We start from the raw sequence: 121,568 nt of genomic DNA, 5'->3' as shown, positions 1-121,568 counted from the left end.
ACTGATAGACATAAGAACCCAGTCTCTGCAGTTGATATGACGCTGAAAGCGATACAACGGGACTAGTATGGTTGTTTGAGATGATGTCCTCCAGGGGGCACTACAGTTTCAGAAAAGGCAAGGCTACACTTCGTTGGTCGTCATTTCCTACAAAAGGGTACCCCAGCTGGTGGCCTGCAGGCTTTTATTTGGCCTCCCAAGTTTTGAGCCCAAAAATGATTATAATAATTTTTTTTATGGTTGGACATAAAAGACTGTAAAAACAATAATCAGCTCCAAGTGATTGTAATTTAAGGAAATCTGTTCCCAAGTATTCCCATACATAATAGAGACATGATTGTATACAAATATAAGCAAGTTTTGAAATGATGTTTTAGTCAAATATTAGATATGTTTGGGCTTCTTGCGGTCAATTTACAGTCTACAATTGATCTGTAATTATGTTCCTGCACTCCGACCATCCGCTAAAGAATTTTTTTACCGCAACTGAATCTAGTTGATGATCCCTACAACATGAATTAAAGTAAACTATGTCATGAATGCAACCTGTTATGCTGTCAACTGTATGTGTGTGCATGCTTGTCTTCAGTGATGTTTCGGGGCCCTATTTCCATTACTACACTGCACAAACCCGCCACTTTCCAAAATAAAATAGATTCTTGTCTTCTCCTTACGCCTATGTTTACACAGGCATCCCAGTTCTGATCTTTTGCCCAATTATTGTAGAAAGAGCTAAACTGATTGGTCAGAAGATCAGAATTGGACTGCCTGTGTAAACCAATATTGTCTGCATTGTTTAGTAATTATCTGCTGAAAAACTTGAACATTCTTTCATATTTTAAATAAATATTGTTTTAATAGCTTTTCTGGCCAAAATCTCTGGACTAGAAGATCCCGAAGGGCCTCTTTTTTTCTAGTAAGTGGCGACGCAATTTATTCTTTGGCTGCAAAGAGGCAGCAGTTCAAGTGAAAATACAAAGAGATGGAGGGAAGAATAAACTCTAAACAGGTGTAAACTCTAAACATCCCAAACTCTCAAAAGCCAATCAATCAAGCTAATCTGTTCTCCACAATAATGAACTATTTAATTCACCCTCTCTTCCTTGCATATCGTGCAATCGTTGTTCATTTGCTTGAGTGAAAAGAGCGAGAGGGCAGTCAGGAAAAAAAACTAAAGATGTGCTCCAGATGCGCTTCACATACACACACACCACAGCTGTACTAACACTGCTTTAAGCAACAGGGCAGCTTGTCATTAACGCCAAGCACCACTCCGGAAGCGCTCTGTCAAACCCCCTCCACCCCCAGCGGAGTCTGCATCCCATCATGCCTCCTTAAACTTCCTCAAATTCATCAGCTCGGGGTTATGAGGCCTGTAGCCTGAGTACCACATTCCAGGGACGTGATGCGAAACAGAGAATGCAATAAATTCCCCCTCTGATCTGGAATCTATCGTGTGTGTGTGTGTGTGTGTGTGTGTGTGTGTGTGTGTGTGTGTGTGTGTGTGTGTGTGTGTGTGTGTGTGTGTGTGTGTGTGTGTGTGTGTGTGTGTGTGTGTGTGTGTGTGTGTGTGTGTGTGTGTGTGTGTGTGTGTGTGTGTGTGTGTGTGTGTGTGTGTGTGTGTGTGAGAGAGAGAGAGAGTGTCTCCGTGTATCCACAAAGATGGAATCCATTGGGGGTCTGTGTGTGAACTCGTGTCTCAGTGTATCCGCAGAGCAAGATACGCAGGGGTGGAAAAAGCCTGCAAATACAGACAATTTGGAAAGACAAAGGAATTTCAGGTATTTACTTTGAAGGGGTACTCCAAGTTAACGAGCCTCGAGTCTCTCTGGACCTGCTCTGGCTGTTTGGAGCGTAGGATATGCAAATAGATGGTTATACACTGTCTTACTCCATCAAATCAAATCAAATGTTATTTGTCACATGCGCAGAGTCAACAAGTGTAATGCTTACTTACAAGCCCTTAAAACAATGCAGTTCAAGAAATAGAGTTAAGAAAATATTGACTAAATAAACTAAAGTAATTTTTAAAATAAAAAGTAACACAGTAAAATAACAATAAGGAGGCTATATACAGGGGATACCGGTACTGAGTCAATGTGAGGGGGTACAGGTTAGTAGTGAGGCTATATACAGGGGATACCGGTACTGAGTCAATGTGAGGGGGTACAGGTTAGTAGTGAGGCTATATACAGGGGATACCGGTACTGAGTCAATGTGAGGGGGTACAGGTTAGTAGTGAGGCTATATACAGGGGATACCGGTACTGAGTCAATGTGAGGGGGTACAGGTTAGTAGTGAGGCTATATACAGGGGATACCGGTACTGAGTCAATGTGAGGGGGTACAGGTTAGTAGTGAGGCTATATACAGGGGATACCGGTACTGAGTCAATGTGAGGGGGTACAGGTTAGTAGTGAGGCTATATACAGGGGATACCGGTACTGAGTCAATGTGAGGGGGTACAGGTTAGTAGTGAGGCTATATACAGGGGATACCGGTACTGAGTCAATGTGAGGGGGTACAGGTTAGTAGTGAGGCTATATACAGGGGATACCGGTACTGAGTCAATGTGAGGGGGTACAGGTTAGTAGTGAGGCTATATACAGGGGATACCGGTACTGAGTCAATGTGAGGGGGTACAGGTTAGTAGTGAGGCTATATACAGGGGATACCGGTACTGAGTCAATGTGAGGGGGTACAGGTTAGTAGTGAGGCTATATACAGGGGATACCGGTACTGAGTCAATGTGAGGGGGTACAGGTTAGTAGTGAGGCTATATACAGGGATAGGTACTGAGTCAATGTGAGGGGGTACAGGTTAGTAGTGAGGCTATATACAGGGGATACCGGTACTGAGTCAATGTGAGGGGGTACAGGTTAGTAGTGAGGCTATATACAGGGGATACCGGTACTGAGTCAATGTGAGGGGGTACAGGTTAGTAGTGAGGCTATATACAGGGGATACCGGTACTGAGTCAATGTGAGGGGGTACAGGTTAGTAGTGAGGCTATATACAGGGGATACCGGTACTGAGTCAATGTGAGGGGGTACAGGTTAGTAGTGAGGCTATATACAGGGGATACCGGTACTGAGTCAATGTGAGGGGGTACAGGTTAGTAGTGAGGCTATATACAGGGGATACCGGTACTGAGTCAATGTGAGGGGGTACAGGTTAGTAGTGAGGCTATATACAGGGGATACCGGTACTGAGTCAATGTGAGGGGGTACAGGTTAGTAGTGAGGCTATATACAGGGGATACCGGTACTGAGTCAATGTGAGGGGGTACAGGTTAGTAGTGAGGCTATATACAGGGGATACCGGTACTGAGTCAATGTGAGGGGGTACAGGTTAGTAGTGAGGCTATATACAGGGGATACCGGTACTGAGTCAATGTGAGGGGGTACAGGTTAGTAGTGAGGCTATATACAGGGGATACCGGTACTGAGTCAATGTGAGGGGGTACAGGTTAGTAGTGAGGCTATATACAGGGGATACTGGTACTGAGTCAATGTGAGGGGGTACAGGTTAGTAGTGAGGCTATATACAGGGGATACCGGTACTGAGTCAATGTGAGGGGGTACAGGTTAGTAGTGAGGCTATATACAGGGGATACCGGTACTGAGTCAATGTGAGGGGGTACAGGTTAGTAGTGAGGCTATATACAGGGGATACCGGTACTGAGTCAATGTGAGGGGTACAGGTTAGTAGTGAGGCTATATACAGGGGATACCGGTACTGAGTCAATGTGAGGGGGTACAGGTTAGTAGTGAGGCTATATACAGGGATACCGGTACTGAGTCAATGTGAGGGGGTACAGGTTAGTAGTGAGGCTATATACAGGGGATACAGGTTAGTCAATGTGAGGGGGGTACAGGTTAGTAGTGAGGCTATATACAGGGGATACTGGTACTGAGTCAATGTGAGGGGTACAGGTTAGTAGTGAGGCTATATACAGGGGATACCGGTACTGAGTCAATGTGAGGGGGTACAGGTTAGTAGTGAGGCTATATACAGGGGATACCGGTACTGAGTCAATGTGAGGGGGTACAGGTTAGTAGTGAGGCTATATACAGGGGATACCGGTACTGAGTCAATGTGAGGGGGTACAGGTTAGTAGTGAGGCTATATACAGGGGATACCGGTACTGAGTCAATGTGAGGGGGTACAGGTTAGTAGTGAGGCTATATACAGGGGATACCGGTACTGAGTCAATGTGAGGGGGTACAGGTTAGTAGTGAGGCTATATACAGGGGATACTGGTACTGAGTCAATGTGAGGGGGTACAGGTTAGTAGTGAGGCTATATACAGGGGATACCGGTACTGAGTCAATGTGAGGGGTACAGGTTAGTTGAGGTAATTTGTACATATAAGTGGGGCAAACTGACTATGCATAGATAACCAACAGTGAGTAGCAGCAGTGTAAAAGCAAAGGGGGGGTGTCAGTGTAAATAATCTGGGTGACCATTTCATTAATTGTTCAGCATTCTTATGGCTTGGGGTTATAAACTGTTAAGAAGCCTTTTGGACCTAGACTTGGTGCTCCGGTGCCGCTTGCCGTGCGATAGCAGAGAGAACAGTCTATGGCTTGGGTGACTGGAGTTTTTGACAATTTTTTGGGGCGTTCCTCTGACACTGCCTAGTATATAGGCCCTGGATGGCAGGAAGCTTGTCCCCAGTGATGTACTGGGCCATACGCACTACCCTCTGTAGCGCCTTACGGTCAGATGCCGAGCAGTTACCATACCAGGCGGTGATGCAACCGGTCAGGATTATCTTGATGGTACAGCTATATAACTTTTTGAGGATCTGGGGACCCATGCCAAATCTTTTCAGTCTCCTGAGGGGGAAAAGGTGTTGTTGTGCCCTCTTCACGACTGTCTTGGTGTGTTTGGACCATAATAGTTTGTTGGAGATGGGGATACCAAGGAACTTGAAACTCTCGACCCGCTCCACTACAGCCTGTCAATGTGAATGGGGGCCTGTTCGGCCCTCCTTTTCCTGTAGCCCACGATCAGCTCCTTTGTCTTGCTCACATTAAGGGAGAGGTTGTTGTCCTAGCAGTGTTGACCTCCTCCCTATAGGCTGTCTCGTTGTTGTCGTTGATCAGACGTATCACTGTTGTGTCGTCAGCAAACTTAATGATGGTGTTGGAGTCATGCTTGGCCACTCAGTCACAGGTGAACAGGGAGTACAGGAGGGAACAAAGCACAAAACCCTGAGGTGCTCGGTGTTGTGGCAAATGTGTTGTTGCCTACCCTTACCACCTGGGGGTGCCCGTCAGGAAGTCCAGGATCCAGTTGCAGAGGTAGGTGTTTAGTCCCAGGGTCCTTAGCTTAGTGATGAGCTTTGTGAGCACTATGGTGTTGAACGCTGAGCTGTAGTCAATGAACTGCATTCTCACATAGATGTTCCTTTTGTCCAGGTGGGAAAGGGCAGTGTGGAGTGTGATTGAGATTGCGTCAAATGTGGATCTGTTGAGGCGGTATGCGAATTGGAGTGGGTCTAAGGTTTCAGGGATGATGGTGTTGATGTGAAACATGACCAGCCTTTCAAAGCACTTCATGACTAACAACATGAGTGCTACGGGGCAGTAGTCATTTAGACAAGTTACCCTCGCTTTCTTGGGCACAGGAACTTTGGTGGTCTGCTTGAAACATGTAGGTATTACAGAGTCGGTCAGGGAGAGGTTGAAAATGTCAGTGAAGACACTTGCCAGTTGGTCCGCGCATGCTCCGAGTACCCGTCCTGGTAATCCATCTGGCCCCGCGGCCTTTTGAATGTTGACCTATTTAAAGGTCTTGGTCACATCGGTTACGGATAGCGTGATCACACAGTCATCTGGAACTGCTGGTGCTCTCATGCATGCTTCAGTGCTGCTTGCCTCGAAGTGAGCATTAAAGGCATTTAGCTCGTCTGGTAGGCTCGCGTCACTGGGCAGGTCGCAGCTGGATTTCCCTTTGTAGTCTGTAATAGTTTGCAATAATAATAGATTAATAGAAATACTCATAATAAACATTGATAAAAGACACAAGTGTTATATTTTAGATTCACTTCTCCTTAATGCAACCACTGTGGCAGATTTTTTTTAACTTTAAAGAAAAAGCACATCATGCAATAATAATCTGAGTACAGCCCTCAGACAACAAATCAAGCCATACAGATATCCGCCATGTTGGAATCAACAGAAGTCAGAAATAACATAAATATAAATATTCACTTATATAAATATTCACTTACCTTTGATGATCTTCATCAGAATGCACTCCCAGGAATCCCAGTTCCACAATAAATGTTTGTTTTGTTCAATAGTGTCCACCCTCAGCCCATAAAAGGAGATAAAGATACATTAAAATACAAAAACATTATCTAAAAGACCAATGTATCAAAATAAAAATTTGATTAAAAAATGTTGCAAGCTAGACTCAGAAACATTGGTCTCAGTGAAGGTGCAGTAAATTGGTTTAGGAACTATCTTTCTGACAGAACACAACGTGTATATACTGACAATCACAAGTCTAGCTTTCTTGTGATAAATAGAGGTGTGCCCCAGGGTTCCATTTTAGCTCCTGTGTTGTTCTCAATTTTTATTCATGTTTTGGGAAATGGGATGCAACCAGCAAAGTTACATCTATATTCAGATGATACAGTCAACTATTCATGTGCTCCTTCTCTGGTTCAGGCTGTTGAAGAGCTCCAGACTGATTTTCAGTCACTGTAGGCCTCCCTTTATGGTCTCAAACTGGTCTTGAATGTACAAAAAACTAAATTCATGATTATGGTGACTTGTTGTATATGCATGCAACCTCCTCTGTCTTACAGAGACTGGGCTCTGTTTAACATGCATCCTTGCGCTTTTTTACAAATGCCAAGTCACTCACCCACCATTGCACATTGTACCAAATGGTAGGCTGGACCTCACTTTATATGTGCAGAAAGATACATTTGTATGTTTTCATCTACAAAGCCCTTTTGGGTAAACTCCCTCTTTACCTCTGTAGTCTGGTCTCCTTCACCACCAGCAGTTACCATACCCAGTCTGCTAGGTGGTTTCTACTTAAAGTCCCCAGGACATTCACAGTATTAGGCAAGACTGCCTTCTCTTCTTGTGCACCAGACGCATGGAATAGTCTACAATCCATGCTTCATCTAGATATGTTAGTGCCAAAATATTGATAGGAGACTGTTACAGAGGAGTGCAAATGCTTTTAAAAATTCTGGATCATGTTGTTGTATTGTATTGTTGTCTGTTTTAATTCTGGATCATGTTGTTGTATTGTATTGTTGTCTGTTTTAATTCTGGATCATGTTGTTGTATTGTATTGTTGTCTGTTTTAATTCTGGATCATGTTGTTGTATTGTATTGTTGTCTGTTTTAATTCTGGATCATGTTGTTGTATTGTATTGTTGTCTGTTTTAATTCTGGATCATGTTGTTGTATTGTATTGTTGTCTGTTTTAATTCTGGATCATGTTGTTGTATTGTATTGTTGTCTGTTTTAATTCTGTAATGTATTTGTATCTGACTTCTTGTCCCGGTCTCCCTTGAAAAATTGACTCTGGGTCTCAATGGGCTTTTCCTGGTTAAATAAAGGTTAAAAAATTATGTATTTAATGAAATATAAATATATTTGGTAGTAGACCCCTTAACGTCAACACATAAAAAAATGAAAGAAAAAGGTAATTTAATAGACCCCATAGTGCTATCAGACTTCTGATACCAATGCAGCAAATGTGTGGTGATTGTAAACAGCTATAAAAACCTGGAATAGAAAACATTTATGCGTATTTCAAGCACATGTAACACGGCCTCTCATAAAGTGGCAAACCATGAAATATAGGCAGAGAACATACAGAATTAAGGGGTCATGTAGACACTACTATCACCTGTCCTGTTGCATCACAATGGCACATGTGGGTTCAGTTATCACTGGCTTTATGTAACAAGGGTAATACAACAACAAGGTTATAGCATTGTGTTGGATTCTGTGAGGGCTCAAAGATTCTGAGTTTGAGACAAAGGAATCTGGATCCAATCAGAGTTTCTAACTTCAGTCTGCCCTGCTCTCTCACAGGAAGGCCAGGCTTGAGGCCATTGCAGGGAAATCAAACCCATCCAGTTATAAATATCCCTGAACAATAGAAATAGCCAAGTTAAAGGTGAGTGGTTTGCCATTCTGCCTTCTACAGCAGGATTTACATGAGGTCAGAGGTTACACATGCACACAAACATAGGGTAAGTGCACCCCCCCCACACACACACACACATACACACACACTCTGTTTGTAGCCTGAAGTGGACTTGGAATGGGGGAGGGGGGGGGTGTACTCTGTTTGCTGCGTAGCTATCTGCGTGTGGAATGTTGTATACGTGACAGAGACGCAAAGCTTTGGAAGCGAGAATATCTCTAATCCTCATCCTCCCCCACCAACACAGAAGAATGTGTTCAAATTGAGTAAATATAGAACACAAGTGTCTCAGCAAAAAAGTTCCTAACCAGCACCCCACATGGACTGTACTGCACTCCAGCCAGCCAGGACATCCATTTATGCTTCTCTCTTGATTTCTTCTGGCTGGGGCTGAATGAGCCACGGTTCGAGTTGGACTCAGACCAACACATTGTATACCAGCATCCTTTATAGAAGCAGACTGTCTAAAAATACCTCAATATCTGAAAACAGCGTACATAAAGAGGTAGAAGTGAACGGTTCAGGAGGGTTCTCTTTTAGTAGGTGAAAGGCCATGAGCTTGATGTGGCGAAGCCTAAAGGTTGAATTATCTGCGCGCTACCGTATCCTCATCCGTTTCCTGGCTAGCACACCCACTGTGCCCCCTTGGAGGAGTGTGTCATACTAGCCCAGTGATTAACAATGTCCCCCGATCCCCCTTCTATCCATGAACACTGGCCCAGTGATTAACAATGTCCCCTGATCCCCCTTCTATCCATGGACACTGGCCCACTGCTTAACAATGTCCCCCGATCCCCTTTCTATCCATGAACACTGGCCCAGTGATTAACAATGTCCCCGATCCCCCTTCTATCCATGAACACTGGCCCAGTGCTTAACAATGTCCCCGATCCCCCTTCTATCCATGGACACTGGCCCAGTGATTAACAATGTCCTCCGATCCCCCTTCTATCCATGCACACTGGCCCAGTGCTTAACAATGTCCCCGATCCCCTTCTATCCATGGACACTGGCCCAGTGATTAACAATGTCCCCCGATCCCCCTTCTATCCATGGACACTGGCCCACTGCTTAACAATGTCCCCCGATCCCCCTTCTATCCATGAACACTGGCCCAGTGCTTAACAATGTCCCCTGATCCCCCTTCTATCCATGGACACTGGCCCACTGCTTAACAATGTCCTCCGATCCCCTTCTATCCATGAACACTGGCCCAGTGCTTAACAATGTCCCCTGATCCCCCTTCTATCCATGGACACTGGCCCACTGCTTAACAATGTCCTCCGATCCCCTTCTATCCATGAACACTGGCCCAGTGCTTAACAATGTCCCCTGATCCCCCTTCTATCCATGGACACTGGCCCACTGCTTAACAATGTCCTCCGATCCCCCTTCTATCCATGAACAGTGGCCCAGTGCTTAACAATGTCCCCTGATCCCCCTTCTATCCATGGACACTGGCCCACTGCTTAACAATGTCCTCCGATCCCCCTTCTATCCATGAACACTGGCCCACTGCTTAACAATGTCCTCCGATCCCCCTTCTATCCATGGACACTGGCCCACTGCTTAACAATGTCCCCGATCCCCCTTCTATCCATGGACACTGGCCCACTGCTTAACAATGTCCCCCGATCCCCCTTCTATCCATGAACACTGGCCCACTGCTTAACAATGTCCTCCGATCCCCCTTCTATCCATGGACACTGGCCCAGTGCTTAACAATGTCCCCGATCCCCCTTCTATCCATGGACACAGCCCACTGCTTAACAATGTCCCCCGATCCCCCTTCTATCCATGAACACTGGCCCAGTGCTTAACAATGTCCCCTGATCCCCCTTCTATCCATGGACACTGGCCCACTGCTTAACAATGTCCTCCGATCCCCTTCTATCCATGAACACTGGCCCAGTGCTTAACAATGTCCCCTGATCCCCCTTCTATCCATGAACACTGGCCCAGTGCTTAACAATGTCCCCTGATCCCCCTTCTATCCATGAACACTGGCCCACTGCTTAACAATGTCCCCCGATCCCCTTCTATCCATGAACACTGGCCCAGTGCTTAACAATGTCCCCTGATCCCCCTTCTATCCATGAACACTGGCCCACTGCTTAACAATGTCCCCCGATCCCCCTTCTATCCATGGACACTGGCCCACTGCTTAACAATGTCCCCCGATCCCCCTTCTATCCATGAACACTGGCCCAGTGCTTAACAATGTCCCCTGATCCCCCTTCTATCCATGGACACTGGCCCACTTCTTAACAATGTCCTCCGATCCCCCTTCTATCCATGAACACTGGCCCAGTGCTTAACAATGTCCCCTGATCCCCTTCTATCCATGGACACTGGCCCACTGCTTAACAATGTCCTCCGATCCCCTTCTATCCATGAACACTGGCCCAGTGCTTAACAATGTCCCCTGATCCCCCTTCTATCCATGGACACTGGCCCAGTGATTAACAATGTCCTCCGATCCCCCTTCTATCCATGCACACTGGCCCAGTGCTTAACAATGTCCCCCGATCCCCCTTCTATCCATGGACACTGGCCCAGTGATTAACAATGTCCCCCGATCCCCCTTCTATCCATGGACACTGGCCCACTGCTTAACAATGTCCCCGATCCCCCTTCTATCCATGAACACTGGCCCAGTGCTTAACAATGTCCCCTGATCCCCCTTCTATCCATGGACACTGGCCCACTGCTTAACAATGTCCTCCGATCCCCCTTCTATCCATGAACACTGGCCCAGTGCTTAACAATGTCCCCTGATCCCCCTTCTATCCATGGACACTGGCCCACTGCTTAACAATGTCCTCCGATCCCCCTTCTATCCATGAACACTGGCCCAGTGCTTAACAATGTCCCCTGATCCCCCTTCTATCCATGGACACTGGCCCACTGCTTAACAATGTCCTCCGATCCCCCTTCTATCCATGAACACTGGCCCAGTGCTTAACAATGTCCCCTGATCCCCCTTCTATCCATGGACACTGGCCCACTGCTTAACAATGTCCTCCGATCCCCTTCTATCCATGAACAGTGGCCCAGTGCTTAACAATGTCCCCTGATCCCCCTTCTATCCATGGACACTGGCCCACTGCTTAACAATGTCCTCCGATCCCCCTTCTATCCATGAACACTGGCCCACTGCTTAACAATGTCCTCCGATCCCCCTTCTATCCATGGACACTGGCCCACTGCTTAACAATGTCCCCCGATCCCCTTCTATCCATGGACACTGGCCCACTGCTTAACAATGTCCCCCGATCCCCCTTCTATCCATGAACACTGGCCCACTGCTTAACAATGTCCTCCGATCCCCCTTCTATCCATGGACACTGGCCCAGTGCTTAACAATGTCCCCGATCCCCTTCTATCCATGGACACTAGCCCACTGCTTAACAATGTCCTCCGATCCCCCTTCTATCCATGAACACTGGCCCAGTGCTTAACAATGTCCCCTGATCCCCCTTCTATCCATGAACACTGGCCCAGTGCTTAACAATGTCCCCTGATCCCCCTTCTATCCATGGACACTGGCCCACTGCTTAACAATGTCCTCCGATCCCCCTTCTATCCATGAACACTGGCCCAGTGCTTAACAATGTCCCCTGATCCCCCTTCTATCCATGAACACTGGCCCAGTGCTTAACAATGTCCCCTGATCCCCCTTCTATCCATGAACACTGGCCCACTGCTTAACAATGTCCCCCGATCCCCCTTCTATCCATGAACACTGGCCCAGTGCTTAACAATGTCCCCTGATCCCCCTTCTATCCATGAACACTGGCCCACTGCTTAACAATGTCCCCCGATCCCCCTTCTATCCATGGACACTGGCCCACTGCTTAACAATGTCCCCCGATCCCCCTTCTATCCATGAACACTGGCCCAGTGCTTAACAATGTCCCCTGATCCCCCTTCTATCCATGGACACTGGCCCACTTCTTAACAATGTCCTCCGATCCCCCTTCTATCCATGAACACTGGCCCAGTGCTTAACAATGTCCCCTGATCCCCCTTCTATCCATGGACACTGGCCCACTGCTTAACAATGTCCTCCGATCCCCCTTCTATCCATGAACACTGGCCCACTTAACAATGTCCTCCGATCCCCCTTCTATCCATGGACACTGGCCCACTGCTTAACAATGTCCTCCGATCCCCTTCTATCCATGAACACTGGCCCACTGCTTAACAATGTCCCCTGATCCCCCTTCTATCCATGGACACTGGCCCACTGCTTAACAATGTCCTCCGATCCCCCTTCTATCCATGGACACTGGCCCACTGCTTAACAATGTCCCCCGATCCCCCTTCTATCCATGAACACTGGCCCAGTGCTTAACAATGTCCCCTGATCCCCCTTCTATCCATGAACACTGGCCCACTGCTTAACAATGTCCCCCGATCCCCCTTCTCTCCATGAACACTGGCCCACTGCTTAACATTGTCCTCCGATCCCCCTTCTATCCATGAACACTGGCCCACTGCTTAACAATGCCCTATTATTTTTTGCCTTTGGGTTATTAGCTCACACATGTTGAAAACGCTCCAGCCACCTCTTGTACCTGTAAAAGCAGAAAGGTGAAGCCTTGCTTGTCTTTACACAGCAACACTGGCATAAACAACATTGCCCCAATAAAATGTATTTTTATTTTTATTATCTGCCACGTCTCTTAATTTCTTAAGAAGTGATAAAACATGTTTTTTTTTCTTCTTTCGGTGCAGCTACTCTGAAGTCATAATGAGGACAATGTGACAGTCGCCCCTTAGCTCAGACAGCTCGGGTCAATGATTCAATTGTAATGAATCGTTATACAACAGCCGTGCAGCGTGCCAGGGTCACATTTCATATGGCCTACATCACCCCTCTTTCCCTGCATGGAGACCGAGGATAGTGTTGGCGAGGCACCATGGAGGAAAGGCTTGCAGCACAACACGATCACAGGCAAATCAAGCATCGAACACTGGCACTCGTTCCACAATGACACCTCTATGACAGTTACCCCTGGAGATTGAGTGAGATGCAGCAAGACATTAAGCCTATTGTTAACCGTAAGTCTCTGATGTTGAAAACTGATAGCAGACTTGCTATTTCAGTACATATTTTATGACCCAATGGAGACAAATCCATCAGCAGCTGCAGATTGGAGACAAGAACACAGAGTCAAGACGGAAATATCTTGGAAATGTGACTCATTTGTGTCGCTTCTTGTCTTAGTACAATAAGTACTGTTATTACACAGAAAATTGTCCAGTGTTGATTTTTCATTGTAACTTTTCTAGTGTTGTTTTTTTCAGTGTTAAATCTCTAGTGTTGATTCAGGAGTTAAATTAACACTGTTGGAGGGAAATTAACACTGTTGGAGGGAAATTAACACTGTTGGAGGGAAATTAACACTGTTGGAGGGAAATTAACACTCAGTGGTGTCGTGTCTTTGGCATCATTAAAGTTGAAGACTGTTATTTTATCAAATAAATTCTCTGTAATTATTATTATGTGATTAAACTAAACAAAAACAGTTTGGTTAACATGATAGATTCAGAGAGAAGAGAAGGGGATTTTGGAAGGAAGCCTAAGGAACATTGGTCTTTATCGGACCTGGGAAGCTATTCTCACATAAATACATATGCCACTTATGATCGCTCATTCGCAAAAGCAATGCATTTTATTTACGTGAAGCTGGTGATGTGAGGCTCTGGTTTGCCCTGTCCTTTGTGGAATCTTCCGGGTCGTTGTGTGGTTACGGGGTCTGAGAGGTTTATCTCACTCTAGAGATTCATCCACGTCGGTCAGTGTTCTCCTACTAGAGTTGTGCACATGTTCAGCTGCAGTCTGATATATGCTAGTTTAGTATGCACTTCTTCTTTAGGTGATCAATAGTTCAGAGTTCATGCCATTTCACGTGTGGCGCAAGCTCTCACGTTTCCTGGCCTGTATGGTTGAAGTGATAAATTAGCCCTTTTTAAACGTGAGGTCAAGTCTTCCTGTTATAATGGAACTTAGGTTGGGTCACGGGGACTTTTATAAAAATGTAGAAAGGGGTTGGTTTATAATTTCCAACCAATGCCTATTCTCTTGGGCGTGGCTGCTGACTTAGTTCAACTTTACAGGGAAGATGATTTTCTAATTTGAAAAGTTCACATCACATTACATAATTTCACAAATAGTTTAATCTTTACTCATTCATTTTATACAAGAATTAGATGCAAACCTCATAACTGAGGCACCTGTATAAACAGAGTTATGGTAATGTGGCTGTATTGTCTTTCATGAGGTCACAAACATGAAACAAAACAGACCGGGTTGTAGCTGGCTTCTCCACTGACCGTTTACACATTCTCCAAAATAGGAATATTGTTCCGTTCTCAAATTGTTCACAACTCTACAAGCCAGTTCACTGAAAGGGCTAGTGTCATGACAGTGGGAAAAATAACCCCATTGTTACTGTTAATAACCAGAGTTTTTTTTTTACACTGTGGAGAGAAACAGTCCCATCAAAACCACACCCATCATTAGCATATTTCTAAGCATGCTATGCAGGCCGATTTTATGGCATTTACATTGATTTATTGATTAATCTTATGCTACACAAAGATACATAAAATGCACTTTTCTAAACTAATCCAATCAGTTGGTTAGATTTATTGCACATGTTACTGAAATGGTTGTTCTGGTTTAAATGTTTGAGGTAGTCTTCTTTACCAGATTTCCTAACCCTGGTAGTCATTCTGAATGCAGGTTGCAGGTAAATTAACATTCCAACTGTTGAATTTCCTTCCTCTGGTTGAATTCCTAAAGGAATTACACATCACTTTGCCAGCAAGCTTGACGTGGCCTTTAATTTGACGTGGCCTTTAATTTGACGTGGCCTTTAATTTGTAAACTAGGATTTTCTTAACTCCACTGTTTAAGTGTAAAACAAAGCCGTCAAAGCGAAGCCTTGTTATCGCTGTACTGTTATGAAGATAAACTATATACTTATTTGATGACAGACACAGGCCTTTAAAAAATAAAGAATTTGTGGCCTCCTGGGTGGCGCAGTGGTCTAGGGCACTGCATCTAGCTGTGCCACCAGAGACTCTGGGTTCGCGCCCGTCGTCTGGGTTAAGGCAGGGTTTGGCGCACCAGTGACTCCCGTGGCAGGCACCCTAAACAGAGTTGCAAGGTGTTTCCTCTGACACGTTGGTGTGGCAGGTTTCCGGGTTGGATGCGTGGGCTCAGGTGAGAAGCGTGGTTGGGTTGTGGAGGACGCATGGCTTTCGTGTCTCCTGAGCCCGTACGGGAGTTGTAGCGATGAGACAAGATTGTAATTACTAACAATTGGATACCATGAAAAGGGGGTAAGAAAAAAAGAATTCAACAAACATGTTAGACTTACTTCCTATCATGGGAAGTAAGTCTACGCTTCGTTCGGAAAGAAAAGGCACTATGGGAAATATGGAAATTAGGCTTTACACCATATAGTGTTAAAACAACACCCCAAATCACATTTTTTTTTATTAACAGTACCAGCCTCAGAAGTTGCAGCCCAAATAAATGCTGGGATGCAGGATCGATAACTTGGGCATCCACCAGCTCCTCATAAAGCGTCCTTGCTCCTTTATTCTCCAAAGGGGGGGATGGGAGGGTAGTGGTGACTTCACTAGGGAGGGGTCTCTGCAGGGCAACCCTGGCCAGTCAGAGTGGCAACACGGTGGCGACGCAGTGGCATAACGACCAGGCTGAGGAGTAGTAAAGGAAAAGGTCTTAGAGTGCGACCAATCCAGGATACACTGCAATGTCTCAATTTGCTTCCTCTGGACCTCCAGCTCAGAAATACAGTACATTCCTCAATTAACGGACAGTTTCCACATTGGAAATTTGGCAGGACAATATTATCCCAGAAATGTGCTAAATAGGTGTAGCTCCTACATGGGATGAAACGTTCACCATAGTCTCTGAAGATGGTTGCTGCCAATCTGGGAAAAGTCTGTTTCCCTGTATGGTGGAATGTGGTAGATGCTATTTTGGAAAAATTCTGTTACAGTTTTTGACAATTGCTTACACATGATTTCTGAAACTCTGGCTCATTTTCTCTAGACTCTGCACACAAAACCCCAAAACACACAACATGCAAAACGTCACACATCTCTTGCAAAACCAAACACTTCATTCAACACTATTTGAACTCTTCTCAAACTTGTGTTTTTGCATCAAAACTCTACACACAAACCATCAAATGATTAGCTCTTATACACTCCTCCTACACACAGATGTGACAAATGTAAAACACCACTAACTTGTGTCTTTTGCATGTTCAGTGTGCAGTGGAGTCCACGGCAGTTTGTCATAGCACTCACACGTACATGTACGTGCACAAATATATACAGTATGTATGCATATTCAGTATATACAGTTGAAGTCGGAAGTTAACATACACCTTAGCCAAATTCCTGACATTTAATACTCGTAATAATTCCCTGTCTTAGGTCATTTAGGAACCCCACTTTATTTAAAAAATGTGAAATGTCAGAATAATAGTAGAGAGAATGTTATATTTCAGCTTTTATTTATTTCATCACATTACTAGTGGGTCAGAAGTTTACATACACTCAATTAGCATTTGGTAGCATTGCCTTTAAATTGTTTAACTTGGGACAAATGTTTCGGGAACCCTTCCACAAGCTTCCCACAATAGGTTGGGTGAATTTTGGCCCATTCCTCCTGACAGAGCTGGTGTAACTGAATCCGGTTTGTAGGCCTCCGTGCTCGCACACACTTTTTTCTGCCCACAAGTTTTCTATAGGACTGAGGTCAGGGCTTTGTAATGGCCACTCCAATACCTTGACTTTGTTGTCCTTAAGCCGTTTTGCCACAACTTTGGAAGTATGCTTGGGGTCATTGTCCATTTGGAAGACCCATTTGCGACCAAACTTTAACTTCCTGACTGATGTCTTCAGATGTTGCTTCAATATGTCCACATCATTTTCCTGCCTCATGATGCCATCTACTTTTTGTAGTGCACCAGTCCCTCCTGCAGCAAAGCACCCCCACAAGATGATGCTGCCACCTCCGTGTGTCATGTTCGTCGTATGAAGGAGACCAAGGCGCAGCATGGTATGCGTACATTCTTATTTATTTAAAGAATGAACACTGAACAAACTAAAAAAAGAACAAAACAAAACGTGAAGCTATACAAACGAGTGCTGATAGGCAACTGTTTATCGTTGTCTCTGATTCAGGATCATATTTTGGTAGCCATAAATATGATCCCCAATCAGAGACAACGATAAATAGCTGTCTCTGATTGGGAACCATATCAGGTCAACATAGATATACAAAAACCTCTACACAATACAAAAACCCTAGACATACAAAAACTAGCGTACCCACCCACCTCACAACCTGACCTAAGCAAAATATAAAGAAAACAGAGATATCTCAGGTCAGGGCGTGACAGTACCCCCCCAAAGGTGCGGACTCCCAGCCGCAAACCTGAACCTATAGGAGAGGGTCCGGGTGGGCATCTACCCTTGGTGGTGGCTCCAGTTCTGGACGCAGCCCCTCCTCCTTATGCTGATCCCACCGCCTTTGTAGAACCGGACCGTGGATCATCGCCGGAGACTCTGGACTGCGGATCATCGCCGGAGGCCCCAGACTGGGAACCGTCGCCTGATGCCTGGTGCCGGCACTGGTGGTACCACGCTGGGGACATGCACCTCAGGGCCGAGGAGCAGGAACAGGACAAACTGGACTGTGGAGGCCCACTGGAGTCCTGGTGCATGGGACCGGTACAAGTGGCACCGGGCTGATGACACGCACCTCAGGGCGAGTGCGGGGAAGAGGCACAGGACGTACTGGACTGTGGAGGTGCACTGGAGGCCTGGTGTGTGGTGCTGGCACTGGTGGTACTGGGCTGGTGACACGCACCTCAGGGCGAGTGCAGGGAGCAGGCACATGACACACTGGGTTTCGAAGGTACACTGGAGACCTAGTGTGTATAGCCGGCATCAATGTTTCCGGAACTTTAACACACATTTCAGGACGAGTACGGAGAGCTGACTCGGGTGGCACCAAACTGACAACACGTTCCTTTATTCCACGTCGATACTCCCCAGCCTGCGTCCAGGGTCCTGCTCCATCCAGAATCTCCTCCCAGGTCCATTCCTCCTGAACACGCTGCTTGGTCCGTTGGTGGTGGGATCTTCTGTCACGTTCGTCATAAAGAACGGACCAATGCGCAGCGTGGTATGCGTACATCCTTATTTATTTAAAGAATGAACACTGACCAAACTAACAAAACGTGAACCTATACTAACGAGTGCTGACAGGCAACTACACATAGACAAGATCCCACAAACACCAAAGCCCAAGTTTGCTAATAATAAAGATCAGGCCTAGTTATAGTATTAATGTACAGTATATATATATATTTTATCTATTAGATTAAACAGTAACACATAGACATAAATCGGCACTTAACAATTTTGATTACTGTTTTGATTACAGTTAATAACAATTTTTTCAGCATATTAACCATAAGGCAGTGCAATCTACACCATATTTAAAGTATTATATTGTATATTATATCATTCTACAGTGTTTTACTGTTGAAATTACAAAAGAGTCTTACAGTGTAGGCTTAACACACAACAAAATCAAAGGTGTACCTTTAATTCAGAAAGTGTCCAACTGAACTGGTGTTGAAATAACACTTTTGAACGTGTTAAAGATTTGACTATGTTGCAGTGTTTCCCATTTAACTCTGGAAAAAGCCAAGAACTTGAGAGGAACGTATACACTACATGACCAAAAGTAGGTGGACACCTGCTTGTCGAACATGGAGGCATTGTCATGCTGAAACAGAAAAGGGCCTTCCCCAAACTGTTGCCACAAAGTTGGAAGCAGAGAATCGTCTAGAGTGCCATTGTATGCTGTAGCGTTGCTCCACTGGAACTAAGGGGCCTAGCCCGAACAATGGAAAACAGTCCCTGGCCATTATTTATCCTCCGCCAAACTTTACAGTTGGCACTATGCATTCGGGCAGTTTGGAACTCGGTAGTGAGTGTTGCAACCGAGGACAGACGATTTTTAAACGCTATGCGCTTCAGCGGTACCGTTCTGTGAACTACCACTTTGCGGCTTAGCCGTTGTTGCTCTTAGACATTTCCATTTCACAATGATAGCACTTACAGTTGACCGGGGCAGCACTAGAAGGGCAGACATTTGACAAATTGACTTGTTGGAAAGGTGGTATCCTATGACGGTGCCATGTTGAAAGTCACTGAGCTCTTCATTAAGGCCATTCTACTGCCAATGTTTGACTAATATGTCAGCAACTGGCGTGGCTGAAATAGCCGAATCCACTAATTTAAATGGGTGTCCACATACTTTTGCACATATAGTGTATCTTCCTCAATGAGGACGAGACTGAAGCTATACGCAAGAAGAGCAAAGAACTTATCCCAGCCATGAAAGCTGCCAGAGCGCGTGGGGACATCTGCTATGACAGGCTCATTGACCATCCTCCCTCCCAATAGCCTTGAAGGGATGAGAGAACCAAGCCTATGGGTTTGTAGCTTCAACCACGCATCACACACACCAGCTGATTAATGGACTGCTGAATGTATATATTTTTTTCTTGCTTCATTTGCTCTTTTCCATATTATGTCCATCTCTGATAAGCTACCCAAAAAGGGTTGAAAATAGTCCATATTAATATGTAGCCTTAGAAATAAGGTTAATGAAATCAATAACTTGCTAAGATCGGATAACATTAATGTATTAGCCATTTATGAGTCTTACTTAGACAATTCATTTGATGATACAGCAGTAGCAATACAAGGATATAACATCTATAGAAGAGACATGAATGCTTATGGGGGAGGTGTTGTTGTGTATATTCAGACATAGAGTGGCTTGCGAAAGTATTCACCCCCTTTGGCATTTTTCCTATTTTGTTGCCTTACAACCTGGAATTAATGTTGCTTTTTTGGGGTTTGTATCATTTGATTTACACATTTGATTTACATGCCTACCACTTTGAAGATGCAAACTATGTTTTATTGTGAAACAAACAAAATTGAAAACTTGAGCGTGCATGACTATTCACCCTGCCAAAGTAAATACTTTGTCGAGCCACTTTTTGCAGCAATTACAGCTGCAAGTCTCTCGGGGTATGTCTCTATAAGCTAGGCACATCTAGCCATTGGGATTTTTGCCCATTCTTCAAGGCAAAACTGCTCCAGCTCCTGGATGGGTTCCACTGGTGTACAGCAATCTTTAAGTCATACCACAGATTCTCAATTGGATTGAGGTCTGGGCTTTGACTAGGCCATTCCAAGGCATTTAAATGTTTCCCCTTAAACCACTCGAGTGTTACTTTAGCAGTATGCTTAGGGTCATTGTCCTGCTGAAAGGTGAGCCTCTGTCCCGGTCTCAAATCTCTGGAAGACTGAAACAGGTTTCCCTCAAGAATTTCCCTGTATTTAGCGCTATCCATCGTTCCTTCAATTCTGACCAATTTCCCAGTCCCTCCCTATGAAAAACATCCCCACAGCATGACGCTGCCACCACCATGCTTCACTATGGGGATGGTATTCTTGGGGTGATGAGAGGTGTTGGGTTTGGGCCAGGCAAAGTATTTTCTTTGATGGCCATAAAGCTACATTTTAGTCTCATCTCAACACCCAACACTTGATTTAGAGTAAACTGGACTCACTTTCTTAGTGCTGATGCTGTTACACTTTCTCAGTGTAAGAAATTAACACACTATTACAGTAACTAATTTTGGGGTGTTGCTTTAACACTGTATGGTGTAAAGCCTAATATATAGATATTTTCCAGGATGCCTTGCCTTTTCGAGTAAAACCTAGAGTTACCACCCAAGACTGTATTTGTTAGTGACAGAGACATGGTTGTTGAATTAAATCTCATTTGAGTCCTTGGCCTTCACCAAGTGAGTTTTTAGTCAAATCTAAATTCTTTAGGACAATATGTATATAATAAGGACTTACTTTGATGGCTTAGTTTTACCTGAACCACAGTGATGTTAGAGAAACTCTTCATTTACAGGCCACATCAGGCCTGAAAGTCACATTATGCTGGCATGCAAAGTGATATTTAATTCCTATATGAATCCAGACGGAGTTAGGATATCCTACAGTTGTAACAAAAAAACAGAAGTGTTTTGGCCATCCAGGACCAGAATTGAACAGCCCTGTTATAGGGGTCACCATTTGAATAAGCCTCATGATATGCTTAACATTTTTAAGTGTTACATTTCTAGTGTTGATTCAGGAGATGAATTAACTCTGCAATAGTTAAACACTCAGTGGTGTAAAAGAATCCCAGTGTTGGTGTTAATAACCAAAGTTGAGTGTGAGAGTGTGATGTGTCAGTTTTACTCAATGGAGAGGAAAAACGTTCCCATCAAAACCACACCCATCATTATCACATTTCCCAGCATGCTCTACAGCAGTGGTTCCCAAACGTTTTATAGTCCCGTACCCCTTCAAACATTCAACTTCTAGCTGCGTACCCCCTCTAGCACCAGGGACAGTGCACTCTCAAATATTGTTTTTTGCCATCATTGTAAGCCTGCCACACACACACTATAAGATACATTTATTAAACATAGGAATGAATGTGAGCATTTGTCACAACCCAGCTTGTGGGAAGAGACAAAGAGCTCTTATAGGACCAGGGCATTAATAATGATCAATCATTTTGCTCTTTATTTAGCCATCTTACATATAAAACCTTATTTGTTCATTGAAAATTGTGAATAACTCACCACAGATTAATGAGAAGGGTGTGCTAGAAAGGATGCACATAACTCTGCAATGTTGTATTGGAGAGTCTCAGTCTTAATTCATTTTCCACACACAGTTTGTGCCTGTATTTTGTTTCCATGCTAGTGAGGGCTGAGAATCCACTCTCACATAGGTACGTTTTTGCAAAGGACACCAGTGTCTTAACAGCACGATTTGCCAAGGCAGGATACTCTGAGCACAGCCCAATCTAGAAATCTGGCAGTGGCTTCTGATTAAATTCAATTTTCACAGAACCGCTCTCCTGTTCAGATATCGGTAAGTGGACTGGAGGCAGGGCATGAAAGGGATCACGAATCTAGTTGTTTGCGTCATCCGTTTCGGGAAAGTACCTGCGTGATTGCGCACCCAACTCACTCAGGTGCTTCGCTATATCACATTAGACATTGTCTGTAAACTTGAGTTCATTTGCACACAAAAAATCATACAATGATGGAAAGACCTGTGTGTTGTCCTTGCTAATGCAGACAGAGAAGAGCTGCAACTTCTTGACCTGTTATGGCTGCAATCCCGATATCGGGATCGATATGACGACTACCAGTGAAAATAGAGGGCGCCAAATTCAAACCACAGAAATCTCATAATTACAATTTCTAAAACATACATGTGTCTTATATCATTTTAAAGCTATTCTCGTTGTTAATCCCACCAACGTGTCTGATTTCAAATAGGCTTTTCAGCGAAAGCACTACAAACGATTATGTTAGGTCTCCACCAAACCACAATAAGCACAGACATTGTCCAGCAAAATATAGCATTCACAAAAAAACAGAAATAAAGATACAATTAATCACTAACCTTGAATTATCTTCATTATATGACACTCTTAGGACTTCATGTTGCACAATAGATGCATGTTTTGTTTGATAAAGTTCATATTTATATAAAAAAATCAGAGTTTACATTGGCGCTTTAGATTCACTAGTTCCAAAAACATCAAGTGATTTTGCAAAGCCAAATCGTTTCAACAGAAATACTCATCATAAATGTAGATGATAATACAATGATAATACAATTCCATGTTATACACATGGAATTATAGATATACCTCTCCTTAATGGAACCGCTGTGTCAGATTTCAAAAAAAGTTTACGGAAAACGCAACCCATGCAATAATCTGAGATGGCGCTCAGAATAGTAGCCAAATTAGTCTCCATGTTGGCATCAACAGAAAGCAGAAAATACATGATAAATGTTTCCTTACCTTTGATGAACTTCATCAGAATGCAGTCCTAGAAATCCCAGGTCCACAATAAATGCTTGATTTGTTTGAAAATGTCCATTATTTATGTCCAATGAGCTACTTTGGTTAGCGCATTTGGTAAACAATTCCAAAGTTACAGAGCGCGTCCACTATAACGTGACGAAATGTCCAAAAGTTCCGTAACAGTCAGTAGAAACATGTCAAACAATGTACTGAATCAATCTTTAGAATGTTGTTTACATATATCTTGAATAACGTTCCAACCGGAGAATTAGAATGACTTCAGATGAGCGATGGAACGCAGGTCCTTCATCTGTGAACGTGCCTCGTGAAAGCATGGTCCACTCATGGCTTTGGTGACTATTTCCTGTGCCAATCGACCCCCCTTCACATTAGAGTCATCAGACAAAGTTCTATTGACTGCTGACATCTAGTGGAAGGCGTAGGAAGTGAAAACTCATCCATATCTCGCTGTAATTTCATTGAGACCTTGGTTGAAAATCTGCCACCTCCAGAAAAAAACAGGAAGTGAAATTTCTCAAGTTTTTGCCTGCTATATGAGTTATGTTATACTCACAGACATAATTCAAACAGTTTTAGAAACTTCAGAGTGTTTTCTATCCAATACTAAAAATAATATGCAAATATTAGCAACTATGACTGAGGAGCAGGCCGTTATGGGCATCTTTTAACCAAGCTACTCAATACTGCCCCTGCAGCCATAAAAAGTTAAGCATAGCCTCAATTTTGTCCCCCGCACATTGAATATAGTTGCGGAGAGTCCCTGTAATCCTAGATTCAGATTATTCAGGTGGGAAAAAACATCACCCAGATAGGCCAGTCGTGTGAGAAACTCGCCATCATGCAAGAGGTCAGACAAGTGAAAATGATGGTCAGTAAAGAAAACAATAAGCTCGTCTCTCAATTTTAAAAAAGGGTCAATACTTTGCCCCTTGATAACCAGCGCACTTCCGTATTTTGAAAAAGCACTACATAGTCTCTGCCCATATCATTGCACAGTGTAGAATATACACAAGAGTTCAGGGGCCTTGCTTAAACAAAGTGAACCATTTTCACTGTAGTGTACAAAACAACTTTCAAGCTGTCATGCATTCCCTTGGCAGCAAGAGCCTCTCAGTGGATGCTGCAGTGCACCCAAGTGGTGTCGGGAGAAACTGCTTGCACTCCACTATGTCTCCCTGTTATGGCTTTTACACCATCAGTACTGACACCAACATGAACAGCAGCTACGTTTAGCTGCATACGGACCGTTAGTGGAGTTCCCACGAGAGAATAACGTTAATGTGATTGGATGTTACTTATTTGACTAGGCTTCCTGTATTTGACCTTGTGTTGTTACTTCACTGGACACTAGATGCTTTAATCTTATTTTTGGCACTGAAACAAGGCTACTCAGTAAAGATAAAAACCTCACCCAAATGTATAGCCCCGATGTGAAGATTTATATATATATATATTAAAAAAATGTGAATCACATTTTTATTTGGCGTACCCCTGACGACATTGAGTGTATCCTACCCAAGTTTGGGAATACCTGCTCTATTGCATTTAAACAAATTATTGTTACTCTAAAAGTTTATGGAATTGTGTTAAGATGATCGTACCATGGATTATTTAGATATTTGATTTTGAATTTTAGGACCCCTTTAGATAACCCCCCCCCCCTCCACACACACACACATTTTTTTTTACAAAGTTATTTGATAAAATATAGAATATGGTCTGTATTACTATAGCCCATAGAAACGCAGTGTATAACACATTAATAAAAAGCAAAAAAACTGTAAAAAAAATAATCTTAAGAAATAAGGTTTTGAAGTGTCTGTCCTATGTTTAGGAGACAAAAGAAAGCTCAGCTGATATTTTTGTTTTTTTTGGACACATATTTATTAACCTCTTATTTTTGTTGCACAAAACTACCTCCATACTTCCATTTGCTTGTATTGGTTACCTTCAAACGAGTCTTGTGACACTTGTGGGGGTCGTAAAGCAAAATGGAGAACACCATTGTTTTCACGAGAGTCATAATAGTTTGTAGCTCAAATGGTCCGGACTCTATAGACAGAAGTTGGCACATCAGCGTTACTGACTTTAGACGAGTCCCGTAACACTTGTGCAAAAACGTAAACCGTTCGGACGCTACAGATGTTTTTGTGAGAAGACGGATTTTCGGGATGTCTCATGGTCTGACAAATACACTGTAAATCAACTACTTTCCACCATACATGCGGAAGGCTCACATCGACGAATGTGGTCGATTGAGATGCAGCCCATGCAAAAAAAACGGATATCTCTAGTTTAAACTGATGGATTTTGATGGGGATTTTTTTTATGATGTGCGTCAATCAACACTAGGTAACACTGGCCAATTTTCTGTGTAGTTATGTAATCTGAAGTTATGGGCCAGTGTCGTACCACTTTTCATAGGTTTGGGTGTTCACACAATGTAATTTGCGTGCAGGGGGACAGATATACAGAGATGTACAAGGTTAATATGTAAAAAAAAAGAAATGATTATTAACTAAACTAAAGGTTTAGAGGTTCTGTTTTGACTCAGGCTTGCATCAAAAGTTTTCAATTACAGTGTTTGTACTCTTATGCAACTTTGCACATATGCTTTACTTTAAGAACACATTTTTAGGCACGGCCGGGTTGAGGGGTGGTGTCTGAATTAGATAGGGTTTGTGGGGGGGTAGAAGTGATAAATAGCAAAAGGCATGTGGCATGTTGAATACCATGCTGCAGTTCAGAGGGTTGACAGCCTCACAGTGAGCACCATTTATAAGAGAAAGAGCTTAAAGACGTTGTTTACAATAATGGGTCATTCAATTACTAATGTTGCTCAGTTCGCTATTATGTTCTGCCAGGTTCATCATTTTTAAATGTCCCGCCAGAATTCTCTCAATTTGGTGTTTATGCTTTTGTAAAAAAAAATATATATAAACACCACCATAGTGCACAAACATGAAATTTAAAACATGCGTGCCTCACCACTTGATAACAATAAACATTTTGATAAAAAGCTAAATCAACATTCCTGTTGCACCTGTGACATTGTTTTGTGTAATTGAGAACAAATAAATGTAGTATGCTAAAAGTCCATATAATATATGAAAAAAGACATATTAATAAGATAGTTCACCCAAAAATTACAAAATGACAGTGGCTACATTTACATGAACACAATAATACGAAGATTTGTATAATAGTTTGATTAAAACATTTACATACTTTACAAGAAGAACAATGTTCCTAATAATCCTGTTTACAGAGACACATCTGACATCAGGCTTCCTGATGGGACTTTAAAATGCAGAAAATCAGCAATCAATCAAAACGTACTATCACAGCATATATAACATATTTATGTGAAAAATGTCCAAGAACCCATACTTTCACACTCTTCTCAATTTACATGAACAACATAGCTCAGGCAGTAGGAAGCTCTCTCACACATGTATATGCAGATGATACAGTCTCCTCTGGTTTTGTGTTAAACACAACAACAAGCAGAATGCTCTGGGGCACATGGTTTACTCAAGTATGTTGCGATTTCAAGAGCAGCGTTGTTGGCGGCCATGAACATGGATTTCCTACTGGAACGGTCAGTCATGTACTCAAGAGTTTAGAGCGTGACTGTGTTGGAGGGGTTGCAGGTACGGTACCTCTGCATATCCAGAAGAGGGGTGACCTTTGCAAGGAGAAGATCCTTCGTACTGTTTGCCTCATCCCCAGAACACCAATCCACTTTCAAGCGTGGATCCAGGCATGTTGCCAACTGAAACACTCCATCTCTTCGACAGCCATTCTTCTCCGAGAACTTCATGGTTTTAAGCATTTTGTTATGTCATTTGTGAGGCAAAGACCTTTGGCACATGTTATGGAATTAGCTGCTGGTTACAACCTGGTCCACCTGGACCATTTCAGTGGAATACGTAAAATGTCTCCAGAGTTTCACAAAGCTTTCAGATGTTTCTCTGTGTCCGTGGCTGTGAGCCTGCATGAGTCATGGAGCCGACTGAGGACTTCTGGTGTAACTCTCAGAATTGACCTGAGCATATTCAGCTAGCTATTCCATCTTGTCACATTTGAAATATTTAGTTTGTTGTGGGCCTCCAGTAGCTCTGTATGGTTTGGGACAATATTCTAGACACCTTGCCTAGCACTTGTCTAAATGAGCCAGCCTGCTCTGGGGCATCACGGACAACCAGTTGGATAGTGAGAGCAAAGCATGAACTACGTTCAGGTGGAAAGTTCTTCAGTTTGTCACGTACAGACACAACTTCCAAGTCAACATCCCCATGAAAAAAATGGGCCCAATTTAAGCACACACGTAACAAAATAACACATTTGTAATGTTTTAGTGCATTATCCTTGTGCAGATGCCATCATCTCCTTTGATAAGATGGTGCCGATGGAGTAGGGCATTATCTAACGAGTTCCAACCCAACTTTGCTATTTAGTGGCTTTTTTTTTCGTGTTTATCTTATTTTTTTTCCGTACAGAACGTTTGGTCCCGCTTTATTTGAAGTGCATCTTATGAAGGCTTTATAAAGCTTAAAAAGCACTGCATAAATGGATCACAAATAATCTATAACCGTATTTCATGCACTATAAAAAATGAATAGATGTGAAAAAAATCTATTGATGGTTATGTCATACACATGAATCTGTATAAAGCATGATATACGGTTATAGAGTATTTGTGAATTGAAGCCTTCAGAAGATGCATTTATATTAAAGCAGGACAGAAAGTTCATACCGCAAAGCACTACTGGACATCAGATGGACAGTTACTAACCTCCATTTCGACTTCAAATACAACCCCTATCAGTGATGTGTATTTATGGATGCCAAGGGAAGCCTGGCTTCCCCCAAAAGTGTACCAATCGTTTTTTTGGTTTAACATAAAATAATTTAACTTTTGTCTCTGTGTTTCATAATTTTCCTTCAATTCACAACAGGCTGAATGTACAGTTGAAGTCTGAAGTTTACATACACTTAGGTTGGAGTCCTTAAAACTCGTATTTCAACCACTCCACAAATTTCTTGTTAACAAACTATAGTTTTAGCAAGTCAGTTAGGACTTCTACTTTGTGCATGACACAAGTCATTTTTACAACAAGTGGGGTGGCAGGGTAGCATAGTGGTTAGAGCGTTGGATTAGTAACCAAAATGGTTGCAAGTTCAAATCCCCAAACTGACAAGGCACAAATCTGTCGTTCTCCCCCTGAACAGGCCGTTAACCCACTGTTCCTAGGCCGTCATTGAAAATAAAAATTTGTTCTTAACTGACTTGCCTCGTTAGATAAAGGAAAAATAAAAGTCTAACTCTTGGTACCACTGGATGCGAAAGACAAAGACAAATCTGATGGTACAACCCATACTGTACAAACAATTGAACGCAAGTGTAAACAACATGTGAGTATACTGCTCAGGAAGGAGACACTTTCTGTCTTATAGAGGTGATTGTACTTCGATGTATAAATAAATCCTAGAACAACAGCAAAGGACCTTGTGAAGATGCTGGAGGGAACAGATACAAAAGTATCTATATCCACAGTAAAACGAGTCTTATATCGACATAACCTGAAAGGCTGCTCAGCAAGGAAGAAGCCACTGCTCAAAAACCACCATAAAAATGCCAAGACTACTGTTTGCAACTGCACATGGGGACAAAGATCATACTTCCTGGAGAAATGTCCTCCGTTCTGATGAAACAACAATAGAACTCTTTGGCCATAATGACCATCATTATGTTTGGAGGAAAAAGGGGGAGGCAGAAGAACACCATTCCAACCGTGAAGCAAGGGGGTGGCAGTGTCAAGAAAAATTATGTGGATGTATTGAAGCAACATCTCAAGACATCAGTCAGAAAGTTAAAGCTTGGTCGCAAACGGGTCTTCCAAATGGACAATGACCCCAAGCATACTTCCAAAGTTGTGGCAAAATGGCTTAAAGACAACAAAGTCAAGGTATTGGAGTGGCCATCACAAAACCCTGACCTCAATTCTATAGAACATTAGTGGGCAGAACTAAAAAAGCATGTGCGAGCAAGGAGACTACATACCTGACTCAATTACAGCAGCTATGTCAGGAAGGAATGGGCCAAAATTCACCCAACTTATTGTGGGAAGCTTGTGGAAGGCTACCCGAATCCTTTTACCCAAGTTAAACAATTTAAAGTCAATGCTACCAAATACTAATTGAGTGTATGTAAACTTCTGACAGGGATTTTTACTAGAATTAAACGTTAGGAATCGTGAAAGACTGAGTTTAAATGTATTTGGTGTATGTAGACATCCGTCTTCAACCGTATCTCACTGGAGAAAACAAACACGCATGCACGCACGCACGGACAGATATCAAATCCATAATATTTCGATAGGACAAAATTGTTTTTGGTATCTATTAGTGATCACTGTATTAGACTAAGCAGAGGTGTGTTGATGATGTTGAAATGTTGAAGTTGAAATGGTATAGTGGAGGAAGTCTCTATCAGTCTTGAGACCACAGCAAAAATCCTCTGAATTTTGCTGACAATCACACAGAGTAACTCTTGGAACAACTGGATGAGGAAGACAAAGACCAATCTGACGGTACAACCCATACGTCTATATTAAAAGGGTGTAGAAATCCACAAAAATAACCGGCTTTGAAATATGGATGGCTGTCCACCAACATTAGGTCATATTTTACCTGTTGGCAACCAGCATCGTTGACCATATTTCTCATTTGAGGAACCTAGCAATTCTCCATAATTAACATAATTTGATTGCAACAACTGTTGATGCTGAGAATGCAACACAAACCAGTGGTGCAAATGCTCTTTTCAAGATGCTCCACCTTGATCACAACAACTTATGCACCAAGACTATACTTTCAGGGATCATATCTATAGTGCTGTACTTGAGAAATGTGTGTCTAAAGTGGTAGATCTCGCTATACATGATGACGATTAAAGATATTCCTGTTCAGAGCATGAATCTGGTGGTTAGAAGTAACTTTGCTCATTTTTCTTCCACCTTTGATGACTGTTCCTTGTTCTTCAATGAACGTGGATGAAGGGAATATGTTCTGAGTGGATGTTAACCATGTACAATAAAAACTACTGAAATGTCTTCCTTATCGTTAGTAAAATAAACCTCTTGAATCAGTCCTGAGACCCCAGCAATAATCTTTTCAGTTTTCTGGCTTTCGTTGATCTCCATGTCCAGCCCTTATATTTTGCTTCAAAATGAGTTGTTTTAACATTTTCCTTTCAGGACAACCTTTGACCTTCATACGTAGAAGAACCTTGTACTTTCTAACAACTTTTATGTAGCTTGTGAGCGTCATAGAGCAAAACATTTTACATGTGCATGTTCGATAGAGTCTCAGCTTTTCATAGATAGCTTTTAGTAGTTTGTAATTCAAACCATTCTGACTTTACAGATGTTTTTGTAAAAAAAGACCCGGGCCTGGGCACCTTCGGAATCCATCTTTGTCTCACAAACACAGCTCTATCTCAGCCCCCGTTAATCACACAGACTAACTCTTGGTACCACTGGATGCGGAAGACAAAGACAAATCTGATGGTACAATCCATACGTCTATAGCTAAAACACACAATGTTTAAACGGGCGTAGACTTCAACAAAAATAACCGCCTTTGAAATATGGATGGCTGTCCACCAACATTAGGTCATATTTTACCTGTTGGCAACCAGCATCGTTGACCATATTTTTCAGTTGAGGAACCTAGCAATTCTCCATAATTAACATAATTTGATTGCAACAACTGTTGATGCTGAGAATGCAACACAAACCAGTGGTGCAAATGCTCTTTTCAAGATGCTCCACCTTGATCACAACAACTTATGCACCAAGACTATACTTTCAGGGATCATTTCTATAGTGCTGTACTTGAGAAATGTGTGTCTAAAGTGGTAGATCTCACTATCCATGATGACAATTAAAGATATTCCCGTTCAGAGCATGAATCTGGTGGTTAGAAGTGACTTTGCTCATTTTTCTTCCACCTTTGATGACTGTTCCTTGTTCTTCAATGAACGTGGATGAAGGGAATATGTTCTGAGTGGATGTTAACCATGTACAATAAAAACTACTGAAATGTCTTCCTTACCGTTAGTAAAATAAACCTCTTGAATCAGTCCTGAGACCCCAGCAATAATCTTTTCAGTTTTCTGGCTTTTGTTGATCTCCATGTCCAGCACTTATATTTTGCTTCAAAATGAGGTGTTTTAACATTTTCCTTTCAGGACAACCTTTGACCTTCATACGTAGAAGAACCTTGTACTTTCTAACAACTTTTATGTAGCTTGTGAGCATCATAGAGCAAAACATGTTCCATGTGCATGTTCGATAGAGTCTCAGCTTTTCATAGATAGCTTTTAGTAGTTTGTAATTCAAACCATTCTGACTCTACAGATGTTTTTGTAAAAAAAAGACCCGGGCCTGGGCACCTTCGGAATCCATCTTTGTCTCACAAACACAGCTCTATCTCAGCCCCCGTTAATCACACAGACTAACTCTTGGTACCACTGGATGCGGAAGACAAAGACAAATCTGATGGTACAACCCATACGTCTATAGCTAAAACACACAATGTTTAAACGGGGGTAGACTTCAACAAAAATAACCGCCTTTGAAATATGGATGGCTGTCCACCAACATTAGGTCATATTTTACCTGTTGGCAACCAGCATCGTTGACCATATTTCTCATTTGAGGAACCTGGCAATTCTCCATAATTAACATAATTTGATTGCAACAACTGTTGATGCTGAGAATGCAACACAAACCAGTGGTGCAAATGCTCTTTTCAAGATGCTCCACCTTGATCACAACAACTTATTCACCAAGCCTATACTTTCAGGGATCATTTCTATAGTGCTGTACTTGAGAAATGTGTGTCTAAAGTGGTAGATCTCGCTATCCATGATGACGATTAAAGATATTCCCGTTCAGAGCATGAACTTGGTGGTTAGAAATGACTTTGCTCATTTTTTTCCACCTTTGATGACTGTTCCTTGTTCTTCAATGAACGTGGATGAAGGGAATATGTTCTGAGTGGATGTTAACCATGTACAATAAAAACTACTGAAATGTCTTCCTTATCGTTAGTAAAATAAACCTCTTGAATCAGTCCTGAGACCCCAGCAATAATCTTTTCAGTATTCTGGCTTTCGTTGATCTCCATGTCCAGCCCTTATATTTTGCTTCAAAATGAGGTGTTTTAACATTTTCCTTTCAGGACAACCTTTGACCTTCATACGTAGAAGAACCTTGTACTTTCTAACAACTTTTATGTAGCTTGTGAGCGTCATAGAGCAAAACATGTTACATGTGCATGTTCGATAGAGTCTCAGCTTTTCATAGATAGCTTTTAGTAGTTTGTAATTCAAACCATTCTGACTCTACAGATGTTTTTGTAAAAAAAAGACCCGGGCCTGGGCACCTTCGGAATCCATCTTTGTCTCACAAACACAGCTCTATCTCAGCCCCCGTTAATCACACAGACTAACTCTTGGTACCACTGGAGATGCGGAAGACAAAGACAAATCTGATGGTACAATCCATACGTCTATAGCTAAAACACACAATGTTTAAACGGGCGTAGACTTCAACAAAAATAACCGCCTTTGAAATATGGATGGCTGTCCACCAACATTAGGTCATATTTTACCTGTTGGCAACCAGCATCGTTGACCATATTTCTCATTTGAGGAACCTAGCAATTCTCCATAATTAACATAATTTGATTGCAACAACTGTTGATGCTGAGAATGCAACACAAACCAGTGGTGCAAATGCTCTTTTCAAGATGCTCCACCTTGATCACAACAACTTATACACCAAGGCTATACTTTCAGGGATCATTTCTATAGTGCTGTACTTGAGAAATGTGTGTCTAAAGTGGTAGATCTCGCTATCCATGATGATTATTAAAGATATTCCCGTTCAGAGCATGAACTGGTGGTTAGAAATGACTTTGCTCATTTTTTTCCACCTTTGATGACTGTTCCTTGTTCTTCAATGAACGTGGATGAAGGGAATATGTTCTGAGTGGATGTTAACCATGTACAATAAAAACTACTGAAATGTCTTCCTTATCGTTAGTAAAATAAACCTCTTGAATCAGTCCTGAGACCCCAGCAATAATCTTTTCAGTTTTCTGGCTTTCGTTGATCTCCATGTCCAGCCCTTATATTTTGCTTCAAAATGAGGTGTTTTAACATTTTCCTTTCAGGACAACCTTTGACCTTCATACGTAGAAGAACCTTGTACTTTCTAACAACTTTTATGTAGCTTGTGAGCGTCATAGAGCAAAACATGTTACATGTGCATGTTCGATAGAGTCTCAGCTTTTCATAGATAGCTTTTAGTAGTTTGTAATTCAAACCATTCTGAATCTACAGATGTTTTTGTAAAAACAAGACCCGGGCCTGGGCACCTTCGGAATCCATCTTTGTCTCACAAACACAGCTCTATCTCAGCCCCCGTTAATCACACAGACTAACTCTTGGTACAACTGGATGCGGAAGACAAAGACAAATCTGATGGTACAATCCATACGTCTATAGCTAAAACACACAATGTTTAAACGGGCGTAGACTTCAACATAAATAACCGCCTTTGAAATATGGATGGCTGTCCACCAACATTAGGTCATATTTTACCTGTTGGCAACCAGCATCGTTGACCATATTTCTCATTTGAGGAACCTAGCAATTCTCCATAATTAACATAATTTGATTGCAACAACTGTTGATGCTGAGAATGCAACACAAACCAGTGGTGCAAATGCTCTTTTCAAGATGCTCCACCTTGATCACAACAACTTATGCACCAAGACTATACTTTCAGGGATCATTTCTATAGTGCTGTACTTGAGAAATGTGTGTCTAAAGTGGTAGATCTCGCTATCCATGATGATGATGATTAAAGATATTCCCGTTCAGAGCATGAATCTGGTGGTTAGAAGTGACTTTGCTCATTTTTCTTCCACCTTTGATGACTGTTCCTTGTTCTTCAATGAACGTGGATGAAGGGAATATGTTCTGAGTGGATGTTAACCATGTACAATAAAAACTACTGAAATGTCTTCCTTATCGTTAGTAAAATAAACCTCTTGAATCAGTCCTGAGACCCCAGCAATAATCTTTTCAGTTTTCTGGCTTTCGTTGATCTCCATGTCCAGCCCTTATATTTTGCTTCAAAATGAGGTGTTTTAACATTTTCCTTTCAGGACAACCTTTGACCTTCATACGTAGAAGAACCTTGTACTTTCTAACAACTTTTATGTAGCTTGTGAGCGTCATAGAGCAAAACATGTTACATGTGCATGTTCGATAGAGTCTCAGCTTTTCATAGATAGCTTTTAGTAGTTTGTAATTCAAACCATTCTGACTCTACAGATGTTTTTGTAAAAAAAGACCCGGGCCTGGGCACCTTCGGAATCCATCTTTGTCTCACAAACACAGCTCTATCTCAGCCCCCGTTAATCACACAGACTAACTCTTGGTACCACTGGATGCGGAAGACAAAGACAAATCTGATGGTACAACCCATACGTCTATAGCTAAAACACACAATGTTTAAACGGGGTAGACTTCAACAAAAATAACCGCCTTTGAAATATGGATGGCTGTCCACCAACATTAGGTCATATTTTACCTGTTGGCAACCAGCATCGTTGACCATATTTCTCATTTGAGGAACCTAGCAATTCTCCATAATTAACATAATTTGATTGCAACAACTGTTGATGCTGAGAATGCAACACAAACCAGTGGTGCAAATGCTCTTTTCAAGATGCTCCACCTTGATCACAACAACTTATGCACCAAGACTATACTTTCAGGGATCATTTCTATAGTGCTGTACTTGAGAAATGTGTGTCTAAAGTGGTAGATCTCGCTATCCATGATGACGATTAAAGATATTCCCGTTCAGAGCATGAATCTGGTGGTTAGAAGTGACTTTGCTCATTTTTCTTCCACCTTTGATGACTGTCCCTTGTTCTTCAATGAACGTGGATGAAGGGAATATGTTCTGAGTGGATGTTAACCATGTACAATAAAAACTACTGAAATGTCTTCCTTACCGTTAGTAAAATAAACCTCTTGAATCAGTCCTGAGACCCCAGCAATAATCTTTTCAGTTTTCTGGCTTTCGTTGATCTCCATGTCCAGCCCTTATATTTTGCTTCAAAATGAGGTGTTTTAACATTTTCCTTTCAGGACAACCTTTGACCTTCATACGTAGAAGAACCTTGTACTTTCTAACAACTTTTATGTAGCTTGTGAGCGTCATAGAGCAAAACATGTTACATGTGCATGTTCGATAGAGTCTCAGCTTTTCATAGATAGCTTTTAGTAGTTTGTAATTCAAACCATTCTGACTCTACAGATGTTTTTGTAAAAAAGACCCGGGCCTGGGCACCTTCGGAATCCATCTTTGTCTCACAAACACAGCTCTATCTCAGCCCCCGTTAATCACACAGACTAACTCTTGGTACCACTGGATGCGGAAGACAAAGACAAATCTGATGGTACAACCCATACGTCTATAGCTAAAACACACAATGTTTAAACGGGGGTAGACTTCAACAAAAATAACCGCCTTTGAAATATGGATGGCTGTCCACCAACATTAGGTCATATTTTACCTGTTGGCAACCAGCATCGTTGACCATATTTCTCATTTGAGGAACCTAGCAATTCTCCATAATTAACATAATTTGATTGCAACAACTGTTGATGCTGAGAATGCAACACAAACCAGTGGTGCAAATGCTCTTTTCAAGATGCTCCACCTTGATCACAACAACTTATGCACCAAGACTATACTTTCAGGGATCATTTCTATAGTGCTGTACTTGAGAAATGTGTGTCTAAAGTGGTAGATCTCGCTATCCATGATGACGATTAAAGATATTCCCGTTCAGAGCATGAATCTGGTGGTTAGAAGTGACTTTGCTCATTTTTCTTCCACCTTTGATGACTGTTCCTTGTTCTTCAATGAATGTGGATGAAGGGAATATGTTCTGAGTGGATGTTAACCATGTACAATAAAAACTACTGAAATGTCTTCCTTATCGTTGGTAAAATAAACCTCTTGAATCAGTCCTGAGACCCCAGCAATAATTTTTCAGTTTTCTGGTTTTCGTTGATCGGCATGTCCAGCCCTTATATTTTGCTTCAAAAGGAGGTGTTTTAACATTTTCCTTTCAGGACAACCTTTGACCTTCATACGTAGAAGAACCTTGTACTTTCTAACAACTTTTATGTAGCTTGTGAGCGTCATAGAGCAAAACATGTTACATGTGCATGTTCGATAGAGTCTCAGCTTTTCATAGATAGCTTTTAGTAGTTTGTAATTCAAACCATTCTGACTCTACAGATGTTTTTGTAAAAAAGACCCGGGCCTGGGCACCTTCGGAATCCATCTTTGTCTCACAAACACAGCTCTATCTCAGCCCCCGTTAATCACACAGACTAACTCTTGGTACCACTGGATGCGGAAGACAAAGACAAATCTGATGGTACAACCCATACGTCTATAGCTAAAACACACAATGTTTAAACGGGGGTAGACTTCAACAAAAATAACCGCCTTTGAAATATGGATGGCTGTCCACCAACATTAGGTCATATTTTACCTGTTGGCAACCAGCATCGTTGACCATATTTCTCATTTGAGGAACCTAGCAATTCTCCATAATTAACATAATTTGATTGCAACAACTGTTGATGCTGAGAATGCAACACAAACCAGTGGTGCAAATGCTCTTTTCAAGATGCTCCACCTTGATCACAACAACTTATGCACCAAGACTATACTTTCAGGGATCATTTCTATAGTGCTGTACTTGAGAAATGTGTGTCTAAAGTGGTAGATCTCGCTATCCATGATGACGATTAAAGATATTCCCGTTCAGAGCATGAATCTGGTGGTTAGAAGTGACTTTGCTCATTTTTCTTCCACCTTTGATGACTGTTCCTTGTTCTTCAATGAATGTGGATGAAGGGAATATGTTCTGAGTGGATGTTAACCATGTACAATAAAAACTACTGAAATGTCTTCCTTATCGTTGGTAAAATAAACCTCTTGAATCAGTCCTGAGACCCCAGCAATAATTTTTCAGTTTTCTGGTTTTCGTTGATCGGCATGTCCAGCCCTTATATTTTGCTTCAAAAGGAGGTGTTTTAACATTTTCCTTTCAGGACAACCTTTGACCTTCATACGTAGAAGAACCTTGTACTTTCTAACAACTTTTATGTAGCTTGTGAGCGTCATAGAGCAAAACATGTTACATGTGCATGTTGATAGAGTCTCAGCTTTTCATAGATAGCTTTTAGTAGTTTGTAATTCAAACCATTCTGACTCTACAGATGTTTTTGTAAAAAAGACCCGGGCCTGGGCACCTTCGAATCCATCTTTGTCTCACAAACACAGCTCTATCTCAGCCCCCGTTAATCACACAGACTAACTCTTGGTACCACTGGATGCGGAAGACAAAGACAAATCTGATGGTACAACCCATACGTCTATAGCTAAAACACACAATGTTTAAACGGGGGTAGACTTCAACAAAAATAACCGCCTTTGAAATATGGATGGCTGTCCACCAACATTAGGTCATATTTTACCTGTTGGCAACCAGCATCGTTGACCATATTTCTCATTTGAGGAACCTAGCAATTCTCCATAATTAACATAATTTGATTGCAACAACTGTTGATGCTGAGAATGCAACACAAACCAGTGGTGCAAATGCTCTTTTCAAGATGCTCCACCTTGATCACAACAACTTATGCACCAAGACTATACTTTCAGGGATCATTTCTATAGTGCTGTACTTGAGAAATGTGTGTCTAAAGTGGTAGATCTCGCTATCCATGATGACGATTAAAGATATTCCCGTTCAGAGCATGAATCTGGTGGTTAGAAGTGACTTTGCTCATTTTTCTTCCACCTTTGATGACTGTTCCTTGTTCTTCAATGAATGTGGATGAAGGGAATATGTTCTGAGTGGATGTTAACCATGTACAATAAAAACTACTGAAATGTCTTCCTTATCGTTGGTAAAATAAACCTCTTGAATCAGTCCTGAGACCCCAGCAATAATCTTTTCAGTTTTCTGGCTTTCGTTGATCGGCATGTCCAGCCCTTATATTTTGCTTCAAAAGGAGGTGTTTTAACATTTTCCTTTCAGGACAACCTTTGACCTTCATACGTAGAAGAACCTTGTACTTTCTAACAACTTTTATGTAGCTTGTGAGCGTCATAGAGCAAAACATGTTACATGTGCATGTTCGAAGAGTCTCAGCTTTTCATAGATAGCTTTTAGTAGTTTGTAATTCAAACCATTCTGACTCTACAGATGTTTTTGTAAAAAAGACCCGGGCCTGGGCACCTTCGGAATCCATCTTTGTCTCACAAACACAGCTCTATCTCAGCCCCCGTTAATCACACAGACTAACTCTTGGTACCACTGGATGCGGAAGACAAAGACAAATCTGATGGTACAACCCATACGTCTATAGCTAAAACACACAATGTTTAAACGGGGGTAGACTTCAACAAAAATAACCGCCTTTGAAATATGGATGGCTGTCCACCAACATTAGGTCATATTTTACCTGTTGGCAACCAGCATCGTTGACCATATTTTCATTTGAGGAACCTAGCAATTCTCCATAATTAACATAATTTGATTGCAACAACTGTTGATGCTGAGAATGCAACACAAACCAGTGGTGCAAATGCTCTTTCAAGATGCTCCACCTTGATCACAACAACTTATGCACCAAGACTATACTTTCAGGGATCATTTCTATAGTGCTGTACTTGAGAAATGTGTGTCTAAAGTGGTAGATCTCGCTATCCATGATGACGATTAAAGATATTCCCGTTCAGAGCATGAATCTGGTGGTTAGAAGTGACTTTGCTCATTTTTCTTCCACCTTTGATGACTGTTCCTTGTTCTTCAATGAACGTGGATGAAGGGAATATGTTCTGAGTGGATGTTAACCATGTACAATAAAAACTACTGAAATGTCTTCCTTATCGTTAGTAAAATAAACCTCTTGAATCAGTCCTGAGACCCCAGCAATAATCTTTTCAGTTTTCTGGCTTTCGTTGATCGGCATGTCCAGCCCTTATATTTTGCTTCAAAAGGAGGTGTTTTAACATTTTCCTTTCAGGACAACCTTTGACCTTCATACGTAGAAGAACCTTGTACTTTCTAACAACTTTTATGTAGCTTGTGAGCGTCATAGAGCAAAACATGTTACATGTGCATGTTCGATAGAGTCTCAGCTTTTCATAGATAGCTTTTAGTAGTTTGTAATTCAAACCATTCTGACTCTACAGATGTTTTTGTAAAAAAGACCCGGGCCTGGGCACCTTCGAATCCATCTTTGTCTCACAAACACAGCTCTATCTCAGCCCCCGTTAATCACACAGACTAACTCTTGGTACCACTGGATGCGGAAGACAAAGACAAATCTGATGGTACAACCCATACGTCTATAGCTAAAACACACAATGTTTAAACGGGGGTAGACTTCAACAAAAATAACCGCCTTTGAAATATGGATGGCTGTCCACCAACATTAGGTCATATTTTACCTGTTGGCAACCAGCATCGTTGACCATATTTTCATTTGAGGAACCTAGCAATTCTCCATAATTAACATAATTTGATTGCAACAACTGTTGATGCTGAGAATGCAACACAAACCAGTGGTGCAAATGCTCTTTTCAAGATGCTCCACCTTGATCACAACAACTTATGCACCAAGACTATACTTTCAGGGATCATTTCTATAGTGCTGTACTTGAGAAATGTGTGTCTAAAGTGGTAGATCTCGCTATCCATGATGACGATTAAAGATATTCCCGTTCAGAGCATGAATCTGGTGGTTAGAAGTGACTTTGCTCATTTTTCTTCCACCTTTGATGACTGTTCCTTGTTCTTCAATGAACGTGGATGAAGGGAATATGTTCTGAGTGGATGTTAACCATGTACAATAAAAACTACTGAAATGTCTTCCTTATCGTTAGTAAAATAAACCTCTTGAATCAGTCCTGAGACCCCAGCAATAATCTTTTCAGTTTTCTGGCTTTCGTTGATCGGCATGTCCAGCCCTTATATTTTGCTTCAAAAGGAGGTGTTTTAACATTTTCCTTTCAGGACAACCTTTGACCTTCATACGTAGAAGAACCTTGTACTTTCTAACAACTTTTATGTAGCTTGTGAGCGTCATAGAGCAAAACATGTTACATGTGCATGTTCGATAGAGTCTCAGCTTTTCATAGATAGCTTTTAGTAGTTTGTAATTCAAACCATTCTGACTCTACAGATGTTTTTGTAAAAAAAAAAAAGACCCGGGCCTGGGCACCTTCGGAATCCATCTTTGTCTCACAAACACAGCTCTATCTCAGCCCCCGTTAATCACACAGACTAACTCTTGGTACCACTGGATGCGGAAGACAAAGACAAATCTGATGGTACAACCCATACGTCTATAGCTAAAACACACAATGTTTAAACGGGGGTAGACTTCAACAAAAATAACCGCCTTTGAAATATGGATGGCTGTCCACCAACATTAGGTCATATTTTACCTGTTGGCAACCAGCATCGTTGACCATATTTTTCATTTGAGGAACCTAGCAATTCTCCATAATTAACATAATTTGATTGCAACAACTGTTGATGCTGAGAATGCAACACAAACCAGTGGTGCAAATGCTCTTTTCAAGATGCTCCACCTTGATCACAACAACTTATGCACCAAGACTATACTTTCAGGGATCATTTCTATAGTGCTGTACTTGAGAAATGTGTGTCTAAAGTGGTAGATCTCGCTATCCATGATGACGATTAAAGATATTCCCGTTCAGAGCATGAATCTGGTGGTTAGAAGTGACTTTGCTCATTTTTCTTCCACCTTTGATGACTGTTCCTTGTTCTTCAATGAATGTGGATGAAGGGAATATGTTCTGAGTGGATGTTAACCATGTACAATAAAAACTACTGAAATGTCTTCCTTATCGTTAGTAAAATAAACCTCTTGAATCAGTCCTGAGACCCCAGCAATAATCTTTTCAGTTTTCTGGCTTTCGTTGATCGGCATGTCCAGCCCTTATATTTTGCTTCAAAAGGAGGTGTTTTAACATTTTCCTTTCAGGACAACCTTTGACCTTCATACGTAGAAGAACCTTGTACATTCTAACAACTTTTATGTAGCTTGTGAGCGTCATAGAGCAAAACATGTTACATGTGCATGTTCGATAGAGTCTCAGCTTTTCATAGATAGCTTTTAGTAGTTTGTAATTCAAACCATTCTGACTCTACAGATGTTTTTGTAAAAAAGACCCGGGCCTGGGCACCTTCGGAATCCATCTTTGTCTCACAAACACAGCTCTATCTCAGCCCCCGTTAATCACACAGACTAACTCTTGGTACCACTGGATGCGGAAGACAAAGACAAATCTGATGGTACAACCCATACGTCTATAGCTAAAACACACAATGTTTAAACGGGGGTAGACTTCAACAAAAATAACCGCCTTTGAAATATGGATGGCTGTCCACCAACATTAGGTCATATTTTACCTGTTGGCAACCAGCATCGTTGACCATATTTCTCATTTGAGGAACCTAGCAATTCTCCATAATTAACATAATTTGATTGCAACAACTGTTGATGCTGAGAATGCAACACAAACCAGTGGTGCAAATGCTCTTTTCAAGATGCTCCACCTTGATCACAACAACTTATGCACCAAGACTATACTTTCAGGGATCATTTCTATAGTGCTGTACTTGAGAAATGTGTGTCTAAAGTGGTAGATCTCGCTATCCATGATGACGATTAAAGATATTCCCGTTCAGAGCATGAATCTGGTGGTTAGAAGTGACTTTGCTCATTTTTCTTCCACCTTTGATGACTGTTCCTTGTTCTTCAATGAACGTGGATGAAGGGAATATGTTCTGAGTGGATGTTAACCATGTACAATAAAAACTACTGAAATGTCTTCCTTATCGTTAGTAAAATAAACCTCTTGAATCAGTCCTGAGACCCCAGCAATAATCTTTTCAGTTTTCTGGCTTTCGTTGATCGGCATGTCCAGCCCTTATATTTTGCTTCAAAAGGAGGTGTTTTAACATTTTCCTTTCAGGACAACCTTTGACCTTCATACGTAGAAGAACCTTGTACTTTCTAACAACTTTTATGTAGCTTGTGAGCGTCATAGAGCAAAACATGTTACATGTGCATGTTCGATAGAGTCTCAGCTTTTCATAGATAGCTTTTAGTAGTTTGTAATTCAAACCATTCTGACTCTACAGATGTTTTTGTAAAAAAGACCCGGGCCTGGGCACCTTCGAATCCATCTTTGTCTCACAAACACAGCTCTATCTCAGCCCCCGTTAATCACACAGACTAACTCTTGGTACCACTGGATGCGGAAGACAAAGACAAATCTGATGGTACAACCCATACGTCTATAGCTAAAACACACAATGTTTAAACGGGGGTAGACTTCAACAAAAATAACCGCCTTTGAAATATGGATGGCTGTCCACCAACATTAGGTCATATTTTACCTGTTGGCAACCAGCATCGTTGACCATATTTTTCATTTGAGGAACCTAGCAATTCTCCATAATTAACATAATTTGATTGCAACAACTGTTGATGCTGAGAATGCAACACAAACCAGTGGTGCAAATGCTCTTTTCAAGATGCTCCACCTTGATCACAACAACTTATGCACCAAGACTATACTTTCAGGGATCATTTCTATAGTGCTGTACTTGAGAAATGTGTGTCTAAAGTGGTAGATCTCGCTATCCATGATGACGATTAAAGATATTCCCGTTCAGAGCATGAATCTGGTGGTTAGAAGTGACTTTGCTCATTTTTCTTCCACCTTTGATGACTGTTCCTTGTTCTTCAATGAACGTGGATGAAGGGAATATGTTCTGAGTGGATGTTAACCATGTACAATAAAAACTACTGAAATGTCTTCCTTATCGTTAGTAAAATAAACCTCTTGAATCAGTCCTGAGACCCCAGCAATAATCTTTTCAGTTTTCTGGCTTTCGTTGATCGGCATGTCCAGCCCTTATATTTTGCTTCAAAATGAGGTGTTTTAACATTTTCCTTTCAGGACAACCTTTGACCTTCATACGTAGAAGAACCTTGTACTTTCTAACAACTTTTATGTAGCTTGTGAGCGTCATAGAGCAAAACATGTTACATGTGCATGTTCGATAGAGTCTCAGCTTTTCATAGATAGCTTTTAGTAGTTTGTAATTCAAACCATTCTGACTCTACAGATGTTTTTGTAAAAAAAAGACCCGGGCCTGGGCACCTTCGGAATCCATCTTTGTCTCACAAACACAGCTCTATCTCAGCCCCCGTTAATCACACAGACTAACTCTTGGTACCACTGGATGCGGAAGACAAAGACAAATCTGATGGTACAACCCATACGTCTATAGCTAAAACACACAATGTTTAAACGGGGTAGACTTCAACAAAAATAACCGCCTTTGAAATATGGATGGCTGTCCACCAACATTAGGTCATATTTTACCTGTTGGCAACCAGCATCGTTGACCATATTTCTCATTTGAGGAACCTAGCAATTCTCCATAATTAACATAATTTGATTGCAACAACTGTTGATGCTGAGAATGCAACACAAACCAGTGGTGCAAATGCTCTTTTCAAGATGCTCCACCTTGATCACAACAACTTATGCACCAAGACTATACTTTCAGGGATCATTTCTATAGTGCTGTACTTGAGAAATGTGTGTCTAAAGTGGTAGATCTCGCTATCCATGATGACGATTAAAGATATTCCCGTTCAGAGCATGAATCTGGTGGTTAGAAGTGACTTTGCTCATTTTTCTTCCACCTTTGATGACTGTTCCTTGTTCTTCAATGAACGTGGATGAAGGGAATATGTTCTGAGTGGATGTTAACCATGTACAATAAAAACTACTGAAATGTCTTCCTTATCGTTAGTAAAATAAACCTCTTGAATCAGTCCTGAGACCCCAGCAATAATCTTTTCAGTTTTCTGGCTTTCGTTGATCTCCATGTCCAGCCCTTATATTTTGCTTCAAAATGAGGTGTTTTAACATTTTCCTTTCAGGACAACCTTTGACCTTCATACGTAGAAGAACCTTGTACTTTCTAACAACTTTTATGTAGCTTGTGAGCGTCATAGAGCAAAACATGTTACATGTGCATGTTCGATAGAGTCTCAGCTTTTCATAGATAGCTTTTAGTAGTTTGTAATTCAAACCATTCTGACTCTACAGATGTTTTTGTAAAAAAAAGACCCGGGCCTGGGCACCTTCGGAATCCATCTTTGTCTCACAAACACAGCTCTATCTCAGCCCCCGTTAATCACACAGACTAACTCTTGGTACCACTGGATGCGGAAGACAAAGACAAATCTGATGGTACAACCCATACGTCTATAGCTAAAACACACAATGTTTAAACGGGGGTAGACTTCAACAAAAATAACCGCCTTTGAAATATGGATGGCTGTCCACCAACATTAGGTCATATTTTACCTGTTGGCAACCAGCATCGTTGACCATATTTTTCATTTGAGGAACCTAGCAATTCTCCATAATTAACATAATTTGATTGCAACAACTGTTGATGCTGAGAATGCAACACAAACCAGTGGTGCAAATGCTCTTTTCAAGATGCTCCACCTTGATCACAACAACTTATGCACCAAGACTATACTTTCAGGGATCATTTCTATAGTGCTGTACTTGAGAAATGTGTGTCTAAAGTGGTAGATCTCGCTATCCATGATGACGATTAAAGATATTCCCGTTCAGAGCATGAATCTGGTGGTTAGAAGTGACTTTGCTCATTTTTCTTCCACCTTTGATGACTGTTCCTTGTTCTTCAATGAATGTGGATGAAGGGAATATGTTCTGAGTGGATGTTAACCATGTACAATAAAAACTACTGAAATGTCTTCCTTATCGTTAGTAAAATAAACCTCTTGAATCAGTCCTGAGACCCCAGCAATAATCTTTTCAGTTTTCTGGCTTTCGTTGATCTCCATGTCCAGCCCTTATATTTTGCTTCAAAATGAGGTGTTTTAACATTTTCCTTTCAGACAACCTTTGACCTTCATACGTAGAAGAACCTTGTACTTTCTAACAACTTTTATGTAGCTTGTGAGCGTCATAGAGCAAAACATGTTACATGTGCATGTTCGATAGAGTCTCAGCTTTTCATAGATAGCTTTTAGTAGTTTGTAATTCAAACCATTCTGACTCTACAGATGTTTTTGTAAAAAAAGACCCGGGCCTGGGCACCTCGGAATCCATCTTTGTCTCACAAACACAGCTCTATCTCAGCCCCGTTAATCACACAGACTAACTCTTGGTACCACTGGATGCGGAAGACAAAGACAAATCTGATGGTACAACCCATACGTCTATAGCTAAAACACACAATGTTTAAACGGGGGTAGACTTCAACAAAAATAACCGCCTTTGAAATATGGATGGCTGTCCACCAACATTAGGTCATATTTTACCTGTTGGCAACCAGCATCGTTGACCATATTTTTCATTTGAGGAACCTAGCAATTCTCCATAATTAACATAATTTGATTGCAACAACTGTTGATGCTGAGAATGCAACACAAACCAGTGGTGCAAATGCTCTTTTCAAGATGCTCCACCTTGATCACAACAACTTATGCACCAAGACTATACTTTCAGGGATCATTTCTATAGTGCTGTACTTGAGAAATGTGTGTCTAAAGTGGTAGATCTCGCTATCCATGATGACGATTAAAGATATTCCCGTTCAGAGCATGAATCTGGTGGTTAGAAGTGACTTTGCTCATTTTTCTTCCACCTTTGATGACTGTTCCTTGTTCTTCAATGAACGTGGATGAAGGGAATATGTTCTGAGTGGATGTTAACCATGTACAATAAAAACTACTGAAATGTCTTCCTTATCGTTAGTAAAATAAACCTCTTGAATCAGTCCTGAGACCCCAGCAATAATCTTTTCAGTTTTCTGGCTTCGTTGATCTCCATGTCCAGCCCTTATATTTTGCTTCAAAATGAGGTGTTTTAACATTTTCCTTTCAGGACAACCTTTGACCTTCATACGTAGAAGAACCTTGTACTTTCTAACAACTTTTATGTAGCTTGTGAGCGTCATAGAGCAAAACATGTTACATGTGCATGTTCGATAGAGTCTCAGCTTTTCATAGATAGCTTTTAGTAGTTTGTAATTCAAACCATTCTGACTCTACAGATGTTTTTGTAAAAAAAGACCCGGGCCTGGGCACCTTCGGAATCCATCTTTGTCTCACAAACACAGCTCTATCTCAGCCCCCCGTTAATCACACAGACTAACTCTTGGTACCACTGGATGCGGAAGACAAAGACAAATCTGATGGTACAACCCATACGTCTATAGCTAAAACACACAATGTTTAAACGGGGTAGACTTCAACAAAAATAACCGCCTTTGAAATATGGATGGCTGTCCACCAACATTAGGTCATATTTTACCTGTTGGCAACCAGCATCGTTGACCATATTTCTCATTTGAGGAACCTAGCAATTCTCCATAATTAACATAATTTGATTGCAACAACTGTTGATGCTGAGAATGCAACACAAACCAGTGGTGCAAATGCTCTTTTCAAGATGCTCCACCTTGATCACAACAACTTATGCACCAAGACTATACTTTCAGGGATCATTTCTATAGTGCTGTACTTGAGAAATGTGTGTCTAAAGTGGTAGATCTCGCTATCCATGATGACGATAAAAGATATTCCCGTTCAGAGCATGAGACTGGTGGTTAGAAGTGACTTTGCTCATTTTTCTTCCACCTTTGATGACTGTTCCTTGTTCTTCAATGAATGTGGATGAAGGGAATATGTTCTGAGTGGATGTTAACCATGTACAATAAAAACTACTGAAATGTCTTCCTTATCGTTAGTAAAATAAACCTCTTGAATCAGTCCTGAGACCCCAGCAATAATCTTTTCAGTTTTCTGGCTTTCGTTGATCTCCATGTCCAGCCCTTATATTTTGCTTCAAAATGAGGTGTTTTAACATTTTCCTTTCAGGACAACCTTTGACCTTCATACGTAGAAGAACCTTGTACTTTCTAACAACTTTTATGTAGCTTGTGAGCGTCATAGAGCAAAACATGTTACATGTGCATGTTCGATAGAGTCTCAGCTTTTCATAGATAGCTTTTAGTAGTTTGTAATTCAAACCATTCTGACTCTACAGATGTTTTTGTAAAAAAAGACCCGGGCCTGGGCACCTTCGGAATCCATCTTTGTCTCACAAACACAGCTCTATCTCAGCCCCCGTTAATCACACAGACTAACTCTTGGTACCACTGGATGCGGAAGACAAAGACAAATCTGATGGTACAACCCATACGTCTATAGCTAAAACACACAATGTTTAAACGGGGTAGACTTCAACAAAAATAACCGCCTTTGAAATATGGATGGCTGTCCACCAACATTAGGTCATATTTTACCTGTTGGCAACCAGCATCGTTGACCATATTTCTCATTTGAGGAACCTAGCAATTCTCCATAATTAACATAATTTGATTGCAACAACTGTTGATGCTGAGAATGCAACACAAACCAGTGGTGCAAATGCTCTTTTCAAGATGCTCCACCTTGATCACAACAACTTATGCACCAAGACTATACTTTCAGGGATCATTTCTATAGTGCTGTACTTGAGAAATGTGTGTCTAAAGTGGTAGATCTCGCTATCCATGATGACGATTAAAGATATTCCCGTTCAGAGCATGAATCTGGTGGTTAGAAGTGACTTTGCTCATTTTTCTTCCACCTTTGATGACTGTTCCTTGTTCTTCAATGAACGTGGATGAAGGGAATATGTTCTGAGTGGATGTTAACCATGTACAATAAAAACTACTGAAATGTCTTCCTTATCGTTAGTAAAATAAACCTCTTGAATCAGTCCTGAGACCCCAGCAATAATCTTTTCAGTTTTCTGGCTTTCGTTGATCTCCATGTCCAGCCCTTATATTTTGCTTCAAAATGAGGTGTTTTAACATTTTCCTTTCAGGACAACCTTTGACCTTCATACGTAGAAGAACCTTGTACTTTCTAACAACTTTTATGTAGCTTGTGAGCGTCATAGAGCAAAACATGTTACATGTGCATGTTCGATAGAGTCTCAGCTTTTCATAGATAGCTTTTAGTAGTTTGTAATTCAAACCATTCTGACTCTACAGATGTTTTTGTAAAAAAGACCCGGGCCTGGGCACCTTCGGAATCCATCTTTGTCTCACAAACACAGCTCTATCTCAGCCCCCGTTAATCACACAGACTAACTCTTGGTACCACTGGATGCGGAAGACAAAGACAAATCTGATGGTACAACCCATACGTCTATAGCTAAAACACACAATGTTTAAACGGGGGTAGACTTCAACAAAAATAACCGCCTTTGAAATATGGATGGCTGTCCACCAACATTAGGTCATATTTTACCTGTTGGCAACCAGCATCGTTGACCATATTTTTCATTTGAGGAACCTAGCAATTCTCCATAATTAACATAATTTGATTGCAACAACTGTTGATGCTGAGAATGCAACACAAACCAGTGGTGCAAATGCTCTTTTCAAGATGCTCCACCTTGATCACAACAACTTATGCACCAAGACTATACTTTCAGGGATCATTTCTATAGTGCTGTACTTGAGAAATGTGTGTCTAAAGTGGTAGATCTCGCTATCCATGATGACGATTAAAGATATTCCCGTTCAGAGCATGAATCTGGTGGTTAGAAGTGACTTTGCTCATTTTTCTTCCACCTTTGATGACTGTTCCTTGTTCTTCAATGAACGTGGATGAAGGGAATATGTTCTGAGTGGATGTTAACCATGTACAATAAAAACTACTGAAATGTCTTCCTTATCGTTAGTAAAATAAACCTCTTGAATCAGTCCTGAGACCCCAGCAATAATCTTTTCAGTTTTCTGGCTTTCGTTGATCTCCATGTCCAGCCCTTATATTTTGCTTCAAAATGAGGTGTTTTAACATTTTCCTTTCAGGACAACCTTTGACCTTCATACGTAGAAGAACCTTGTACTTTCTAACAACTTTTATGTAGCTTGTGAGCGTCATAGAGCAAAACATGTTACATGTGCATGTTCGATAGAGTCTCAGCTTTTCATAGATAGCTTTTAGTAGTTTGTAATTCAAACCATTCTGACTCTACAGATGTTTTTGTAAAAAAGACCCGGGCCTGGGCACCTTCGGAATCCATCTTTGTCTCACAAACACAGCTCTATCTCAGCCCCGTTAATCACACAGACTAACTCTTGGTACCACTGGATGCGGAAGACAAAGACAAATCTGATGGTACAACCCATACGTCTATAGCTAAAACACACAATGTTTAAACGGGGTAGACTTCAACAAAAATAACCGCCTTTGAAATATGGATGGCTGTCCACCAACATTAGGTCATATTTTACCTGTTGGCAACCAGCATCGTTGACCATATTTTTCATTTGAGGAACCTAGCAATTCTCCATAATTAACATAATTTGATTGCAACAACTGTTGATGCTGAGAATGCAACACAAACCAGTGGTGCAAATGCTCTTTTCAAGATGCTCCACCTTGATCACAACAACTTATGCACCAAGACTATACTTTCAGGGATCATTTCTATAGTGCTGTACTTGAGAAATGTGTGTCTAAAGTGGTAGATCTCGCTATCCATGATGACGATTAAAGATATTCCCGTTCAGAGCATGAATCTGGTGGTTAGAAGTGACTTTGCTCATTTTTCTTCCACCTTTGATGACTGTTCCTTGTTCTTCAATGAACGTGGATGAAGGGAATATGTTCTGAGTGGATGTTAACCATGTACAATAAAAACTACTGAAATGTCTTCCTTATCGTTAGTAAAATAAACCTCTTGAATCAGTCCTGAGACCCCAGCAATAATCTTTTCAGTTTTCTGGCTTTCGTTGATCTCCATGTCCAGCCCTTATATTTTGCTTCAAAATGAGGTGTTTTAACATTTTCCTTTCAGGACAACCTTTGACCTTCATACGTAGAAGAACCTTGTACTTTCTAACAACTTTTATGTAGCTTGTGAGCGTCATAGAGCAAAACATGTTACATGTGCATGTTCGATAGAGTCTCAGCTTTTCATAGATAGCTTTTAGTAGTTTGTAATTCAAACCATTCTGACTCTACAGATGTTTTTGTAAAAAAAGACCCGGGCCTGGGCACCTTCGGAATCCATCTTTGTCTCACAAACACAGCTCTATCTCAGCCCCCGTTAATCACACAGACTAACTCTTGGTACCACTGGATGCGGAAGACAAAGACAAATCTGATGGTACAACCCATACGTCTATAGCTAAAACACACAATGTTTAAACGGGGGTAGACTTCAACAAAAATAACCGCCTTTGAAATATGGATGGCTGTCCACCAACATTAGGTCATATTTTACCTGTTGGCAACCAGCATCGTTGACCATATTTTCATTTGAGGAACCTAGCAATTCTCCATAATTAACATAATTTGATTGCAACAACTGTTGATGCTGAGAATGCAACACAAACCAGTGGTGCAAATGCTCTTTTCAAGATGCTCCACCTTGATCACAACAACTTATGCACCAAGACTATACTTTCAGGGATCATTTCTATAGTGCTGTACTTGAGAAATGTGTGTCTAAAGTGGTAGATCTCGCTATCCATGATGACGATTAAAGATATTCCCGTTCAGAGCATGAATCTGGTGGTTAGAAGTGACTTTGCTCATTTTTCTTCCACCTTTGATGACTGTTCCTTGTTCTTCAATGAACGTGGATGAAGGGAATATGTTCTGAGTGGATGTTAACCATGTACAATAAAAACTACTGAAATGTCTTCCTTATCGTTAGTAAAATAAACCTCTTGAATCAGTCCTGAGACCCCAGCAATAATCTTTTCAGTTTTCTGGCTTTCGTTGATCTCCATGTCCAGCCCTTATATTTTGCTTCAAAATGAGGTGTTTTAACATTTTCCTTTCAGGACAACCTTTGACCTTCATACGTAGAAGAACCTTGTACTTTCTAACAACTTTTATGTAGCTTGTGAGCGTCATAGAGCAAAACATGTTACATGTGCATGTTCGATAGAGTCTCAGCTTTTCATAGATAGCTTTTAGTAGTTTGTAATTCAAACCATTCTGACTCTACAGATGTTTTTGTAAAAAAAGACCCGGGCCTGGGCACCTTCGAATCCATCTTTGTCTCACAAACACAGCTCTATCTCAGCCCCGTTAATCACACAGACTAACTCTTGGTACCACTGGATGCGGAAGACAAAGACAAATCTGATGGTACAACCCATACGTCTATAGCTAAAACACACAATGTTTAAACGGGGGTAGACTTCAACAAAAATAACCGCCTTTGAAATATGGATGGCTGTCCACCAACATTAGGTCATATTTTACCTGTTGGCAACCAGCATCGTTGACCATATTTTTCATTTGAGGAACCTAGCAATTCTCCATAATTAACATAATTTGATTGCAACAACTGTTGATGCTGAGAATGCAACACAAACCAGTGGTGCAAATGCTCTTTTCAAGATGCTCCACCTTGATCACAACAACTTATGCACCAAGACTATACTTTCAGGGATCATTTCTATAGTGCTGTACTTGAGAAATGTGTGTCTAAAGTGGTAGATCTCGCTATCCATGATGACGATTAAAGATATTCCCGTTCAGAGCATGAATCTGGTGGTTAGAAGTGACTTTGCTCATTTTTCTTCCACCTTTGATGACTGTTCCTTGTTCTTCAATGAACGTGGATGAAGGGAATATGTTCTGAGTGGATGTTAACCATGTACAATAAAAACTACTGAAATGTCTTCCTTATCGTTAGTAAAATAAACCTCTTGAATCAGTCCTGAGACCCCAGCAATAATCTTTTCAGTTTTCTGGCTTTCGTTGATCTCCATGTCCAGCCCTTATATTTTGCTTCAAAATGAGGTGTTTTAACATTTTCCTTTCAGGACAACCTTTGACCTTCATACGTAGAAGAACCTTGTACTTTCTAACAACTTTTATGTAGCTTGTGAGCGTCATAGAGCAAAACATGTTACATGTGCATGTTCGATAGAGTCTCAGCTTTTCATAGATAGCTTTTAGTAGTTTGTAATTCAAACCATTCTGACTCTACAGATGTTTTTGTAAAAAAAAGACCCGGGCCTGGGCACCTTCGGAATCCATCTTTGTCTCACAAACACAGCTCTATCTCAGCCCCCGTTAATCACACAGACTAACTCTTGGTACCACTGGATGCGGAAGACAAAGACAAATCTGATGGTACAACCCATACGTCTATAGCTAAAACACACAATGTTTAAACGGGGGTAGACTTCAACAAAAATAACCGCCTTTGAAATATGGATGGCTGTCCACCAACATTAGGTCATATTTTACCTGTTGGCAACCAGCATCGTTGACCATATTTTTCATTTGAGGAACCTAGCAATTCTCCATAATTAACATAATTTGATTGCAACAACTGTTGATGCTGAGAATGCAACACAAACCAGTGGTGCAAATGCTCTTTTCAAGATGCTCCACCTTGATCACAACAACTTATGCACCAAGACTATACTTTCAGGGATCATTTCTATAGTGCTGTACTTGAGAAATGTGTGTCTAAAGTGGTAGATCTCGCTATCCATGATGACGATTAAAGATATTCCCGTTCAGAGCATGAATCTGGTGGTTAGAAGTGACTTTGCTCATTTTTCTTCCACCTTTGATGACTGTTCCTTGTTCTTCAATGAACGTGGATGAAGGGAATATGTTCTGAGTGGATGTTAACCATGTACAATAAAAACTACTGAAATGTCTTCCTTATCGTTAGTAAAATAAACCTCTTGAATCAGTCCTGAGACCCCAGCAATAATCTTTTCAGTTTTCTGGCTTTCGTTGATCTCCATGTCCAGCCCTTATATTTTGCTTCAAAATGAGGTGTTTTAACATTTTCCTTTCAGGACAACCTTTGACCTTCATACGTAGAAGAACCTTGTACTTTCTAACAACTTTTATGTAGCTTGTGAGCGTCATAGAGCAAAACATGTTACATGTGCATGTTCGATAGAGTCTCAGCTTTTCATAGATAGCTTTTAGTAGTTTGTAATTCAAACCATTCTGACTCTACAGATGTTTTTGTAAAAAAGACCCGGGCCTGGGCACCTTCGGAATCCATCTTTGTCTCACAAACACAGCTCTATCTCAGCCCCCGTTAATCACACAGACTAACTCTTGGTACCACTGGATGCGGAAGACAAAGACAAATCTGATGGTACAACCCATACGTCTATAGCTAAAACACACAATGTTTAAACGGGGGTAGACTTCAACAAAAATAACCGCCTTTGAAATATGGATGGCTGTCCACCAACATTAGGTCATATTTTACCTGTTGGCAACCAGCATCGTTGACCATATTTTTCATTTGAGGAACCTAGCAATTCTCCATAATTAACATAATTTGATTGCAACAACTGTTGATGCTGAGAATGCAACACAAACCAGTGGTGCAAATGCTCTTTTCAAGATGCTCCACCTTGATCACAACAACTTATGCACCAAGACTATACTTTCAGGGATCATTTCTATAGTGCTGTACTTGAGAAATGTGTGTCTAAAGTGGTAGATCTCGCTATCCATGATGACGATTAAAGATATTCCCGTTCAGAGCATGAATCTGGTGGTTAGAAGTGACTTTGCTCATTTTTCTTCCACCTTTGATGACTGTTCCTTGTTCTTCAATGAACGTGGATGAAGGGAATATGTTCTGAGTGGATGTTAACCATGTACAATAAAAACTACTGAAATGTCTTCCTTATCGTTAGTAAAATAAACCTCTTGAATCAGTCCTGAGACCCCAGCAATAATCTTTTCAGTTTTCTGGCTTTCGTTGATCTCCATGTCCAGCCCTTATATTTTGCTTCAAAATGAGGTGTTTTAACATTTTCCTTTCAGGACAACCTTTGACCTTCATACGTAGAAGAACCTTGTACTTTCTAACAACTTTTATGTAGCTTGTGAGCGTCATAGAGCAAAACATGTTACATGTGCATGTTCGATAGAGTCTCAGCTTTTCATAGATAGCTTTTAGTAGTTTGTAATTCAAACCATTCTGACTCTACAGATGTTTTTGTAAAAAAAGACCCGGGCCTGGGCACCTTCGGAATCCATCTTTGTCTCACAAACACAGCTCTATCTCAGCCCCGTTAATCACACAGACTAACTCTTGGTACCACTGGATGCGGAAGACAAAGACAAATCTGATGGTACAACCCATACGTCTATAGCTAAAACACACAATGTTTAAACGGGGTAGACTTCAACAAAAATAACCGCCTTTGAAATATGGATGGCTGTCCACCAACATTAGGTCATATTTTACCTGTTGGCAACCAGCATCGTTGACCATATTTTTCATTTGAGGAACCTAGCAATTCTCCATAATTAACATAATTTGATTGCAACAACTGTTGATGCTGAGAATGCAACACAAACCAGTGGTGCAAATGCTCTTTTCAAGATGCTCCACCTTGATCACAACAACTTATGCACCAAGACTATACTTTCAGGGATCATTTCTATAGTGCTGTACTTGAGAAATGTGTGTCTAAAGTGGTAGATCTCGCTATCCATGATGACGATTAAAGATATTCCCGTTCAGAGCATGAATCTGGTGGTTAGAAGTGACTTTGCTCATTTTTCTTCCACCTTTGATGACTGTTCCTTGTTCTTCAATGAACGTGGATGAAGGGAATATGTTCTGAGTGGATGTTAACCATGTACAATAAAAACTACTGAAATGTCTTCCTTATCGTTAGTAAAATAAACCTCTTGAATCAGTCCTGAGACCCCAGCAATAATCTTTTCAGTTTTCTGGCTTTCGTTGATCTCCATGTCCAGCCCTTATATTTTGCTTCAAAATGAGGTGTTTTAACATTTTCCTTTCAGGACAACCTTTGACCTTCATACGTAGAAGAACCTTGTACTTTCTAACAACTTTTATGTAGCTTGTGAGCGTCATAGAGCAAAACATGTTACATGTGCATGTTCGATAGAGTCTCAGCTTTTCATAGATAGCTTTTAGTAGTTTGTAATTCAAACCATTCTGACTCTACAGATGTTTTTGTAAAAAAAAAGACCCGGGCCTGGGCACCTTCGGAATCCATCTTTGTCTCACAAACACAGCTCTATCTCAGCCCCGTTAATCACACAGACTAACTCTTGGTACCACTGGATGCGGAAGACAAAGACAAATCTGATGGTACAACCCATACGTCTATAGCTAAAACACACAATGTTTAAACGGGGGTAGACTTCAACAAAAATAACCGCCTTTGAAATATGGATGGCTGTCCACCAACATTAGGTCATATTTTACCTGTTGGCAACCAGCATCGTTGACCATATTTCTCATTTGAGGAACCTAGCAATTCTCCATAATTAACATAATTTGATTGCAACAACTGTTGATGCTGAGAATGCAACACAAACCAGTGGTGCAAATGCTCTTTTCAAGATGCTCCACCTTGATCACAACAACTTATGCACCAAGACTATACTTTCAGGGATCATTTCTATAGTGCTGTACTTGAGAAATGTGTGTCTAAAGTGGTAGATCTCGCTATCCATGATGACGATTAAAGATATTCCCGTTCAGAGCATGAATCTGGTGGTTAGAAGTGACTTTGCTCATTTTTCTTCCACCTTTGATGACTGTTCCTTGTTCTTCAATGAACGTGGATGAAGGGAATATGTTCTGAGTGGATGTTAACCATGTACAATAAAAACTACTGAAATGTCTTCCTTATCGTTAGTAAAATAAACCTCTTGAATCAGTCCTGAGACCCCAGCAATAATCTTTTCAGTTTTCTGGCTTTCGTTGATCTCCATGTCCAGCCCTTATATTTTGCTTCAAAATGAGGTGTTTTAACATTTTCCTTTCAGGACAACCTTTGACCTTCATACGTAGAAGAACCTTGTACTTTCTAACAACTTTTATGTAGCTTGTGAGCGTCATAGAGCAAAACATGTTACATGTGCATGTTCGATAGAGTCTCAGCTTTTCATAGATAGCTTTTAGTAGTTTGTAATTCAAACCATTCTGACTCTACAGATGTTTTTGTAAAAAAAAGACCCGGGCCTGGGCACCTTCGGAATCCATCTTTGTCTCACAAACACAGCTCTATCTCAGCCCCGTTAATCACACAGACTAACTCTTGGTACCACTGGATGCGGAAGACAAAGACAAATCTGATGGTACAACCCATACGTCTATAGCTAAAACACACAATGTTTAAACGGGGGTAGACTTCAACAAAAATAACCGCCTTTGAAATATGGATGGCTGTCCACCAACATTAGGTCATATTTTACCTGTTGGCAACCAGCATCGTTGACCATATTTCTCATTTGAGGAACCTAGCAATTCTCCATAATTAACATAATTTGATTGCAACAACTGTTGATGCTGAGAATGCAACACAAACCAGTGGTGCAAATGCTCTTTTCAAGATGCTCCACCTTGATCACAACAACTTATGCACCAAGACTATACTTTCAGGGATCATTTCTATAGTGCTGTACTTGAGAAATGTGTGTCTAAAGTGGTAGATCTCGCTATCCATGATGACGATTAAAGATATTCCCGTTCAGAGCATGAATCTGGTGGTTAGAAGTGACTTTGCTCATTTTTCTTCCACCTTTGATGACTGTTCCTTGTTCTTCAATGAACGTGGATGAAGGGAATATGTTCTGAGTGGATGTTAACCATGTACAATAAAAACTACTGAAATGTCTTCCTTATCGTTAGTAAAATAAACCTCTTGAATCAGTCCTGAGACCCCAGCAATAATCTTTTCAGTTTTCTGGCTTTCGTTGATCTCCATGTCCAGCCCTTATATTTTGCTTCAAAATGAGGTGTTTTAACATTTTCCTTTCAGGACAACCTTTGACCTTCATACGTAGTAGAAGAACCTTGTACTTTCTAACAACTTTTATGTAGCTTGTGAGCGTCATAGAGCAAAACATGTTACATGTGCATGTTCGATAGAGTCTCAGCTTTTCATAGATAGCTTTTAGTAGTTTGTAATTCAAACCATTCTGACTCTACAGATGTTTTTGTAAAAAAAAGACCCGGGCCTGGGCACCTTCGGAATCCATCTTTGTCTCACAAACACAGCTCTATCTCAGCCCCGTTAATCACACAGACTAACTCTTGGTACCACTGGATGCGGAAGACAAAGACAAATCTGATGGTACAACCCATACGTCTATAGCTAAAACACACAATGTTTAAACGGGGTAGACTTCAACATAAATAACCGCCTTTGAAATATGGATGGCTGTCCACCAACATTAGGTCATATTTTACCTGTTGGCAACCAGCATCGTTGACCATATTTCTCATTTGAGGAACCTAGCAATTCTCCATAATTAACATAATTTGATTGCAACAACTGTTGATGCTGAGAATGCAACACAAACCAGTGGTGCAAATGCTCTTTTCAAGATGCTCCACCTTGATCACAACAACTTATGCACCAAGACTATACTTTCAGGGATCATTTCTATAGTGCTGTACTTGAGAAATGTGTGTCTAAAGTGGTAGATCTCGCTATCCATGATGACGATTAAAGATATTCCCGTTCAGAGCATGAATCTGGTGGTTAGAAGTGACTTTGCTCATTTTTCTTCCACCTTTGATGACTGTTCCTTGTTCTTCAATGAACGTGGATGAAGGGAATATGTTCTGAGTGGATGTTAACCATGTACAATAAAAACTACTGAAATGTCTTCCTTATCGTTAGTAAAATAAACCTCTTGAATCAGTCCTGAGACCCCAGCAATAATCTTTTCAGTTTTCTGGCTTTCGTTGATCTCCATGTCCAGCCCTTATATTTTGCTTCAAAATGAGGTGTTTTAACATTTTCCTTTCAGGACAACCTTTGACCTTCATACGTAGAAGAACCTTGTACTTTCTAACAACTTTTATGTAGCTTGTGAGCGTCATAGAGCAAAACATGTTACATGTGCATGTTCGATAGAGTCTCAGCTTTTCATAGATAGCTTTTAGTAGTTTGTAATTCAAACCATTCTGACTCTACAGATGTTTTTGTAAAAAAAGACCCGGGCCTGGGCACCTTCGGAATCCATCTTTGTCTCACAAACACAGCTCTATCTCAGCCCCGTTAATCACACAGACTAACTCTTGGTACCACTGGATGCGGAAGACAAAGACAAATCTGATGGTACAACCCATACGTCTATAGCTAAAACACACAATGTTTAAACGGGGGTAGACTTCAACAAAAATAACCGCCTTTGAAATATGGATGGCTGTCCACCAACATTAGGTCATATTTTACCTGTTGGCAACCAGCATCGTTGACCATATTTCTCATTTGAGGAACCTAGCAATTCTCCATAATTAACATAATTTGATTGCAACAACTGTTGATGCTGAGAATGCAACACAAACCAGTGGTGCAAATGCTCTTTTCAAGATGCTCCACCTTGATCACAACAACTTATGCACCAAGACTATACTTTCAGGGATCATTTCTATAGTGCTGTACTTGAGAAATGTGTGTCTAAAGTGGTAGATCTCGCTATCCATGATGACGATTAAAGATATTCCCGTTCAGAGCATGAATCTGGTGGTTAGAAGTGACTTTGCTCATTTTTCTTCCACCTTTGATGACTGTTCCTTGTTCTTCAATGAACGTGGATGAAGGGAATATGTTCTGAGTGGATGTTAACCATGTACAATAAAAACTACTGAAATGTCTTCCTTATCGTTAGTAAAATAAACCTCTTGAATCAGTCCTGAGACCCCAGCAATAATCTTTTCAGTTTTCTGGCTTTCGTTGATCTCCATGTCCAGCCCTTATATTTTGCTTCAAAATGAGGTGTTTTAACATTTTCCTTTCAGGACAACCTTTGACCTTCATACGTAGAAGAACCTTGTACTTTCTAACAACTTTTATGTAGCTTGTGAGCGTCATAGAGCAAAACATGTTACATGTGCATGTTCGATAGAGTCTCAGCTTTTCATAGATAGCTTTTAGTAGTTTGTAATTCAAACCATTCTGACTCTACAGATGTTTTTGTAAAAAAAGACCCGGGCCTGGGCACCTTCGGAATCCATCTTTGTCTCACAAACACAGCTCTATCTCAGCCCCCGTTAATCACACAGACTAACTCTTGGTACCACTGGATGCGGAAGACAAAGACAAATCTGATGGTACAACCCATACGTCTATAGCTAAAACACACAATGTTTAAACGGGGTAGACTTCAACAAAAATAACCGCCTTTGAAATATGGATGGCTGTCCACCAACATTAGGTCATATTTTACCTGTTGGCAACCAGCATCGTTGACCATATTTCTCATTTGAGGAACCTAGCAATTCTCCATAATTAACATAATTTGATTGCAACAACTGTTGATGCTGAGAATGCAACACAAACCAGTGGTGCAAATGCTCTTTTCAAGATGCTCCACCTTGATCACAACAACTTATGCACCAAGACTATACTTTCAGGGATCATTTCTATAGTGCTGTACTTGAGAAATGTGTGTCTAAAGTGGTAGATCTCGCTATCCATGATGACGATTAAAGATATTCCCGTTCAGAGCATGAATCTGGTGGTTAGAAGTGACTTTGCTCATTTTTCTTCCACCTTTGATGACTGTTCCTTGTTCTTCAATGAACGTGGATGAAGGGAATATGTTCTGAGTGGATGTTAACCATGTACAATAAAAACTACTGAAATGTCTTCCTTATCGTTAGTAAAATAAACCTCTTGAATCAGTCCTGAGACCCCAGCAATAATCTTTTCAGTTTTCTGGCTTTCGTTGATCTCCATGTCCAGCCCTTATATTTTGCTTCAAAATGAGGTGTTTTAACATTTTCCTTTCAGGACAACCTTTGACCTTCATACGTAGAAGAACCTTGTACTTTCTAACAACTTTTATGTAGCTTGTGAGCGTCATAGAGCAAAACATGTTACATGTGCATGTTCGATAGAGTCTCAGCTTTTCATAGATAGCTTTTAGTAGTTTGTAATTCAAACCATTCTGACTCTACAGATGTTTTTGTAAAAAAGACCCGGGCCTGGGCACCTTCGGAATCCATCTTTGTCTCACAAACACAGCTCTATCTCAGCCCCGTTAATCACACAGACTAACTCTTGGTACCACTGGATGCGGAAGACAAAGACAAATCTGATGGTACAACCCATACGTCTATAGCTAAAACACACAATGTTTAAACGGGGTAGACTTCAACAAAAATAACCGCCTTTGAAATATGGATGGCTGTCCACCAACATTAGGTCATATTTTACCTGTTGGCAACCAGCATCGTTGACCATATTTCTCATTTGAGGAACCTAGCAATTCTCCATAATTAACATAATTTGATTGCAACAACTGTTGATGCTGAGAATGCAACACAAACCAGTGGTGCAAATGCTCTTTTCAAGATGCTCCACCTTGATCACAACAACTTATGCACCAAGACTATACTTTCAGGGATCATTTCTATAGTGCTGTACTTGAGAAATGTGTGTCTAAAGTGGTAGATCTCGCTATCCATGATGACGATTAAAGATATTCCCGTTCAGAGCATGAATCTGGTGGTTAGAAGTGACTTTGCTCATTTTTCTTCCACCTTTGATGACTGTTCCTTGTTCTTCAATGAACGTGGATGAAGGGAATATGTTCTGAGTGGATGTTAACCATGTACAATAAAAACTACTGAAATGTCTTCCTTATCGTTAGTAAAATAAACCTCTTGAATCAGTCCTGAGACCCCAGCAATAATCTTTTCAGTTTTCTGGCTTTCGTTGATCTCCATGTCCAGCCCTTATATTTTGCTTCAAAATGAGGTGTTTTAACATTTTCCTTTCAGGACAACCTTTGACCTTCATACGTAGAAGAACCTTGTACTTTCTAACAACTTTTATGTAGCTTGTGAGCGTCATAGAGCAAAACATGTTACATGTGCATGTTCGATAGAGTCTCAGCTTTTCATAGATAGCTTTTAGTAGTTTGTAATTCAAACCATTCTGACTCTACAGATGTTTTTGTAAAAAAAAGACCCGGGCCTGGGCACCTTCGGAATCCATCTTTGTCTCACAAACACAGCTCTATCTCAGCCCCCGTTAATCACACAGACTAACTCTTGGTACCACTGGATGCGGAAGACAAAGACAAATCTGATGGTACAACCCATACGTCTATAGCTAAAACACACAATGTTTAAACGGGGGTAGACTTCAACAAAAATAACCGCCTTTGAAATATGGATGGCTGTCCACCAACATTAGGTCATATTTTACCTGTTGGCAACCAGCATCGTTGACCATATTTCTCATTTGAGGAACCTAGCAATTCTCCATAATTAACATAATTTGATTGCAACAACTGTTGATGCTGAGAATGCAACACAAACCAGTGGTGCAAATGCTCTTTTCAAGATGCTCCACCTTGATCACAACAACTTATGCACCAAGACTATACTTTCAGGGATCATTTCTATAGTGCTGTACTTGAGAAATGTGTGTCTAAAGTGGTAGATCTCGCTATCCATGATGACGATTAAAGATATTCCCGTTCAGAGCATGAATCTGGTGGTTAGAAGTGACTTTGCTCATTTTTCTTCCACCTTTGATGACTGTTCCTTGTTCTTCAATGAACGTGGATGAAGGGAATATGTTCTGAGTGGATGTTAACCATGTACAATAAAAACTACTGAAATGTCTTCCTTATCGTTAGTAAAATAAACCTCTTGAATCAGTCCTGAGACCCCAGCAATAATCTTTTCAGTTTTCTGGCTTTCGTTGATCTCCATGTCCAGCCCTTATATTTTGCTTCAAAATGAGGTGTTTTAACATTTTCCTTTCAGGACAACCTTTGACCTTCATACGTAGAAGAACCTTGTACTTTCTAACAACTTTTATGTAGCTTGTGAGCGTCATAGAGCAAAACATGTTACATGTGCATGTTCGATAGAGTCTCAGCTTTTCATAGATAGCTTTTAGTAGTTTGTAATTCAAACCATTCTGACTCTACAGATGTTTTTGTAAAAAAAGACCCGGGCCTGGGCACCTTCGGAATCCATCTTTGTCTCACAAACACAGCTCTATCTCAGCCCCCGTTAATCACACAGACTAACTCTTGGTACCACTGGATGCGGAAGACAAAGACAAATCTGATGGTACAACCCATACGTCTATAGCTAAAACACACAATGTTTAAACGGGGGTAGACTTCAACAAAAATAACCGCCTTTGAAATATGGATGGCTGTCCACCAACATTAGGTCATATTTTACCTGTTGGCAACCAGCATCGTTGACCATATTTCTCATTTGAGGAACCTAGCAATTCTCCATAATTAACATAATTTGATTGCAACAACTGTTGATGCTGAGAATGCAACACAAACCAGTGGTGCAAATGCTCTTTTCAAGATGCTCCACCTTGATCACAACAACTTATGCACCAAGACTATACTTTCAGGGATCATTTCTATAGTGCTGTACTTGAGAAATGTGTGTCTAAAGTGGTAGATCTCGCTATCCATGATGACGATTAAAGATATTCCCGTTCAGAGCATGAATCTGGTGGTTAGAAGTGACTTTGCTCATTTTTCTTCCACCTTTGATGACTGTTCCTTGTTCTTCAATGAACGTGGATGAAGGGAATATGTTCTGAGTGGATGTTAACCATGTACAATAAAAACTACTGAAATGTCTTCCTTATCGTTAGTAAAATAAACCTCTTGAATCAGTCCTGAGACCCCAGCAATAATCTTTTCAGTTTTCTGGCTTTCGTTGATCTCCATGTCCAGCCCTTATATTTTGCTTCAAAATGAGGTGTTTTAACATTTTCCTTTCAGGACAACCTTTGACCTTCATACGTAGAAGAACCTTGTACTTTCTAACAACTTTTATGTAGCTTGTGAGCGTCATAGAGCAAAACATGTTACATGTGCATGTTCGATAGAGTCTCAGCTTTTCATAGATAGCTTTTAGTAGTTTGTAATTCAAACCATTCTGACTCTACAGATGTTTTTGTAAAAAAGACCGGGCCTGGGCACCTTCGGAATCCATCTTTGTCTCACAAACACAGCTCTATCTCAGCCCCGTTAATCACACAGACTAACTCTTGGTACCACTGGATGCGGAAGACAAAGACAAATCTGATGGTACAACCCATACGTCTATAGCTAAAACACACAATGTTTAAACGGGGGTAGACTTCAACAAAAATAACCGCCTTTGAAATATGGATGGCTGTCCACCAACATTAGGTCATATTTTACCTGTTGGCAACCAGCATCGTTGACCATATTTCTCATTTGAGGATCTCCATAATTAACATAATTTGATTGCAACAACTGTTGATGCTGAGAATGCAACACAAACCAGTGGTGCAAATGCTCTTTTCAAGATGCTCCACCTTGATCACAACAACTTATGCACCAAGACTATACTTTCAGGGATCATTTCTATAGTGCTGTACTTGAGAAATGTGTGTCTAAAGTGGTAGATCTCGCTATCCATGATGACGATTAAAGATATTCCCGTTCAGAGCATGAATCTGGTGGTTAGAAGTGACTTTGCTCATTTTTCTTCCACCTTTGATGACTGTTCCTTGTTCTTCAATGAACGTGGATGAAGGGAATATGTTCTGAGTGGATGTTAACCATGTACAATAAAAACTACTGAAATGTCTTCCTTATCGTTAGTAAAATAAACCTCTTGAATCAGTCCTGAGACCCCAGCAATAATCTTTTCAGTTTTCTGGCTTTCGTTGATCTCCATGTCCAGCCCTTATATTTTGCTTCAAAATGAGGTGTTTTAACATTTTCCTTTCAGGACAACCTTTGACCTTCATACGTAGAAGAACCTTGTACTTTCTAACAACTTTTATGTAGCTTGTGAGCGTCATAGAGCAAAACATGTTACATGTGCATGTTCGATAGAGTCTCAGCTTTTCATAGATAGCTTTTAGTAGTTTGTAATTCAAACCATTCTGACTCTACAGATGTTTTTGTAAAAAAAAGACCCGGGCCTGGGCACCTTCGGAATCCATCTTTGTCTCACAAACACAGCTCTATCTCAGCCCCCGTTAATCACACAGACTAACTCTTGGTACCACTGGATGCGGAAGACAAAGACAAATCTGATGGTACAACCCATACGTCTATAGCTAAAACACACAATGTTTAAACGGGGGTAGACTTCAACAAAAATAACCGCCTTTGAAATATGGATGGCTGTCCACCAACATTAGGTCATATTTTACCTGTTGGCAACCAGCATCGTTGACCATATTTCTCATTTGAGGAACCTAGCAATTCTCCATAATTAACATAATTTGATTGCAACAACTGTTGATGCTGAGAATGCAACACAAACCAGTGGTGCAAATGCTCTTTTCAAGATGCTCCACCTTGATCACAACAACTTATGCACCAAGACTATACTTTCAGGGATCATTTCTATAGTGCTGTACTTGAGAAATGTGTGTCTAAAGTGGTAGATCTCGCTATCCATGATGACGATTAAAGATATTCCCGTTCAGAGCATGAATCTGGTGGTTAGAAGTGACTTTGCTCATTTTTCTTCCACCTTTGATGACTGTTCCTTGTTCTTCAATGAACGTGGATGAAGGGAATATGTTCTGAGTGGATGTTAACCATGTACAATAAAAACTACTGAAATGTCTTCCTTATCGTTAGTAAAATAAACCTCTTGAATCAGTCCTGAGACCCCAGCAATAATCTTTTCAGTTTTCTGGCTTTCGTTGATCTCCATGTCCAGCCCTTATATTTTGCTTCAAAATGAGGTGTTTTAACATTTTCCTTTCAGGACAACCTTTGACCTTCATACGTAGAAGAACCTTGTACTTTCTAACAACTTTTATGTAGCTTGTGAGCGTCATAGAGCAAAACATGTTACATGTGCATGTTCGATAGAGTCTCAGCTTTTCATAGATAGCTTTTAGTAGTTTGTAATTCAAACCATTCTGACTCTACAGATGTTTTTGTAAAAAAAAGACCCGGGCCTGGGCACCTTCGGAATCCATCTTTGTCTCACAAACACAGCTCTATCTCAGCCCCCGTTAATCACACAGACTAACTCTTGGTACCACTGGATGCGGAAGACAAAGACAAATCTGATGGTACAACCCATACGTCTATAGCTAAAACACACAATGTTTAAACGGGGGTAGACTTCAACAAAAATAACCGCCTTTGAAATATGGATGGCTGTCCACCAACATTAGGTCATATTTTACCTGTTGGCAACCAGCATCGTTGACCATATTTCTCATTTGAGGAACCTAGCAATTCTCCATAATTAACATAATTTGATTGCAACAACTGTTGATGCTGAGAATGCAACACAAACCAGTGGTGCAAATGCTCTTTTCAAGATGCTCCACCTTGATCACAACAACTTATGCACCAAGACTATACTTTCAGGGATCATTTCTATAGTGCTGTACTTGAGAAATGTGTGTCTAAAGTGGTAGATCTCGCTATCCATGATGACGATTAAAGATATTCCCGTTCAGAGCATGAATCTGGTGGTTAGAAGTGACTTTGCTCATTTTTCTTCCACCTTTGATGACTGTTCCTTGTTCTTCAATGAACGTGGATGAAGGGAATATGTTCTGAGTGGATGTTAACCATGTACAATAAAAACTACTGAAATGTCTTCCTTATCGTTAGTAAAATAAACCTCTTGAATCAGTCCTGAGACCCCAGCAATAATCTTTTCAGTTTTCTGGCTTTCGTTGATCTCCATGTCCAGCCCTTATATTTTGCTTCAAAATGAGGTGTTTTAACATTTTCCTTTCAGGACAACCTTTGACCTTCATACGTAGAAGAACCTTGTACTTTCTAACAACTTTTATGTAGCTTGTGAGCGTCATAGAGCAAAACATGTTACATGTGCATGTTCGATAGAGTCTCAGCTTTTCATAGATAGCTTTTAGTAGTTTGTAATTCAAACCATTCTGACTCTACAGATGTTTTTGTAAAAAAAAGACCCGGGCCTGGGCACCTTCGGAATCCATCTTTGTCTCACAAACACAGCTCTATCTCAGCCCCCGTTAATCACACAGACTAACTCTTGGTACCACTGGATGCGGAAGACAAAGACAAATCTGATGGTACAACCCATACGTCTATAGCTAAAACACACAATGTTTAAACGGGGGTAGACTTCAACAAAAATAACCGCCTTTGAAATATGGATGGCTGTCCACCAACATTAGGTCATATTTTACCTGTTGGCAACCAGCATCGTTGACCATATTTCTCATTTGAGGAACCTAGCAATTCTCCATAATTAACATAATTTGATTGCAACAACTGTTGATGCTGAGAATGCAACACAAACCAGTGGTGCAAATGCTCTTTTCAAGATGCTCCACCTTGATCACAACAACTTATGCACCAAGACTATACTTTCAGGGATCATTTCTATAGTGCTGTACTTGAGAAATGTGTGTCTAAAGTGGTAGATCTCGCTATCCATGATGACGATTAAAGATATTCCCGTTCAGAGCATGAATCTGGTGGTTAGAAGTGACTTTGCTCATTTTTCTTCCACCTTTGATGACTGTTCCTTGTTCTTCAATGAACGTGGATGAAGGGAATATGTTCTGAGTGGATGTTAACCATGTACAATAAAAACTACTGAAATGTCTTCCTTATCGTTAGTAAAATAAACCTCTTGAATCAGTCCTGAGACCCCAGCAATAATCTTTTCAGTTTTCTGGCTTTCGTTGATCTCCATGTCCAGCCCTTATATTTTGCTTCAAAATGAGGTGTTTTAACATTTTCCTTTCAGGACAACCTTTGACCTTCATACGTAGAAGAACCTTGTACTTTCTAACAACTTTTATGTAGCTTGTGAGCGTCATAGAGCAAAACATGTTACATGTGCATGTTCGATAGAGTCTCAGCTTTTCATAGATAGCTTTTAGTAGTTTGTAATTCAAACCATTCTGACTCTACAGATGTTTTTGTAAAAAAAAGACCCGGGCCTGGGCACCTTCGGAATCCATCTTTGTCTCACAAACACAGCTCTATCTCAGCCCCCGTTAATCACACAGACTAACTCTTGGTACCACTGGATGCGGAAGACAAAGACAAATCTGATGGTACAACCCATACGTCTATAGCTAAAACACACAATGTTTAAACGGGGGTAGACTTCAACAAAAATAACCGCCTTTGAAATATGGATGGCTGTCCACCAACATTAGGTCATATTTTACCTGTTGGCAACCAGCATCGTTGACCATATTTCTCATTTGAGGAACCTAGCAATTCTCCATAATTAACATAATTTGATTGCAACAACTGTTGATGCTGAGAATGCAACACAAACCAGTGGTGCAAATGCTCTTTTCAAGATGCTCCACCTTGATCACAACAACTTATGCACCAAGACTATACTTTCAGGGATCATTTCTATAGTGCTGTACTTGAGAAATGTGTGTCTAAAGTGGTAGATCTCGCTATCCATGATGACGATTAAAGATATTCCCGTTCAGAGCATGAATCTGGTGGTTAGAAGTGACTTTGCTCATTTTTCTTCCACCTTTGATGACTGTTCCTTGTTCTTCAATGAACGTGGATGAAGGGAATATGTTCTGAGTGGATGTTAACCATGTACAATAAAAACTACTGAAATGTCTTCCTTATCGTTAGTAAAATAAACCTCTTGAATCAGTCCTGAGACCCCAGCAATAATCTTTTCAGTTTTCTGGCTTTCGTTGATCTCCATGTCCAGCCCTTATATTTTGCTTCAAAATGAGGTGTTTTAACATTTTCCTTTCAGGACAACCTTTGACCTTCATACGTAGAAGAACCTTGTACTTTCTAACAACTTTTATGTAGCTTGTGAGCGTCATAGAGCAAAACATGTTACATGTGCATGTTCGATAGAGTCTCAGCTTTTCATAGATAGCTTTTAGTAGTTTGTAATTCAAACCATTCTGACTCTACAGATGTTTTTGTAAAAAAAGACCCGGGCCTGGGCACCTTCGGAATCCATCTTTGTCTCACAAACACAGCTCTATCTCAGCCCCCGTTAATCACACAGACTAACTCTTGGTACCACTGGATGCGGAAGACAAAGACAAATCTGATGGTACAACCCATACGTCTATAGCTAAAACACACAATGTTTAAACGGGGGTAGACTTCAACAAAAATAACCGCCTTTGAAATATGGATGGCTGTCCACCAACATTAGGTCATATTTTACCTGTTGGCAACCAGCATCGTTGACCATATTTCTCATTTGAGGAACCTAGCAATTCTCCATAATTAACATAATTTGATTGCAACAACTGTTGATGCTGAGAATGCAACACAAACCAGTGGTGCAAATGCTCTTTTCAAGATGCTCCACCTTGATCACAACAACTTATGCACCAAGACTATACTTTCAGGGATCATTTCTATAGTGCTGTACTTGAGAAATGTGTGTCTAAAGTGGTAGATCTCGCTATCCATGATGACGATTAAAGATATTCCCGTTCAGAGCATGAATCTGGTGGTTAGAAGTGACTTTGCTCATTTTTCTTCCACCTTTGATGACTGTTCCTTGTTCTTCAATGAACGTGGATGAAGGGAATATGTTCTGAGTGGATGTTAACCATGTACAATAAAAACTACTGAAATGTCTTCCTTATCGTTAGTAAAATAAACCTCTTGAATCAGTCCTGAGACCCCAGCAATAATCTTTTCAGTTTTCTGGCTTTCGTTGATCTCCATGTCCAGCCCTTATATTTTGCTTCAAAATGAGGTGTTTTAACATTTTCCTTTCAGGACAACCTTTGACCTTCATACGTAGAAGAACCTTGTACTTTCTAACAACTTTTATGTAGCTTGTGAGCGTCATAGAGCAAAACATGTTACATGTGCATGTTCGATAGAGTCTCAGCTTTTCATAGATAGCTTTTAGTAGTTTGTAATTCAAACCATTCTGACTCTACAGATGTTTTTGTAAAAAAAAGACCCGGGCCTGGGCACCTTCGGAATCCATCTTTGTCTCACAAACACAGCTCTATCTCAGCCCCCGTTAATCACACAGACTAACTCTTGGTACCACTGGATGCGGAAGACAAAGACAAATCTGATGGTACAACCCATACGTCTATAGCTAAAACACACAATGTTTAAACGGGGGTAGACTTCAACAAAAATAACCGCCTTTGAAATATGGATGGCTGTCCACCAACATTAGGTCATATTTTACCTGTTGGCAACCAGCATCGTTGACCATATTTCTCATTTGAGGAACCTAGCAATTCTCCATAATTAACATAATTTGATTGCAACAACTGTTGATGCTGAGAATGCAACACAAACCAGTGGTGCAAATGCTCTTTTCAAGATGCTCCACCTTGATCACAACAACTTATGCACCAAGACTATACTTTCAGGGATCATTTCTATAGTGCTGTACTTGAGAAATGTGTGTCTAAAGTGGTAGATCTCGCTATCCATGATGACGATTAAAGATATTCCCGTTCAGAGCATGAATCTGGTGGTTAGAAGTGACTTTGCTCATTTTTCTTCCACCTTTGATGACTGTTCCTTGTTCTTCAATGAACGTGGATGAAGGGAATATGTTCTGAGTGGATGTTAACCATGTACAATAAAAACTACTGAAATGTCTTCCTTATCGTTAGTAAAATAAACCTCTTGAATCAGTCCTGAGACCCCAGCAATAATCTTTTCAGTTTTCTGGCTTTCGTTGATCTCCATGTCCAGCCCTTATATTTTGCTTCAAAATGAGGTGTTTTAACATTTTCCTTTCAGGACAACCTTTGACCTTCATACGTAGAAGAACCTTGTACTTTCTAACAACTTTTATGTAGCTTGTGAGCGTCATAGAGCAAAACATGTTACATGTGCATGTTCGATAGAGTCTCAGCTTTTCATAGATAGCTTTTAGTAGTTTGTAATTCAAACCATTCTGACTCTACAGATGTTTTTGTAAAAAAAGACCCGGGCCTGGGCACCTTCGGAATCCATCTTTGTCTCACAAACACAGCTCTATCTCAGCCCCCGTTAATCACACAGACTAACTCTTGGTACCACTGGATGCGGAAGACAAAGACAAATCTGATGGTACAACCCATACGTCTATAGCTAAAACACACAATGTTTAAACGGGGGTAGACTTCAACAAAAATAACCGCCTTTGAAATATGGATGGCTGTCCACCAACATTAGGTCATATTTTACCTGTTGGCAACCAGCATCGTTGACCATATTTCTCATTTGAGGAACCTAGCAATTCTCCATAATTAACATAATTTGATTGCAACAACTGTTGATGCTGAGAATGCAACACAAACCAGTGGTGCAAATGCTCTTTTCAAGATGCTCCACCTTGATCACAACAACTTATGCACCAAGACTATACTTTCAGGGATCATTTCTATAGTGCTGTACTTGAGAAATGTGTGTCTAAAGTGGTAGATCTCGCTATCCATGATGACGATTAAAGATATTCCCGTTCAGAGCATGAATCTGGTGGTTAGAAGTGACTTTGCTCATTTTTCTTCCACCTTTGATGACTGTTCCTTGTTCTTCAATGAACGTGGATGAAGGGAATATGTTCTGAGTGGATGTTAACCATGTACAATAAAAACTACTGAAATGTCTTCCTTATCGTTAGTAAAATAAACCTCTTGAATCAGTCCTGAGACCCCAGCAATAATCTTTTCAGTTTTCTGGCTTTCGTTGATCTCCATGTCCAGCCCTTATATTTTGCTTCAAAATGAGGTGTTTTAACATTTTCCTTTCAGGACAACCTTTGACCTTCATACGTAGAAGAACCTTGTACTTTCTAACAACTTTTATGTAGCTTGTGAGCGTCATAGAGCAAAACATGTTACATGTGCATGTTCGATAGAGTCTCAGCTTTTCATAGATAGCTTTTAGTAGTTTGTAATTCAAACCATTCTGACTCTACAGATGTTTTTGTAAAAAAAAGACCCGGGCCTGGGCACCTTCGGAATCCATCTTTGTCTCACAAACACAGCTCTATCTCAGCCCCCGTTAATCACACAGACTAACTCTTGGTACCACTGGATGCGGAAGACAAAGACAAATCTGATGGTACAACCCATACGTCTATAGCTAAAACACACAATGTTTAAACGGGGGTAGACTTCAACAAAAATAACCGCCTTTGAAATATGGATGGCTGTCCACCAACATTAGGTCATATTTTACCTGTTGGCAACCAGCATCGTTGACCATATTTCTCATTTGAGGAACCTAGCAATTCTCCATAATTAACATAATTTGATTGCAACAACTGTTGATGCTGAGAATGCAACACAAACCAGTGGTGCAAATGCTCTTTTCAAGATGCTCCACCTTGATCACAACAACTTATGCACCAAGACTATACTTTCAGGGATCATTTCTATAGTGCTGTACTTGAGAAATGTGTGTCTAAAGTGGTAGATCTCGCTATCCATGATGACGATTAAAGATATTCCCGTTCAGAGCATGAATCTGGTGGTTAGAAGTGACTTTGCTCATTTTTCTTCCACCTTTGATGACTGTTCCTTGTTCTTCAATGAACGTGGATGAAGGGAATATGTTCTGAGTGGATGTTAACCATGTACAATAAAAACTACTGAAATGTCTTCCTTATCGTTAGTAAAATAAACCTCTTGAATCAGTCCTGAGACCCCAGCAATAATCTTTTCAGTTTTCTGGCTTTCGTTGATCTCCATGTCCAGCCCTTATATTTTGCTTCAAAATGAGGTGTTTTAACATTTTCCTTTCAGGACAACCTTTGACCTTCATACGTAGAAGAACCTTGTACTTTCTAACAACTTTTATGTAGCTTGTGAGCGTCATAGAGCAAAACATGTTACATGTGCATGTTCGATAGAGTCTCAGCTTTTCATAGATAGCTTTTAGTAGTTTGTAATTCAAACCATTCTGACTCTACAGATGTTTTTGTAAAAAAAAGACCCGGGCCTGGGCACCTTCGGAATCCATCTTTGTCTCACAAACACAGCTCTATCTCAGCCCCCGTTAATCACACAGACTAACTCTTGGTACCACTGGATGCGGAAGACAAAGACAAATCTGATGGTACAACCCATACGTCTATAGCTAAAACACACAATGTTTAAACGGGGGTAGACTTCAACAAAAATAACCGCCTTTGAAATATGGATGGCTGTCCACCAACATTAGGTCATATTTTACCTGTTGGCAACCAGCATCGTTGACCATATTTCTCATTTGAGGAACCTAGCAATTCTCCATAATTAACATAATTTGATTGCAACAACTGTTGATGCTGAGAATGCAACACAAACCAGTGGTGCAAATGCTCTTTTCAAGATGCTCCACCTTGATCACAACAACTTATGCACCAAGACTATACTTTCAGGGATCATTTCTATAGTGCTGTACTTGAGAAATGTGTGTCTAAAGTGGTAGATCTCGCTATCCATGATGACGATTAAAGATATTCCCGTTCAGAGCATGAATCTGGTGGTTAGAAGTGACTTTGCTCATTTTTCTTCCACCTTTGATGACTGTTCCTTGTTCTTCAATGAACGTGGATGAAGGGAATATGTTCTGAGTGGATGTTAACCATGTACAATAAAAACTACTGAAATGTCTTCCTTATCGTTAGTAAAATAAACCTCTTGAATCAGTCCTGAGACCCCAGCAATAATCTTTTCAGTTTTCTGGCTTTCGTTGATCTCCATGTCCAGCCCTTATATTTTGCTTCAAAATGAGGTGTTTTAACATTTTCCTTTCAGGACAACCTTTGACCTTCATACGTAGAAGAACCTTGTACTTTCTAACAACTTTTATGTAGCTTGTGAGCGTCATAGAGCAAAACATGTTACATGTGCATGTTCGATAGAGTCTCAGCTTTTCATAGATAGCTTTTAGTAGTTTGTAATTCAAACCATTCTGACTCTACAGATGTTTTTGTAAAAAAAGACCCGGGCCTGGGCACCTTCGGAATCCATCTTTGTCTCACAAACACAGCTCTATCTCAGCCCCCGTTAATCACACAGACTAACTCTTGGTACCACTGGATGCGGAAGACAAAGACAAATCTGATGGTACAACCCATACGTCTATAGCTAAAACACACAATGTTTAAACGGGGGTAGACTTCAACAAAAATAACCGCCTTTGAAATATGGATGGCTGTCCACCAACATTAGGTCATATTTTACCTGTTGGCAACCAGCATCGTTGACCATATTTCTCATTTGAGGAACCTAGCAATTCTCCATAATTAACATAATTTGATTGCAACAACTGTTGATGCTGAGAATGCAACACAAACCAGTGGTGCAAATGCTCTTTTCAAGATGCTCCACCTTGATCACAACAACTTATGCACCAAGACTATACTTTCAGGGATCATTTCTATAGTGCTGTACTTGAGAAATGTGTGTCTAAAGTGGTAGATCTCGCTATCCATGATGACGATTAAAGATATTCCCGTTCAGAGCATGAATCTGGTGGTTAGAAGTGACTTTGCTCATTTTTCTTCCACCTTTGATGACTGTTCCTTGTTCTTCAATGAACGTGGATGAAGGGAATATGTTCTGAGTGGATGTTAACCATGTACAATAAAAACTACTGAAATGTCTTCCTTATCGTTAGTAAAATAAACCTCTTGAATCAGTCCTGAGACCCCAGCAATAATCTTTTCAGTTTTCTGGCTTTCGTTGATCTCCATGTCCAGCCCTTATATTTTGCTTCAAAATGAGGTGTTTTAACATTTTCCTTTCAGGACAACCTTTGACCTTCATACGTAGAAGAACCTTGTACTTTCTAACAACTTTTATGTAGCTTGTGAGCGTCATAGAGCAAAACATGTTACATGTGCATGTTCGATAGAGTCTCAGCTTTTCATAGATAGCTTTTAGTAGTTTGTAATTCAAACCATTCTGACTCTACAGATGTTTTTGTAAAAAAAAGACCCGGGCCTGGGCACCTTCGGAATCCATCTTTGTCTCACAAACACAGCTCTATCTCAGCCCCCGTTAATCACACAGACTAACTCTTGGTACCACTGGATGCGGAAGACAAAGACAAATCTGATGGTACAACCCATACGTCTATAGCTAAAACACACAATGTTTAAACGGGGGTAGACTTCAACAAAAATAACCGCCTTTGAAATATGGATGGCTGTCCACCAACATTAGGTCATATTTTACCTGTTGGCAACCAGCATCGTTGACCATATTTCTCATTTGAGGAACCTAGCAATTCTCCATAATTAACATAATTTGATTGCAACAACTGTTGATGCTGAGAATGCAACACAAACCAGTGGTGCAAATGCTCTTTTCAAGATGCTCCACCTTGATCACAACAACTTATGCACCAAGACTATACTTTCAGGGATCATTTCTATAGTGCTGTACTTGAGAAATGTGTGTCTAAAGTGGTAGATCTCGCTATCCATGATGACGATTAAAGATATTCCCGTTCAGAGCATGAATCTGGTGGTTAGAAGTGACTTTGCTCATTTTTCTTCCACCTTTGATGACTGTTCCTTGTTCTTCAATGAACGTGGATGAAGGGAATATGTTCTGAGTGGATGTTAACCATGTACAATAAAAACTACTGAAATGTCTTCCTTATCGTTAGTAAAATAAACCTCTTGAATCAGTCCTGAGACCCCAGCAATAATCTTTTCAGTTTTCTGGCTTTCGTTGATCTCCATGTCCAGCCCTTATATTTTGCTTCAAAATGAGGTGTTTTAACATTTTCCTTTCAGGACAACCTTTGACCTTCATACGTAGAAGAACCTTGTACTTTCTAACAACTTTTATGTAGCTTGTGAGCGTCATAGAGCAAAACATGTTACATGTGCATGTTCGATAGAGTCTCAGCTTTTCATAGATAGCTTTTAGTAGTTTGTAATTCAAACCATTCTGACTCTACAGATGTTTTTGTAAAAAAAAGACCCGGGCCTGGGCACCTTCGGAATCCATCTTTGTCTCACAAACACAGCTCTATCTCAGCCCCGTTAATCACACAGACTAACTCTTGGTACCACTGGATGCGGAAGACAAAGACAAATCTGATGGTACAACCCATACGTCTATAGCTAAAACACACAATGTTTAAACGGGGGTAGACTTCAACAAAAATAACCGCCTTTGAAATATGGATGGCTGTCCACCAACATTAGGTCATATTTTACCTGTTGGCAACCAGCATCGTTGACCATATTTTCATTTGAGGAACCTAGCAATTCTCCATAATTAACATAATTTGATTGCAACAACTGTTGATGCTGAGAATGCAACACAAACCAGTGGTGCAAATGCTCTTTTCAAGATGCTCCACCTTGATCACAACAACTTATGCACCAAGACTATACTTTCAGGGATCATTTCTATAGTGCTGTACTTGAGAAATGTGTGTCTAAAGTGGTAGATCTCGCTATCCATGATGACGATTAAAGATATTCCCGTTCAGAGCATGAATCTGGTGGTTAGAAGTGACTTTGCTCATTTTTCTTCCACCTTTGATGACTGTTCCTTGTTCTTCAATGAACGTGGATGAAGGGAATATGTTCTGAGTGGATGTTAACCATGTACAATAAAAACTACTGAAATGTCTTCCTTATCGTTAGTAAAATAAACCTCTTGAATCAGTCCTGAGACCCCAGCAATAATCTTTTCAGTTTTCTGGCTTTCGTTGATCTCCATGTCCAGCCCTTATATTTTGCTTCAAAATGAGGTGTTTTAACATTTTCCTTTCAGGACAACCTTTGACCTTCATACGTAGAAGAACCTTGTACTTTCTAACAACTTTTATGTAGCTTGTGAGCGTCATAGAGCAAAACATGTTACATGTGCATGTTCGATAGAGTCTCAGCTTTTCATAGATAGCTTTTAGTAGTTTGTAATTCAAACCATTCTGACTCTACAGATGTTTTTGTAAAAAAAAGACCCGGGCCTGGGCACCTTCGGAATCCATCTTTGTCTCACAAACACAGCTCTATCTCAGCCCCCGTTAATCACACAGACTAACTCTTGGTACCACTGGATGCGGAAGACAAAGACAAATCTGATGGTACAACCCATACGTCTATAGCTAAAACACACAATGTTTAAACGGGGGTAGACTTCAACAAAAATAACCGCCTTTGAAATATGGATGGCTGTCCACCAACATTAGGTCATATTTTACCTGTTGGCAACCAGCATCGTTGACCATATTTTTCATTTGAGGAACCTAGCAATTCTCCATAATTAACATAATTTGATTGCAACAACTGTTGATGCTGAGAATGCAACACAAACCAGTGGTGCAAATGCTCTTTTCAAGATGCTCCACCTTGATCACAACAACTTATGCACCAAGACTATACTTTCAGGGATCATTTCTATAGTGCTGTACTTGAGAAATGTGTGTCTAAAGTGGTAGATCTCGCTATCCATGATGACGATTAAAGATATTCCCGTTCAGAGCATGAATCTGGTGGTTAGAAGTGACTTTGCTCATTTTTCTTCCACCTTTGATGACTGTTCCTTGTTCTTCAATGAACGTGGATGAAGGGAATATGTTCTGAGTGGATGTTAACCATGTACAATAAAAACTACTGAAATGTCTTCCTTATCGTTAGTAAAATAAACCTCTTGAATCAGTCCTGAGACCCCAGCAATAATCTTTTCAGTTTTCTGGCTTTCGTTGATCTCCATGTCCAGCCCTTATATTTTGCTTCAAAATGAGGTGTTTTAACATTTTCCTTTCAGGACAACCTTTGACCTTCATACGTAGAAGAACCTTGTACTTTCTAACAACTTTTATGTAGCTTGTGAGCGTCATAGAGCAAAACATGTTACATGTGCATGTTCGATAGAGTCTCAGCTTTTCATAGATAGCTTTTAGTAGTTTGTAATTCAAACCATTCTGACTCTACAGATGTTTTTGTAAAAAAAAGACCCGGGCCTGGGCACCTTCGGAATCCATCTTTGTCTCACAAACACAGCTCTATCTCAGCCCCCGTTAATCACACAGACTAACTCTTGGTACCACTGGATGCGGAAGACAAAGACAAATCTGATGGTACAACCCATACGTCTATAGCTAAAACACACAATGTTTAAACGGGGGTAGACTTCAACAAAAATAACCGCCTTTGAAATATGGATGGCTGTCCACCAACATTAGGTCATATTTTACCTGTTGGCAACCAGCATCGTTGACCATATTTTTCATTTGAGGAACCTAGCAATTCTCCATAATTAACATAATTTGATTGCAACAACTGTTGATGCTGAGAATGCAACACAAACCAGTGGTGCAAATGCTCTTTTCAAGATGCTCCACCTTGATCACAACAACTTATGCACCAAGACTATACTTTCAGGGATCATTTCTATAGTGCTGTACTTGAGAAATGTGTGTCTAAAGTGGTAGATCTCGCTATCCATGATGACGATTAAAGATATTCCTGTTCAGAGCATGAATCTGGTGGTTAGAAGTGACTTTGCTCATTTTTCTTCCACCTTTGATGACTGTTCCTTGTTCTTCAATGAACGTGGATGAAGGGAATATGTTCTGAGTGGATGTTAACCATGTACAATAAAAACTACTTAAATGTCTTCCTTATCGTTAGTAAAATAAACCTCTTGAATCAGTCCTGAGACCCCAGCAATAATCTTTTCAGTTTTCTGGCTTTCGTTGATCTCCATGTCCAGCCCTTATATTTTGCTTCAAAATGAGGTGTTTTAACATTTTCCTTTCAGGACAACCTTTGACCTTCATACGTAGAAGAACCTTGTACTTTCTAACAACTTTTATGTAGCTTGTGAGCGTCATAGAGCAAAACATGTTACATGTGCATGTTCGATAGAGTCTCAGCTTTTCATAGATAGCTTTTAGTAGTTTGTAATTCAAACCATTCTGACTCTACAGATGTTTTTGTAAAAAAAAAGACCCGGGCCTGGGCACCTTCGGAATCCATCTTTGTCTCACAAACACAGCTCTATCTCAGCCCCCGTTAATCACACAGACTAACTCTACAGCTATTGTATGCTGTAATTATTTGCCTATGAACCATAGTTATACTGTTAGCCCTTAGGCAGTGTGCATCTCACACTGCACTAACATAATTAACATCAGCATGTCTACTTCTGCTAGGCTTCCCAGTAAACTAATGAAAATAATAAAACATCTCAGAACAGTGCTAAAAATAGCCCACATTAACATATGTAGTTTAAGAAACAAAGTTCATGACATCAATAATTTGCTTGTAACAGATGACATTCATAATTTCTGAAAATCACTTAGATAATACCTTTGATGATACAGTGGTAGAAATACATGGTTATAACATCTACAGAAAATATAGAAATGCCAATGGTGGAGGTGTTGCCATTTATATTCAGAACCACATTCCTGTTATACCTAAAATGGTTCTCATGTTAAATAATATTGAAGTAATATTGTTACAAGTTCATCTTCCTCACCTAAAGCCCATTCTTGTGGGAAGCTACTATAGACCACCAAGTGCTAACAAAATGCTTGATAATGTATGTGATATCGACAGAGAGGTATATTTTCTGGGTGATTTAAATATGGACTTGCTTTCATCAAACTTCACACCGAAGAAATAGCTTCAAACTGTAACTTGTGCCTGCAACCTGGTTCAGGTTATCAGTCAACCTACTGTATCAGGGTAGTTACAAACAGCACAGAAGTTAAATCATCAAACATTTTATTGATCACATCTTTACCAATTACTGCAGAAATTTGCTTTAAAGCAGTATCCAAATCCATTGGATGTAGTGATCACAATATAATAGCCATGTTTAGGAAAACCACAGTTCCAAAGGCTGGGCCAAATATACTGAATAAGAGGTCATACAATAAGTTGTGTAGTGATTGCTATGTTGTTGATGTAAAGAATATTTGTTGGTCTGTGGTGTGTAATAAGGCGCAACCAGACACTGCACTTGACATATTTATGAAATGTCTTATTCCAGTTACTAATAAGCATGCACCAATTAAGAAAATGACTGTAAAAACTATTAAATCCCCATGGATTGTTGAGGAATTAAAAAAATGTATGGTTGAGAGGGATGAGGTAAAAGAATGGGACATAAATCTGGCTGCACAACAGATTGGCAAACATACTGCAAAGTGAGAAATCATCTGACTAAACTGAATCAAAAGAAAAAGAAACTATATTATGAAACAAAGAAAAAAGATTTAAAGAATGATAGTAAAAAGCTTTGGAGCATCTTAAATAAAATTTCGGGCAAAAAGACAAACTCAGCTCCATCATACATTGAATCAGATGCCTCATTCATCACAAAAGCCACTGATATTGGCAATTACTTTAATTATTTTTTTCATTGGCAAGATTAGCAAACATAGGCATGACATGTGAGCAACCAATGCTGACACTACAAATCCAAATATAACTGATCAAATTACAGTTAAGCCCCCTGTACTGGCTCAACCAGGGGTGGAAAATGCGCAACCAGGGGTGGAAAAACCTTGGATCATTGTTACTCTAACTTCCGCGATGCATATAAGGCCCTGCCCCGCCCTCCTTTCGGAAAAACTGACCACGACTCCATTTTGTTGATCCCTGCCTACAGGCAGAAACTAAAACAAGAGGCTCCCACACTAAGGTCTGTCCAACGCTGGTCCGACCAAGCTGACTCCACACTCCAAGACTGCTTCCATCACGTGGACTGGGATATGTTTCGTATTGCGTCAGATAACAATATTGACGAATACGCTGATTCGGTGTGCGAGTTCATTAGAACGTGCGTTGAAGTTGTCGTTCCCATAGCAACGATTAAAACATTCCCTAACCAGAAACCGTGGATTGATGGCAGCATTCGTGTGAAACTGAAAGCGCGAACCACTGCTTTTAATCAGGGCAAGGTGACTGGTAACATGACCGAACACAAACAGTGCAGCTATTCCCTCCGCAAGGCTATCAAACAAGCTAAGCGCCAGTACAGAGACAAAGTAGAATCTCAATTCAACGGCTCAGACACGAGGCATGTGGCAGGGTCTACAGTCAATCACGGACTACAAGAAGAAATCCAGCCCAGTCACGGACCAGGATGTCTTGCTCCCAGGCAGACTAAATAACTTTTTTGCCCGCTTTGAGGTCAATACAGTGCCACTGACATGGCCTGCAACGAAAACATGCGGACTCTCCTTCACTGCAGCCGAGGTGAGTAAGACATTTAAACGTGTTAACCCTCGCAAGGCTGCAGGCCCAGACGGCATCCCCAGCCGTGCCCTCAGAGCATGCGCAGACCAGCTGGCTGGTGTGTTTACGGACATATTCAATCAATCCCTATACCAGTCTGCTGTTCCCACATGCTTCAAGAGGGCCACCATTGTTCCTGTTCCCAAGAAAGCTAAGGTAACTGAGCTAAACGACTACCGCCCCGTAGCACTCACTTCCGTCATCATGAAGTGCTTTGAGAGACTAGTCAAGGACCATATCACCTCCACCCTACCTGACACCCTAGACCCACTCCAATTTGCTTACCGCCCAAATAGGTCCACAGACGATGCAATCTCAACCACACTGCACACTGCCCTAACCCATCTGGACAAGAGAAATACCTATGTGAGAATGCTGTTCATCGACTACAGCTCGGCATTCAACACCATAGTACCCTCCAAGCTCGTCATCAAGCTCGAGACCCTGGGTCTCGACCCCGCCCTGTGCAGCTGGGTACTGGACTTCCTGACGGGCCGCCCCCAGGTGGTGAGGGTAGGCAACAACATCTCCACCCCGCTGATCTTCAACACTGGGGCCCCACAAGGGTGCGTTCTGAGCCCTCTCCTGTACTCCCTGTTCACCCACGACTGCGTGGCCACGCACGCCTCCAACTCAATCATCAAGTTTGCGGACGACACAACAGTGGTAGGCTTGATTAGGCAGTTAACCCATTGTTCCTAGGCTGTCATTGAAAGTAAGAATTTTTTCTTAACTGACTTGCCTAGTAAAATAAAGGTTAATAATATATAACATTTAGGCTATTCCTTCCAATACATGGGTGTGGTTAAAGTGTTAAACCAATCAAAATGTATTTTAGATTTTAGTAGCCACCCTTTGACTTGATGACAGCATTGCATATTTGGCATTCTCTCATCAGCTCCACCTGGAGTGCTTTTCCAACAGTATTGAAGGAGTTCCCTCATATACTGAGTATGTGTTGGCAGCTTTTCCTTCACTTTGCGGTTCAACTCATCCCAAACCATCTCAATTTTGTTGAGGTCGGGTGATTGTGGAGGCCAGGTCACCTGATGCAGCACTCCATCACTCTCCTTCTTAATCAAATAGCCCTTACACAGCCTGGAGGTATGGTGGGTCATTATCCTGTTGAAAATCAAATGATAGTCCCACTAAGCGCAAAGCAGATGGGATGGTGTATCGCTACAAAATGATGTGGTAGCCATGCTGGGTAAGTGTACCTTGAATTCTAAATAAATCACATACAGTGTCACCAGCAAAGCACCCACACACCACCTCCTCCATGCTTCACGATGGGAATCACCTACTCTGCGTCTCACAAAGACACAGCAGTTGGAACCAGAAATCTTACATTTGGACTCATTTGGACATACTTCCACCGGTCTAACGTCCATTGCTTGTGTTTCTTGGCCCAAGCAAGTCTCTTCTTCTTACTGGTGTCATTTAGTAGTGGTTTCTTTGCAGAAAATCAACCATGAAGGCCTGATTCACGCAGCCTCCTCTGAACAGTTGATGCTGAGAGTTGAGATGTGTCTTTTACTTAAACTGTGGAAAGCATTTATTTGGGCTGCAATATCTGAGGCTGGTAACTCTAATGAACTTATCATCTGCAGCAGAGGTAACTCTGGGTCTTCCTTTCCTGTGGTGGTCCTCATGAGAGCCAGTTTCATTATAGCGCTTGATGATTTTTGCGACTGCACTTGAAGAAACTTTCAAAGTTCCACCCTACCTTGTCACAACACAACTGATTGGCTCAAACACATTATGAAGGAAAGAAATTCCACAAATGTACTTTTAACAAGGCACATTTGTAAATTGAAATGCATTTCAGGTGACTGCCTTATGAAGCTGGTTGAGAGAATGCCAAGTGTGCAAAGCTGTCATCAAGTCAAAGGGTGGCTACTATTAAATATATTTAGATTTGCTAAACACTTTTTTGGTTACTACATGATTCCATATGTGTTATTTCATAGTTTTGATGTCTTCACTCTTGTTCTATAATGTAGAAAATAGTTAAAATAAAGAAAAGCCATTTAATGAGTAGGTGTGTCCAAACTTTTGACTGGTACTGTATGCCCACCAAAATGCAACTAAAATATTTTCAACAACTTTGGGCAAATTACTAGTGAACACATTGGCTTGTCTTAAATTTACGCTGCCTTGTTCAACAGAATAATTCTGGGATGGGTTACTGTGGAGCACTTTGTGACAACTGCTTATGTACAAAGGTCTTTATAAATACATTTGATTGATTGATTGATTAAGTAAATTTAATTTGTTATGCACAATACAACCTATTGAAATAAGCAATAGCATTTCTTTCTAAATTTCTTTCATCTCCACATTTTAGAAACGAAGTGCATGCAATTTGGTTTCAAATCACTTTTATTTAGTGGAAACTGTGCAGACTGGCCATGCATCTCATTTGGCACGTTCACCGCTTCTTATCGCCTGTTTAAAATACATCCACAGTACATAATAGAGCACTTAACGTGCCGTTGTCATAACCACAGAAAATGAACTGCCTATTTTAAATTCTGGACATGTTGCAGTGAGTGTTGTCTGAAAAAGTCTGACTAACACTGAATCATAATACATCTTAAATTACGTCAAGACTAGGGCTAATTCTAATAAAATGTATATATATAAATAAAAATGTATATTTCTGAGACATTGCTTGACTTCAGATTACTAACTTCTGGACTATTTAGTCTTTGACTAATTAGATTAACTATGTGGCAGGTTGTTAAGACCTGAGGTTGCTTCAGAAGAATGGGATGAATCACCAAATGATTAAAATGTTCTATGCATGAGTGTTCTGTGTATGAGTGTTCTGTGCATGAGTGTTCTGTGCATGAGTGTTCTGTCTTCTACGCATGAGTGTTCTATGAGCACAGATTGGCAATCAAAACCAATGTTTTTAATTGCAGTGAATAAAAAATGAGACCATCACAGCATGCTTCGGCAACCGAGAGCCAATCATCAGTTGGGTATCCCAAACAATTTATGGTTTAGCCCGGATTTAGTCCCACTGGATTTGGATAATGAACCATTGAAAGGTGATTTCTGATTGAGCCGAAATATGCAGCGTTTATTGTTTATGTGGTCTCTGCGAATTCGTGAACATTGCCTTACAAAATCTATTGCAGACAAAGCACGAGCAGATTAAATCCCGGCCTTACGATGACTTTTGCTGAGCAGTAATGAGTTTAAGTTTGTGCTGAATCCTAAAATAGGCCTATAATTGACATCTGGTTCTAAAAACTGGTATCGGAAATAGCTTGAATGAACATTCCTTGAATACTGCGAGAATGTGTAGGTGGGTAAAATATTTGGGGTCAGACTAAAGCCTTATCCCTCTGGCTCATAACCATTTCCTGACTCAGTGGCAATGAACTTATAGTCAGAGCTCTGTCACATGTAACACAGAAATGACCAGTTACAAGTTACAAAGCAGAAACAGTACAATTCGTTTTTTGTGTGTGAAAACTGACGACAATGAGTGGCCTGTAAAAAAAAGTGTTATTTATTTGGGTGTCAATATGAATAACACTCTCAGACTGTATATGGGACGGGGCGTTCCACGAAATGAGTGCTTTTTGCATCCCTTTTGATATTTTAAGAGAAATTGTGCACCAATATGTCATTTTAAAAGCCTGCTATATTAAAGTAAGTGCCCTTTACTATAGACCACATAGAGAAGTCAATAAATCAGATTTTCAATATGAATAAAGACTTACTAAAGTACCAAAATTCAGCGTTTTGACATGTCCCTCTGTTAACCCACTTAACCCCCAAAATACGTTGTTTTCACCATAAGTGTAAAGTCCTGGTTATTTTGTAGCTTTGTCATTTCTGGAGATTTTAAGGTCAACCCTGTTACATAAACAGAATTGTTGTTTTAATATGTTGAAACTTCTTAAATATTTTTTTTTTAAAGAAACATTGAACATCTAATAGTTAAATAGTGATTGAGCTGGTTCTACCGTTTTGGGTCATTTTCTGTGTTTCGTGATGGATAATTGAGAGGGTTGAGCATAACATGTCAACTCTGTTACCCACAGATAGAAATGGGCTAGAACAGGCTAGAAATGTTTCAATTGAAATGTCCCTGCTGCACACATAAGACTGCTGTATTAATAATCCTCCCTGAATCCACGTGTTTGACATGGGAGAGGGGACCACTCACTTTATGATCAAACTTCATCAATGTAGCAGCAACAGTGATTTTTGGTCATCCTACTTTGATCTGGTTTCATCCAAATATCATCTCATTTGATTAAAAACATGATTTTGACTGTACGGGACCATTTGACATGCGTGTTTTTTATGAAGTTGAACATGTGCTCCTTATGACAGAATGTAAACATTATAATGAACAAAAAGATGAATGCAACACGCAACAATTTCATTGATTTTACTGAGTTACATGTCATATGAAGAAATTAGTACATTTTTAAAAATGCATTAGGTCCTAATCTATGGATTTCACATGACTGGAAATACAGATACAATTGAAGTCGGACGTTTACATACACCTTAGCCAAATACATTTAAACTCCGTTTTTAACAATTCCTGACATTTTAATCCTAGTAAAAATTACCTGTCTTAGGTCAGTTAGTATCACCATTTTATTTTAAGAATGTGAAATGTCGGAATAATAGTAGAGAGAATGATTTATTTCAGCTTGTATTTCTTTCATCACATTCCCAGTGGGTCAGAAGTTTACATACACTCAATTAGTATTTGGTAGCAGTGCCTTTAAATTGTATAACTTGGGTCAAACATTTCGGGTAGACTTCTGCACGCTTCCCACAATAAGTTTGGTGAATTTTGGCCCATTCCTCCTGACAGAGCTGGTGTAACTGAGTCAGGTTTGTGGGCCTCCTTACTCAAACACGCTTTTTCAGTTCTTCCCACACATTTTCTATAGGACTGAGGTCAGGGCTTTGTGATGGCCACTCCAATAACTTGACCCCTGTTGTCCTTAAGCCATTTTGCCACAACTTTGGAAGTATGCTTGGGGTCATTGTCCATTTGGAAGACCCATTTGCATCCAAGCTTTAACTTTCTCACTGATGTCTTGAGATGTTGCTTCAATATATCCACATCATTTTCTTCCTCATGATTCTATCTATTTTGTGAAGTGCACCAGTCCCTCCTGCAGCAAAGCACCCCCAGAACAAGCACCCCGTGCTTCACGGCTGGGATGGTGTTCTTCGGCTTGCAAGCATCCCCCCTTTTCCTCCAAACATAATGATGGTCATTATGGCCAAACAGTTTGATTTTTGTTTCATCAGACCAGAGGACATTTCTCCAAAAAGTACAATCTTTGTCCCCATGTACAGTTGCAAACCGTTGTCTGGCTTTTACACCTCCAAGTGACTCAAATTATGTCAATTAGCCTATCAGAAGCTTCTAAAGCCATGACATGGAATTTTCCAAGCTGTTTAAAGGCACAGTCAACTTAGTGTATGTACATTTCTGACCCACTGGTATTGTAATACAGTGAGTTACAAGTGAAATAATCTGTCTGTAAACAATTGTTAGAAAAAAAAAAGTAGAAAGTGGATGTCCCAACAGACTTGCCAAAACTATAGTTTAACAAGAAATTTGTGGAGTGGTTGAAAAATTAGTTTTAATGACTCCAACCTGAATGTATTTAAACTTCCGACTTCAACTGTATGCTTCTATTGGTCACAAACTGTACCTTTAACAAAATGGGCCTCACAATAGGCCTCAGGAGCTCGTCACGGTTATTTTATGCATTAAAATTATCTTTGATAAAAATGCAATTGTGTTCGTTAACTGTAGCTTATGACTGCCCATATCATAACCCCACAGCCAGTATGGAGCACTCTGTTGACAACGTTGACATCAGAAAACCACATACCCACACGACGCCATACATGTGGTCTGCGGTTGTGAGGCCGGTTGGGCATACTGCCAAATTCTCTAAAATGACGTTGGAAGTGGCATATGGTAGAAAAATTAACATTCACTTCTCTGGCAACAGCTCTGGTTGACGTTCCTGGAGTTAGCATACCAATTGCATGCTCCCTCAAAACTTCAGACACCTGTGACATTGTGTTGTTTGACAAAACTGCCCGTTTTAGAGTGGCCTTTAGTTTTCCCCAGCACAAGGTGCACCTGTGTAATGATCATGCCATTGTTACATTCCCAAGCAAGAAGGGGAACTAACAAAGAGTCACTGACAACAACAAAAACAAAACAGGTGGGGTTTTAGGGGGTGTATGTTGACTAGCAACTACAACTGGAACCAAAAACACTCACCATGAGCACCCAATACATTTGCCAAAGAAGAGGCAAACAAAAGAAAAACCCACAACGATCTTAAAGAAAACAAAATCTGACAAATAAATGTTTTTCTAGAAATCAAATTGGGCACGCCAACTAAAGGCATTGACGCGCCCCATCTCTCAAGACATCTGGGTCACTGGGCAAGCCACTCCTAAATAGCACCTGGGCAGCGCAGGTGAAAAATCTTCCCTCTAATGAGACGCAATCAGCACAGGTGTAACACATTCTGGCTAACGAGGTGACACCAACCGGTGCACCCTACGTGCTAATGGGCTACACGTGCCAAAGTCCAACCTCAAAACATAAATGGAAAAACCAAAGCCTGTAACTCTGCTTCTTGATATGCCACTCCTGTCAGGTGAATGGATCATCTTGGCAAAGGAGAAAAGCTTACTAACAGGGATGTAAAGAAATTTGTGCACAAAATTTGAGAGAAATAAGATTTTTGTGCTTATGGAACATTTCTGGGATCTGTTATTTCAGCTCATGAAACATCGGACCAACACTTTACATGTTGTGTTTACATTTTTGTTCACCGAAGAATCCTAATCCATAGATTAGGGCCTAAGGAATTTATTTCAATTGACTGATTTCCTTAAATGAACTGCTACTCAGTAGAATCATTGAATGTTGATACATGTTGCGTTTCTATTGTTGTTCTGTAATAGCTTTTCTACATTACAGGGTTCACAGTCTGTTGGAGAGGATGAGTACAATAAAAGTTGTCACATAGACAAGCCCCTCCCACATTGACTGTCAATAAGGTATAAGTCCCTCCCACCCACCACTATAAAGCCTCTCACGTTGACTGTGTACACTCTGACAAATAGGTAACTACAGCCACAGAAAAAGCACCCACCCAGGAGTAACTGGAGAGATCTATGCAACTGGCAGCCTCCCAGTGAAGTGAATTGTTTTGAGCCTGAGGTAAGTGAAATCTGCCATTTGAATTTGTGAATGTATATTTTCTTTCTGACTTGTATCAGATCATTTTGGTTATGTCTGAAGTCAAGGCAGGAATGTAGGGAGTGCTATCTTTGTTTTCTGTCTGTCTGCAGCGGTGCAATGTTCTTATTATATTGTTATTACAGAAGAAGACTGAAGGAGATGACTCGTCACTCTCATCCATGTAGAATTTATGGTATTCCTGAGCACAGAGAAATTTGCCATTGCTCAAAACTGTTTTTGTCCAGATATTAAATTGGGCAAAATAATGACCAGGGACTGAAGAGGGTCAGAGTTCACATAACCAGCTTTTTGGACCATCTTATGTAAGCATGGTATAATCCAGGTATACTTTTGGAGCCAGGAGACACTTCTCACCTTTTCTCACAAGTAGATGAGACTATCTAAATATAAATCATGTTTTTTTCATTCTTATTCGCAGGCTCCAGCCAATATGAAAGTGCATCTTCAAACCATCATCTGCGGGTGTGTTCTAGCCACAGTCCTACCGCTGGTGAAAGGGACAGTCCTACCGCTGGTGAAAGGCACAGTCCTACCACTGGTGAAAGGCACAGTCCTACCGCTGGTGAAAGGCACCAAAGTTGACCTCAACTCCAACATGAAAAAGAGGTAACCTGATTGACGAATGACGAACGGTGGCCACCGTCTAATTCTATAGAGTGTACAGGATTATTGGATAGGATGTGTGTTCTGTCTTTGATGTGTCTAGGAGGAAGTATGTTATTTCTGCATTATGCCTTCTTCTTCTTCTGTGGTAGATTTAGAGTCTGGTTACAGAGCCGCACAAGAGAAGATTTCCAAAGCAGCTCTGCAGTGAACTCAGGGATCCTCAGTGGACCAGGGCAGAGAGAGGAGACAGACCCCTCAGTATTTCATTCCAGGTGTTATTTCAATAATGGTCACTCTGGTGTATAAAAAAAAAATCATGTTTTTACTAATATAAAAAGGTCACATTTGAATGGTTTTTGGGCAAGTTCATTTCAGTCAATCTTTAGAAATCTCTATCTCTTCTTTTATCTCATTTTGATCTCTTTCTCTTCCAGGTCCAGAAGATCCATTGTGACCTCAGTGAAAAGACCAGGCTGTTCTCTGGGAACATGCAGCCTGCATGACCTGGCCCATCGGCTACACATCCTCAACAACAAGTTAAAGGTCAACAGAGCCCCGGAGGACAAGATCAGCTCACAGGGTTACGGTCGCCGCCGCCGCAGGTCGCCACAGTCACTCCCACAGCGCTACGCAACGCTAAGTCTCCAAGCAGGCAGAGTGAGACTGAACTGCAGCAGAGAGTGCAGCCAAGGACTCCACCTACAGGCCATCCCTCTCAGACAAACTTGAGACGGGCAGAGAACAGGAAGAGGAGTGTCGATCTAGCAAATATCAAGCACTTTTTTTATGTTTGGGGCTGGCTGAGATATTACTGAGGTCCTATTCCTGAGCATTCCTTTCCTGCGTGGGGAAAAGGAGGACAAGGTCAATGGAGCAGGAAACAATTTTCACGCCACTGGATGGAAGATAGAGGGGCACAAGAAGGTGTGGGGGTGGGGTCTAAAAGAGGTGTGTGTGTGTGTGTGTGTGTGTGTGTGTGTGTGTGTGTGTGTATATTCCTGTTGCAGTGACTTCTGCACTCTCAGAGCTGTGGAACTTGACACACTTCTGTCTCTTTCCCAGCTCAGGAGACATTCTCTCACCCCTGTGGCAGCATAGAAAGAGTGGCTTGGTTGAATACTGTCGCTCCAAACCACACCACTGCACTAGGGCTAGGACTAGAGCTTAACCTCTAGACTAGATTGGGGACTAGAGTTTAACCCTGAGACCAGACTGGGGCTTGGACTAGAGGTTAATCCTTAGACTAGACTGGGGCTGGGACTAGAGCTTAACCCCTAGACCAGACTGGGACTAGAGGTTAATCCCTAGACCAGATTGGGGCTGGGACTAGAGGTTAATCCTTAGACTAGACTGGGGCTGGGACTAGAGCTTAACCCTTGGACTAGACTGGGGCTGGGACTAGAGCTTAACCCCTAGACCAGACTGGGGCTGGGACTAGAGCTTAACCCTTGGACTAGGCTGGGACTAGAGCTGGGCCAGGAGCCTAGCAGGAGAAGAGGAGGACATATAACATGCTCATGACTGACTAATTTCACATATACCACCAATATCAGTTCAAAACAATATCAATGGTGGTGAGAGACACTGTAACAGAAATATTTGGTCAATGTGTTATGTATTTTGTACTCATAAAGGATTATCTACTTGAACTTGAGTTTATGTATATAGAGATAAGTGCAATGTATATATACAGCAAATTGTTACCAAGTGTTGATTTTTCAGTGTAACATTTCTAGTGTTGATTCAGGTGTTAAAGTCACTCTGTAAGTGTTAACTTAATTACCAATGTTAAAACAAAACCACACCCTTCATTATCATATTTCCCAGCATGCTCTATTGCAGGATGATTTTTTAAAAAATTGTTTGTTTCAATATCTATGTTTTTGCATGTACATTGATTGATTTAATTAATCTTAAGCTACTCAAATATACATTTGTCTAAACTAATCAAATCTGTTAATTGGACTTTTTTTCAACCATTACTGAAATGGTGGTTCCAGGTAATATGCTTTACTTCAGCGATTTAAAACTAGATTTGCCCAAGAGGCTGTAGTTGGTTTTCAACGGGGCCACTGAAAATTGGTTGTATCAGCAAGAAAATTATTATTCCTTTTTTCAGGATCCTGTCTGTCAAAGATAATTTGTAAAAATCCAAAGAACTTCACAGATCTTCATTGTAAAGGGTTTAAACACTGTTTCCCATGCTCATTTAATGAACCATAAACAATGAATGAACATGCACCTGTGGAACGGTCGTTAAGACACTAACAACTTACAGACGGTAGGCAATGAATGTCACAATTATGAAAACTTAGGACACTAAAGAGGCCTTTCTACTGACTCTGAAAAACACCAAAAGAAAGATGTCCAGGGTCCCTGCTCATCTGAGTGAACGTGCCTTAGGCATGCTGCAAGGAGGCATGAGGACTGCAGATGTGGCCAGGGCAATAAATTGCAATGTTTGTACTGTGAGACGGCTAAGACAGAGCAGTGGCAGACCACATGTAACAACACCTGCACAGGATCGGTACATCTGAACATCACACCTGCGGGACAGGTACAGGATGGCAACAACAACTGTCTGAGTTACACCAGGAACGCACAATCCCTCCATCAGTGCTCAGATTGTCCGCAATAGGCTGAGAGATGCTGGACTGAAGGCTTGTAGGCACATCACCGGCACAAACCCACCATCGCTGGACCACACAGGACTGGCAAAAGGTGCTCTTCTCTGATGAGTCGCGGTTTTGTCTCACCAGGGGTGATGGTTGGATTCGCATTTATCATCGAAGGAGCATTACACCGAGGCCTGTACTCTGGAGCAGGATCGATTTGGAGGTGGAGGGTCCGTCATGGTCTGGGGGCGGTGTGTCACAGCATCATCTGACTGAGCATGTTGTCATTGCAGGAAATCTCAGCACTGCGTTACAAGGAAGACATCCTTCTCCCTCATGTGGTACCCTTCCTGCAGGCTCATCCTGACATGACGCTCTACAGCATGTCAATGCCACCAACCATACTGCTCGTTCTGTGCTTGATTTCCTGCAAGACAGGAATGTCAATGTTCTGCCATGGCTAGCAAAGAGCCCGGATCTCAATCCCATTGAGCATGTCTGGGACCTGTTGGATCAGAGGATGAGGGCTTGGGCCATTCCCCCCAGAAATGTCTGGGAACTTGCAGGTGCCTTGGTGGAAGAGTGGGGTAAAATCTCACAGCAAGAACTGGCAATTCTGGTGTAGTCCATGAGGAGGAGATTCGCTGCAAGTAATTAATGCAGCTGGTGGCCACACCAGATACTGTTACTTTTGACCCCAGCTTTGTTCAGGGACACATTATTCCATTACTGTTACTCAGATGTCTGTAGAACTTGTTCAGTTTATGTCTCAGTTGTTGAATCTTGTTATGTTCATACAAATATTTACACATAAAAATAAACGCAGTTGACAGTGAGAGGATGTTTTTTTTTTTTTATACACAAAAGTATGTGGCGCCCTTTCAAATTAGTAGATTAGCCTTTTCAGCCACACCCATTGCTGACAGGTGTATAAAATCTAGCACATTTCCATGCAATCTCCATAGACAAACAATGGCAGTAGAATGACCTTACTGAAGAGCTCAGTTACATTCAACCTGTCACCGTCAAAGAATGCCACATTTACTACAAGTCAGTTCGTCAAATTTATGTCCTTCTAGAGCTTCCCTGGTCAACTGTAAGTGCTGTGATTGTGAAGTGGAAACCTCTAGGAGCAACAACGGCTCAGCTGCGAAGCGGTAAGCCACACAAGCTCACAGAACGGGACTGTCGAGTGCTGAAGCGGGTAACGCGTAAAAATCGTTGGTCCTCGGCTGCAACACTCACTACTGACTTCCAAACTGCCTCTGGAAGCAACGTCAGCACAAGAGCTGTTCGTTAGGAGCTTCATGAAATGGGTTTCCGTGGCCAAGCAGCCACAAACAAGCCAAAGATCAGCATGCGCAATGCCAAGCGTTGGATGGAGTGGTGTAAAGCTCTCCGCCATTGGACTCTGGAGCAGTGGAAACACGTTCTCTGGAGGGATCAATCAGGCTTCACCATCTGGCAGTCCGACGGACGAATCTGGAATGACACATTCGACGAGCTGGTGTCCACATACTTTTGGTCATGTAGTGTAGCTGGCCAGCTCATTTGGAAAATTTCAGTTGAAACTTTACAGGGTGAGGTCTGGGTATATTTCAATAAATTTATACATATATATGCAATGTTCATACATCATTACTGTCAATAAAGTCAAGAAGTTTGTATCAATTTCCTGTTTGATGTATGACATGACACCTGCGTCGGAGTTTTGGGCAACCATTCCCCAGCTTTGTTCCATGCTGACTTAAGACCAAGCTAGCCAGTTACTAGCAGTGGTGTAAAGTACTTAAGTAAAATTACTTTAAAGTACTTCTTAAGTTGTTTTTTGGGGATATCTGTACTTTACTTTACTATGTATATTTTTTACTACTTTTACTTTTACTTCACTACATTCCTTTAAGAAAATATTGTACTTTTTACTCCATACATTGTCTTTGACACCCAAAAGTACTTATTACATTTTGAATGCTCAGCAGAACAGGAAAATAGTCATTCACGCACTTATCAACCAACCATCCCTGGTCATCCCTATTGCCTCTGATCTGGTGGGCTCACTAAACTATCAACCAAACATCCCTGGTCATCCCTACTGCCTCTGATCTGGTGGACTCACTAAACTATCAACCAAAATTTTTTTTTTCACCTTTTTTAGCCAGGTAGGCTGGTTCTCATTTGCAACTGCGACCTGGCCAAGATAAAGCAACGCAGTTCAACACATACAACAACACAGAGTTACACGTGGAATAATCAAACATACAATCAATAATACAGTAGAACAATCTATAAACAGCATGTGCAAATGAGGTAGGATAAGAGAGGTAAAGGCAATAAATAGGCCATGGTGGCGAAGTAATTCCAATATAGCAATTAAACACTGGAATGGTAGGGTGTGCAGAAGATGCATGTGCAAGTAGAGATACTGGGGTGCAAAGGAGCAAGATAAATAAATAAATACAGTATGGGGATGAAGTAGATTGGATGGGTTATTTACAGATGAGCTATATACAGGTGCAGTGATCTGTGGGCTGCTCTGACAGCTGGTGCTTAAAGCTAGTGAGGGAGGTAAGAGTCTTCAGCTTCAGAGATTTTTGCAGGTCGTTCCAGTCATTGGCAGCACAGAACTGGAAGGAGAGGCGGCCAAAGGAAGAATTGGATTTGGGGGTGACCAGTAAGATATACCTGCTGGAGAGCGTGCTTCAGGTGGGTGCTGCTATGGTGACCAGTGAGATGAGATAAGGCGGGGCTTTACCTAGCATAGACTTGTTGATGACCTGAAGCCAGTGGGTTTGGCGACGAGTATGAAGCGAGGGCCAGCCAATGAGAGCATACAGGTCGCAGTGGTGGGTAGTATATGGGGCTTTGGTGACAAAACGGATGGCACTGTGATAGACTGCATCCAATTTGTTGAGTAGAGTGTTGGAGGCTATTTTGTAAATGACATTGCCAAAGTCGAGGATCAGTAGGATGGTCAGTTTCACGAGGGTATGTTTGGCAGCATGAGTGAAGGATGCTTGGTTGCGAAATAGGAAGCAGATTCTAGATTTAATTTTGGATTGGAGATGTTTAATGTCTGAGAGTCTGAAAGGAGAGTTTACAGTCTAACCAGACACCTAGGTATTTGTAGTTGTCCACATATTTTAAGTCAGAACCGTCCAGAGTAGTGATGCTGGACGGGCAGGCAGGTGCAGGCAGCGAACGGTTGAAGAGCATGCATTTAGTTTTACTTGCATTTAAGAGCAGTTGGAAGCCACGGAAGGAGAGTTGTATGGCATTGAAGCTCATCTAGACGTTAGCTAACACAGTGTCCAAAGGGCCAGAGGTATACAGAATGGTGTCGTCTGCGTAGAGGTGGATCAAAGAATCACCAGCAGCGAGAGCAACATCATTGGTGTCCCTAGTGCCTCTGATCTGGTGGACTCACTAAACTATCAACCAACCATCCCTGGTCATCCCTATTGCCTCTGATCTGGTGGACTCACTAAACACACATGCTTTTTTTGCAGTGGTGTAAAGTACTTAAGTAAAAATACTTTAAAGTACTATTTAAGTAGTTTTTTTGGTTATCTGTACTTTATTATTTATGTTTTTGACTAGTTGTACTTTTACTTCACTACATTCCTAAGAAAAGTATGTACTTTTTACTGTCACGACTTGTGCAGAAGTTGTTCGGGCGACGTTTGGCGATCGTCGTCACCGGCTTTCTAGCCATCGCCGCTCCATTTTTCATATATCCATTTGTTTAGTCTTGTTTTCATACACAACTGGTTTTCATTTCCCCAATCAATCTACTTGTATTTACCCCTCTGTTTCCCATTATGTTTTGTGTGTAATTGTTTTCATGACAAGTGATGTTCATTAAGCGCTTTACTTTATTGTTCCGTTTTTTGAGGGTTTTTGTTGTGTTTTTTGTTTGGAACTATAATAAAGTGCGTTTTATTTCATCATACTCTGCTCTCCTGCACCTGACTTCACCTTCATACACAGCCTGACATTTACTCCATACATTTTCCCTGACACCCAAAACTACTAGTTACAATTTGAATGCGTAGCAGTACAGTAAAAAAAAAGGTTTAAAAAAAGGTACAATTCACACACTCAAGAGAACATCCCTGGTCATCCATACTGCCTTTGATTTGGTGGACTCACTTAACAAACATGTTTCCTTTGTAAATTATGTCTGAGTGTTGGAGTGTGGGCCTGGTTGTCAAAAAAAGTAATAAAAAAGGAAATTGTGCCATCTGGTTTGCTAAATGTAAGGAATATGATTAGAGCATTTCCTTTTACTCAAGTTTTACACTTCAGTAGATTTAAAATCTGACACTCAAGTAGTATTTTACTGGATTACTTTTTCTTGAGTCTTTTTATAGTAAGGTATCTTTACTTTTACTCAAGTATGACAACTTTTTACACCTCTGGTTACTAGATAACACCAGACAGATGAAAGGGGAAACATATATGTATCTTTGCCTTGGATGAATAGGGGAAACTTCTAATCATATTTGCTGACTCGCTGCAGTCAAATTTTGACACTAGAATACTAGCTACCTAGCTATGTAAAGCACGCCCCTCTGTGAACACACCTTCTGCAATGTTGGTTACAAGACAGTACTAATTTAAATTAGGCAAGAGAATAAGACACTACCATTGGTGTAATAAATGAGTGTTTTTGTGATGTCACAAAAAGCCCTTTACAATCCCGACTTCTGAATCCAAGTGTTTGAAATGGAAGAGGATATCAGTAACTTTATGATCAAACTTTATCAATGTAGAAGCAATTCATTTTTATATTTTGGTAATTTTACTTAGATCTGATTTCATCAAATCCGGAAACAAAAAATATTTTACTGGCTATGACTGTGAGATGTGGTTGTATAGTTGAATGAACTGACTGTTAGTCACTCTGGATAAGAGTGTCTGCTAAATGAGCAGACACAATTGATAAACAATTGCAAAGAACACTGGGTATTTTTATTGGTTTTGTTTCGGGGGCGGAGCTCATTAGAATAATGCCCTACATGTTTTGACTTCATATTCAAGCTGAAAATATTGACAATGCTACCAAATGAACAATTATATGACTTTAGGTTTATGGATATTATAACGTTGCTTAGCTTCACATAAAAATGATATGTGAAAATGTAGCTATTGGCACAAATAATTAAACTGCAGTAGTACAGTGCAGAACTGATGCAAAGCCTTTTTTTGTCCTATAGCAATCCTAGTGAGAGCCTAAGTGAATACTGTATCTTATCATTAAAATTAAATACTTTAACACAATATAATATGTATTTGATAAGGCCTTATTTTGAGGGCCTAGTTTTACCCTAATAGAGTGACCTGAAACTCATAGTTTACAGACCACCTCGGACCTGCAAGTCACACTAAGCAACCTTGCAAAGTGATGTTTCATTCCTGTTGGAATCCAGCCAGAGTTGGTATAGCCAACATTTGGAATTCTTATTCGTGCCTGACCTGCATTCAGAATGACTACCGGGTTGGGAAGACTAAGACTACCTAAACCAGGGGTGTGAAACACTTCCACCCCCTATCTGAGATAGCTACTGCAACCCTCGTCCTCCACATACAACACCCGTTCTGCCAGTCATTCTGTTAAAGGTCCCCAAAGCACACACATCCCTGGGTCGCTCCTTTTTGTTCAGTTCGCTGCAGCTAGCGACTGGAACGAGCTGCAACAAACACTCAAACTGGACAGTTTTATCTCAACCTCAATCAGGCTGCTTTTTCGTGATGTATTGTTGTCTCTACCTTCTTGCCCTTTGTGCTGTTGTCTGTGCCCAATAATGTTTGTGCCATGTTTTATTTATTTATTTAATTCATTTTTTTTGTGGGGGGGGTTTTATTATATTTTTTTGTAACATGTTTTGTGCTGCTACCATGTTGGGCTGCTGCCATGTGTTGCTACCATCTTGTTGTTGTGTTGTGTTGCTACCATGCTGTGTTTTCATGTGTTGCTGCCAAGCTATGTTGTTGTCTTAGGTCTCTCTCTATGTAGAGTTGAAGTGTCTCTCTTTTCATGATGTGTGTTTTGTCATATATTTATTTTTTATTTTTAAGGCCATCCCCCGTCCCAGCAGGAAGCCTTTTGCCTTTAGGTAGGCCGTCATTGTAAATAAGAATTTGTTCTTAACTGACTTGCCTAGTTAAATATTTGAGTAAAAACTCAATATATTTTCAAATGAATTTAACAAATCTAAACTGTGTAGAAATGATGACTGAACTATATTCATACAGTTTCTTGACTGTCCAGCTCACTACTAATCACTGTGCACAATCAATGGACCTACATTCATAGAGTTTACCCAGCTAGCACAGTGGATCTGAGCCGATTCCGCCTGAGAGTCGGGGCACCCTGCTGAGAGTCAGACTCGGCCGATGTCATGCGGCCCGAGTCTGGGCAGCCTTCTGCAGTATTACTTATAGCTAGGATGCGGGGATTGTGCCGTGCTGGAGATATTTGTGGGCTATACTCTGCCTTGTCTCAGGATGGTAGGTTGGTGGTTGAAGATATCCCTCTAGTGGTGTGGGGGCTGTGCTTTGGCAAAGTGGATGGGGTTATATCCTTCCTGTTTGGCCCTGTCTGGGGGTATCATCGGATGGGGCCACAGTGTCTCCTGACCCCTCCTGTCTCAGCCTCCAGTATTTATGCTGCAGTAGTTTGTGTCGGGGAGCTAGGGTCAGTTTGTTATATCTGGAGTACTTCTTCTGTCTTATCCGGTGTCCTGTGTGAATTTAAGTATGCTCTCTCTAATTCTCTCTTTCTCTCTTTCTTTCTCTCTCTCGGAGGACCTGAGCCCTAGGACCATGCCTCAGGACTACCTGGCATGATGACTCCTTGCTGTCCCCAGTCCACCTGGCCGTGCTGCTGCTCCAGTTTCAACTGTTCTGCCTGCAGCTATGGAATCCTGACCTGTTCACCGAACGTGCTACCTTTCCCAGGAGTGGTAGAGATACTCTTAATGATCGGCTATGAAAAGCCAACTGACATTTACTCCTGAGGTGCTGACGTGCTGCACCCTCGACAACTACTGTGATTATTATTATTTGACCATGCTGGTCATTTATGAACATTTGAACATCTTGGCCATGTTCTGTTATAATCTCCACCTGGCACAGCCAGAAGAGGACTGGCCACCCATCATAGCCTGGTTCCTCTCTAGGTTTCTTCCTAGGTTTTGGCCTTTCTAGGGAGTTTTTCCTAGCCACCGTGCTTCTACACCTGCATTGCTTGCTGTTTGCGGTTTTAGGCTGGGTTTCTGTACAGCACTTTGAGATATCAGCTGATGTACGAAGGGCTATAGAAATACATTTGATTGATTCCGGTGAGCGTTATCTGGCCCAAATGTATTACTTTCATTATTTCTTTATCTCCTCATTTATTTCTGTGATCAAAAAATACAATTAACATTTAAATAAAATTCTTAAGAGTCCTGTGTAGTATTTTAGTATTTAAAACTTTGTTTAAGGCAATTGATAAGCATTAAAAACTTTGAGGGTGGAACTTCCCAAGTGGCGCAGTGGTCTAAGACACTGCATCGCAGTGCAAACTGTGTTTTCAGACTTCCTGGCAGTTTGACATGAGAGAAAAAATTACATGTTTCTCAAATTTTTTACATTTTATCGGGGAAAAAATATTTTGCGTGATGTTTTAGTCACTCAAAAAGATTTTACATGGGAATCAGAATGACTGTTTGGGACCTTCAACACAGTGTTTCATGTTTGTTTTTTTAAACAATCAGCTCTTGGAGACAGCTTGCATTTACTGCTTTGATTGATTTATTAATATAGCTTTACAAAAGAGTCCATATTTCTTACATAAGAACATATGTATGAACAAAAATGTTGCCAGTTTAATTGGAACTTGGCTGGGTTGGGTAGGTTACTTTCAAAATGTAATCCATTACTCCCTAACCCTGGAACTTGGTCTAAGGAAAAGAGAGCAGCAGGAAGGGGGGTGAAGAACAGTGTGTACTTTAAATCTTATTCTGTGACTTTCAGATGGAGACATGTGACAGACACTGTGATTTTAGTCAGTCAGCATAGTTGATCAATTGACACAGAACAGTATGGTCACCACATGCCATTATGTTGTGAATTCTTTTTTTTTAAATTCTGGAATGAAAAATAATATAAAAACACAAACGGGAATTACTTTGCCTTTAAAATAATAACGTGGATGAAATGACGTTCCTGCTGAAAAAAATATATATACTTTTAGCGTTCGCTTTAGCCTGCCTTGTGTATCGTGTATATTTTCTATCGATTCCATTGCGCTAGGCAAGTTCAATCAAGCCCAGCTAAAGTATTTGAAATTATGTCAAATGGTATTTGAACGAAGGTCGGATTTTTTAAAACCTAGTTAGCACATCAGTTTGGGAGTACACTTACTAGCTTGGGAGTACACGTACAAGCACTTTAGTTAGCAAATAAGTGGCCTTCTGAGTATATGCTCTGAGGTTGCAAGATCTGGAGTTTGATTCCTCGCCGAGTCATGCAAGACTGTAAAAATAGGACTTTTGCGTTTCTGCTTGACACTTAGCATCAAAGAGGTAGACTGGGGGTAAGGCCCTGCGAAAGACAAGCGTTCTGTGTTCTGTCCAAGGGTTGCTACAGAAACAGGAGATGGGCTCCTGTGAGACGCTCCAGCTCGTGCAAGGCTGCATACTTTACTTGAGAGTGCACTGAAGGAAATAACACCATCTATGGTAGCTGTGTAGAGGAGCACTATTGTAACATAATCCATGTTTTTCGACCCACAAAATAATACTAGATCAAATTTAGAGATAAGGGGTATATTGTCTGGAAAAATAAGTCAAGGTATTGGCCTGAAACTGAATTTTCCTCGTGATATTATCACCTAATATTTTTAGAGCAATGTTTTCCATAACAAAGGAATAATTAAGTTAAAGTTCCAGACGTAACTAAATTATGTGAATGTATGTTAGAGCTATTTCAGGGCCTGTTTCAAAATGTGTTACTGCTTTATGCATTCTCACATTCTTACAGGAATGATCCTCCAAAATGTAAAGTGTTCTTTATTCATGGTTTCATATTGCACCTTGCTGAGTTTTCACAGGTACTGAGAATACTATTTACATATTTTTTTTGTCATTAAAAAAAGGTCAGTTTTGCATGTTGTACAATAACTTATGATTAATTCAACTAAATAAGTAGCCAAATAATAAAAAATAAAAAATGATAATAAAAACATTTGACAGTTCTCAAAATTAATCCACACCGGAAATGCACCTTCCCAAACATTGTTGTGTAGCTAGCTAACGTTAGCTTACTTGCCTTGCATGGGCTGTCATGAATGAAATTGAAGCCTTATTCCACCACCTTAGCAGGGAAACTATAAAGAAGGTAATAATGAAGTTTTCTAATATGTAACGTTAATAATGCTCGCTAATGCCTGTATCTGCTTACTAGACTGTTGTAGCTGTAGCCTTCATTTACGTTCCAGTCATTGGCTGAAGCTAGTGTAGCTGGCCAGCAGTGGTAACACTGCTAGCTAAGGTTTCTCAGCCTAAAGAGAGAATAATATTTACAACAATAGCCAGTTTACTGCTGTTAGATGTCAATGGTTGCATGTACTTTTCTGGTGCACAGCCTATGAATAACGTCAACCACCACTGAGGACTAACAATGCTAATAGCTAGCTACCATGCTGCTATGTGCTGACGCCAGCTAGCTAATTAACTATGTCGCTTGCAAGCTGCATAAGTTACATTTAAAAAATAAAACATTTAGCAGACGCTCTTTTCCAAAGCGAATGCATACATTTTCGTACTAGTACCCCGTGGAAGTCGAACCCACAACCCTGGCGTTGCAAGCGCCATGCTCTACCAACTGAGCCATACGAACATTTTATGTTTAAAACTAAAGGGAGGTTCAAATAGTGTTCCTTCTGCTGTGCACACGACATTGTTACTGGATGAGGAGGACAAGATATCGACCTGTTTTATGAATTTGGATTGTTGAACTGTCACTAAACAGCCACCCTCTCTCCTGTTATAGCCAGGCTATTATGTGGCCTGATAAGTCAGGCCCTGGATGCTCTCATCAGTAGTTCTGAAGATTGGACACAACAATGACATTATAAAGGACGCTAACATAAAGTGAGTGAGTACACAATACCCCTAATTGGTCAATGGTAGAGAAACAACAGTGGTTGTTCCTACACATTAATTTTGGTTCGGCTAGAAACATGGGCACAATGTATGGCTAAATAGCCTATATCCACAATTTGACCAAAGCCACTTTTATTTTAACAAACACTCTCCCCCTTTCAGCCTTTTCTGTGCTTTCACATTCCCTCTTTCTCCCTGTCTTTTCCTGCAGGGCAGCATGTCTTCAGGTCACCGGCTGCGAGATGTAGAGCAACAGCACCCCCTGCTGGACGGAGAGGAGGCTGCAGTGGGTTCTGCAGCAGGGGAGGCGGAGCAGGTGTGGTTCATCCAGGACGGCTGTGGCATGGTCTGTGCCTTCATTACCTGGTTCCTGGTGCTCTACGCTGACTTTGTGGTCACCTTTGTCATGCTGCTTCCTTCCAAGAGCTTCTGGTACGCTGTGATCAACGGCGTGGTCTTCAACTGCCTGGCCGTGCTGGCTCTCAGCTCGCACCTACGCACCATGCTCACCGACCCGGTGAGTGAACCAACCGCCGCTGCAGGGTCGTGTTCGTTAGGACAAAAACGTAACAAAGGAGTGAAGATGCATTGTAATGTTGGGTGACTTGGAAAAGGGAGTGACTTTGAACGGAGTCCAAGACAGAGCATACAAGAAGTAAAAGAAGCAGTCAGAATGACGAAGGGTAAGTCTGAGGGCAGTCTGATGCTCCTGGGCACAGAATAGTAACAATGTGTTGTCCTATTAGCAGTGAAAGAGCTGATTTACTAGTAGTTTCCTTTAAGTTTTGAATGAGTCTGTCCAAACATGTCATTCTGACTGTGTCCAATCTGTCCAACCATGTGTCTTGTTTACAGGGAGCTGTGCCCAAAGGCAACGCCACCAAGAAATACATGGAGAGCCTGAACCTGAAACCAGGAGAGGTCATCTATAAGTGTTCCAAATGCTACAGCATCAAACCTGAGAGAGCCCACCACTGCAGGTGAGGAGGAGACACCTCTGTTGCTTTTAAGTATTATTGTTATGCTTTATAGTATCTAAAGGGTTTTCCTGGCTGAGTCACTTGGCTAGGGAAAACCCCCTATTTAGGCCTACTGTATCTTTTGGGTCCTGTTTGTTAGGCAAACTTTTGAAATGGAAAACAAAAAGGAATATTTCTTATTGCAGAAGTCCAGGTAGTCCTTCCCGGGTTTCAGCCCCCCTCCCCTCCCCTCCCCTCCCCTCCCTGTTTGGTGCCTAATGAACACGACCATGATGTCGTTTCCCTCCCTTGTAGTATTTGTAAGCGCTGCATCCGTAAGATGGATCACCACTGTCCCTGGGTGAACAACTGTGTCGGCGAGAACAACCAGCGCTTCTTTGTCCTCTTCACTGTGAGTTCCGTCTCAGTTCCACCTTGTTGAAGGTCTTGTGCACAAAATGCATCTGTAGTACATCGGTCCAATTAATCAACGTCAATTAATCAGACTTTTTTTTTTTTTTTTTTTTTTTTTTTTTTTTTGGCGCATCACTGACATCCCTATTTTGTACTGTTGTGTAGTTTTGCATGGAAGCAATTGGTTTGACAGAATGATTAGTGTTTCATCTTTATTTGTGGTGCCTTATCATAAAGGCCTGTAAACCACATTGGTGCTGCTGTGCTTTTTAGCTCTAGCCAGATAGAAGTATGATGATGTATTATTAGGATAGGTTGTGATTGTGTACACTGCTCGTTAATGTGCTTTTGTTGTAGCTTTATCCCTGTGTGCATTGTCAATGCACAATGAATTACTATGAATGTTTTTACCATCAATACCAGGATTGGGTAATAGTTCCCTCTCTCTTTGCAGATGTATATAGCGATGATTTCCACCCATGCTCTCGCCCTGAGTGGGTACCAGTTTGTAACCTGCGTCAAGCTCCAGTGGAGTGGTGAGTATCATTATATGATTGCAGATGAGTTTTCTAAATATACTGTTCCCTGTTAAATATAACTGCTTTGACCGTAGGGTGCCCTGTTTAAAAACAGCTACATTGACTTCAATGTGCTCTGTTTTAAAGGCACAATCTGGATTTTTTTTTTTTTTTTACTCAATTGTATGTTAACAAAGTCTTTGTTAACAATAATATACAGCTTCAAAACTATCATTTTAATCTTGTGGACTATCATTATTCGTTTCCATAGCTCCGTCTATGAATTTGAGAGGGGCTAAATTTCTCCAGCCCCATCCCTCACCTTTTATAGCAATCCAATTGGCAGAGCTGTCATTTGTTGATTTTTCAAATGAATTATTATAATTTCAAATTAAGGATTGCAGCTGCAAATACAACTACATTGAGGTCAGTGTTAATGTGATTATCCTGAATGGTGTTTCTGCCACTCCAGAGTGCAGTGACTTTTCCCCCCCGGTGACGGTGATGTTGATGATCTTCCTCTGCCTGGAGGGTCTCCTCTTCCTCACCTTCACCGCTGTCATGTTTGGCACTCAGGTCCACTCCATCTGCAACGACGAGACGGTGAGGAGGTTAATATAACACTATATGCCACTTTCCAGACACTGTTGTAATCCTAAGCAACTTTCTACGCAATGAGTGGCTACATTTTCAGTTTGATTCCTGCGGGAATTGAACCCACAACCGTAGATAAACAATGTACATTAGATGATTAAGAATTATTTCCATGTTATACATCACATTCTCAGGTCCAATCCATCTGCAACAAGACGGCAAGGAGCCAAACCACATGGATAGAAAAATAATAGATAGACATTCAGTAGGGCAAAAGGCATTACAGAACCCCGTTCTACGTCGACTATTTCTATCAACAATGTAGAATGGATAAGATTCTCTATTCTGCATGATTGGGATTTGTTTCTAAAGGTCCTGCGCCTCTGAACAAGCACGTGACCGTGGTAGTGAAGTCCCAGGGAGGGAGATGGGGCTTATTTGCATATGAGTCATCAGCCTCCTTCAGAAAACCTGTTGATAATGTAAGGAAGAAGAAACCTAGCTGGGGTGACATTGATGAGACTAGTGACCAATGACCGAGGCTAATTTACCATTGTGGTTATTTGACCTCATTCGCTCTGCTTTATTGAATTCTCACCTGGTGTTGATGTTTACCCCCTCTGTGTGTGTTTTTACCACAGGAGATTGAGCGTCTGAAGAACGAGAAGCCCACGTGGGAGAGGCAGGTTCGCTGGGAGGGCATGAGGAGCGTGTTTGGAGGCAAGCCGTCACTGCTGTGGATCAACCCGTTTGCCGGGCTCCGACTGCGCCGGCTACTCGCCACACGCTCCCGGAAAGCTGGCCCTGAGTTCTCTGTCTGACCTCTCACCTTATCAACAGTTTCTTACTGTACTGTCTGAGACAATCTGTAGAACCTGACTCAGGAGCTGGCTTTGACACCAGGGTCCTGTTCATTTCAGGCACCAAACAGAAGAAAACGGACTCAAACAGGGAAGGTCCAATAAGAAACGCAATTTTTTTTGTTTTCTGTTGCAAAATGTTTTCCATCGTGTGCCCTAATGAACACAACCCAGCTACAAGGAAGACTCAAGTTCTATCCAACAGCATGGACAATGGTGCTTCTGAACATCACGTCTGTATAGGTGGCATGGATCAGGACTCAGACTATTGAGAGACCCATCGAAGCCTGTTGAAAGATCAAATGAAGGTGTGCTGTAGTCCTTAAACAGACAAACACTACATATTGCACAGTTACAGGAAACCTACAGGGAGGAGGATTCATTTCATCTGTTTATTTATTGACTTCTTTTTAAAGACACTCATTGTTGTGTTCTTCTCTTCCTGTCACTCTGGGGGTGTGTGAGTGAGTAAAGCCTGATTTTATACCTTACCTACAGTACATGCACAATGCAAGAACCCAATTGGCTACTCAAGATGGTGATATCGTGTACTGGTGTCTGCTTACAAATTGCTGAAGTGCACACGTCTGCGTATTTTGGCTTACGCAACTAGCAGGACCGCCATTTTGCGTCACTAATTGTAATTCTTGCATCCTATGTATAAAAGTAGGCTTAAGTGTCCCTACCTGACAGTAGCTAGCTGTACCTCTGGAAAAATGATGTACTAGAATTGGTGTTAACCACTATATATCCATTAATTAAACATTTAAAAAAACATTTTATGAATATATTGCTGGATATATTGCTTGAGAATCATGTTGTTTTTGCCTAAATGTCAGTTTACATTCTCTGTATTGCATTTTTTTTATACCTTAAAAATACATGTTTCCTGCTTGTAGGAGTTAGAGGAGTTGGGGTGGGGATGGAGGAGTATGAAATATGAATCATTAATGGTTGCCAGCAAGATGATAGAGAAATACTAGAATCAGCAGTTTGGATTCTGCATGAGGCAATCGCATCAACTTTTTGTAATGTGTCTGACAAATTTGCTGTGACGTGGACAAGGAACTTGTTTCATTAGCCAAAAGTTAGCATTGAACCCTTGGTCATGGTTATTTTAATGGGAAGTATGCTATAATTTAACTGCGCTCTGATTAAAGGTACACTTAGCGATGCACAAAGGAAACCGCAATATCGGTCCAATTTCCACAACTAACAGCATTGAAGCTCAAGGCTAAACTTCTCTGCTGTTTTGTTCCTGTAGCTACCACATTGTAGCATCGTGAAGAACACCCGTGGCTACATACTCTGACTTCCTCAGTATTCTACTGCAGTACACTCCCCTATGTATACCGGGGACTCTCCTGTCACGCTGATTGTATGATTCTGAAATTCTGAGCAAGTCTGATTAACCATTATATTATTTTTTTTACATGAAAATGTTTTGAAGATGTGATGGACTGGATAAAGGAATGTGCTAGGACTGAGTTTTTATTTTATGTTTTGTTTGGAGATGTTATGTACTTCTGTTTTGAAACCTTAGTTTTTTTTTGCAGCTACATTTACTGTGCTCCCATTAAATCAACTTAATTTCTACCTCCTAAAATCCAGATCTATTTGTCCATATTACTGACTAGATAAGAGTGGGAGCCCACTATGCAGCACTTGGAACTGGTGGATGATTTGATGATTTGATGTGCACAGAAGGCTTTATGTGACGCACTGGTCCCAATTCCCTCCCTTCACCTTGGCTGTAAACCCTGTAATGTTTGCAGATCTGTAAGGTAGAAGCAATATGGTGGAAGCTTCACCTCTACACTGCTGATCCCTATCCAGACTAGGCTACCTGGGGCGGCAGGTGGTGGTTAGAGCGTTGGGGGAAAAAAATGTGTTGTTCTGCCCCTGACCAAGGCAGTTTAACCCACTGTCCCTAGGCCATCATTGAAAATAATTGGTTCTTAACTGACTTGCCTAGTTAAATAAAGGTCAAATAAAAAATAATTATTCAGATCTGCTAAAGGGTCAGGGCTGAGGAGAATGCCTCGATGGAATTGGGACCGGGTGTCTCGACACCATATGTGAAGGGACCTGAATTTCCCATTTCTGAACTCCACCCATCATAGGTAGTAGGGTGAAGTTACCCTTAGATGCTGACCTTGGACAGTTTTGCATTTCCCCTACTAATGGTTAAGTCCGAGATCCTGATCCTAGATCTGTACCCAGGGTTAACTTCACCCCGGACCTATAGTAAAGCAAATGTACAAGTTGTAGTGAGTAACTTCTTATCCCACGAGCCATATCAACATATCCACACTGGCAGACAGTAACTTTGAAGTTATGCCTGTATTATCATGAAGGCATACACACAAGGATCCTTCTGAAATTTGATCCAGTGATTTTGGACAAAGTTTACTTGCTTAGTTAAAAGTAAAAAAATAAATAAAAGGCATAGTTACACTTACATGAGGAGAGGTGAAGATAATTACCTTCTCTCCAACATGGTGGCCTGATTTTTTTTTTTTACTAGGCAAGTCAGTTAAGAACAAATTCTTATTTTCAATGACGGCCTAGGAACAGTGGGTTAACTGCCTGTTCAGGGGCAGAACGACAGATGTTGTACCTTGTCAGCTCGGGGGTTCGAACTTGCAACCTTCCAGTTACTAGTCCAACGCTCTAACCACTAGGCTACCCTGCCACCCCATTAGAGGTGTTTCAGAAATTACATGTCCTAGTACCCATTCTGACTGTTTAAAAATGCAGCCATGCGAAGTTACTGGTATAGTGCTGATGAGATTAAAGTACCAGAACAGCAATGAGTGGAGGCCACCGACTGTTGGTTTATTGAACCATTTCTGGCAGGACGGTGTCTTCCCATACAAGCAATAGAGAAAAAGTATGTAGTCACATGGGCATTAAAACAAGGTTCCTTACAAAAGCAAGCAAATGTCAAGAGCATAGACAACCCTACCTTTAAAATGAACTCTTAAGTGTCACTTTTCTTCAACAGGAAAGTTAATGTCAATTTAACCCAACCCCAGTTGAGTATCCAAGAGACAGTGTGAACTTGATCTATAATGATACTACAGAGACCAAAAATAGTCTCCTGTACTGGCAAACCAAGAGAAGAATACAGCACATAACCATTAAGTTGTTCTTTTCTCTATAGCCTATTTAATGTCATGATTCAGGTAGATCACGTCAACACTACTGGATGGATATGGGTCCAAGGACAGCGTCGGCTTCCCACTGCACATCTGGGGAGAGAGAAGGCAATTGTAAGAGGACTAGAATTATCATAAACATGAGATGTATTGCCAATGTTTAAGAATGCGCAAAACAAAGTCCCTCAAGCGGCAAACATCCAATTGAATGATGATCGCACATGTCAGTTTAGGCACACAGGGTCAAGCCACAGTGCAGCGCCACTGGACGGGGAGAGCAAGGTGGGGTTAATAGCCTTCCTCAAGGGCACAAGGATAGGAGTTCTCAGGATCTGGCCCAGCAGCCCTCAAGTTGCCAAATCATTTGTGTTGAGCCTCAAGGAAGCTGAAATGTTGAGCCAGTGAATTTGAAAACTCAAGTCATACCAGCGTGGATGGAAATAGCCCTGGCCCTTCTCATGGTACAGGTGGTGTCACAGCAACCACACACCTGGTCATCCCCATCTGCAGACCACCACCTGTGAAGAAAAACAAACTGCTTTACCAGTATTCAGTAGACCTGAAACAAGAAATTGAAGAACAATCCTGCCAGTCCATTAAGAAATGTGCTTCCATTGCAAAAATCAACACACCCATCAGAAGAAAAGTCACTGTACATATACCCGTTGACAAAGGAACAGGCCTTGCCCTCAGCAGAAGTTGGGGAGGAAGCTGCAGTGGCCTTTAGGTGGCAGGTTATGTAGATCAGGTCCATTTTTTCCTGGCTAGTTTTGCTGTTACTTCCAGGGCCAGCATACTGCTGTTTGAATATGAAGGTCTCCAGCTGGATCTGAAGCTTGTGGTCCTGTGAGCGAGGCAGGAACTGGGAACTAGTGCCCATCAACTAGACACCTGAAGAACATTTCACAAGGAGAATGTGCAGTAACATTTGCAACTTCTATGGAAGATTTCAGTAGATAGAGATTACTTATCTACCGACAAAATATTAATGGAGAACCTCAATTAAAAGGAATTTGTCCAGAATTAGGCTCATCTGCTTTTGCCAGTAAGCTGTATGAAATTAGTTGTACAGTCATAGTTTGTTGGTCAATTATTTCAGTAAGAAATGTGGAATTGGTATTTCAGTTCATATTTAGCAGACACTCCTATCCAGTGCATTACACTAACATTGCTAAAATGACAGTCTGCAAGCACAACCCTCAATATAGCATCTCAGCTAAATCGGTGTTAGTAAGACAAAAGTATAGTTAGTTTAATTCCTGATCCCAAACAATGCCCTCGCCGACTCACCCGTCATTCTCAATGAATGAGTATCTGGGCTTAGAGTTAATGTCAGGCACCAGCGTGGCAACACAGCTTTCCACAAAAACCTGCAGAGGCACATGGTGGTACTGCAGGATAGTGGCTTCCATGCGAATCAAGTCACCTAGGAAGTACTGACTGGAGGCCCTCTCCATCTGCCAGTCATCTAGAAAGCAAAAATCTGTGTAATTTAATAGCATCTTGACAAAGAAACACCCAAAATTATAGACTTCACATTACAATGTAACAACCATGTCAGTCATTTCTGGGCTACAGTAGACTGCTGCAAGTTGTGTGTAGCATTCACTGGGACCAGCAAGTGTCAACCCAACACCTTAACCATTACACCAAGAAAACCAAACCGCTTCGCGAGGTTGCTAGGTGTTGGCTAAGTGCGCTACCATACAGACACTAATAATAATTAACAGACATGGAACTGCCCACCAGTCATGAGCTTGAGAGAAAAGTAGAGTTGCTCCTCAACTAATTTAGAGTCTGCAAAGAGGGTCCAGGTAGGCTTCAAGGCATTGCTGCTCACATTGAGTTTCCTGCAAGGGGAGAAATGGACATTAGTTATTGCAAAATTAACCAAAGTCCTGAGTGACGTCAGCCTTCTTCTGATAAGTCAATGTCTATGCACCACAAGTCATCTGCGTGGAGAAGTCTCACCTCTTGTAGTGGCACTCAATGCCTACAACAGCCTCAGTGGTCCTTACAACAGGGGTGTTGGCAATATTGCTTGGTTTGTAGAGCAGGTAGAAGGTATAGATGAAGGCATCCTCTGCCATCTGTGAAGTGGTAGCAAAAAAAAACAAGTGTTTAAAGCAGTTGCTTTAAATAACTCCATTTCATTTCACTTCAAATAATGTTTTATTTGTCACATGCTTCGTAAACATGTGGACCAAATGACACTTAATTTAGAGAATAAAAAGTCCAAGACTAGGCTTACTATGTGTCCAGGAAACCAGTCCTGAGATGTAAAATATTTTAACTGGACATTTGGATTTGAACAAAGGCTACCTCCAGTTTGCTGCCGCATCCCTGCAGCTCAGACTCAAATATCAGCCTTTGGGCTTCGACATCCTCCCCAACTGCAGCACAGCCCCCCAGGGTGAGATGCGCCGGCTGGATGAGTTGCCCAATACCAAACAGATCCTGCGTGACCTCCACCTGGACCAGATTCTCCCCACATTTGACCCCCACCGTGTTGGCAGGGACAGGCTGCTTCAGCTCAACATTTCTCACATCAGGCTTGGCCTCTGGCACTGGATCACGAGGAAACGTCCAGGTCAGCGGAGTTTCAAAGCCTTGCTTTGACTGGAACACTAAATCCTGCTTCCTGGGTTGCAGCACTGCAGATCTCTGGTTCTGGAAGCCCCTGGGTTGTAGCACTGCAGACTTTTGGAAGGCCCTGGGGTTCAGAGCTGCATGAGCCCAAGGAGCTGACAACACAGCATCCCAGAAACATACAAACGCAGCAACCACTGCCAAAAGCTTAATTAGCACCTGCTTTGATCCCATGGCTGCAAATATCAAATGCTGAATTCACAACATCTCCTTGGGTGTCTAGGAAGAACCTTTTAAAGCCATCTGGTTGAACATGAACCTGCCCCTTCATTAATCAGTGTAATCAACCTCAAGACTGTGCTCATTAAAAGGCCCTGTAGAATACTTAAGAAACGCATCCTTCCCATAGAGCAGGGGTGGGCAACTCCAAATGATCCTTGGGAGGGGGTCTGATTGGTGTCACACTTTTTCTCAATCCCTTGCAAACTCAGTTGATTAATCAAATTGCATTCTAAACTGAAGATCATGATTAGGTGATTATTTGAGTCAGGTGTGTTAGCTGGAGCTGGGGTAAAACTGTGACACCAATCAGGCCCTCAAGGACTGTAATTGCCCACCTCTGCCATAGAGAATGACAGAGACCTCTTGTGGCCTAAAGGCCATGTCAGCACGGCCAGCGCCATTGAGGGCTTCCACCATTTTAAATTAGTCAACTGGGTGGGGACTTCCAACTTCATTGGATGATCATCAGGAGGGATCAACCAATCGTGAAGAAGAAAATCACTACTTCAAAATGGCGATTGCCTCCATGGGGTGTGTTCAGTTTACCGCATCATTTGCTATGTTGAGTGACGGTTTGTACTGAAAGACTCAGTTTGTTTCTAAGTTGCGTTACAGCACTGAAAGACACTTTTTCACAAAACCGTGCATACCGTTCTTGAACAGCCTTTGAGGTACGTTTGCTCCCGTTTGGTAGGTTTGGTGAGGTGGGGCCTGATCAATGTGAGTGTGACCATCTTACCTAGGCTACATCACTTTCTGTTTCTGTCTGTCAAAAGTACAACTTAAGTCAACTACTGTCGGACGGGTTGAATAAGTGAAAAGACGGACCGTTACTGTGCTTCTTGGAAGACAATTCGTGCTTTCAAGACAACTGGGAACTAATAAAAAATGTGGTCAAATCATGACGTCAGTGATCTTTAGGTCAGAAAGTCAGAGTTCTAGAAAGAGACCAGAGTTTCCGACTTGGAATCCCTTCTTCTTCTGTTTTAATAGTTGACATCCATTATGTTTCATTACCACCCCCAACTGAACTATAGTATACAGTCGTGGCCAAAAGTTTTGAGAATGACACAAATATTTAATTTCCACAAGGTTTGCTGCTTTAGTGTCTTTGGATATTTTTTGTCAGGTGTTACTATGGAATACTGAAGTATAATTACAAGCATTTCATAAGTGTCAAAGGCTTTTTATTGATAATTAGATGAAGTTGATGCAAAGAGTCAATATTTGCAGTGTGGACCCTTCTTTTTCAAGACCTCTGCAATCCACCCTGTCATGCTGTCAATTAACTTCTGGGCCACATCCTGACTGATGGCAGCCCGTTCTTGCATAATCAATGCTTGGAGTTTGTCCGAATTTGTGGGTTTTTGTTTGTCCACCCGCCTCTTGAGGATTGACCACAAGTTCTCAATAGGATTAAGGTATGGGGAGTTTCCTGGTCATGTACCCAAAATATTAATGTTTTGTTCCCTGAGCCACTTAGTTATCACTTTTGCCTTATGGCAAGGTGCTCCATCATGCTGAAAAAGGCATTGTTCATCACCAAACTGTTCCAGGATGGTTGGGAGAAGTTGCTCTCGGAGGATGTGTTGGTACCATTCTTTATTCATGGCTGTGTTCTTAGGCAAAATTGTGAGTGAGCCCACTCCCTTGGCTGAGAAGCAACCCCACACATGAATGGTCTCAGGATACTTTACTGTTGGCATGACACAGGACTGATGATAGCGCTCACCTTGTCTTCTCCGGACAGGCTTTTTTTCCGGATGCCCCAAACAATCGTAAAGGGGATTCATCAAAGAAAATTACTTTACCCCAGTCCTCAGCAGTCCAATCCCTGTACCTTTTGCAGAATATCAGTCTGTCCCTGATGTTTTTCCTGGAGAAAAGTGGCTTCTTTGCTGCCCTACTTGACACCAGGCCATCCTCCAAAAGTCTTCGCCTCATTGTGCGTGCAGATGCACTCACACCTGCCTGATGCCATTCCTGTACTGGTGGTGCCCTGATCTCGCAGCTGAATCAACTTTAGGAGACGGTCCTTGCGCTTGCTGGACTTTCTTGGGCGCCCTGAAGCCTTCTTCACAACAATTGAACCACTCTCCTTGAAGTTCTTGATGATCCGATAAATAGTTGATTTTAGGTGCAATCTTACTGTCAGCAATATCCTTGCCTGTGAAGCCCATTTTGTTCAAAGCAATGATGACGGCACGTGTTTCCTTGCAGGTAACCATGGTTGACAGAGGAAGAACAATGATTCCAAGCACCACCCTCCTTTTGAAGCTTCCAGTCTGTTATTCAAACTCAATCAGCATGACAGAGTGATCTCCAGCCTTGTCCTTGTCAACACTCACACCTGTGTTAACGAGAGAATCACTGACATGATGTCAGCTGGTCCTTTTGTGGCAGGGCTGAAATGCAGTGGAAATGTTTTTGGGGGATTCAGTTCATTTGCATGGCAAAGAGGGACTGTGCAATTAATTGCAATTCATCTGATCACTCTTCATAACATTCTGGAGTATATGCAAATTGCCACCATACAAACTGAGGCAGCAGACTTTGAGAAAATTCATATTTGTGTCATTCTCAAACCTTTTCGCCACTATTGTAGATCCATTACACTTTGTGATGCAAAATGGGAAAAGGGAACCATGAAATTTTTTAAATAAATACACATTTGAATTTTTTTTGTACCTTTATTTTACTAGGCAAGTCAGTTACAAACAAATTCTTATTTACAATGACTGCCTAGGAACAGTGGGTTAACTGCCTGTTCAGGGGCAGAACGACAGATTTGTACTTTGTCAGCTCGGGGGTTTGAACTTGCAACCTTCCGGTTATTAGTCCAACGCTCTAAGCACTAGGCTACCCTGCCACCCCAATTACCCTACCAACTAACGCTATACTCATTAAAACCCATCACATTATTCCACTACTTTAACCCTATCTATCCTTGCACTATGCCAACGGCCTGGGAGGAAGTACACCACCACTCAACAAACGCTGTAACTCTTCTGAAGTCAAATCTCGTACACCCAAGTACTTCGGTTCAAAAAAGGAAATCAACCAAGTGATATAAACGCATTAGGCCCTAATCTATGGATTTCACATGACTGGGAATACAAATATGCATCTGTTGGTCACAGAGAGCTTAAAAAAAAGGACGGGGGTGTGGATCAGAAAACCAGTCAGTATCTGGTGTGACCATTTTCCTCATGCAGTACGACACATCTCCTTTGCATAGAGTTGATCAGGCTGTTGATTGTTGCCTATGGAATGTTGTCCCACTCAATGGCTGTGCAAATTTGCTGTATATTGGAGGCAACTGGAACACGCTGTCTTACAGCTGTACTCAAAGCACCCCCCTCCCTCTTTCTCTCTCACTCCCCCCTAACTCTCCCCCATCTCCTTACCTCCCTCTCTCTCCACCTCCCTCCCTCCATTTCTCTCTCCCCCCCCTCCCTCCCTCCCTCCTCCCCCTCTCCCTCCCCCTCCCTCCCTTTCTCTCTCCCCCTCCCCCCTCTCTCTCGTTCTCTCTCTCCCCCTCCCTCTTTCAATTCAATTCAATTCAATTCAAGGGGCTTTATTGGCATGGGAAACATATGTTAACATTGCCAAAGCAAGTGAAATAAACAATAAAAATGAACAGTAAACATTTCACTCACAGAAGTTCCAAAAGAATAAAGACATTACAAATGTAATATTTTTTATATATACAGTGTTGTAACGATGTACAAATGGTTAAAGTACAAAAGGGAAAATAAATAAGCATAAATATGGGTTGTATTTACAATGGTGTTTGTTCTTCACTGATTGACCTTTTCTTGTGGCAACAGCTCACAAATCTTGCTGCTGTGATGCACATTGTGGTATTTCACCCAGTAGATAAGGGACTTTATCAAAATCAGGTTTGTTTTCTAATTATTTGTGGATCTGTGTAATCGGAGAGAAATATGTGTCTCTAATATGGTCAAACATTGGGCAGGATGTTAGGAAGTGCAGCTCAGTTTCCACCTCATTTTGTGGGCAGAGTGCACATAGCCTGTCTTCTCTTGAGAGCCAGGTCTGTCAATGGCGGCCTTTCTCAATAGCAAGGCTATGCCCACTGAGTCTGTACATAGTCAAAGCTTTCCTTAAGTTTGGGTCAGTCACAGTGGTCAGGTATTCTGCCACTCTGTACTCTCTGTTTAGGGCCAAACAGCATTCTAGTTTGCTCTGTTTTTTTGTTAATTCTTTCCAATGTGTCAAGTAATTATCATTTTGTTTTCTCATGATTTGTTTGGGTCTAAATGGGTTTCTGTCCTGGGGCTCTGTGGGGTGTGTTTGTGAACAGATCCCCAGGACCAGCTTACTTAGGGGACTCTTCTCCAAGTACTGCAGTGCATCTCCTCCCCATGGACTCCATCAGATTTTCCAGTTCTTGCTGTGAGATGTTACCGCACTCTTCCACCAAGGCACCTGCAAGTTCCCGGACATTTCTGGGGTGGAATGGCCCTAGCCCTCATCCTCCGATCCAACAGGTCCCAGACGTGCTCAATGGGATTGAGATCTGGGCTCTTCCTGCAGGAAGGGTACCACATGAGGGAGGAGGATGTCTTCCCTGTAGCGTTGAGATTGCCTGCAATGACAGCAAGCTCAGTCCGATGATGCTGTGACACACAGCCCCAGACCATGACGGACCCTCCACCTCCAAATTGATCCCACTCCAGAGTACAGACCTCAGTGTAACGCTCATTCCTTTGATGATAAATGCGAATCCGACCATCACCCCTGGTGAGACAAAACTGCGAATCGACAGAGAAGAGCACTTTTTGCCAGTCCTGTCTGGTCCAGCGACAGTGGGTTTGTGCCCATAGGCGGCATTGTTGCCAGTGATGTCTGGTGAGGACCTGCCTTACAACAGGCCCACAAGCCCTCAGTCCAGCCTCTCTCAGCCTATTGAGGACAGTCTGAGCACTGATGGAGGGATTGTGCATTCCTGGTGTAACTCGGGCAGTTGTTGTTGCCATTCTGTACCTGTCCCGCAGGTGTGATGTTCGGATATACCGATCCTGTGCCGGTGTTGTTACATGTGGTCTGCCACTGCGAGGACAATCATCTGTCCATCCTGTCTCCCTGTAGCACTGTCTTAGGCGTCTCACAGTAAGCTTTTGGTGTTTTTCAGAGTCAGTAGAAATGCCTCTTTAGTGTCCTAAGTTTTCATAACTGCGACCTTAATTGCCTACCGTCTGAAGGTGTTAGTGTCTTAACGACCGTTCCACAGGTGCATGTTCATTACTTGTTGATGGTTCATTGAACAAGCATGAGAAACAGTATTTAAACATTTTACAATAAAGATCTGTGAAGTTATTTGGATCTTTACAAATTAACTTTGAAAGACAGGGTCCTGAAAAGGGGACGTTTCTTTTTTTTGCTGAGTTTACATTGTACACAGAGGATATTTTTGCATGCAGAGTCTTAATTTGGTGTTTGTCCCATTTGATGAATTCTTGGTTGGTGAGCGGACCCCAGACCTCACAACCATAAAGGGCAATGTGTTCTATAACTGATTCAAGTATTTTTGGCCAGAACCTAATTGGTAGGTCGAATTGTATGTTCCTTTTGATGGCATAGAAGGCCCTTCTTGCCTTGTCTCTCAGATCATTCACAGCTTTGTGGAAGTTACCTGTGGTGCTGATGTTTAGGCCACGGTATGTATCTTTTTTATGTGTGCTCTAGGGCAACAGTGTCAAGATGGAATTTGGATTTGTGGCCCAGGCGACTGGACTTTTTTTGGAACACCATTATTTTGGTCTTACTGAGATTTACTGTCAGGGCCCAGGTCTGGCAGAATCTGTGCAGAAGATCTAGGTGCTGCTGTATTAGGCCCACCTTGGTTGGGGACAGAAGCACCAGATCATCAGCAAACAGTAGATATTTGACTTCAGATTCTAGTAGGGTGAGGCCCGGCTGCTGCTGACCTTTCTAGTGCCCTCGCCAATTTGTTGATATATATGTTGAAGAGGGTGGGACTTAAGCTACATCCCTGTCTCACCCCACAGCCCTGTGGGAAGAAATGTGTGTGTTTTTTTGCCTATTTTACCCGCACACTTGTTGTTTGCGTACATGGATTTTATAATGTCGTATGTTTTTCCCCCAACACCACTTTTCATCAATTTGTATAGGAGACCCTCATGCCAAACTGAGTCAAAGGCTTTTTTCAAATCAACAAAGCATGAGAAGACTTTGCCTTTGTTTTGTTTTGTTTGTTTGTTTGTCAATTAGGGTGTGCAGGGTGAATACATGGTCTGTCGTACGATAATTTGGAATAAAGCCAATTTGACATTTGCTCAGTACATTGTTTTCACTGAGGAAAGGTACGAGTCTGCTGTTAATGACAATGCAGAGGACTTTCCCACGGTTGCTGTTGACGTATATCCCACGGTAGTTATTGGGGTCAAATTTGTCTCCACTTTTGTGGATTGGGGTGAACAGTCCTTGGTTCTAAATATTGGGGAAGATGCCAGAGTTAAGAATGATGTTAAAGAGTTTTAGTATACCCAATTGGAATTTGTTGTCTGTTATTTGATCATTTCATTGAGGATACCATCAACACCACAGGCCTTTTGGGGTCTCTCTCTCTCTTACCCCCCTCCTCCTCTCTTCCCTCTCCCTCTTTTCCTCTTCCCCCTCCCTCTCTATACCCCCCTCTCTCTCTCTTCCCCCTCTCCCTGTCTCTTCCCGCCCTCTCGCTCTCTTCCCTCCCTCCCTCTCTTCCCCCCCTCTCCCCCCCCCCTCTCTCTCTCCCCCTCTCTCTCTTTTCCCCCTCCCCCACCCCCTCTCTCTTCTCCCCTCCCTCTTTCTCTCTTCCCCGTCCCGCTCTCTCTCTCTTCCCCCTCCCTCTCTCTCCCCCTCCCTCTCTCTCTTCCCCCTCCCTCTCTCTACTTCTTCCCCCCTCTCTCCCCCTCCCTCTCTCTTCCAACCCTCCTCCCTCTCTCTTTTCCCCCTCCCCTCTCTCTTCCCCCTCCCTCTCTCTACTTCTTCTCCCTCCCCCAACCCTCCTCCCTCTCTCTCTTCCCCCCTCTCTCTCTATCTCTCCCCTCCCTCTCTCTCTCTGTCTTCCCCCTCCCCTCTTTTACTCTTCCCCCTCTCTCTCTCTCTCTTCCCTCTCTCTCTCTCTCTCTCCCTCCCTCCCTCTTCCCCTCTCTCTCTTCCCCCTCCCTCTCTTTCTCTTCCCCCTCCCCCTCTCTCTTCCTCCCTCTCTCTCTCTTCCCCCTCCCTCCCTCTCTCTTCCACCCCTGCTCTCTCTCTTTCTTCCCCTCCCTCTGTCTCTCTCTTCCCCCTCAGCCCTCTCTCTCTCTTCCCCTCAATCTCTCTCTCTTCCCCCTCCTCCCGCTCTTTCTCTTCCCCTCATTCTCTCTCTCTTCCCCCTCCTCCCGCTCTCTCTCTTCCCCTCATTCTCTCTCTCTTCTCCCCCTCCCTCTTCCCCCCCCTCCCTCCCTCCCTCTCTCCCTCCCCCCTCCTCCCCCCCTCCCTCCCTCCCTCCCTCCCCCTCCCCCCTCCTCCCCCTCTCTCCCCCTCCTCCTTCTCTCTCCTCCGTGCTCCCCCTCCTCTCTCTTCCCCCCTCCTCCATCTCTTCCCTCCCTTTCTCTCCCCTCCTCCCCTTATCACACTTTGGGAAAATCCAATAGTGTCCTACTCGTATCCTCTCTCCTCCTCAAAACCCATTGGAGGAGAAGGTCAGAGGGGAGGAACCTCTGGTTTTCTCATCCAATGGGTTTTGAGAAGGAGGCGTGGAGAAAGGACGCAAGGAGATGCAATTGAGATCCTCCCCAAAATAGGCTCCCTGTGCCTCGACAACACAATCAAAAACGGGCTGACACTAGGCTGCCGACCGTGGACCGAGAACAGAAGAGCACATTTCATCCCAAATATAATACGAGGAGTTCGTTTGAAACGTCTCACTTGACCTGCGTAGGCTACACTATGGAGATCCAGAGCGTGGAATAGAGACGGACGGAGTAGCCTATCACATCTAAACCGATGATGAGCGGGGTTACCTCTGCCACAGGCTCGGCTTCGTGCCGCTTCGCCCAGCACTTCGTGGTGTGTGGATTGGATACGGAGACTGGTCTAGAACCCGAAGAATTAGCTGGTAAATATTGTTTTTTGATAGCCTATTATAGCATAATATAGAATAATCATTCAAAAAGCGTTAACTGCCGAATTTGCCAACGCAATTGAAGGTGAAATCACCAAAAGGTCTTCAATCAATTGATTTATCAAAGTGACTGGGCGACCGTCCGAGTTATTCTTTTTTTTGTCGAGCTTAGTCAGGTGAGAAGTGCAATGGTGCCTATCCATCCAGTATCGGTGAGACTTCGGGAAAACAGCTGAGACCGTGACGGTCAGCAGGGAGTGTTTATTGTCGTGACAGTCACAGCTGAGCAGATATAGAAATCCCTTAAATTTAACTTCTCAATCAATTCATATTTAACCGTTTTGACTGATGGGCAACTCCAATCCTCGGGGCCGGGGTGGTGTCATGCGCACTCCATTCCTAACAAACACAGCTGAGAATTATACACTGAAGATCATGATTAGTTGATTATTGGAGTCAGGTGTGTTTACTGGGGCATTCCCATCCCTGGCCTATTTATATATCCATGATTACAGCATATTTTGTGTTTTTATTGTCATTATAAAGTCTGAACACTCGCCACATCGCTCCCTGGGGGGATGGGGTTGTGTAGTTATTAGAGGAGAACGGCTGATGCCAACCATGTAGGCCAGGGTTTTCTGGATTGGTGTCACGCTTTCCCATCCGCATTTTTAACTGAAGATCATTAGATTATTGGAGTTGGGTGTATTAGCTGGGGTAAAAGTGTGACACCAGTCAGGACTGAAGTTGCCCTACGAGGTCCAGAGCCTGCTGGTTTTCTGTTCTACCTGGTAACCGAAGAAAACAATTTGAAAAGAAGTGAGATTAACTTGTACTACCCAAACTTTTTTTTTTCTCCTGTTGCTCAACATTTAAAAAAAAACATTTTGTGCCATAATCAATGAACAACGACTCAGGGAAGTAGCACTCAAGTGCATCGCAGGATGCGATGGGAGGAGTCATCAGGGGAGGAGATGACAGGATGGGACCGGGAGGCGGATGGTGGTCTGTGAGACTGGAATCATCAGGGGAGGAGATGGGGTGGGGCAGAGCCGCCGTTGCACCACCTTAGACCTCACAAGTTCAGATGGTACAGGTTAATTTGCCTCCTTTTCAGATTCTTCTGTTTCGTGCCTGTAGGGAATCGGTATACCCATTAAGGCTGGGATGATGCCAGTATTGCGATATTCGTTAGTATCGTAGCAAGGAAACAAATCCACTTCATGTTTTAACTTCTTTAGGAAAACAGCCTAATGTTGTTAACAAACATCATTACCATTATGTCACATTGATTTATTTTCCATGCTACACTATTTTACATACAGCAGGTTTTTAAAGGACCAAATAGTTTACTCTGCTTTGTCTTTTCATTTTTGCCATGGAAAAAATATTACGATACTGGTATGGACACCACCCTATGTAGTGGACACCGCCCTATGTAGTGGACACCGCCCTATGTAGTGGACACCGCCCTATGTAGTGGACACCGCCCTATGTAGTGGACACCGCCCTATGTAGTGGACACCGCTCCATGTAGTGGACACCGCCCTATGTAGTGGACACTCCCCTGGCTGCCAGTCTGTTTCTTCTGTAGCCAACTCCTTCGTGGTTGTCGGAGCCTCTTCTGGTCCGGTCTCCTGGATGCAGTGGTGGAGGGCGTCAGATTGCCATGGTGACCATGACAGTCAACCACAGTGAGGCTGCGGTAGTGCCTGAAACCTGAGGGGGAGGGAGTGGTCACATCCAGAGCTATATGACATTATCTCTAAGAGAATAGACTTACCGCGAAGATGAATGCCTAAAGCAGTGGTTGGCCTTCCTATCGGCTCTGACCAGAATATCGGCAGTCATATTTTTCTGTTAAATCTTAATTTTCTTTTAAATGTTGAATCGCCACCATTTGTTCTCCCCCAGCAGTTGATCGTTAGGTAATCAGTCACCCACTTGCTTTTAGAAAATCGTCTTCAGTGTAGCTTTCTTGAATCCTCCTTTCTCATTCCAAATATGAGATTATGTATGTAGGTACAGATGAAGTCAGAAGTTTACATACACCTTAGCCGAATACATTTAAACTCAGTTTTTCACAATTCCTGACATTTTAACTCTAGTAAAAATTCCCTGTCTTAGGTTAGTTAGGATCACCACTTTATTTTAAGGATGTGAATTGTCAGAATAGTATTAGAATGATTCATTTCAGCTTTTATTTCTTTCATCACATTCCCAGCGGGTCAGAAGTTTACATGCTACCAAATACTAATTGAGTGTATTGCCTTTAAATTGTTTAACTTGGGTCAAACATTTTGGGTAGCCTTCCACACGCTTCCCACAATAAGTTGGGTGAATTTTGGCCCTTCCTAATGACAGCTGGTGTAACTAAGTCAGGTTTGTAGGCCTCTTTGCTCGCACACACTTTTTTCAGTGCTTCCCACAAATTTTCTATAGGATTGAAGTCGGGGCTTTGTGAAGGCCACTCCAATACCTTGACTTTGTTGTCCTTAAGCCATTTTGCCACAACTTTGGAAGTATGCTTGGGGTCATTGTCCATTTGGAAGACCCATTTGCAACCAAGCTTTAACTTCCTGACTGATGTCTTGAGATGTTGCTTCAATGTAGCCACATAATTTTACTTCCTCATAATGCCATATATTTTGTGAAGTGCACCAGTCTC

At 41.4% G+C, this 121,568-nt stretch overlaps 4 protein-coding genes and 49 non-coding genes across 59 annotated transcripts in view; 52 read left to right on the top strand and 1 right to left on the bottom strand.

Moving 5' to 3' along the window:
• Positions 1–30,111: 30,111 nt before the first annotated feature.
• Positions 30,112–30,327, top strand: LOC112219253. Its single transcript, XR_002948710.2, has one exon. It is a non-coding gene; the product is annotated as a small nucleolar RNA U3 (small nucleolar RNA).
• Positions 30,328–31,106: 779 nt separating this feature from the next.
• LOC121847492 lies at positions 31,107–31,322 on the top strand. Its single transcript, XR_006084356.1, has one exon. It is a non-coding gene; the product is annotated as a small nucleolar RNA U3 (small nucleolar RNA).
• Positions 31,323–32,102: 780 nt separating this feature from the next.
• Positions 32,103–32,317, top strand: LOC121847491. Its single transcript, XR_006084355.1, has one exon. It is a non-coding gene; the product is annotated as a small nucleolar RNA U3 (small nucleolar RNA).
• Positions 32,318–33,099: 782 nt separating this feature from the next.
• LOC121847494 lies at positions 33,100–33,313 on the top strand. Its single transcript, XR_006084358.1, has one exon. It is a non-coding gene; the product is annotated as a small nucleolar RNA U3 (small nucleolar RNA).
• A 780-nt stretch (positions 33,314–34,093) lies between these two features.
• Positions 34,094–34,312, top strand: LOC121847493. The gene has a single exon (XR_006084357.1). It is a non-coding gene; the product is annotated as a small nucleolar RNA U3 (small nucleolar RNA).
• A 778-nt stretch (positions 34,313–35,090) lies between these two features.
• Positions 35,091–35,306, top strand: LOC112219262. The gene has a single exon (XR_002948718.2). It is a non-coding gene; the product is annotated as a small nucleolar RNA U3 (small nucleolar RNA).
• A 778-nt stretch (positions 35,307–36,084) lies between these two features.
• Positions 36,085–36,300, top strand: LOC121847488. Its single transcript, XR_006084352.1, has one exon. It is a non-coding gene; the product is annotated as a small nucleolar RNA U3 (small nucleolar RNA).
• Positions 36,301–37,077: 777 nt separating this feature from the next.
• LOC112219263 lies at positions 37,078–37,293 on the top strand. The gene has a single exon (XR_002948719.2). It is a non-coding gene; the product is annotated as a small nucleolar RNA U3 (small nucleolar RNA).
• Positions 37,294–38,068: 775 nt separating this feature from the next.
• Positions 38,069–38,284, top strand: LOC112219261. The gene has a single exon (XR_002948717.2). It is a non-coding gene; the product is annotated as a small nucleolar RNA U3 (small nucleolar RNA).
• A 775-nt stretch (positions 38,285–39,059) lies between these two features.
• Positions 39,060–39,275, top strand: LOC121847543. The gene has a single exon (XR_006084416.1). It is a non-coding gene; the product is annotated as a small nucleolar RNA U3 (small nucleolar RNA).
• Positions 39,276–40,051: 776 nt separating this feature from the next.
• LOC121847542 lies at positions 40,052–40,267 on the top strand. Its single transcript, XR_006084414.1, has one exon. It is a non-coding gene; the product is annotated as a small nucleolar RNA U3 (small nucleolar RNA).
• A 784-nt stretch (positions 40,268–41,051) lies between these two features.
• Positions 41,052–41,267, top strand: LOC112219257. Its single transcript, XR_002948714.2, has one exon. It is a non-coding gene; the product is annotated as a small nucleolar RNA U3 (small nucleolar RNA).
• A 778-nt stretch (positions 41,268–42,045) lies between these two features.
• LOC112219255 lies at positions 42,046–42,261 on the top strand. The gene has a single exon (XR_002948712.2). It is a non-coding gene; the product is annotated as a small nucleolar RNA U3 (small nucleolar RNA).
• Positions 42,262–43,038: 777 nt separating this feature from the next.
• LOC121847538 lies at positions 43,039–43,254 on the top strand. The gene has a single exon (XR_006084411.1). It is a non-coding gene; the product is annotated as a small nucleolar RNA U3 (small nucleolar RNA).
• Positions 43,255–44,033: 779 nt separating this feature from the next.
• LOC121847536 lies at positions 44,034–44,249 on the top strand. Its single transcript, XR_006084407.1, has one exon. It is a non-coding gene; the product is annotated as a small nucleolar RNA U3 (small nucleolar RNA).
• Positions 44,250–45,029: 780 nt separating this feature from the next.
• LOC121847544 lies at positions 45,030–45,245 on the top strand. Its single transcript, XR_006084417.1, has one exon. It is a non-coding gene; the product is annotated as a small nucleolar RNA U3 (small nucleolar RNA).
• A 776-nt stretch (positions 45,246–46,021) lies between these two features.
• LOC121847535 lies at positions 46,022–46,237 on the top strand. The gene has a single exon (XR_006084406.1). It is a non-coding gene; the product is annotated as a small nucleolar RNA U3 (small nucleolar RNA).
• A 778-nt stretch (positions 46,238–47,015) lies between these two features.
• On the top strand, positions 47,016–47,231 carry LOC121847489. Its single transcript, XR_006084353.1, has one exon. It is a non-coding gene; the product is annotated as a small nucleolar RNA U3 (small nucleolar RNA).
• A 778-nt stretch (positions 47,232–48,009) lies between these two features.
• On the top strand, positions 48,010–48,225 carry LOC112219259. Its single transcript, XR_002948715.2, has one exon. It is a non-coding gene; the product is annotated as a small nucleolar RNA U3 (small nucleolar RNA).
• A 778-nt stretch (positions 48,226–49,003) lies between these two features.
• Positions 49,004–49,219, top strand: LOC121847533. Its single transcript, XR_006084405.1, has one exon. It is a non-coding gene; the product is annotated as a small nucleolar RNA U3 (small nucleolar RNA).
• Positions 49,220–49,995: 776 nt separating this feature from the next.
• Positions 49,996–50,211, top strand: LOC121847532. Its single transcript, XR_006084404.1, has one exon. It is a non-coding gene; the product is annotated as a small nucleolar RNA U3 (small nucleolar RNA).
• A 778-nt stretch (positions 50,212–50,989) lies between these two features.
• Positions 50,990–51,205, top strand: LOC121847530. Its single transcript, XR_006084403.1, has one exon. It is a non-coding gene; the product is annotated as a small nucleolar RNA U3 (small nucleolar RNA).
• A 777-nt stretch (positions 51,206–51,982) lies between these two features.
• Positions 51,983–52,198, top strand: LOC121847529. The gene has a single exon (XR_006084402.1). It is a non-coding gene; the product is annotated as a small nucleolar RNA U3 (small nucleolar RNA).
• Positions 52,199–52,978: 780 nt separating this feature from the next.
• LOC112219264 lies at positions 52,979–53,194 on the top strand. Its single transcript, XR_002948720.2, has one exon. It is a non-coding gene; the product is annotated as a small nucleolar RNA U3 (small nucleolar RNA).
• A 778-nt stretch (positions 53,195–53,972) lies between these two features.
• On the top strand, positions 53,973–54,188 carry LOC121847528. The gene has a single exon (XR_006084401.1). It is a non-coding gene; the product is annotated as a small nucleolar RNA U3 (small nucleolar RNA).
• Positions 54,189–54,965: 777 nt separating this feature from the next.
• On the top strand, positions 54,966–55,181 carry LOC121847527. Its single transcript, XR_006084400.1, has one exon. It is a non-coding gene; the product is annotated as a small nucleolar RNA U3 (small nucleolar RNA).
• Positions 55,182–55,961: 780 nt separating this feature from the next.
• On the top strand, positions 55,962–56,177 carry LOC121847525. The gene has a single exon (XR_006084399.1). It is a non-coding gene; the product is annotated as a small nucleolar RNA U3 (small nucleolar RNA).
• A 779-nt stretch (positions 56,178–56,956) lies between these two features.
• On the top strand, positions 56,957–57,172 carry LOC121847524. Its single transcript, XR_006084398.1, has one exon. It is a non-coding gene; the product is annotated as a small nucleolar RNA U3 (small nucleolar RNA).
• Positions 57,173–57,953: 781 nt separating this feature from the next.
• LOC121847522 lies at positions 57,954–58,169 on the top strand. Its single transcript, XR_006084396.1, has one exon. It is a non-coding gene; the product is annotated as a small nucleolar RNA U3 (small nucleolar RNA).
• Positions 58,170–58,947: 778 nt separating this feature from the next.
• Positions 58,948–59,163, top strand: LOC112219265. Its single transcript, XR_006084395.1, has one exon. It is a non-coding gene; the product is annotated as a small nucleolar RNA U3 (small nucleolar RNA).
• Positions 59,164–59,941: 778 nt separating this feature from the next.
• LOC121847521 lies at positions 59,942–60,157 on the top strand. The gene has a single exon (XR_006084394.1). It is a non-coding gene; the product is annotated as a small nucleolar RNA U3 (small nucleolar RNA).
• A 776-nt stretch (positions 60,158–60,933) lies between these two features.
• LOC121847520 lies at positions 60,934–61,149 on the top strand. Its single transcript, XR_006084393.1, has one exon. It is a non-coding gene; the product is annotated as a small nucleolar RNA U3 (small nucleolar RNA).
• Positions 61,150–61,929: 780 nt separating this feature from the next.
• LOC121847519 lies at positions 61,930–62,145 on the top strand. The gene has a single exon (XR_006084392.1). It is a non-coding gene; the product is annotated as a small nucleolar RNA U3 (small nucleolar RNA).
• Positions 62,146–62,924: 779 nt separating this feature from the next.
• LOC121847518 lies at positions 62,925–63,140 on the top strand. The gene has a single exon (XR_006084391.1). It is a non-coding gene; the product is annotated as a small nucleolar RNA U3 (small nucleolar RNA).
• A 766-nt stretch (positions 63,141–63,906) lies between these two features.
• Positions 63,907–64,122, top strand: LOC121847517. The gene has a single exon (XR_006084389.1). It is a non-coding gene; the product is annotated as a small nucleolar RNA U3 (small nucleolar RNA).
• A 780-nt stretch (positions 64,123–64,902) lies between these two features.
• On the top strand, positions 64,903–65,118 carry LOC121847515. The gene has a single exon (XR_006084384.1). It is a non-coding gene; the product is annotated as a small nucleolar RNA U3 (small nucleolar RNA).
• Positions 65,119–65,898: 780 nt separating this feature from the next.
• On the top strand, positions 65,899–66,114 carry LOC121847514. The gene has a single exon (XR_006084382.1). It is a non-coding gene; the product is annotated as a small nucleolar RNA U3 (small nucleolar RNA).
• A 780-nt stretch (positions 66,115–66,894) lies between these two features.
• LOC112219254 lies at positions 66,895–67,110 on the top strand. Its single transcript, XR_002948711.2, has one exon. It is a non-coding gene; the product is annotated as a small nucleolar RNA U3 (small nucleolar RNA).
• A 780-nt stretch (positions 67,111–67,890) lies between these two features.
• LOC112219256 lies at positions 67,891–68,106 on the top strand. Its single transcript, XR_002948713.2, has one exon. It is a non-coding gene; the product is annotated as a small nucleolar RNA U3 (small nucleolar RNA).
• A 779-nt stretch (positions 68,107–68,885) lies between these two features.
• On the top strand, positions 68,886–69,101 carry LOC121847511. Its single transcript, XR_006084379.1, has one exon. It is a non-coding gene; the product is annotated as a small nucleolar RNA U3 (small nucleolar RNA).
• Positions 69,102–69,881: 780 nt separating this feature from the next.
• LOC112219260 lies at positions 69,882–70,097 on the top strand. The gene has a single exon (XR_002948716.2). It is a non-coding gene; the product is annotated as a small nucleolar RNA U3 (small nucleolar RNA).
• A 779-nt stretch (positions 70,098–70,876) lies between these two features.
• On the top strand, positions 70,877–71,092 carry LOC121847508. Its single transcript, XR_006084377.1, has one exon. It is a non-coding gene; the product is annotated as a small nucleolar RNA U3 (small nucleolar RNA).
• A 780-nt stretch (positions 71,093–71,872) lies between these two features.
• On the top strand, positions 71,873–72,088 carry LOC121847507. The gene has a single exon (XR_006084375.1). It is a non-coding gene; the product is annotated as a small nucleolar RNA U3 (small nucleolar RNA).
• A 780-nt stretch (positions 72,089–72,868) lies between these two features.
• Positions 72,869–73,084, top strand: LOC121847506. Its single transcript, XR_006084374.1, has one exon. It is a non-coding gene; the product is annotated as a small nucleolar RNA U3 (small nucleolar RNA).
• Positions 73,085–73,863: 779 nt separating this feature from the next.
• LOC112219252 lies at positions 73,864–74,079 on the top strand. The gene has a single exon (XR_002948709.2). It is a non-coding gene; the product is annotated as a small nucleolar RNA U3 (small nucleolar RNA).
• Positions 74,080–74,859: 780 nt separating this feature from the next.
• On the top strand, positions 74,860–75,075 carry LOC121847504. The gene has a single exon (XR_006084372.1). It is a non-coding gene; the product is annotated as a small nucleolar RNA U3 (small nucleolar RNA).
• Positions 75,076–75,853: 778 nt separating this feature from the next.
• LOC121847503 lies at positions 75,854–76,069 on the top strand. Its single transcript, XR_006084371.1, has one exon. It is a non-coding gene; the product is annotated as a small nucleolar RNA U3 (small nucleolar RNA).
• Positions 76,070–76,849: 780 nt separating this feature from the next.
• LOC121847502 lies at positions 76,850–77,065 on the top strand. The gene has a single exon (XR_006084370.1). It is a non-coding gene; the product is annotated as a small nucleolar RNA U3 (small nucleolar RNA).
• A 780-nt stretch (positions 77,066–77,845) lies between these two features.
• On the top strand, positions 77,846–78,061 carry LOC121847490. The gene has a single exon (XR_006084354.1). It is a non-coding gene; the product is annotated as a small nucleolar RNA U3 (small nucleolar RNA).
• A 9,725-nt stretch (positions 78,062–87,786) lies between these two features.
• On the top strand, positions 87,787–90,828 carry LOC112219089 (pro-adrenomedullin). Of its 3 annotated transcripts, none has more exons than XM_024380300.2 (5): positions 87,787–87,975; positions 88,140–88,339; positions 88,436–88,623; positions 88,773–88,895; positions 89,058–90,828. In XM_024380300.2, exons 3-5 carry the CDS (start codon positions 88,448–88,450, stop codon positions 89,350–89,352), a joined length of 594 nt encoding a protein of 197 aa, XP_024236068.1. In that variant the 5' UTR covers positions 87,787–87,975; positions 88,140–88,339; positions 88,436–88,447; the 3' UTR covers positions 89,353–90,828. The 3 variants fall into 3 exon arrangements, with proteins under 3 accessions (XP_024236068.1, XP_024236067.1, XP_024236066.1); XM_024380299.2 differs by having other exon boundaries at positions 87,788–87,975; positions 88,140–88,319; XM_024380298.2 differs by lacking the exon at positions 88,140–88,339 and having other exon boundaries at positions 87,795–87,975.
• Positions 90,829–100,496: 9,668 nt separating this feature from the next.
• Positions 100,497–106,330, top strand: LOC112218335 (palmitoyltransferase ZDHHC7-like). 5 transcript variants are annotated; one of them, XR_006084328.1, is made up of 9 exons: positions 100,497–100,622; positions 101,277–101,377; positions 101,601–101,906; positions 102,245–102,369; positions 102,664–102,760; positions 103,217–103,298; positions 103,753–103,883; positions 104,247–104,356; positions 104,516–104,654. XR_006084328.1 is itself a non-coding variant. In XM_042328694.1 (9 exons), exons 3-8 carry the CDS (start codon positions 101,607–101,609, stop codon positions 104,320–104,322), a joined length of 819 nt encoding a protein of 272 aa, XP_042184628.1. In that variant the 5' UTR covers positions 100,497–100,622; positions 101,277–101,377; positions 101,601–101,606; the 3' UTR covers positions 104,323–104,356; positions 104,516–104,654. The 5 variants fall into 5 exon arrangements, 4 of the variants coding, with proteins under 4 accessions (XP_042184628.1, XP_042184564.1, XP_042184591.1 ...); XM_042328694.1 differs by having other exon boundaries at positions 103,753–103,891; XM_042328630.1 differs by lacking the exon at positions 104,247–104,356 and having other exon boundaries at positions 104,516–106,330.
• Positions 106,331–108,670: 2,340 nt separating this feature from the next.
• On the bottom strand, positions 108,671–110,827 carry LOC112219090 (zona pellucida sperm-binding protein 3-like). The gene is made up of 5 exons (XM_024380301.2): positions 110,218–110,827; positions 109,867–109,985; positions 109,642–109,745; positions 109,186–109,363; positions 108,671–108,786 (listed from the first exon to the last, which is right to left on the bottom strand). Exons 1-5 carry the CDS (start codon positions 110,716–110,718, stop codon positions 108,765–108,767), a joined length of 924 nt encoding a protein of 307 aa, XP_024236069.1. The 5' UTR covers positions 110,719–110,827; the 3' UTR covers positions 108,671–108,764.
• Positions 110,828–118,560: 7,733 nt separating this feature from the next.
• LOC112218337 (DENN domain-containing protein 5B) overlaps positions 118,561–121,568 on the top strand; it is a 39,569-nt gene continuing 36,561 nt past the window's right edge. Inside the window, exon 1 of the mRNA XM_024379043.2 lies at positions 118,561–118,894. Coding sequence (XP_024234811.1) covers positions 118,783–118,894 — 112 coding nt within the window. The 5' untranslated portion in view covers positions 118,561–118,782. The remainder of the gene's footprint in view (positions 118,895–121,568) is intronic.

Source organism: Oncorhynchus tshawytscha, linkage group LG01 (genome assembly GCF_018296145.1).
Source record: "Oncorhynchus tshawytscha isolate Ot180627B linkage group LG01, Otsh_v2.0, whole genome shotgun sequence".
NCBI lineage: Eukaryota > Metazoa > Chordata > Actinopteri > Salmoniformes > Salmonidae > Oncorhynchus > Oncorhynchus tshawytscha.
Note: the sequence above shows the minus strand (reverse complement) of the source record. Positions and strands in the feature narration are given on the sequence as shown.

Bases quoted from the DNA above. Each gene is read 5' to 3' on its own strand.
- LOC112219089 (XM_024380300.2), top strand. From the start codon at position 88,448: ATGAAAGTGCATCTTCAAACCATCATCTGCGGGTGTGTTCTAGCCACA. The intron at 88,624-88,772 runs GTAACCTGATTG...CTTCTGTGGTAG, and splicing joins AACTCCAACATGAAAAAGAG to ATTTAGAGTCTGGTTACAGA. The intron at 88,896-89,057 runs GTGTTATTTCAA...TTTCTCTTCCAG, and splicing joins CCCTCAGTATTTCATTCCAG to GTCCAGAAGATCCATTGTGA.
- LOC112219090 (XM_024380301.2), bottom strand. From the start codon at position 110,718: ATGGGATCAAAGCAGGTGCTAATTAAGCTTTTGGCAGTGGTTGCTGCG. The intron at 109,746-109,866 runs GTGAGACTTCTC...CTCCCCTTGCAG, and splicing joins ATTGAGTGCCACTACAAGAG to GAAACTCAATGTGAGCAGCA. The intron at 108,787-109,185 runs GTGAGTCGGCGA...AATGTTCTTCAG, and splicing joins TCATTCATTGAGAATGACGG to GTGTCTAGTTGATGGGCACT.
- LOC112218335 (XM_042328630.1), top strand. From the start codon at position 101,607: ATGTCTTCAGGTCACCGGCTGCGAGATGTAGAGCAACAGCACCCCCTG. The intron at 101,907-102,244 runs GTGAGTGAACCA...TCTTGTTTACAG, and splicing joins GCACCATGCTCACCGACCCG to GGAGCTGTGCCCAAAGGCAA. The intron at 102,761-103,216 runs GTGAGTTCCGTC...CTCTCTTTGCAG, and splicing joins GCTTCTTTGTCCTCTTCACT to ATGTATATAGCGATGATTTC.